At 43.3% G+C, this 144,179-nt stretch overlaps 2 protein-coding genes and 1 non-coding gene across 6 annotated transcripts; 2 read left to right on the top strand and 1 right to left on the bottom strand.

The window, feature by feature from the left end:
* Window positions 1-34,205: 34,205 nt before the first annotated feature.
* Window positions 34,206-77,404, top strand: LOC140716894 (E3 ubiquitin-protein ligase RING2-A-like). 2 transcript variants are annotated; one of them, XM_073029971.1, is made up of 7 exons: window positions 34,206-34,337; window positions 51,577-51,712; window positions 59,310-59,470; window positions 63,999-64,214; window positions 68,996-69,286; window positions 72,600-72,771; window positions 75,468-77,404. In XM_073029971.1, the coding sequence occupies exons 2-7, from the start codon at window positions 51,635-51,637 to the stop codon at window positions 75,567-75,569; spliced, it is 1,020 nt and encodes a 339-aa protein (XP_072886072.1). In that variant the 5' UTR covers window positions 34,206-34,337; window positions 51,577-51,634; the 3' UTR covers window positions 75,570-77,404. The 2 variants fall into 2 exon arrangements, with proteins under 2 accessions (XP_072886072.1, XP_072886062.1); XM_073029961.1 differs by having other exon boundaries at window positions 51,577-51,763.
* A 17,328-nt stretch (window positions 77,405-94,732) lies between these two features.
* LOC140737783 (IgGFc-binding protein-like) lies at window positions 94,733-127,432 on the top strand. 3 transcript variants are annotated; one of them, XM_073064430.1, is made up of 9 exons: window positions 94,733-94,903; window positions 95,759-95,896; window positions 95,983-96,027; window positions 102,074-102,148; window positions 104,790-106,016; window positions 107,579-107,772; window positions 110,960-111,327; window positions 117,259-117,524; window positions 126,954-127,432. In XM_073064430.1, the coding sequence occupies exons 2-9, from the start codon at window positions 95,830-95,832 to the stop codon at window positions 127,091-127,093; spliced, it is 2,382 nt and encodes a 793-aa protein (XP_072920531.1). In that variant the 5' UTR covers window positions 94,733-94,903; window positions 95,759-95,829; the 3' UTR covers window positions 127,094-127,432. The 3 variants fall into 3 exon arrangements, with proteins under 3 accessions (XP_072920531.1, XP_072920523.1, XP_072920540.1); XM_073064422.1 differs by having other exon boundaries at window positions 104,787-106,016; XM_073064439.1 differs by lacking the exon at window positions 102,074-102,148 and having other exon boundaries at window positions 104,787-106,016.
* trnal-cag (transfer RNA leucine (anticodon CAG)) lies at window positions 102,908-102,990 on the bottom strand. Its single transcript has one exon. It is a non-coding gene; the product is annotated as a tRNA-Leu (tRNA).
* Window positions 127,433-144,179: the final 16,747 nt, after the last annotated feature.

Here is a 144,179-nt window from a genome sequence, read left to right as displayed (position 1 = left end):
ACTTTCTCTCCCCCCCCTCCACTTTCCACAGGGATCACTCCCTCAATGATTCCCTTGTCCATTCATCCCTCCCGGCACTTAACCTTGCAAGTGACCGAAGTGCTACACCTGCCCATTCACCTCTTCCCTCACCTCCATTCAAGGCCCCAAACAGTCCTTCCGGGTGAGGTAATGCTTCACCTGTGAATCTGCAGTGGTTGTCTATCATATCCGAGGCTCCAAATATGGACTCCTTTACATTGGTGAGACACCTTGTAAACTGAGGGATCGCTTCGTCGAGCACTCCAAGTAGGCGGAAATTGGGGAACATCAGTTGAAAGAAAACATTTGAGGATTTCTTTGCCACAATACTTACTGATGACATCAGGATTTTTTCATTGTTGTATGTTCTAATTACGATCTTGCTCCTCCCTCTGGGTTCCCTCCACTTTCCCTTTTGCTTATGGTCCACTCACCTGTCCTATCAGATCCTTCTTCTCCAGCCCTTTACCTTTCCCACCCACCTGGCTTCACCTCTCACCTTCTAGCTATCCTCCTTCCCCTCACTCCGCCTTTTAATTCTGGCATCTTCCCCCTTCATTTTCATCCAGAAGAAGGGTCTCGGCCCAACCTGCTGAGTTCCTCCAGCATTTTGTGCGTGCTGCAGATTTTCTCATGTTTGTGATCTTGCCCTTTATTGTTCACCTGCTCTGCACTTTTCTCTGTAGCTGTCACACTTTATTCTGCATATTATTGTTCTCCCTTGTTCTACCCCAGTGCACTGTCTACACTGATCTGATCTGTACGAACAATATGCAAGATAGGCTTTTCACCACATCTTGGTACGGGTGGCAGAAAGAAAACAATTCAGTTCGATCCCATTCAATAGTTGTTGGACAATGAACAATGAATTAACAAAAGCCAAATGGCAGGTTAAAAGTATCTGCCATAAAGGAGTAGTTTAACACTGTCGCATTCTATGATTTATAATGACAATCCACTCTTATTGCTGGAATGGTGGGTTAACTGACAAAGGAAGAGCAAAGTGCTCGTGTTAGCTTTGGTTCAAAGTCAAAGTCCTGTTGCACACTAAATGGGGTCAGAATGTTCCCTAGAACCAGATTTTCCCACATGAGAGAGTGAGGTTGAATCTGCACAGCATTTCATTCTATACAATTCAGAGTCACTTGTAGGTCATGGCATCCAGTCCCGTGGCTCTGGGAAGGGCCAAGGACTGATTCCCGGGGTCCTGTGTGAGTTACTTTTATTCTTACGCTCTGCTTTCTCTGCCATAACCACCCAGTGACCCTGCATAGGATCCCTGAGCTGCAGGAGTTCCTCGTGCATGCAGAAGGCGGGCCATCTCAGACCTCTACATTTACGTGATATGGCAATCTTGGTCAGCGCGGACCAGTCCTGCTTTCATGCTGCATGAGTCCACAACGTTTAATGGCGAGCCCCAGAAATGATCTTAAAGCTGAATTGTCCTGTTGGTACTTCCTATGTGTCTCCTACATGATTCACCTCTGCCCCTCTTTCTCCCTCAGCTTGAACTACTCTTTACCCCCACTGGGCCTATTTAGGGTCAACCCTTGTCCCAATTTGTCGAGAGTTGTGACAACTACTGGTGTAACACCATAGTTCCTCAGAATTGGCAGTAGTGGACAATTCCAGAAATCAGCTGGTCTAACCCAGCAAGAACACTCAACCAAGTCTTAATGGGACAGGGATGGACCATTGTGGATCCCTTAATCAGAGGTGTCTAGGCATCTTCATGACAGATGGGTCTAAACACAGTTCTGTCCACTCGTAGTAGACATAATGATTCCCCTTGTGGCCGACAAGCCGAGGTGTAGAGCTTCTGACTAAAGGGAAGGGCAAATTTGTACTTCTTGTCTTGTTGCAATAGACTGGGAGCCTTAAAGATCTCCTGCCCTGCTGCAGAGATGTGTATGCCGATGATTATATTGACCTCAGCACAATCACCATTGTGATCTTTCTGTTTCATATGCTAGAACCTATGATTATGCTCCACAATTCATCCTTTCCCAACAGGAGAAGTGGTGAATTTACATGTATTGTCAGAGTTTGGACCACGACACCAGTACTGAAACCAGACAACTGAATTCCAACCCTAGACATACCATGGGTTTCCTTCCTCCACACCTTCACTTTGATAGTTTCCCAATTCCTCACTGCCCGTTTCTGTATCTTATCTCAGATTTCTGGCAGGACTGCCCAGTTTAATCTACTGCTTCTAACTGCTCTTCCCGCACTCAAACCATTTCTTCATACCTGGACTCCAACTTGTTTTCTCTCTTGTCCTGTCCCTTCCTAGATACATCATAATTTCCACCCTTTCAATAACTTCCCATTCCCTGGTCAAAATGCCTCACTTTTTCCATGGAAATCCAGGCTTTATACATCTCCATCCCCCATCAGAAAGTTCCCTCTGCTTCACCTGTCTTTTCATAGGCTATGAGGAGCAGTTAATTTTGTAGACCTGCTCTGGTAACCCTTGTAAATCTTTCTTCTCTACATCATTGGCTACACAAAAAAAAAGGTAGATATTGGAAAATGGAATAATAAACAATCTGCTGGAAGAACTTAGAAAGTCGAACAGCATCTGTGGGGCGGGGGGGGGGGGGTGAAGAAAATGGTGATATTTTGGGTTGAGACCTGTATCAGTATTAGACCATCTCTTGATAAGAGGGTATGAGCTATAAGGAGGGATTGATTATCTTTGATTAATAATTCATTAGTTCAATAGTTCCATTTAATATCAGACAATCTGTACAATATACAACCTGAATTTCTCATTCTTCACAGACGTCCACAAAAACAGAACAAGTGCCCTAAAGAATGAGTGACAGTAAAAATGTTAGAAGCCCAAAGCCCCCTTACGACCCCCCCCACACACAAGCAGCACCAAAGCACTGCCCCTCCACCACTTACTTTTGCTACAAAAGCATCAGCACCCTCCACCCACCAAGCAAGCAATAGCAAAGCCCCCAAGAAAGACCACGTTCCCTCTAAGGAATACCCACGTGCATGTGTACACATCTTTTGCAACTAATGCACAAAGGAATTTAAACTGCACACAAAAGGTTGTCACCATCTACCTCATTGGCATGTTAAGTACATTTCCTTTTCCAGTTTCTCATGCGGGCTGTCCCATTCTTTTGCACAGAGAGTGGTAGGTGCCTAGAACGTGCTGCCAGGGAAGATGGTGGAAGCAGATACAAAAGCAATGATTAAGAGGCTTTTAGAAAGGGAAATGAAAAGGCAGGGAAAGAAAGGAATACAGTCCATGAGCAGACAGATGGAGTAGTTTAAATTGGCATCATGGTCAGCAGAAATATGATGGGCTGAAGGGCCTGCTGTTCCAAGATGAACTGGTTAGAGTCACTTTGACACAAAGCTCCTTGATGGGACAGAGTGCCAACGAGCTGTCCTCTAGTAACTTGTGGGTTATAATTAGTTGAACTCTGGGTGTTCATCCTGGCTGGAATAGGGGGCTACCTTTGCCGTTGCCATAGCAACGTGCTCGAACTGAGGCTGTGTGGAAGTGCATTCAGTGGAATTGTCTTAGGCTTCTTAAGCGGTTCCTGAGGATTGAGGATAACTTGTATTCAGTCTGGGAGAGCAGGCCCTCGTCTCATTTCCATTACAAAGACCCTCTGGGGTTTAAACTGCTTTCTGTGGTCCAAGAAGGCAATGTGCTGGGAGAGTGATTCAATTCCCAGGGGCCACAAACTGGCAATAGGGCTTCAGGAGTGAATTCAGAAAACCTTAACTGAACTAGTATTTCCAAACTTTTGAATGAAATACAGTCACAGACTCACACGGCAGAGGAACAGACTATTTAGCCCACAGACTCTGTGTTAGCTATCAACCACCAATTTACACCAATTCCTCACTCATTCCATATTAAATCTTGAGACACACACACACACACACACACACACACACACACACACACACACACACACACACACACACACACACACACACACACACACACACACACACACACACACACACACACACACACACACACGATAAGAATGAAAAGTCAACATTTCAGGTGAAGATGCTTCACCAGTCCCGGTGTCCTGTTCTTTTTCTCCTGTGTTTCCATCAACACCCCTAGGTTCTACCACACACAAAGGGCACTTTACAGCGACCACTTTACCAATCCACCCATCTTTGGGATGTGGGAGGGAGCTGGAGGACCCAGGGTAACAGGGAGAATGTGAGAATCCCACACAAATACTGCCGAAGGTCGGCATCGAACCTGGATCACTGAAGCCGGATTTGTGGAGGAGCAGGGCAATTCTCTTAAGAGTATGTAGGGACACTGGGGAACGTATGCAGTGAATAGCAGGAACCTTTGGCACATTGATGTACAGAGGGGTCTGAAGGGTCCCACAGAGACCTGTGAAAGAGGCCACACAGATGGATAGAGCAGCCAAGAATACTTCCCTTCATTGGTTGAAGTGTTGAGTGTAAAAGTTGTGAAGTTTCGTTGTAACTGGTTAGAACTTTGATTCGGCCAATTTGGAGTACTTCCTTCTATTCTAGTTACCCCATTACAGGAGGGACATGGAGAGGGGGCAGAAGAGGTTTACTGGGGTGCAGCCTGGATTAGAGAGCATACAAACCATAAGGAGAAACCTGGGCAGTTTTCAGTCGAGTGGAAGAGTCTGAGAGCAGATCTGACAGAAGTTTATAAAATTATGAGAGGACGAGATTGTGCGTTTTACCCCAGAGTGGGAATGTGAAATACTAAAAGGCACTGCTTTAAAGTGAGAGAGGGAAATTTAAAAGGCGAATGTTGAGACAAGGCTTTTTTTTACAGAGAGTGCTGGGCGAGTAGAGAGCTGCCAGAGGGAGGGGGGTGGTGTTGCTGAAAACAGATACAATAGCAATGCTTAAGAGGTGTTCAGTCAGGCAGGGAATGGAGCGATATGGACATCTGCAATCTTGGGACGGGATTGGTTTAAACTGGCATTGTTGTGCTCCAAAAAGTCTTTTCTGTATTGTACTTTTCAACATCCCATGTATATTAGCCAAAATTCATCTGTCAATCAGCATCAGACAGTAGCCCAGAATTTATCCAGTATCAGTAAGGTTAGTGTTGGATTGATTTCCATCCCTTTACTCCCAGAAAATCAGCATTCCCTATCAAAGTCCATTTCCAAGGACAATCATGGTCAAGACTACGATCACCCGCCTCATACAACATGATACATGACGAATGAATCAAAGTCAAACAGAGCAGCCATTCTCTCCACCAGATCCAGTGTATCCTGTACGACTCAGGACTGGTGCTAATAAAGAGGCAGAACCAGATACAGGAAACAGAAACTGAAAACTGCAAATTCTGGAAACACTGAGCAGGGCAGGCAGCAACTTGGGGGGGGGGGGGAGAGAGAGAGAGAGAGAGAGAGAGAGAGAGAGAGAGAGACAGACAGACAGACAGAGATAGGGAGAGAGAGAGGGAGAGAGAGATAGAGAGACAGAGAGAGAGAGAGAGGCAGAGAGAGACGGAGAGAGAGAAAGGAAGAGAAGGAGAGAAAAAGGGAGAGAGATGGGGCGAAAGAGAGAGGGGGAGAGAGAAGAGAGCCAAAGTGATGGGGGAGAGAGAGGGGAAAGCGAGGGAGGAGAGACGGGTGAGAGAGGGAGAGAAAGGGAGAGAGTAAGAGTGAAGGAGAGAAAGGGAGAGAGTGAGACGGGAGGGAGAGAGAGAAGGATAGAGAAAGAGGGAGGAGGAGAGAAAAAGGAGGGAAGAAGAGGGAGGGAGGGGAGAGGGAGAGGGAGGAAGAGAGGAAGAGGGAGGCGAGAAGGAGAGGGAGGGAGAGAAAGTGAAAGAAGGAGAGAAAGAGGGATAGAGAGAGTGAGAGGGCAGGGAGATAGAGAAAGAGGAAAGAGAGGAGAGAAATAGGGAAGGAGGATGAGAGGGGGAAGGTGGGAAGGTGAGAGAGGGAGGGAGGGAGGGAGGAAGAAAGAGAGGGAGAGAGAGGGGGAGAGAGAGGGGGAGAAAGAAAGAAAGAAATGTAATGTTTGAGGTATGAGACTATATGCCGGAACTGGGAAAGAGCGATAAAAAAGAAAGTAGCTTATGTTGGAGAAAGGGTAGTAGAGGAGTAAAGAGAGTAGAGGGAATATCTGTGTTGAGGTGAGACCAAGTCAAAGGGTTCTGGAAGTGGTAAATCTAGACGGGTAAATGAATCCATCCCACGGATTAGACACTGTACTGTGGCTTTGCCTCTTTTATGAAGCCAAGCATACTGCACACCAGTTCTCCCTTTGCCCTCACCTCATTCCCACCTGCTGACCTGACCCTCCTTTCATTCTATGTCCCATTTTCCTTTCCTATCAGACTCCATCATCTGCAGCCCTATGTCATCTCACCATTTCCCTCTCTCTCCTTTACCTGTCTGTTGCACATTCTACCTGCCACCTGCCACCCCCTTGTCCGAACCCGTCCCCCATCCCCTGGTTATACTGGCGAACTCTCCTCTGCCTTTCACTGCAGGTGAGGGGTCTTGACTTGAAATGCCGACTGCCCATCTCCCTTCACTGATGCAGCCCGGCCCATGAGTTCCTCCAGCATCTGTAGTCTGCTGCCTCTCCAGCCCACTTGCTGTCTGACCTTGGGCGATTTTGCAGGCACACGCCCAACAGTTGCTCTGCACCCCTCTTAAAAACACAATGTTTACATTGCTTCCTTTCGTTCTTCCTGCCAAGAAAAATAACCCCTGTGCTTTGGAAATCCTGAGAGCAGGCAAACACAAGTCAGGATGAATCAGAAACACAGGAGAGTCTATTGATGCTGGAATTCCAGAGCACACGCAAAATGCTGGAGGAACTCAGCATCTATGGAAATGAACAAACAGCTGATGTTTTGTATTGAGACAAAACAATTATATTATTTTCCATAGATGCTGCCTGACCTGCTGAGTTCCTCCAGCATTTTGTGTGCATTGCCGAGGTTGAGTCAGGGCCGGGTGCTCTATAGAACCTTGTGTCACAGCCACATGCTCTCAATGTAAGCGAATAGCATGGGCCCTTTGGCTCACAATGTTGAAGTTTAAAGTTCAAAGTAAAATTTATTATCAGAGTACATACATGTCACCACACACAACCCGGAGATTCTTTTTCTGTGGACAGTCTCAGCAAATCTATAGAACAGTAACTGTAAACAGGATGAAATGCAAATATAAATCAATAGCAACAAACGAGTATGAAATAACAGGATACTGAGTCCTTAAGGTGGGACTATCAGTTGTGGGAACACCAGAAATAGAATGAGAGTAGTTATCCCCTTTGGTTCAAGAGCCTGGTGGTTGAGGGGTGGTAACTGTTCTTGAAGCTGGAGGTGTGAGTCCTGAGGCTCTTGATGTCAGCAGCGAGAAAAGAGCATGACCTGGGTGGTGAGGATCTTTGATGATGGATGCTGCTCTGTTACGACAATGTTTGGAGGGATTAACCTGGGCTGAATCCATTAGCTTTTGTAGGATTTTCCACTCAAAGGCATTGGTGCTTCCATACAGGTTGTAATGCAGCCAGTCAGCACACTTTCCACCACTCATCTATAAAAGTTTGATGTCATGTAGACTCTTAAGGAAGTAGCGGCACTGTCATTGCTTTCTTTGCAATTATATTTATATGATGGGCCCAGGACAATTATATTTATATGATGGGCCCAGGACCATTATATTTATATGATGGGCCCAGGACAATTATATTTATATGATGGGCCCAGGACCATTATATTTATATGATGGGCCCAGGACAATTATATTTATATGATGGACCCAGGACAATTATAATTATATGATGGGCCCAGGACAATTATATTTATATGATGGGCCCAGGACCATTATATTTATATGATGGGCCCAGGACCATTATATTTATATGATGAGCCAACCTTTTAATCTACTCCACAATCAATCTAACCATTCCTTCTCCAGTCCATATAACCCTCCAAGGACCAATATACGAATCGCCTAAATGTTCCTAACGTATCATCCCCCTTTCACCACCCATGGCATTCCAGGTACTTACCAGTATTTGTTTTGAAAAACACCCCTCTGACATCCCCCTAAACTTTCCTTCACTCAACATAAAAAAATTCTCTGATATTAGCATTGTCTGAGGAAAAAGGTGTTATACAGTATATCCACTGGATCGATCTGAAATGTTTATATGCCCCTATCAAGACACCTGTCATCCTCCTTCACTCCATAAAGAAAAGCCACAGCTCACTCAACCTTTCCTCACTACGTTCTCCAGTCCAAGCTGCATCCTGAAAAATCTCCTCTGCACCTTCTCAACAGCTTTTGTATCCTTCCTAAACTCAGAATCAGAATCAATCCGGTTTAATGTCACCGGTATATGTTGTGAAATTCGTTAATATAAATTGTTGACCAGAAGTGAACATAATATTTGGGTGTATTAGATCCTGCTCTATAGAGTCATAGAGGCCATTAAACTCTAAACTCCCGGCTACATCGCATTCGACGTGTCACTGGTTCACGTGTTCTGTACACGACAATACTGTATTCAATTTAGGCACTTTACTTTGTTTATTTATACTTAATTCATCTGTAGACTTTATCCTTACTTTCCTAAGTTACCGCGTGTTACATGTATGACTGCGCTTTAACCTGGTTTCGTTTGATGATAGTGAAGTTGTAAACAACATCAAACCCCAGCTCCGAATTTCTTCCTCGGGATTTACTTCCGAAGCCTTTCCCAGTGGTGGGTATGGTTGCAAGGCAGCGGAGGTTTAAAATCAGAGTTTTCCTTTTCCTGGGCCGGCTGCCGTCCAAGGCTGACGAGCCCCACCTGTCCCAGCGAGTACGTAGTTACATGACAATGAACCTGACTTGACTTGAGTATCATCGAGACTGCCTGCCACCCTGGCTATTCCCTTTCTCTCTTCTACCTGCCGGGAGAAAATACAGGAGCTTAAAAGCTCCGAGGACAAGACTCAAGAACAGCGTCTTTCTCACTTCTGAATCAATCACCTCTCTTTTGATTTTTCCTCATTTTCTCTCTCGCTCTCTCACTCTTTCACTCCCCCGCTCTCTCATTTCTCTCTCTCTCTCTCTTCATTCTCTTTCTCTCTTGCTCCCTATTTCCCCTCCCTAGTGGTTCTGCCACATTCGTGGACCCTACCTCTCTCGATCATCCCGCTGTTGTCCCTTCAGCTTTTCGTTCTCACTACTTCATACGGCACGGCGGTCTGTGGCCCTTTCTGTTGTTCCACACTGCTCACTGTATTTGTTGTCACCGTGAGTACAGTTTACTCTGTGAGCGTGACATGAGCAAGGGATTTCATTGCACCCTGGTGTATGTGACCATATCTGAATCTGAACTGGGGTATTATAAATGGATGGTAGATGGTCAGCAAATACTCGATGGGCCGAAGGGCCTTTTCCTCAGGGCCATTCAGGGATACCAGTGCTAATGGGATTTTGAGTGGGAGCAATATAAGAAATTAGTGTATGATTTTACTTTCGGCAAAATGGGAACCAGCGTGATAGAGCTGAGGGTGAGCCAGCAGGTTTACAAGTAGATGATGTAATATGTAACATGAATGTAAGGAAGGACAGGCCAATGATTGGACACAACTGCAGACAGAGCAAAGAGTTAAATTGTACCACAGAGGCAAAATTCATAAGGGCAAAGAATTCAGGACTGAAGGCGCTGTATTTAAATGCAGGTAGCATTTGGAATAAGGTGGACGAACTTGTGGTGCAATTAGATTGGTTGGTATGACGTTGTGGGCATCACTGAGTCATGGCTGAAAGAAGCTGTAGTTGGGAGCTGAACATCGAAGGGTATATTTTGTATCAAATTGTCAGGCAGGAAGGTATAGGTGGCGGTGTGGCTCTGTTGGTAGGAGATGGAATTACATCTTTAGAAAGAGGTGACACAGGGTCAGAGAGTGTCCAGTCTTTGTGGGTGGAGTTAAGAGACTGCAAGCGTAAAAATACCATTATGGAAATCATAGAAATGCCTCCAAATAGTAGCCAAGGTGTGGGGTTGAGACTGCAAAAGGAGCAGGAAAAGGCACGTAATAAGGATAATGACACAGTTGTAATGGGGTACTTAAATATACAAGGGGATTGGGAAAATCAGGTTGGTGTCAGATTGCAAGAGAGGGAATTTGTTGAGTACCTACAAGATGGCTGTTTAGAGCAGCTTGTTGCTGAGCCTACTCAGGGAAAGGCTATCTTAACTTGGGTGTTTTATAATAAACCAGATTTTATTAGTCATCTTAACATAAAGGAACCCTTAGGGGGCAGTGATCATAATATGAATTAATTCATACTGCAATTTGAGAGTGAGAAGCGTAAGTCACATGTATCAGTATTGCAATGGAATAAAGGGAGTTACAGAGGCATGAGAGAGGAGCTTGCCCAGGTGGATTGTAGGGGGATACCAGTGGGGATGACGGCAGAGCAGAGGTGACTGACGGTTCTGGGAATAAATGTGTCCCACAGAAGAAGCTGTTATCAAATGGTAGGGATAGGCAACCGTGGCTGGCACGGGAAGTTGGGGACTGCATAAAAGCCAAGGACACAGCATATCAAGTAGTAAAAGTGAGTGGGAAGTTGGATGACGGAGAAGCTTTCAAATCCAACAAAAGGCAACTAAAAAAGCTATAAGAAGGGAAAAGATGAAATATGAAGGCAAACTAGTCAATAGTATAAAGCAGGATACTAGAAGTTTTTTCAGTTATATAAAGAATAAAAAGTTTCAATAGGTACATTTAATGTCAGAGAAATATATACAATATACACCCTGAGATTCTTTTTCTTCGCAAACTTTCACAAAAACAGAGGAGTGCCCCAAAGAATGAATGACAGTTAAATGTTGGAACCTCAAAGCCCCACCGCTCCCCCTCCCACACAAAAACAGCAGCAAAACAATGATCCCCCCTCCCACATCGGCAAAAAATGCATGTACACCTTCCACCGAGCACTCAAGCATGCAGCAGATCATCAATAAAGACTTGCAGTACCCCAAAGACTACTCGTTCACCCGGTAATTCAACAGTCCACAGGCTCTCTCTCTCCCTAATAAGGGAAAAAGAGGTGTCCCCATTTCACAGCGAGAGGGGAGACATAACAAAACAACATAACAAGGGAAGGCGAGAGTCGATAATGGACCACTGGAAAATGATGCTGGAGAGGTAGTAATGGGGAACACAGAAATAGTAGATGAACTTAATGAGTACTTTGCATCAGTCTTCACTGTGGAAGACACTAGCAGTGTGCCAGAGGTCCGTGAGTGTCAGGGAGCAGGAGTGAGTGCCATTGCTATCACAAAGGAAATAGTGCTAGGCAGACTCAAAGGTCTTAAGGTGGATAAATCACCTGGACCAGATGGTTTGCATTCCGGAGTTCTGAAAGAGGTCGTTGAAGAGATAGCAGAATCATTGGTTATGATCTTTCAAGGATCACTTGATTCTGGCATGGTCCCAGAGGATGGGAAAATTACAAATGTCACTTCTCTTTTCAAGAAAGGAGGAAGGCAAAAGAAAGGAAATTATAGGCCAGTTAGCCTAATCTCAGTGGTTGGTAAAGTCCATTATTAAGGACGATGTTTCAGGGTATTTGGAGACTAATGATAAAGTAAGTCAAAGTCAGCATGATTTCTGAGAAGGGAAGTCTTGCCTGACAAATCTGTTCGAATTATTTGAGGAAGTAACAAGCAGGGTGAACAAGGGAGAAGTAGTGGATGTCATTTACCTAGATTTTCAGAAGGCATTTGTTAAGGTGCCTCGCATGAGGCTGCTTAACAAGATAAAGTCCTACGGCGTTGCAGGAAAGATACTGGCATGGACAGTGGAATGGCTGACAGGCAGGAGGCAGTGAATGGGAATAAAAGTGGCCTTTTCTGGTTGGTTGCCAGTGACTAGTGGTGTTTGTCAGGGGTCAGTATTGGGATTGCTACTTTTCACGTTGTTTGTCAAAGATTTATATTGTGGAACTGATGGCTTTGTGCCAAAGTTTGTGGATGATATGAAGATAGGTGGAGGGGTAGGTAGTGCTGAGAAAGCAGTGTGATTGCAGCAGGATTTATTGGAAGAATGGGCAAAAATGTGGCAGATGGAATACAGTGATGGGAAATGAGTGATAATGCATTTTGATAAAGGGAACATCTAAATGGGGAAAAAGTTCAAACATCAGAGGTGCAGAGGGACTTAGGAGTTCTCGTGCAAGACCCTCGGAAGGTCAATTCACAGGTTGAGTTTGTGGTAAAAAGGCAAAATGCAATGTTGGCATTTATTTCAAGGGGAATAGAATATAAAAACAAGAAATTAATGCTGACGCTTTATAAGACGCTACTTGGGCCGCACATGGAGTATTGTTAATAGTTTTGGGCCCCTTATCTCAGAAAGGGTGTGTTGTCTTTGGAGAGATTCTAGAGGAGGTTCACAAAGATGATTTTGGAATGAAGGGCTTAACATATGAGGAGCGTTTGTGAGCTGTGGCCCTGTACTGACTGGAACTTAGAAGAATATGTGGGGATCTCATTGAAACATACTGAATTTTGTAAAGATGGATGTGGAGAGGATGTTTCCTTTGGTGGGGGTATCTGGAACTAGAGAGCAAAGCCTCAAAATTAAGGGGTGACCTTTTAGAACAGAAGTAAGGAGGAAATTTTCCAGCCAAAGAATGGCAAATCTGTGGGATGCTCTGCCATGGACTGTGGTGGAGGCCAAGTCCATGGGTGTATTCAAAGCAGAAGTTGATCATTTCCTGATTGCTCAAGGCATCAAGGAATATGGTGAGATAGCAGGTACATGAGTTGAATGGGACTCATGAACAGCCATGATGGAATGGCGAAGCAGACTCAATGGGCTGAATGGCCTAATTCTGCTCCTATGTCTAATGTCCAACTGCTTGGAAGTTAAAACATAGAAACCAGGGTGACGCAGAGGCAGACCAGAAACTGCAGAACAGCTCAACAAGGACAGTTGTCAGATGCCCCCTGGTGGCCATGTTTAACCAAGGTAGTCTAAGGACCAAACACATCAGAATCAGGATTACTACCATTTGTCTCTTACGACATGCATTTTCTTGTCTTGTGTGCTCAGTACAACGCAGAGACATAAAATTACAGTAAATTGCAAAATAAATAATAGTGCAAATAAAAAGGAATAATAGTGGTAATAGAATAATTCTAGTAAAAAAGTCCCTCCCCCTTTCTTCTATTCACCACTCTGGCCTCTTACATCTTCTCACCTGCCTATCATCTCCCCCTGGGACCCTCCTCCTTCCCTTTCTCCTATGGTCTATTCTGCTCTCCTATTAGACTCCTTCCTCTCTGGCCTTTTATCTTTGCTACCCTCCTGGCTTCACTGATCACCTTCCAACTACCCTCCTTCCTCTTGCCCCACCTTTTTATTCTGGCATCTTTCCCCCTTCCTTTCCAGTCTTGAAGAAACGTCGACAGTGTATTCATTTCCATAGATGCTGCCTGACCTGCTGAGTTCCTGCAGCATTTTGTGTGTGCCATAATACTGCAGTGGTCACAGGTTCCTTCACTGAACAGAAATCCAATGGCAGAGAGGAAGAAGCTATTCCTAAATCGGTGCGTGTGGGTCTTCAAGTTCCTGATGGTAATGATGAGGAAGAGGCATGTCCCAGATGGTGAGGGACCTCACTGATGGATGGCACATTCTTGAGGCACTGCCTCTTGCAGGTGTCCTTGATGGAGGGGAGGGTTGTGCCCATGATGGAGCTGGCTGAGTCTCAACCCTCTACAGCCTCTTCTGACCCATGCATCGGAGCTTCCGTATGAGGAGGTGGTGTAACCAGTCAGAATGCTTTTCTCTGTACTTTTATAGAAATTTGCAAGAATCTTTGGTGACCTATTGAATCTCCTCAAACTCCGAATGATGTGGAGCTGCTGGGATGCCTTCATCGTGAAGTTCACAACATCACTCCGTCAAACATCCAAATTCGTCACAGGGTCAGTTCAACTCGACAGCAAACTGAAAACCCCTTCATTTAACAAGGTTTGCTACCAATACTCCCTCTACCCAAGATCAACAAGAGAGCGGAAACTTCTGCCGCCAGACCTGCGCAGCATTTCTGACATTAATATTTTTAAAGATAGACCCAATCAAATCAATTTAGGGACCTCGTCAAAAAAGCTCACTTTACAATTTAACTCTCACACTGTTCACACCGACTGCACGTTATAACAGCCGCCCGGCAGTGCTTGCACAGTCCCAAGCAGATGCAGAAGAAGTTTCACACAAAGAGTGGTGGGTATACAGAGCGAGCTGCCAAAGGAAGTGGGAGAGGTGGACAAAATTACACTGTTTTAAAGTACAGGCACAAGGAGAAGAAAGATTCAGAGGGATATGGGTGAAATTTGGGCACATGGAATTAGCTCGCATAGACATCTTGTTTGGCATGAGTGAGTTGGTGTGGCACCAGGGGAGCACAGCAGTTACCACGATGCTGTTACAGCTCCGGGTGTTGGAGTTCAGAGTTCAATTACCATGCTGTCTGTAAGGACCCTGTATGTTCTCCCCACGTGGGTTCCCTCCAGGTGCTCTGGTTTCCTCCCACATTCCAAAGAAGTACCAATCGGTAGGTTAACTGATCATTGTAAATTGTCCTGTGATGAGAACATAACACTAAGATATAGCAGCAGAATTAGGCCACTTGGCCCTTTGAGTCTACTCCGCCATTCCATCATGGCTGATCCAATTTTCTCTCTCAGCCGTAATCTTCTCCCTTCATGCCCTGACCAATCAAGAGTCTATCAACCTCCACCACAGATTCACTGCTCTCTGGCTAAGAAATTCATCCACATCACCATTCTAAAAGGATGCCCCTTTATTCTGGGACCGTGTCCTCTGGTCTTCAACTCTCCCACCACAGGAAACATCCTCTCCACATCTGTTCTATCAAGGCCTTTCACCATTTGATAGGTTTCAATGAGGTCACCCCTTATTCTTATAAATTCTAGTGAATACAGGCCCACAGCCAACAAACACTCTTCATATGACATGCTATTCAATCCTGGAATCGTGGAGAGCATTCTGACAGGCTGCATCACTGTCTGGTATGGAGGGGCTACTGCACAGGACCGAAAGAAGCTGCAGAAGGTTGTAAATCTAGTCAGCTCCATTGTGGGTACTAGCCTATAAATTTCAGAAAGGCAGCGTCCGTTATTAAGGACCTCCAGCACCCAGGACATGTCCTTTTCTCACTGTTACCATCAGGTAGGAGATACAGAAGTCTGAAGACACACACTCAGTGAATCAGGAACAGCTTCTTCCCCTCTGCCATCCGATTCCTAAATGGACTTTGAAGCTTTGGAAACTGCCTCACTTTTTTTTAATATACAGTATTTCTTGTTTTGCACATTTTTAAATAATCTATTCAATATATGTAATTGATTTACTTGTTTATTATTATTTTATTTATTTTCTCTCTCTGCTAGATTATGTATTGCATTTAACTGCTGCTGCTAAGTTAACAAATTTCACATCACATGCCGGTGATAATAAACTTGATTCTGATTCTCTTCTAATTCTGATTCATTTTTGTGAACCTTTTTTCATCCCTCTCCAGTTCCAGTACATCCTAAGATAAGGTGTCAAATCTGCTCACAATACTCCAAGTGAGCCCTCACGAGTGATTTATAAAGTTTCCAAATTACATCCTTGCTTTTATATTCTAGTCTTCTTGAAATGAATGCTAACATTGCATTTGCCTTCCTCACCACAGACTCACCCTACAAAGTAACCTTTAGGGGATCCTGCACGAGAACTCCCAAGACCCTTTGAACCTCAGTTGTTTTGTATTTTCTATCCATTAAGAAAATAGCCAACACTTTCATTTCTTCTACCAAAGTGCTTCACCATACACTTACCAACACTGTATTCTATCTGTTATATCTGTCCATTCTCCTAATCTGTTGAAGTCCTTCTGTAGACTCTCTACTTCCTCAGAACCACATACCCCTCTACCTACCTTCATATCATCTGCAAACTTTGCAACAAAGCCATCAATTCCATTATCCATGTGAGAATCTTTCCTGTAATACCCACAAGCTTGTAATTTGTTAAGCAGCCTGATGTGTGCACCTGGTTAAAGACCTTCTGAAAATCCAAGTACACAACATCAACCAATTCTCCTTTGACTACCCTGCTTGTTATTCAAAGAATTCCAACAAATTTGTCAGACAAGATGTTTCCTTGAGGAAACCATGCTGACTATGGGCTCCAAGTACCTTGAGATCTATCCTTAATAATCAACATCTTCCCAACCACTGAGGTCAGACCTATAATTTCCTTTCTTCTGCCTCTATCCCTTCTTGAAGAGTGGAGTGATATTTGCAATTTTCCAGTCTTCTAGAACCATTCCAGAATCCAGTGATTCATGAAAGATTTTTACTAATGTCTCCACAATTTCTTCAGCCACCTCTTTCAGAGTTCTGGGGTGTACACCATCTGGTCCAGGTGATCTATCTACCTTCAAGCCATTCAGTTACCTAAGAATCTTCTCTCTCATTATGGCAACTTGACACACTTCATGCCCTGACATCTGGAACTTCTACCAAACTGCTAGTGTCTTTCACAGGTGAAGAATGATGCAAAATACTTATTCAGTTTGTCTGCCTTTTCCTTGTCTTCCTCTACCTCTCCAGCATCATTTTCCAGCAGTCCAATATCCGCACTCACCTCTCTTTTACACTGTATGTATCTGAAGAAAATCCAAATCCATCTTTAACTTCTTGATGACTTTTTAGTTGGCTTCTTTTGGTTTTTAAAAGCTTCCCAGTCCTCGAATTTCTCACTAATTTTTGCTCTAGTATATGGCTTTTATGTTGGCTTTGACTTGTCTTGTTAGCCACACTTGTGTCATCTTTCCTTTAGAATACTCTTTCCTCTTTGGGATGTATATATCCTGTACTTTCCGAATTGCTTCCAGAAGTTACACCCTTTGTTGCTCTGCCGTCATCCCTGCCAGTGTTCTTTTCCAATCAATTCTGGCCAACTTCCCTCTCATGCCTCTGAAATTCCCTTTACTCCACTTTAGTACTGATACATCTGACTTCAGCATCTCCTTCTCAAATTTCAGGGTGAATTCAATTAGGTTTAGGGTTAATTTGGGTTCATTTAGGGTTAATTTGGTGAGTTGTTGGACAGAGCGCCAAGTTGTCCCTGAAGAGCCTGTTCCATGCTGTATCTCTAAATAAATAAATAGTGGAATTGAAATTGGTATATTATTGTCTCTTGCAGTGAGATACAGGGAAAGGTTTGTCTTGCATACTGTTCGTATAGATGAGATAATTGAAATAGACAAAAACAATAACAATGCAGAATAAAGTGTAACGACGACAGGGAAAGTGAAGTGCAGCCGGACAAGAGGTGCAAGATCATAATGAGGTAGATTGTGAGGTCAAGAGTCCATCTTATAATACCAGGAAGCATTTAATAGTCTCATAACAGCAGTGTAGAAGCGATCTTTGAGCTTGGTTTTGTGCCATAGTTGAGCATAACGCACACAGGCATAAACAGCACCAGAGACACAGGCAGGTGGTTAGATGGGAACAAAGCGATTGGAAGCGTTTCACCCTCCTTCTCGTCTTCAAAAGCGGTTTGTCTGGGGGAAGTTCTGCCAGATAAATGAGTGTGGCCGAATGAAAGGCGGGCCCACAAGCCCTGAGAATTTCTTCCCCTGTGAAAATTTTATTTATTAAAGCATCACCCTTCAGCAGACAATGGGAGCGGGAGAGCTGGTAAATGTTTTTGCTTTTGGTCAGTGACCTTTACCTTTTGGACCCTGAATGAGGCAGCTGTTGCCTTTTGGACATCAGGCTCCCCCCTGCCCTGATCCCACCCCCGGATGCCCCTCGAACTCACGCCCTGGCTGTCCCTGGGTGATGAATCAGGCTGATCGATTAGCCAACTTGCTGCTGGGAGGTTTGTCACACAGCTTTACAAGTAAACACAAGGGAGGAGTTTCTTTGGAAGGGTAGGGTAGGACGGGGATCGCTGTATAGCCTGGCCTGTAAATAACTAGTGGAAATTAACTTGGGAATGTTATGAACAGAGGGTGAAAGTGGAGGGATGTGTGGTGGAGTCTAAATGAGGAACATGGGAAACCCAAAGGAGAAACTGAGACAGAATGGGCTGAAGACAGGATTTAAACACCACCCTGGGATATGAGAGTGACAAGGTCAACAATGATCATTTCAGCCGTGACAGAAGAGCAAGACAGCAGCAGCTTGGGAATGTTTAGTCACATACGATAGTGCCGAGGCTGATTACACTGAAATTTGCCGCTTCATTGTTCTTAATAATTTAATTTTTCTTTGAAAATTTCTCAATGCCTTTTCTTTCGCAAGCTGTTCTGAGACCTGCGAGGGTGAGGAGACAGCTAAACGAAGGGCCAGCTCTCACACTACAGTATTGAACAACGATGACACTGCAAGTGAACTCACACTGACCAGTCACAGGGTAAACCCACAATGACCACTCACAGGGGTAAACTCACACTGACCAATCACAGGGGTAAACCTACACTGACAGTCACAGGGATAAACCCACACTGACCAATCACAGGGGTAAACCCACACTGACCAGTCACAGGGGTAAACCCAGACTGACCATTCACAGAGGTAAACTCACACTGACCACTCACAAGGGTAAACCTACACTGACCACTCACTGGGGTAAATCCACACTGACCACTCACAGGGTAAACCCACACTGACCAGTCACAAGGGTAAACCTACACTGACCACTCACCGGGGTAAATCCACACTGACCACTCACAGGGGTAAACCCACACTGACCAGTCACAGGGGTAAACTCACACTGACCAATCACAGGGGTAAACCCACACTGACCAATCACAGGGATAAACCCACACTGACCATTCACAGCGGTAAATCCACACTGACCACTCACAGGGGTAAACCCACACTGACCATTCACAGAGGTAAACTCACACTGACCACTCACTGGGGTAAATCCACACTGACCACTCACAAGGGTAAACCTACACTGACCACTCACTGGGGTAAATCCACACTGACCACTCACAGGGGTAAACCCACACTGACCAGTCACAGGGGTAAACTCACACTGACCAATCACAGGGGTAAATCCACACTGACCACTCACAGGGGTAAACCCACACTGACCATTCACAGAGGTAAACTCACACTGACCACTCACTGGGGTAAATCCACACTGACCACTCACAGGGTAAACCCACACTGACCAGTCACAGGGGTAAACCCACACTGACCAGTCACAAGGGTAAACCTACACTGACCACTCACCGGGGTAAATCCACACTGACCACTCACAGGGGTAAACCCACACTGACCAGTCACAGTGGTAAACTCACACTGACCATTCACAGGGTAAACCCACACTGACCACTCACAGGGGTAAACCCACACTGACCAGTCACAGGGGTAAACCTACACTGACAGTCACAGGGGTAAATCCACACTGACAGTCACACTGGGGTATCCCCAGATTGACCATTCACTGGGATAAACACACTGACCACTCGTTGGGGTAAACCCACACTGCCAGCTCACTGGGGTAAACACGCACTGGTCACTCACTGGGGTAAACACACACTGACCATTCACTGGGGTAAACACACACTGACCACTCACTGGGGTAAACACACACTGGCCATTCACTGGGGTATACACACACTGGCCACTCACTGGGGTAAACACACAGTGACCACTCACTGGGGTAAACACACAGTGACCACGGTGCAGAGCCAGAATTTAATGCTCAATCATGGGACAAAAGCACAGATATGTTATCGTGTACTATCATGAGATTTATTTTATTGCAGCTTTTCCAAGAAAATGAAGAAAGATAATAGAATTTATGAAAATCTATACATAAACAAAGGCCTTGTAGATGTGCTCAATTGCTTTGCCTCTGATGGGCTGGGTGTATCCGAGCTTTTCCATTCCTGGGCATCGGTGTTTCCAGGATCTCCTCAGTGCGATCTAACAAGGGTTGTGTGCATTGTAACTTCTCTGCCTTTGGACTGGTATGGAGGCCCCAGTAAGAGACTGCAGGGGTTTGTAGAGGAAGCCAGCTCCATCATCAGCACAAGTCTCTCCACTGGGGTCATTGGCAAGAGGTGCTGGCTCAAGAAGGTGGAGCCATCACTCAGGACCCTCACCTTCTGGGAAGTTCCTCTTCAGTGGAGATGTCAAAGAGACTGAGAACCCACACTCAATGTTTGAGAAACCTACCACCAGATTTCTTAACGGTCCACAAATCCATGAACACGACCTCACCATTCCTCTTTTGCAGAATTTGTTTTTTTAATACATTGTAACTCACAGTACATTTTGTGTCTCACAGAGCACTGCTCCATAAATAACAAATTTCTCAACATATGTCAGTATAATAAACCCAATTTTGATTCTCTTGCCTCTCTAGAAATGAAATGGTGCTTTGTTTTGCCTTTTTCTCAAAGGCCTGTGAACTGTGGCACCACTATCATTGAGCTGTGAACTGTGCCACCACTATCATTGAGCTGTGAACTGTGGCACCACTGTCATTGAGCTGTGAATCTGTGTCACCACTATCATTGAGCTGTGAATCTGTGTCACCACTATCATTGAGCTGTGAATCTGTGTCATCACTATCATTGAGCTGTGAATCTGTGTCACCACTATCATTGAGCTGTGAATCTGTGTCATCACTGTCACTGAGCTGTGAATCTGTGTCACCACTATCATTGAGCTGTGAATCTGTGTCATCAGTGTCATTGAGCTGTGAATCTGTGTCACCACTATCATTGAGCTGTGAACTGTGGCACCACTATCATTGAGCTGTGAACTGTGGCACCACTATCATTGAGCTGTGAATCTGTGTCACCACTATCATTGAGCTGTGAACTGTGGCACCACTGTCATTGAGCTGTGAATCTGTGTCACCACTATCATTGAGCTGTGAATCTGTGTCATCACTATCATTGAGCTGTGAATCTGTGTCACCACTATCATTGAGCTGTGAATCTGTGTCATCACTATCATTGAGCTGTGAATCTGTGTCACCACTATCATTGAGCTCTGAATCTGTGTCATCACTGTCATTGAGCTGTGAACTGTGTCACCACTATCATTGAGCTGTGAATCTGTGGCACCACTATCATTGAGCTGTGAACTGTGTCACCACTATCATTGAGCTGTGAACTGTGTCATCACTATCATTGAGCTGTGAACTGTGTCACCACTGTCATTGAGCTGTGAATCTGTGTCATCACTATCATTGAGCTGTGAACTGTGGCACCACTGTCATTGAGCTGTGAATCTGTGTCACCACTATCACTGAGCTGTGAACTGTGTCATCACTATCATTGAGCTGTGAATCTGTGGCACCACTATCATTGAGCTGTGAACTGTGTCACCACTGTCATTGAGCTGTGAATCTGTGTCATCACTATCATTGAGCTGTGAACTGTGTCATCACTATCATTGAGCTGTGAACTGTGTCACCACTGTCATTGAGCTGTGAATCTGTGTCATCACTATCATTGAGCTGTGAATCTGTGTCACCACTATCATTGAGCTGTGAATCTGTGTCATCACTATCATTGAGCTGTGAATCTGTGTCACCACTATCATTGAGCTGTGAATCTGTGTCATCACTATCATTGAGCTGTGAATCTGTGTCACCACTGTCATTGAGCTGTGAATCTGTGTCATCACTATCATTGAGCTGTGAATCTGTGGCACCACTGTCATTGAGCTGTGAACTGTGGCACCACTGTAATTGAGCTGTGAATCTGTGTCACCACTATCATTGAGCTGTGAATCTGTGTCACCACTATCATTGAGCTCTGAATCTGTGTCATCACTGTCATTGAGCTGTGAACTGTGTCACCACTATCATTGAGCTGTGAATCTGTGGCACCACTATCATTGAGCTGTGAACTGTGTCACCACTATCATTGAGCTGTGAACTGTGTCATCACTATCATTGAGCTGTGAACTGTGTCACCACTGTCATTGAGCTGTGAATCTGTGTCATCACTATCATTGAGCTGTGAACTGTGGCACCACTGTCATTGAGCTGTGAATCTGTGTCACCACTATCACTGAGCTGTGAACTGTGTCATCACTATCATTGAGCTGTGAATCTGTGGCACCACTATCATTGAGCTGTGAACTGTGTCACCACTGTCATTGAGCTGTGAATCTGTGTCATCACTATCATTGAGCTGTGAATCTGTGTCACCACTATCATTGAGCTGTGAACTGTGTCACCACTGTCACTGAGCTGTGAATCTGTGTCACCACTATCATTGAGCTGTGAACTGTGTCATCACTGTCATTGAGCTGTGAATCTGTGTCACCACTATCACTGAGCTGTGAATCTGTGTCACCACTATCATTGAGCTGTGAACTGTGTCATCACTGTCACTGAGCTGTGAATCTGTGGCACCACTGTAATTGAGCTGTGAATCTGTGTCACCACTATCATTGAGCTGTGAATCTGTGTCACCACTATCATTGAGCTCTGAATCTGTGTCATCACTGTCATTGAGCTGTGAACTGTGTCACCACTATCATTGAGCTGTGAACTGTGTCATCACTATCATTGAGCTGTGAACTGTGTCACCACTATCATTGAGCTGTGAACTGTGTCACCACTGTCATTGAGCTGTGAATCTGTGTCACCACTATCATTGAGCTGTGAACTGTGGCACCACTGTAATTGAGCTGTGAATCTGTGTCATCACTATCACTGAGCTGTGAACTGTGTCATCACTATCATTGAGCTGTGAATCTGTGTCATCACTATCACTGAGCTGTGAATCTGTGTCATCACTATCATTGAGCTGTGAACTGTGTCACCACTGTCATTGAGCTGTGAAACTGTGTCACCACTATCATTGAGCTGTGAACTGTGGCACCACTGTAATTGAGTTGTGAATCTGTGTCATCACTATCACTGAGCTGTGAATCTGTGTCATCACTATCATTGAGCTGTGAATCTGTGGCACCACTATCATTGAGCTGTGAATCTGTGTCATCACTATCATTGAGCTGTGAATCTGTGGCACCACTATCACTGAGCTGTGAACTGTGTCACCACTATCATTGAGCTGTGAATCTGTGTCATCACTATCATTGAGCTGTGAATCTGTGGCACCACTATCATTGAGCTGTGAATCTGTGTCATCACTATCATTGAGCTGTGAATCTGTGTCATCACTATCATTGAGCTGTGAATCTGTGGCACCACTATCATTGAGCTGTGAATCTGCGTCACCACTATCATTGAGCTGTGAACTGTGTCACCACTATCATTGAGCTGTGAATCTGTGTCATCACTATCATTGAGCTGTGAATCTGTGGCACCACTATCATTGAGCTGTGAATCTGTGTCATCACTATCATTGAGCTGTGAATCTGTGTCATCACTATCATTGAGCTGTGAATCTGTGGCACCACTATCATTGAGCTGTGAATCTGCGTCACCACTATCATTGAGCTGTGAATCTGTGGCACCACTGTCACTGAGCTGTGAACTGTGTCACCACTATCATTGAGCTGTGAACTGTGTCACCACTGTCATTGAGCTGTGAACTGTGGCACCACTATCATTGAGCTGTGAACTGTGTCACCACTATCATTGAGCTGTGAATCTGTGGCACCACTATCATTGAGCTGTGAATCTGTGTCATCACTGTCATTGAGCTGTGAATCTGTGTCACCACTGTCATTGAGCTGTGAACTGTGGCACCACTATCATTGAGCTGTGAACTGTGTCACCACTATCATTGAGCTGTGAATCTGTGTCATCACTATCATTGAGCTGTGAACTGTGTCATCACTGTCATTGAGCTGTGAATCTGTGGCACCACTATCACTGAGCTGTGAACTGTGTCACCACTATCATTGAGCTGTGAATCTGTGTCATCACTATCATTGAGCTGTGAATCTGTGTCACCACTATCATTGAGCTGTGAATCTGTGTCATCACTATCATTGAGCTGTGAATCTGCGTCACCACTATCACTGAGCTGTGAACTGTGTCACCACTATCATTGAGCTGTGAATCTGTGTCACCACTGTCATTGAGCTGTGAACTGTGGCACCACTATCATTGAGCTGTGAATCTGTGTCACCACTATCACTGAGCTGTGAACTGTGGCACCACTGTCATTGAGCTGTGAATCTGTGTCACCACTATCATTGAGCTGTGAATCTGTGTCATCACTATCATTGAGCTGTGAATCTGTGTCACCACTATCATTGAGCTGTGAATCTGTGTCATCACTATCATTGAGCTGTGAATCTGTGTCACCACTATCATTGAGCTGTGAATCTGTGTCATCACTATCATTGAGCTGTGAATCTGTGTCACCACTGTCATTGAGCTGTGAATCTGTGTCATCACTATCATTGAGCTGTGAATCTGTGGCACCACTGTAATTGAGCTGTGAACTGTGTCACCACTATCATTGAGCTGTGAATCTGTGTCACCACTATCATTGAGCTGTGAACTGTGGCACCACTATCATTGAGCTGTGAACTGTGTCACCACTATCATTGAGCTGTGAATCTGTGTCACCACTGTCATTGAGCTGTGAACTGTGGCACCACTATCATTGAGCTGTGAACTGTGGCACCACTGTAATTGAGCTGTGAATCTGTGTCACCACTATCATTGAGCTGTGAATCTGTGTCACCACTATCATTGAGCTCTGAATCTGTGTCATCACTGTCATTGAGCTGTGAACTGTGTCACCACTATCATTGAGCTGTGAATCTGTGGCACCACTATCATTGAGCTGTGAACTGTGTCACCACTATCATTGAGCTGTGAACTGTGTCATCACTATCATTGAGCTGTGAACTGTGTCACCACTGTCATTGAGCTGTGAATCTGTGTCATCACTATCATTGAGCTGTGAATCTGTGTCACCACTATCATTGAGCTGTGAACTGTGTCACCACTGTCACTGAGCTGTGAATCTGTGTCACCACTATCATTGAGCTGTGAACTGTGTCATCACTGTCATTGAGCTGTGAATCTGTGGCACCACTGTAATTGAGCTGTGAATCTGTGTCACCACTATCATTGAGCTGTGAACTGTGGCACCACTGTAATTGAGCTGTGAATCTGTGTCACCACTATCATTGAGCTGTGAATCTGTGTCACCACTATCATTGAGCTCTGAATCTGTGTCATCACTGTCATTGAGCTGTGAACTGTGTCACCACTATCATTGAGCTGTGAACTGTGTCATCACTATCATTGAGCTGTGAACTGTGTCACCACTATCATTGAGCTGTGAACTGTGTCACCACTGTCATTGAGCTGTGAATCTGTGTCACCACTATCATTGAGCTGTGAACTGTGGCACCACTGTAATTGAGCTGTGAATCTGTGTCATCACTATCACTGAGCTGTGAACTGTGTCATCACTATCATTGAGCTGTGAATCTGTGTCATCACTATCATTGAGCTGTGAACTGTGTCACCACTGTCATTGAGCTGTGAAACTGTGTCACCACTATCATTGAGCTGTGAACTGTGGCACCACTGTAATTGAGTTGTGAATCTGTGTCATCACTATCACTGAGCTGTGAATCTGTGTCACCACTATCATTGAGCTGTGAATCTGTGGCACCACTGTCACTGAGCTGTGAACTGTGTCACCACATCATTGAGCTGTGAACTGTGTCATCACTATCATTGAGCTGTGAATCTGTGGCACCACTATCATTGAGCTGTGAATCTGTGTCATCACTATCATTGAGCTGTGAATCTGTGGCACCACTATCACTGAGCTGTGAACTGTGTCACCACTATCATTGAGCTGTGAATCTGTGTCATCACTATCATTGAGCTGTGAATCTGTGGCACCACTATCATTGAGCTGTGAATCTGTGTCATCACTATCATTGAGCTGTGAATCTGTGGCACCACTGTCATTGAGCTGTGAACTGTGGCACCACTATCATTGAGCTGTGAACTGTGTCACCACTATCATTGAGCTGTGAATCTGTGGCACCACTATCATTGAGCTGTGAATCTGTGTCATCACTGTCATTGAGCTGTGAATCTGTGTCACCACTGTCATTGAGCTGTGAACTGTGGCACCACTATCATTGAGCTGTGAACTGTGTCACCACTATCATTGAGCTGTGAATCTGTGTCATCACTATCATTGAGCTGTGAATCTGTGTCATCACTATCATTGAGCTGTGAACTGTGTCATCACTGTCATTGAGCTGTGAATCTGTGGCACCACTATCACTGAGCTGTGAACTGTGTCACCACTATCATTGAGCTGTGAATCTGTGTCATCACTATCATTGAGCTGTGAATCTGTGTCATCACTATCATTGAGCTGTGAACTGTGGCACCACTATCATTGAGCTGTGAACTGTGTCATCACTGTCATTGAGCTGTGAATCTGTGGCACCACTATCATTGAGCTGTGAACTGTGTCATCACTGTCATTGAGCTGTGAATCTGTGGCACCACTATCACTGAGCTGTGAACTGTGTCACCACTATCATTGAGCTGTGAATCTGTGTCATCACTATCATTGAGCTGTGAATCTGTGTCATCACTATCATTGAGCTGTGAACTGTGGCACCACTATCATTGAGCTGTGAACTGTGTCACCACTGTCATTGAGCTGTGAATCTGTGTCACCACTATCACTGAGCTGTGAATCTGTGTCATCACTATCATTGAGCTGTGAATCTGTGTCATCACTATCACTGAGCTGTGAACTGTGGCACCACTATCATTGAGCTGTGAATCTGTGTCATCACTATCATTGAGCTGTGAATCTGTGTCACCACTGTCATTGAGCTGTGAATCTGTGTCACCACTATCATTGAGCTGTGAACTGTGTCACCACTATCACTGAGCTGTGAATCTGTGTCACCACTATCACTGAGCTGTGAATCTGTGTCATCACTATCATTGAGCTGTGAACTGTGTCACCACTGTCATTGAACTGTGAACTGTGGCACCACTATCATTGAGCTGTGAATCTGTGTCACCACTATCATTGAGCTGTGAACTGTGTCACCACTATCACTGAGCTGTGAATCTGTGTCACCACTGTCATTGAGCTGTGAATCTGCGTCACCACTATCATTGAGCTGTGAACTGTGTCACCACTGTCATTGAACTGTGAACTGTGCCACCACTATCATTGAGCTGTGAATCTGTGTCACCACTGTCATTGAGCTGTGAATCTGCGTCACCACTATCATTGAGCTGTGAACTGTGTCACCACTGTCATTGAACTGTGAACTGTGGCACCACTATCATTGAGCTGTGAATCTGTGGCACCACTGTCACTGAGCTGTGAACTGTGTCACCACTATCATTGAGCTGTGAACTGTGTCACCACTATCACTGAGCTGTGAATCTGTGTCACCACTATCATTGAGCTGTGAACTGTGTCACCACTATCACTGAGCTGTGAATCTGTGTCACCACTATCATTGAGCTGTGAACTGTGTCACCACTATCACTGAGCTGTGAATCTGTGTCACCACTATCATTGAGCTGTGAACTGTGTCACCACTATCACTGAGCTGTGAATCTGTGTCACCACTATCATTGAGCTGTGAATCTGTGTCACCACTATCATTGAGCTGTGAACTGTGGCAACACTATCATTGAGCTGTGAATCTGTGTCACCACTATCATTGAGCTGTGAATCTGTGTCACCACTATCATTGAGCTGTGAACTGTGTCACCACTATCACTGAGCTGTGAACTGTGGCACCACTATCATTGATCTGTGAATCTGTGTCATCACTATCACTGAGCTGTGAATCTGTGTCACCACTATCATTGAGCTGTGAACTGTGGCACCACTGTCATTGAGCTGTGAATCTGCGTCACCACTATCATTGAGCTGTGAACTGTGTCACCACTATCATTGAGCTGTGAACTGTGGCACCACTATCATTGAGCTGTGAACTGTGGCACCACTATCATTGAGCTGTGAATCTGTGTCACCACTGTCATTGAGCTGTGAACTGTGTCACCACTATCATTGAGCTGTGAACTGTGTCACCACTGTCATTGAGCTGTGAATCTGTGTCACCACTATCACTGAGCTGTGAACTGTGGCACCACTATCATTGAGCTGTGAATCTGTGTCACCACTGTCATTGAGCTGTGAACTGTGTCACCACTATCATTGAGCTGTGAACTGTGTCACCACTGTCATTGAGCTGTGAATCTGTGTCACCACTATCACTGAGCTGTGAACTGTGGCACCACTATCACTGAGCTGTGAACTGTGTCACCACTATCATTGAGCTGTGAATCTGTGTCATCACTATCATTGAGCTGTGAATCTGTGTCATCACTATCATTGAGCTGTGAACTGTGGCACCACTATCATTGAGCTGTGAACTGTGTCACCACTGTCATTGAGCTGTGAATCTGTGTCACCACTATCACTGAGCTGTGAATCTGTGTCATCACTATCATTGAGCTGTGAATCTGTGTCATCACTATCACTGAGCTGTGAACTGTGGCACCACTATCATTGAGCTGTGAATCTGTGTCATCACTATCATTGAGCTGTGAATCTGTGTCACCACTGTCATTGAGCTGTGAATCTGTGTCACCACTATCATTGAGCTGTGAACTGTGTCACCACTATCACTGAGCTGTGAATCTGTGTCACCACTATCACTGAGCTGTGAATCTGTGTCATCACTATCATTGAGCTGTGAACTGTGTCACCACTGTCATTGAACTGTGAACTGTGGCACCACTATCATTGAGCTGTGAATCTGTGTCACCACTATCATTGAGCTGTGAACTGTGTCACCACTATCACTGAGCTGTGAATCTGTGTCACCACTGTCATTGAGCTGTGAATCTGCGTCACCACTATCATTGAGCTGTGAACTGTGTCACCACTGTCATTGAACTGTGAACTGTGCCACCACTATCATTGAGCTGTGAATCTGTGTCACCACTGTCATTGAGCTGTGAATCTGCGTCACCACTATCATTGAGCTGTGAACTGTGTCACCACTGTCATTGAACTGTGAACTGTGGCACCACTATCATTGAGCTGTGAATCTGTGGCACCACTGTCACTGAGCTGTGAACTGTGTCACCACTATCATTGAGCTGTGAACTGTGTCACCACTATCACTGAGCTGTGAATCTGTGTCACCACTATCATTGAGCTGTGAACTGTGTCACCACTATCACTGAGCTGTGAATCTGTGTCACCACTATCATTGAGCTGTGAACTGTGTCACCACTATCACTGAGCTGTGAATCTGTGTCACCACTATCATTGAGCTGTGAACTGTGTCACCACTATCACTGAGCTGTGAATCTGTGTCACCACTATCATTGAGCTGTGAATCTGTGTCACCACTATCATTGAGCTGTGAACTGTGGCAACACTATCATTGAGCTGTGAATCTGTGTCACCACTATCATTGAGCTGTGAATCTGTGTCACCACTATCATTGAGCTGTGAACTGTGTCACCACTATCACTGAGCTGTGAACTGTGGCACCACTATCATTGAGCTGTGAATCTGTGTCATCACTATCACTGAGCTGTGAATCTGTGTCACCACTATCATTGAGCTGTGAACTGTGGCACCACTGTCATTGAGCTGTGAATCTGCGTCACCACTATCATTGAGCTGTGAACTGTGTCACCACTATCATTGAGCTGTGAACTGTGGCACCACTATCATTGAGCTGTGAATCTGTGTCACCACTGTCATTGAGCTGTGAACTGTGTCACCACTATCATTGAGCTGTGAACTGTGTCACCACTGTCATTGAGCTGTGAATCTGTGTCACCACTATCACTGAGCTGTGAACTGTGGCACCACTATCATTGAGCTGTGAACTGTGTCACCACTATCATTGAGCTGTGAATCTGTGTCATCACTATCACTGAGCTGTGAACTGTGTCACCACTATCATTGAGCTGTGAATCTGTGTCATCACTATCACTGAGCTGTGAACTGTGGCACCACTATCATTGAGCTGTGAATCTGTGTCATCACTATCATTGAGCTGTGAATCTGTGTCACCACTGTCATTGAGCTGTGAATCTGTGTCACCACTATCATTGAGCTGTGAACTGTGTCACCACTATCACTGAGCTGTGAATCTGTGGCACCACTGTCATTGAGCTGTGAATCTGTGTCACCACTATCACTGAGCTGTGAATCTGTGGCACCACTATCATTGAGCTGTGAACTGTGGCACCACTGTCATTGAGCTGTGAATCTGTGTCACCACTATCATTGAGCTGTGAACTGTGTCACCACTGTCATTGAGCTGTGAATCTGTGGCACCACTGTCATTGAGCTGTGAATCTGTGTCACCACTATCACTGAGCTGTGAACTGTGGCATCACTATCATTGAGCTGTGAATCTGTGTCACCACTATCATTGAGCTGTGAACTGTGTCACCACTATCACTGAGCTGTGAACTGTGTCACCACTATCATTGAGCTGTGAATCTGTGGCACCACTATCATTGAGCTGTGAACTGTGTCACCACTGTCATTGAACTGTGAACTGTGTCACCACTATCATTGAGCTGTGAACTGTGTCACCACTATCACTGAGCTGTGAACTGTGGCACCACTATCATTGAGCTGTGAATCTGTGTCACCACTATCATTGAGCTGTGAACTGTGTCACCACTATCATTGAGCTGTGAATCTGTGTCATCACTATCATTGAGCTGTGAACTGTGTCACCACTATCATTGAGCTGTGAATCTGTGTCACCACTATCATTGAGCTGTGAACTGTGGCACCACTGTCATTGAGCTGTGAATCTGTGTCACCACTGTCATTGAGCTGTGAATCTGTGGCACCACTATCATTGAGCTGTGAATCTGTGGCACCACTGTCATTGAGCTGTGAATCTGTGTCACCACTATCATTGAGCTGTGAACTGTGTCACCACTATCACTGAGCTGTGAATCTGTGTCACCACTATCATTGAGCTGTGAACTGTGTCACCACTATCATTGAGCTGTGAATCTGTGTCACCACTGTCATTGAGCTGTGAATCTGTGTCACCACTATCATTGAGCTGTGAACTGTGTCACCACTATCACTGAGCTGTGAATCTGTGTCACCACTATCATTGAGCTGTGAACTGTGGCACCACTATCATTGAGCTGTGAATCTGTGTCACCACTGTCATTGAGCTGTGAACTGTGTCACCACTATCATTGAGCTGTGAATCTGTGTCACCACTATCATTGAGCTGTGAACTGTGTCACCACTATCATTGAGCTGTGAATCTGTGTCACCACTATCATTGAGCTGTGAATCTGTGGCACCACTATCATTGAGCTGTGAATCTGCGTCACCACTATCATTGAGCTGTGAATCTGTGGCACCACTGTCATTGAGCTGTGAACTGCGGCACCAGATCCTCTCTTTCTCTTTGCCCCTTTCAGACCCTCGCTTTCTCAGGCCCATGCAAGTCCCTTCTCTCTTCCCAACCAAGTGACAGCACATTACCCCACCAGTGCCTGCGTATTTGCTGCACATCGATGAGCGTGGTGCGAAGCTCGTGCGTGTGTCTGGCTGGCTCCCTCCGCTCGCTCCCCTCTGCAAGGTGTCACACAGGAACTCAGAGGCCCTCTTCAATAGATGTCAGCGGCCTCCTGTCAGTAGGAGCCTGCACAAAGTGTGCACTCTTGCGAAAGAGCTGGTAAGTTGATTGACTCCCCTGCCCTTTAGAAGCAGGAGTTCCTGAGAGTGAGTGGGAGGTCATTCCTACATCCCTGCTGTCAAGTGACCCGTGTAAATCACTGCATACAACCCTTGCCTACTGCTTCCATTCATTCTTACTCTTGCTCTGGGCGTCCCAGCGCTGAAGACCATTCAGCGTTCAGGAGGATGGATGGTCTTTCAGGTGAACTGGCTCCACACCTCTGTCATGCACACACTCAGCTTGATTCACTCCTTCCACCACATTGGTTTTCTTCCCACTCATTAAGTCCTTAAGGTACAGAGGTTTCATGGTGTACAAGTCTCTGCCTGACATGTTGGAAGGGTACTACAGCAATGCAGTTATTCTTTAATGGTCAGGTTGGGAAGTGAGCATTTAAATGATTGGATTTCTGTTAAAGTAAATTTTAAATAATTGGTAATGAACAAGAGGTGTTGGAGACTCAAGCAACACCCTCAACAGGCCAGGCAGCATTTGTGGAAAAGAGTAAACAGTTGATGTTTCTGATGAAGGGTCTCAGCCTGAAATGTTGATGTACTCTTTTCCATAAATGTTGCCCGGCCTGCTGAGTTCCTCCAGCAATTTGAGCGTGTTGCTTAAATTAAGTTGGTTAATTGTTGACCACATGTACCCAAAATACAGGGAAAAACTTTGTGTTTTGCATGCCATCCAGATCATTTCAATACAACAGTGCATTGAGAGAAAATAACAGTAACAGGACACAGATGAAGCACTGCAGTTACAGAGTAAGAGCAGATCAGGCATCTCATTGTGCACAAGGATTGTTTGATAGTCTTATAACAGTGGGATAGAAGCTGTCCTTGAACCTGGTGGTACATGTTTTCAGGCTTTTGTATCTTCAGCTCTATGGGAGGGGAAACGAGAGAATGTCCTGAATGGGTGGGGGCCTTTGATTATTTACTGCGCCAGAGAGAAATGCAGACCTAGTCCACAGAGATCAAGTCGGCTTCCATGATGCGCTGAGCTGTGTTCACAACTCTCTGCAGTTTCTGGTGGTCTTGGGTAGAGCAGTTGCCGTACCAAGCCATGATACTTAGATGATCATGATTGCTGTGCACCTCCCAGCCAAAGAGCCGTTCGATATTTTCCCCTCAAAGTGTTAGCAGAATGTGAGTATCACTCAGCTACAGAAAGAGTGTGACATTAACCCGATATCCCGGTGTCTAATCTCTGTGGTGTGGGGTTCAGGAATGCAAAAGTTAAAGTTGAGTTTATTGTCAAAAGCACGAGTTCCTGGGTGCAGAATTGCAATGAAAAACCTAGTTGCTGTAGCATCTCAGGAAAGCTGTTGAGAGTACTGATTTCAGCCCGATACAACACAGGCCATCTCTCCCGGCTATTGGAAGGGTAGAGAATACTGATCGCAGCCCACGGCCCATCCCTCCCTCCTACTGTAAGAATAGAGAGCACTGATCTCAGCCCAATACATCACAGCCCATCCCTCCCAGCTATTGGAAGTATTTACAGGAGGTAGTGCCTCAAGGGGGTGGCAGGGTGGAGATATGTCTCTACCAAAGGAGGTGTAAGGTGCTTCTTCCATCCGGAAGTCTGCAGGTGACCCTTGGCCATGTGCTTAGCCCTCGATCAGGGTCACGTGAAACCATGGGAGCGGGTGGTGGATGGTCATATGAGAAACCGGTGCATAGCACAAGTCCTGGCTATGTGACCACTGACGCCACGTAGACAATCTCTGAAGAGATTGGCTGGGGTCACCCGTCCTGCACAGACACTGCCCAGAAGAAGGCAGCAGCGAAACAATCTGTAGAAAAAATTGCAAACAACAATCATGGTCATGGATAAGACCAGGATTGTCCGCATCTTAATATGATCAATACGACGCGTCACATAATGACGACGATGCTGATGCCTCAAGAATGCAACACCAATCACCCAAAGAACATGCCATCTTGTCGCAGCTACTATCAAGCAGGAGGTACAGATGCCTGAAGTCCCACACCACCAGGTTCAAGAACAACTCCTTCCCTTCAACCAACTTCCACAACCACAACCCTAATCACTACCTCAGTGTAACAACTCCAGGAGTACTTTACACTACAATAGACTTTTTTTTCTTCTAATTATGTTTTTTCTTCTGGAAATTGCGTATAATTGATTTTAATACATATTTTTCATGCAAATTCCTCTTAACTCATTCTATTTGTCTGCGATGCTGTTACAGGACAGGTTTTTCATTGCACCTGCGCATGCATGTACTTGTGCAGATGAGAGTAAACTTTTCTTTAACAAGAATTTAAACATGTAATATATAAACTTATGCAAAAGCGTACTTATTACATTATTGCAACACTAAACGTTGCTTTAAAACATCAATCAACAAGTGACAGTTCACAGCGTGAATAGAAGGGGCTTTAAAGCGCTTCGCCCACGTCACGTGACGGCCCAGACCGGAGAGAGAAGTGACGTCGACGGGGGGGGACGGACGATTTGCGGTTGTTGTGGCTGCGCGGGAGGCGAGAGAGAGGAAAAATTATAAGAGCAGAATATAGGCGATAAAGGAACGAAGAAGAGAGAGACAGAGAGAGGTGAGATATGATGAGAAGAGTGTCGCAAGGAGAAACGGAGGGTGGGGTGGCCGGAAAGAGAATTATTCGCGGCTGGAGGCCCGATGGCCTCGGGCCAATTGAGCAGCGCGGCGGCGGGTCCTACTGCACGCAGCACGCGTGCGCATTCCCGGGCCCGTGTGGGTGCGAGGACGGCGATATTTGCGCATGTGCCAGTGACCGTCTCTTATCTACCCGTCCCGTATTCGCGCCCCACACCCTCCCCCCAACACCGCACCGACCGTTGTGCGGTAACTATGGCTGCGCGCGCGGCCGGGGTCACGGAAGGTTGCGTCGCGTGGATGCGCGGCGGCCGCGTGACGACGTGATTTAGAACGGGGAGTCGGGAACTTCCGGGAGTGGGGTCTCGGGAGAGGGGCCAATGGTGGATCGGGGGTGCAGGGAAGGGGAGAGTGAGGGGAGCAGAAGGGGACTGGGGAGTGAGAGGGGGTAGGTGAGTGAGTGTAGGTTGGGGATAGGGGAACAAGTTTGGGCTGAGGGGAATTACCCGATGTGGGTAGGGGAAGGTAGCGGGCAGTGGACAGGTTTGGGATGGGACAGGGCAAGGGAGCGAGGTGATGATATGAAAAGTGTGGATGAGGGAGGGTGGGACTGATGGGTGTGAGAAGGTTCACTCAAGGGGATGGGAGGTGTTGGTCGGGGGAGAAGGGGGAAGGCAGGGCCTGGGAATGACACTGGAAGTGGTAGTGGTTACGGTGCCCAGAGACTGGAGATGTTGTGGGGTGGATGAGATATTGGAGATGGGGTTAGGTATGTCTTGAGGCAGATCGTGAGCTTGATGGTTCAGGGTACCCAGCCTGCAACATATTATCAGAAAATAACAATGGGATGCCTACTCTGTCAAGTTCTATTCTCTCCCCATACCACTCAAATTCCATGAGGATGAAATTTTTGTCAATCAATTCCTTGAGAAGATTCAGAGATTCTAATAGCTTATCTTCATAGCTCTTGTAGAGAATTCAAAGTATTCATGACCCTCTGAGAGAAGTTTTGTATCTCACATTGAAGTAAGTGTCACCTCATTCTGGAATGTTGGTACATGATATCCACTTTTGCAGCCATCCTCAGAATCATATATGCTTTAGAAAATTACCTTTTATTCTGTTAGACACAAATGAGTGTAGGCTCCACCTGCTCAGCCTTTGCTGGTATGTCAACTCCTTCATCCCAGGAATCACCTGGAACTTTTCTTTGTACTTTCTTCATTACCCACTTTCCCTCGGGATCAATGAAGTATGCCTGTCTGTCTGAAAGCAGCGGCTTTGTGAAGTTCAAGTTTATTGTCATCTGACTACATATATCCAACCAAATGAAACAACATTCCTCTGAACCACGGTGAACCTACAAAACAAGCATCACATTCACAGTATTTAAAACAAAATAATTGCCTCAAGTAAGTTAATAAAATATACCGGTAATTGAAAGTGCAGAGAGCAACTTGTAATTAAAGGTGGAGAGCAGAATAGACCAGTAGACCGCTCTACTTGTATATTCCACAGTCCTTCCCCGGAGGTCAATATTTGTTTTTCATGGACTGTCATCTAAGAGTCCTTTGTATGCAGAGAGTTCTGGACTCTCACTCTGTTTATTGGAGCCTACAAAAGTCTGTCATCTTAAACCAGGAATATTCTCAGCACTCTCAGCTGAGTGTAGTCATAGAGACATGTCACATTTAAGTGGGTATTTCAGTCTAACAGGCCCATAGCAACCAAGATTCCCACATAAGCTCGTCCCCATTTGCCTATGTTTGGTCCACATTCTCTAAACCTTAGCTATTCATGTACCTGTCCAAATACCTTTTAAATGCTGATGTACCTGCCACAAATAACAGCTTATTCCATAAGGTGCCTTGTTTAAGATGTAGAGCTGTTCGGCACAAGAATAGGCCCTTTGGCCCAAAGTGTTATGCCGACCTAATTAAACTGACAATTTTTAAAACTTACTCAACTAGTCCTTCTACCTCACAAACCAATATACTTCCATTTTCTGCATATCTGTGTGCCCAAGAGCTTCTTAACACTTCTATCATTTCTACACACCAGCATTGGATTCAAGGCACCCTCCATCTGTATAAAAATATCCTGTTGCACACATCTTATAAAATTTTTCTCCTCCTCACCTATAATGCACGTTCTCTTGTATTGGACATTACAGCCAGCCCTGAGAAATACATACTGGTTGTCTATACTCTATCTATGCCTCTCATTATCGTATAAGCTTCTGTCAGCCTCAGCCCTCTGGAGAAAACAACTCAACTTTGCCCAGTCTCTCTGTGTAGTACATTTCCTCTAATCTAGGCAGTATTCTGGTAAACCTCTTATGTACCCTCTCCAAATCATCCTCATTCTTCCCATGAAGGGGCAACCTGTATTAAATGCTGTTCTTTACATGCAGCCTAACCAGAGTTTTATAAAGCTACAACCTAACTTACTGACTTTTGAAAAAACTGGAGAACTCCAAAGACTCATACTCCCTTCTGTGAGAACTTTCCTTCTCTGATCAATTAGTCACTTGCCTCCAGATTATGTTGTCTAGTTCCTCCTAACCATGGCAAAAGGCCTCTCAGAACTACCCTATCAGCCCTTCTCAAACTGGTACACTCAGTATGTTCCTGGCCTTCTGCTGCTTTAGCCCATCCACCTCAAGGTTTGATGTTCTGCACACCCCTGTAGTAACACATGGTTATTTGAGTTAATGTCACCTTCCTGTCAGCTTGAACCAGTCTGGCCATTCTCTGATACCTCTCATTAATAAGGTGTGTTTGCTCACAGGACTGCTGTTCACTGGGTGTTTTTGTTGTTTTTTGCATCATTCTCTGTAAACAGTAGAGACTTGTGTGAAAATCCCAGTAGTTCTGAGATACACAAACCAGCCTGACTGACACCTACACCGTGGAAGTCACTCAGATCTCATTCCTATCCCAATCTACTCTGTGGTCTGAACAGCAACTTAACCTCTTGACTATGTCTGCATGCCGTTATCATTTAGTTGCTGCCCTATGATTGGCTGATTAGATGTTTGATTTAAAGAGCAGGTATATTTCAGTGAAATGATCTTTTGTCTATCAAAACACGTATGCGATTGAGCCAGTCTTAACCTTGTGTCAACAGATACTGCCTGAGCTGGGCAGGCAGCTTGTTTGAAGAGGGAACCAGAGAAACTTTGAATTCCCAGATGTAAAAAAAATTGCTAATAACTTTGGTTATCTATGTGAATGTATATTAGCTTGTAAGTTTAATAATAAGGATGAAATAAAAGTAACCATTATATTTGTCGAAGAGGCAGAGTAGAAGTCACTGGTCTGTTTCATGCAATTTCTTCAGGTATTGTACAATCTAACACATATTTTAGAGTAAGTTTGTAGGAAATATGGGAGGGGTAGGACTGAGATGAGAAGGGTTAATTGAAAAAATATGTCATGCAATATTTAAAGACAGGATTTAAAAAATATTAATAACTCACATCAGCAGCAAGAATTAGTAGTTGGCATCCAGCCATCTTAGATTATACTGTTGTAACAACATTTTTAATGAACTTGCAAGCTCCAAAACTTTTGGGTCAACATGTCAAAGTTCAAGAGTTCAAAGTAAATTTATTATCAAAGTACATATATGTTACCTTCTAAAACCTTGAGATTAATTTACTTGTGGGTATATTCAATAAATCCATAATAGAATCAATGAAAGACTGCATCAACTTTAGCATTCAATCAGTTTGCAAAAGACAACAAATTGTGCAAATACAAAAAGAAAGAAATAAGAATAATAAATAAATAGGCAATAAATATCGAGTTCTTGAAAGTAAGTCCATAGCTTGTAGGAACATTTCAATGATAGGCCAAGTGAAGTTATCCCTTTGGTTCAAGATCCTGATGGTTGACGGGTAGTAATTTTTTCTGAACTTGCTGGTGTGTGTCCTGAGGCTTCTGTGCCACCATTCTGATGGCAGTAGTGAGAAGAGACTGTGAGCTGGGTTGGGTAGTGAGGGGCCTTGATGATGGATGCTGCTTACTGTGACAACGATTCATGTAGATGTGCGCAATGGTGAGGAGGGCTTTAGCCGTGATGGACTGGGCCATATCCACTACTTTTTACAGGATTTTCTGTTCAAGGGCATTGATGTTTCCGTACTGTGATGCAGCCAGTCAATTTCCTCACCACCACACAGAGGTTTGTCAACCTGCCCTTCCACCTTCCGCAAACTTTGCCAGAGAGTCATTATTTCTTTCAGCCAAATCATTGACCTATAACGTCAAAAGAAGTGGTCCCAACACTGATCTCTGTGGCACACCATTAATCATGGGCAGCCAACCAGAAAAGACCCCTTTATTCCCATACTTTGCCTCCTGCTAGTCAGTCTGTCTTCTATCCATGCTAGTACCTTTCCTGTAATCACAAAGTACACTGCAGATGCTGCGAAATCAACACGTACAAACAAGCTGGATGAACTCAGCAGGTCGGGCAGCATCCATCGAAAGTCCTGACGAAGGGTCTCGGTCCGAAACGTTGACTGCTCCTTTCAGTGGATGCTGCCCGACCTGCTGAGTTCATCCAGTTTGTTTGTACGTGTTGACCTTTCCTGTAATACCTGCTTTTGTTGAGCAGTCTCATGTGGCATCTTGTCAGAAGCCTTCTGAAAATCCAAATAAACAAATCCGCTGACTCTCCTTAGTCTAGCCTCTCTGTTATTTTCTCAAAGAATTCCAATGGATTTGTCAGACAGATTTTCCCTTTAGAAAACCATACTGACTTTGGCCTATTTTATCATGGCCCTTCGCCCTGAAACCTCATCCTTAATAACAGACTCCAGTACCTTTCCAACCATTAAAGTCAGGCTAATTGGCCTATATTTTCCTTTCTTCTGCCTCCCACCCTTCTAAAAAAAAGTGGAGTGACACTTTCAATTTTCCAGTCCTCAGGAACGATTTCAGAATCTGGTGATGCTTGAAGGATTATTTCTAATACCTCCAGAATCTCTTCAGCTACCTCTTTTAGATCCTTAGGATAGAATTGATCTGGTTAGGATGACCAGATACCTTTAGACTTTTCAGCTTCCCAAGCACCTTCTCCTTAGTAATAGTATTGACATGTACTTCTGCCCCCTGACGCTCTTGCATTTCTGGCACACTATCAATGTCTTCCAAAGTGAAGACTAACGCAAGATACTTATACACCATTTCTGTTTACCCCATTACTGCCTCTCCAGTGTCATTTTCCAGTGCTTCAATGTTTGCTCTCGTCTTTATATATGTGAAAATACATTTTTATCCTCTTATTATTGTCTAGCTTACCTTCATTTTTCATCTTTTCTCTCTTTCAGGTGTTTTATTTGCTTTCTGCTGGTTTCTAAGAACTTCCCAATCCTCTGCCTTCCCACTAATTTTTGCTATGTTATATGCTATTTCTTTCACTTTTATCCTGTCGCTGACTTCTCTTGTCAGCCACTGTCGCCCATTCTCCCTTTAGAATACAGTTGCAAGAAAAAAGTTTTTGAACCCTTTCCAACACTTGGGTTTCTGCATTAATTACTCATAACATGTGGTCTAATCTTCATCTGAGTCACAATAATAGACAAACACAATTTTCCTAAACTAATAACACACAAACAATTCTACTTTTTTTGTCTTTATTGAACATATTATTTAATCATTCAAAGTCCAGGCTGGAAAAAGTATGTGAATCCTTGTATCTAATAGCTGGTAGAACCTCCTTTAGCAGCAATAACCTCCACCAAATGTTTCCTGTAGCTGCTGATTAGACTTGCACAATGGTGAGGAGAAATTTTGGACCATTCCTCCGTACAAATCTGTTTCAGTTCATCAATATTTCTGGGATACTTTACATGAACAGCCTCCTTCAGGTCATACCATGGCATCTCAGTTGGGTTAAGGCCTGTACTCTAACTTGGCCATTCTAAAACACAAATTTTCTACATTTTAAACCATTCTATTGTTGATTTACTCCTGTGTTTTAGACTATTCTCTTGTTGCATCGTCCAACTTCTATTAACCTTCAGGTAATAGACAACTGCATTGGCATTCTCCTGTAAAATGTCCTGATACAATTTTGAATTCATTGTTCGCTCAATGATTACAAGCTGTCCTGGCCCTGAGGCAGCAAAGCAGCCCCAAACCATGATGCTCCTTCCACCATGCTTCACAGTTGGGATGAGGTTGAAGTTTTGGTGTTGGCATACACTGCCCTTTCCCTCTAAACATAGCCATGTTAATTTCTGCCAAAATGTTCCAACTTTTGTCTCATCTGTCCACAGAATATTTTCCCAGAAGTGTTGTGGAACCTCCAGGTGATCTTTTGCAAAGTTGAGATGTTCCACAATGTTTTTGGAGAGCAGTGGTTTCCTCCATGGTGTCCTTCCATCAACAGCGCTCTTGTGTTTTTCTTATAGGGGACACATGAACAGAGCCTTTGGCAAATCCTAGAGTTTTTTGCAGGTCTTTTGCTGTTACCATTGGGTTCTTTTTTTAATCTCCTTCAGCATTGCATGCTGTGCTCTTGGTGTAATCTTTGCAGGATGCCCTCTGCTAGGGAGAGTAGTAGCAGTACTGAATTTCCTCCATTAGTAGACTGTTTCTCCTACATTTCTTCTAAGGTTCTCTGGAGGTTGTTTTGATTGAAGCATGGGGCAAACAAACAGATCTTTCTTGAGAAGAACAGTTTCTGTCAGTAACCTATGTTTTTTTTATAGGGCAGGGTACCTCTGCAGCCCACACCTTCAATTTCATCTCATTGACTGTTACACTTGTCTCCAACTAGCTTTTGTAGAAAGCATTACCCTAGAAGTTCACATGCTTTTTTGAACCTAGACTATGCTTGTTTAAATGGTGTACTCAGTATTGCCAAGAAGTACAATTGTTTCCATGTTAGTAGTTTAGGCAAATAGTGTTTGTCTATTATTGTGACTTAGATGATGATCAGACCACATTTTATGAGTAATAAATGTAGAAAACCAGATAATTGTAAAGGGTTGCAGTAATAATTGCAACTGTACTTCTTCATCTTTGGGGTATATCTTTACTGTGCCTTCTGAATTTCCACCAGAAACACCAGCCATTGCTTTTCTTCCTTCATCCCTGTTTGTGTCTCCTTCCAATCAACTTTAGCCAGCTCCTCTCTTGTGCCTCTGCTAATCCCTTTACTCCACTGTAATACTGATACGTTGGGGCTCTATAGTAATGTTGTGGTTGGAATAACACTGCAGCTCGGGTTGGAGTTCAGAGTTCAATCTTGATGTTGTCTGTTCATCCTTCCCGTGGAGTGCATGGGTTTCTCTGGGTCCTCCAGTTTCCTTCCACTGTCCAAAGATGTGCCAGTTAGGTTAATCGGTCGTTGTAAATTGTCCCATAAATACGATTAAATCAGGGATGTTGTGTTCTGCCGGGCTGTGTGGTTCAAAGGGCCAGAAAAACCTATTCTGCAGTGTATCTATTCTTAAATAAATAATGCATCCAATTGTAGCATTCTCAAACTACATGCATTTCAGTATGCAGGTAGAATGGGAAAATCAGGTTTGTACTGATTTTGGATCCCATGTGAGAGAATTTATAGATGCCTATGAGATGGCTTTTAGGAGTAGCTTGTGGTTGAACCCACGAGGGGATCAGCTCTTCTGGATTGGGTGTTATGTAATGAACTGGATTTATTAGGGAACTTGAGGTAAAGGAACCCTTAGGAGGTAGTAGCCATAATAAGATAGAATTCACTGTGCAATTTGAGAAGGAGAACTAAAGTCAGATGTATTAGTGTTACAGGGGCATGAGGGAGGAGCTCGGCAAGGTTGCTTGGAAGAAGACACTAGCAGAGATGATGGCAGAGAAGCAATGGCTGCAGTTTCTGGGAGCAATTTGGAAGGTGCAGGATAAAAACAACTCAAAGAAGAAGTATTCAAAAGGCAGGATGACACAGCTGTGGCTGCATAAAAGCCAAAGAGAGGGCATATAATAGAGCAAATTAGTTGGAAGTTAGAGGATTGGGAAATTTTTTAAAAACAACAGAAGGCATCTAAAAAAGCCATAAGGAGTAAAAAGATGAAATATGAAGGTAAGCTAGCCAATAATATCAGAGGGTAGCAGAAGTTTTTTTCAGATATATAAAGAGTAAGAGAGAGGCAAGAGTAGATATCAGACCGTTGGAAAATGATGCTGGCGAGGTAGTCCTGAGGGGCAAGGAAATGGTGAATGAACTGAATAAGTATTTTACTTTACCTTTACTGTGGAAGATGCTAGCAGTATGACAGAAGTTGGAGTGTGTTGGGGGAGAAGTTAGTGCAGTTGTTATTACTAAGGAGATGATGCTTGGGAAGCTGAAAGGTCTGAAGATCATGTCACCTGGATCAGATGGACTATACTCTAGGGTTCTGAAAGAGGTAGGGGAAGAGATTGTAGAGGCATTAGTAATGATCTTCCAAGATTCACCAGATTCTGGTATGGTTCCTGAGGACTGGTAAATTGCAAATGTCACTCCATTCTTCAATTAGGGAGGGAGACAGAAGAAACAAAGTTATTGACCAGTTAGCCTAACCTCAGTGGATGGGAAGATGTTGAAGTTGACTGTTAAGGATGAGGTTTCGGATACTTGGAGGCACATGACAAAATGGGCCAAAGTTAGCATTGCTTCCTAAAGTTGAAATCTTGCCTGACAAATCTGGTGAACTTCTATGAGGAAATAGTAAGTAGGATAGACAAAGGAAAATCAGTGAATGTTGTGCATTTGGTTTATCAAAGGGCTTTTGACAAGATGCCACACATAAGGCTGCTTAGCAAGCTGAGAGCCCATGTAATTACAGGAGAGATACTAGCATGGATAGAGCACTGGGAATAAAAGGAGGCTTTTCTGATTTGCTGCTGGTGACTAATGGTGTTCCACAGGAGTCAGTATTGGGACTGCTTCTTTACACATTAATATATCAGTGATCTGCATGATGGTATTGATGGCTAAGTGGCCAAATTTGCAGACGATAAGAAGATAGGTGGAGAAACAGGAAGGGTTGAGGCTGCAGAAGGACCGACAGATTGGAAGAGGCAAAGAAGTGGCATGCAGTGCTAGAAGTGTATGGTCTTGTTTGTCGGTAGAAGGAATAAAAGACTATTTTCTAACCAGGGAGAAAATTCAAAAATCAGAGTTGTGAAGGGACTTGGGAGTCTCGTGCAGAATTTCCTAAAGGTTAGCTTGCAGGTTGAGTTGGTGGTGAGGAAGGCAAATGCAATGTTAGCATTACCTGGAGAGGACTAGAATATAAAATCAAGAATGTAATGTTGAGGCTTTATAAGGCACTGATGAGGACTCATTTGAAGTATTGTGAGCAGTTTTGTACCCCTTATCTAAGAAAGGATGTGCTGACATTGGAGAGGGTTCAAAGAGGTTTCAAGAAAATGATTCCAGGATTGAAAGGCTTATGTTATGCTATCCTTTGGCCTTACTTGCTGGAAATTAGAAGAGTGAAAGGGATCTCATTGAAACCTATCAAATGTTGAAAGGATGTGGAGAAGATGTTTCCTATAGAGAGAGTATAGGACAACTTCAGAATAGAGGGACGTCCATTTAGAACAGAGATTAGGAGAAATTTCTTATCCTGAAAGTGGTGAATCTGTGGAATTTGTTGCCTGGTGTCTGTGGAGGCTAGGTTATTAAGTGTATTTAAGGTGGAGTTAAGAGATTCTTGTTAAGTCAGAGCATGAAAGGTTACAGGAAGAAGGCAGGAAAATAGGGTTTAGAGGGAGATGGTTCAACTGTGATCTAATGGTGGAGCAGATTCAGTGGGCCAAATGGCCTAATTCTTCTCCAGTGCTTTATGGTCTTGTGATCACTACCTCCTAAGGGTCCTTTATCTTAAGTTCACTAATAAAATCTGGGTCACTACATAACATCCCATTGCAGAATTGCTGTACCTTTTGTGAGCTCAATCGTAAGCTGCTCTAAAAAGTCCTAATTATATTTATATTTATATTAGTGGTCACCAATCTTTTTTAGCCCAAGATCCCCTACCTCGGCCTTAGTGAAAGGCAAGATCGACCTACTAAATTGGTTAGTCACACGCATGCGTACCGGGCAGAAAAGACCGGAAGTAAAACCCTGCAACCCGGAAGTAGAAATAATGTATGTACTCCAGGGGTCACCACCCTTTTTTTGCACCGCGGACCAGTTTAATATTGACAGTATTCTTGCGAACTGGCTGACGGTGGGGTGGGCGAGGTGTTAAACACGGCCGGAATACAGCGATACTTGAATGAGGTTCCTTATGTCCAGTCTATTCTGCAATTTAGTTTACGTGGCTCTCAGCACTTAGCTTCTCTCCTACTTGCTCACGTTTTTTTTCCGCTCAAAAAATTCAAACTCAATGGGTTCGTCTTTAAGTGCAGGGTGCTTGGACTCAAGGTACTGAAGCAGTTTTGAGCCTCTGGGCCCGAACTCCAGCCTCCCACCTGCCCGCTCCCAGACGCCTTGGCCAGGTGCGGCTGGTCGTGGGTGGGGTGAGAGGACAAGGTCAGGGCTGGAGGTCCCTGTACCTGGACTGCGGTGGTTGCAGTCCGGAGAGAGCGACTGATGGAGCGAGGAGTGCAACAGGGCACGTGCCCGCCCCCCTTGTAGGTAGGTAGGATCTATTGGCCGACAAAAGTTTGTCTTGAGGGATGACTTTCAGTAGATCGCAGCAAGGTAGCTGCTCTGCTACTTACGAAACCCTGAGCCCGAATTAGGTCGTCCGCGAATATTTTAGCACCGGGTTCCTCATGAACATTTGGTGTGGTGAACAGGTTTAGAGGCAGCGCCCATCTGTCCGCGCTCCAGGCCAGTAGCAACGGCACTTCCCGCCGGCCCTGCGAGGCGGCCGGTTACCCGAGGCCAACCAGCGATCCCTGGCGCTAGGGTATCACTGCGTTTAGGCGACTGATGACCTCGCGTGCGTTAAGTTCAACAGTGGGCGTGACAAGGAATGAGGAAAGGTGCAGCTGACTCTTATCGTTTCATATCGCCAAATCATATCGTGTCCTCGATATGGTTGGGGACCACTGAAGTACACTGTGTAGTGTGTGGCGGGGGAGCTACACACATGCTCATTGGGCAGAAGGAACGGAACTAAAACTCCGCAACCCAGAAACAATCTCTCAACAGTATTTGTGGATTTATTTTTCTTTTTTTTGGGATCTACTGGGAAAGTCTCAAAGATCGACCAAGTCAAGTCTGGTACAGTACATAGTAAAAATGAGGCAATGTTTTTCAGGACCATGGTGTTACATGACACAGTACAAAAACTAGACTGAACTATGTAAAAAACACAGAGAAAGCTACACTAGACTACAGACCTACACTGGACTGCATAAAGTGCACAAAAACAGTACCGGCATTACAATAAATAATAAACAGGACGGTAGGGCAAGGTGTCAGTCAGGCTTCGGGTATTGAGGAGTCTGATAGCTTGGGGGAAGAAACTGTTATATAATCTGGTCGTAAGAGCCCGAATGCTTCGGAGCCTTTTCCCAGACGGCAGGAGGGAGAAGAGATTGTATGAGGGGTGCATGGGGTCCTTCATAATGCTGTTTCCTTTGCGGATGCAGCGTGTAGTGTAAATGTCCGTGATGGCGGGAAGAGGTCTTCTCAGCTGACCTCACTATCCGCTGCAGGGTCTTGCGATCCGAGATGGTGCAGTTTCTGAACCAGGCAGTTATGCAGTTGCTCAGGATGCTCTCAGTACAACCCCTGTAGAATGTGATGAGGATGGGGGATGGGAGATGGACTTTCCTGAGCCTTCGCAAAAAGTAGAGATGCTGCTGTGCTTTCTTTGCTATGGAGCTGGTGTTGAGGCTGGGGGGGGGGGGGGGTGGGTGGGGGTGTGTGTGTGTATGTATGTGTACACACACACACACACACACACACACACACACACACACACACACACACACACACACACACACACACACACACACACACACACACACACACACACACACACACACACACACACACACACACACACACACACACACACACACACACACACACACACACACACACTTCCCTCTATTGGTATCCAGTCCCAATCTACCTGCATATTGTAGTCCCCTCATGATTTTCACGTTATTATAAAGTTGTAATGTGGCAAGTATTTCATTTGGATTGGTGTCCTTGTGGAAATGTTTTTAAATTGCGTGCATATTTGAATCAGAATCTGGCTTATTATCATCAACTTGTTTTCCAGCAGCAGTACAGTGCAGTACATTTAAAAAATACAATTAAGTTATAATATGAAATGTAGAAAAAAAATTTCATGCTAAAAGAGAGTAAAATAACGAGGTAGTGCTCATGGGTTCATAGATAACACAGAAATCTGACTGCAGAGATAAAGAAGTTTCTAATTGTTGCCTCTGTGCCTTCAGGCTCCTGTACTCCTCCTCCCCCCCCCCCCCCCCCCCCATGCTAGTAATGAGAAGAGGGCATGCCCTGAACGGTGATGGATGCTGGCTTCTTGAAGCATTGCTTTTTGAAGGTGTTCTCAGTGGTGGGAGGATAGAATCTGCATATTTTCTAGAGTGAGGGTGCTCACTTCTGTAGAAAGTATCAAAAAAATCTAGAATAAATGCATGCACAACAACATCTTTTAGTATATGATGTGTGTGGGAGGGAAAATGTCTTGCATGAGCAGGACTGAAGGATGCATATTGCAGTACTATTAAAACAGTTATGAGCTGTTGCCAGGGTCCTGGAGGTTTCACAATGTCAGCTGTGCTGTTATTACTTGCAGTCTTAGCCTGCCTCAAGCAAAATCATAATGTAAGCTATGATACAGTGATTAGGTCTAATAGTGTTAATGTTTAATAATTTTTGCTGCATGACCTCAGAATATTTACAGTGATTTTCTTTTGGTACGCATGATTATGTAGTCTGTGGGTAACATATGCAAAATGCTAGAGGAACTCAGTAGGTCAGGTAGTATCTATGAAGGGAAATGAATAGGTCATTTTTTGGGCTCAGATCTTTTATTAGGACAGTCCTGATGCATGATCACAGTCTGAAATATCGACTCTTCATTTCCCTCCCTAGATGCTGCCGATCTGCTGAGTTCCCAGTATTTTATGTGTGTTGGTCAAGATTTCCAGTATCTGCAAAATCTCTTGTCTGTTATCATTATCTAATCACTTTTAATTTGCCATTATATGTGCTTGAAATCGCAACAGTTTTCTCATAGCAAGTCTGAATAGATTTTAGTTTGCATCTTTCTGACTTTTTCTCTAAGAGTTTTATTCAGGTGATAGGTTCACTGTTTTATTTTCAGATATGTCACAATGGTCAACTGCAGTTTTGCAGCAGGATTATTGTGTATGTCAAAGGGGTGATTATAGAGAAGATGATGACATATAATGCTATTATGCAGTTGGGCAGAAAATCCAGAGACGTATGCCACATTTTGGAAATCTGAAGGAAGGGGATTGGGTGGGGGGAGGTTAAGGGTAAATCTTACATAGAACATAGAAGAGTTCAACATAGGAACAGGTCCTTTGGTCTGCAGTGGTTGAACCATTTAAATTCATAATCTAATCACTAACTAATCTCTTCAGTCTGCACAATGTTCATATCATTCCATTTTCCTCACATTCATGTGCCTATCTAAACATCTTTTAGAAGTCCCTATTGTATCTACCACTACACCAGGCAGTGCCTTCCAGGCTCCCACCACTCTGTAAAAAAAAACATAAATAAACAACCTGCCTCTCACATCTCCTTTGAAATTGCCCCTTCTCATCTTAAATACATGTCTTCTGGTATTAGACACTTCAAGCCTTGGAAAAAGATGTTGTTTATCTACACTGTGCTGCTCATAATCTTGTAGACCTCTTTCAGATCTCCCCTCAGCCTCTGCTTCTCCAAAGAAAACAGCCCAAATTTGTTCAACTTCTTGTTAGAGTACATGCTCTCTAATCCAGGCAACATCCTGGTAAATCTCTTCTGCACCTTGTTCAAAGCCTCAACATCCTTCCTATAACAGGGGAACCAGAACTGTTTGCAGTACTTCAGATGTGGCCTAACTAGAGTTTTATAAAGTTGCAACATAACTTCCTGAGTTTTGAACTCAGTGCCTCACCTACTAAAGGCAAGCGTGCCATATGCATTAACCACTCTTAACCTGTGTGCCACTTTCAGGGAGCTATAAACTTGGACTCCAATATCCTCTTGCTCATTAACACTGTTAGGGTCTTGCTTTTAAAATTTTGAACTGAAGAACTGTATGGGAATCACAAAACTTGCAGTAGTATAAAGGAATTCTTCATAAATTAACGTAAGTTAGTTGCAATTTCCATGGTGTAATTACAATATGCTAATTCTTACTAACTTACTTACTGCCTATTACACTGCTAGTGTTTATGGCAACAATGAAGATCCTCTATTTCTTGGCATGTTCTGGGCTTCCTTCATCCTGCCAGCAGCTTCCACTCTGTTTTCAACTTGTTCCGGATTGAGACTTGGGAATACCATTGCACTCAGATATAGAATGATCTTTCATTGCTGTTTCTGTAACAATTACTAGTCAAGGGTTTTAGCCCTGAGCTGAGGCCCCAACCTGGAGGACCAGAGGATCACTCTTAGTCTGGCCTCTACCCTTTGATCTGTTTGGAATGGTTGAGCCTGCCAAAGAGCCAAACCCCAGACTCCAGCCCACGTAGCTCTCCAGGTCATTGAGGGACACAAGCCTCCAAACCACGATAAGGTTGTGGTCCTCAGGGAGTTGTTACTAAAGTAGACTGCAAGGCATCTATGCTTTGTCCGCCAGAACAAGCAGGATCTCCCAGTGGCCACCCATTTTGATTCCACTTCCCATTCCCATTCCAGTATGTCCATCCATGACCTTCTCCACTGTCATGATAGGGCCACACTTAGGTTGGAGGAGCAATACCTTGTATTCCTTTTGGGTAGCCTCCAACCTGATGGCATGTACATTGATTTCTCAAACTTCTGGTAATGCCTCCCCATACCTCCCCCCCCCCCCCCCCCTTCACCATTTCCCATCTCCTTGTCCCTCTCTCATTTTATCTCCTTGCCTGCCCATCACCTCCCTCTGGTGCTCTTCCACCTCCCCCCCCTTTTTTCTTTCTTCCATGGCCTTCTGTCTCCTTCACCAATCAACTTCCTAGCTGTTTGCTTTATCCCTCTCCCTCCAAGTTTTACCTTTCACCTGGCATTTCTCTCTCTCCTCCCCCCACCTTTCAAATCTGCTCATCGGCGTTTTTCTCCAGTCCTGCTGAAGGGTTTCATCCTGAAACGTTGACTATACTATTTGCCATAGATGCTGCCTGGCCTGCTGAGTTCCTCCAGCATTTTGTGTGTGTTGCTGAGACTTTGTGTGTGTGTTCAGAATTATCAGTTATTTTAGTTATTTTTTGATGTGATACAATTGGTTGAATATTATATATTGGTGATACATGGAAATGTTTAAATTACTTCTGGTTTAAGAAGGTTGTTAATAAAAGTACAAGTGAGAAGTTTTAAAAACATAAGTCAAGTTGTAATTTTTTCACATGCTAATTTCTGGTTTCTTACATGCAGGATAGTGTTTGTAGAACTGTTTTGGAAGTGATTAAGGGAGAGGGATGGGTGTAGGTTAGATTTTGACTGTGACAGGCTATGATCACCCATGCATGGACTTTTACAACAGAGATCAGAATCAGCTTTACCTCACTTTAGACTCAAATCTGATGCTAGCACATCTCTGCACTTGTACCCATAATTCTAAATACCCATATTTGTGTGGTATGGATGGAGTGGTGAAGAACTTGGTATCACTCTCTTGTTTCCCCTGCCTATTTCTTTATTACATGTTAAAGAGTTTTCCTTTGAAGGAATCTGAGCCTTTCTGCCAGTGGAGTTTCTGCTGTATTGCAGACTGCTTAGCTATACAGGCACCCACTAGCTTACACCAGGTTCATGGTCCTGAGAATTGTCCGTAAATTTGTAAGTTATTTGTAAGTCAAGAATGAACGCTTTCTCAGTAAGGTAAACAAGTGGGCAACAGAAATAAGACCAAAAGTTCACTGATTTGCAACCAGTCACAAAAGGGCCAGAAGAACAGGTAGGTAGATGATAGCGTGATATTAATACGCAGCAGCCTCTCTGGACTCTGGATTGGGGATTGCCAAACGTTATGTGGATTTTCTGGTGTAGTCTGTTTTGTCATGTGCTTTTGTGATATCATTCTGGAGGAACGTTGTCTCATTTTTTAAACTGCATTGCATTTGTGGTTTCTAAATGACAATAATCTGAAGAAGCAACAGAATTTCTTAAAATTAGGCACAAGGGATTCTGCAGATGCTGTAATTCTGGAGCACCACACACAAAATGCAAGAGGAGGGAAATAAACAGTTGACCATCAGGACTGGAATGGAAGGGGGTAGAAGCTAGAATAAGAAGGTGGGTGAAGACAAAGGAGTGCAAGCTGCTGGAGGGGAAGGTGGGTGGTGGGGGAGTGGGGATGAAGTAAGAAGCTGAGAGGTAATAGGTGGAAGAGGTATGGGCCAAAGAAGGAAAATAATAGGAGAGGACAGTGGGCCATGAAATAAAAGGAAAGAGGTAGGGAACCAAAGGGAGGTAATGGGCAGTTGAAGCGAAAAGGAGTTAGCAGGGAACCAGAATTGGGAATGGCAAAAGAGAGGTGGGGTGGGGGGGTGATGGTGAGAAATTAGAGCAATCAATGTTCATGACATCAGGTTGGAGGCTACCCAGACAGAATATGAAGTGTTGCTCCTTCACCTTGAGTTTGGCCTCATTGTGGCAGTAGAAGAGGCCATGTTAGACACGTGGAGATGGGATTGGGAAGTTGTATTGAAATGACTGGCCATCAGGAGATCCTACATTTTGCGTGGGCAGAGCGAAGGTGCCTCCAATCTGCATTAGGTCTCACTGTCTGCATCCATTTTCCATTGCAGGAATGGTTGCTAGCATTTCTAGAAAATGGCCCATATTATAATTTTTCCATAACACAAAGCTGTGTTATCTGACACGCGTTAAATGCAAAGTTAGTGGTGAATATTTATTAGTTTACTTTTATCTGAATAAATTCTAGTGGTGATTTGTGAATTTCTGTAACCTAAACATCCATAATGTGAGAGTTTCATGTCTCTTATGAACATTTTACAGTCAATTCTTTTTAATTTTAATTGTCATCTCTCTTGTTTCTGTCATTTAATTTTGTGCTGTAGGTGAGAAAGGCATGCAGGAGTCATCATTCCTTCAGCTAGACTAAAATATACATTTACTATGGCAGCACCAGTGAATACTCAGAACCCCAGTAAGACCTGGGAGCTCAGCCTGTATGAACTGCACCGGACCCCACAGGTGAGTAAAACCACGCAGCTCAGCCTCTACGAACTACACAGGACCCCACAGGTACGTGTGGAGTGGACAGTATATCCCTTTGAGAATATCTTGCATGTCTGCATGAAAAATATACAAGTTTATTTATTTAGCTACTGCAAAACCTGAATTTTAAGTTAAACATGATTGCATTTCTAAATGTTTGTATCAATGTATGAAATCCAGTGTTTCAGAATGGTTAAAATATTGCCAAACAGCAAGTGAATGACCAATCAATTGAATGAGTGTTTTTGCAACTAAGATGCAATTTCCACTTTTATAAACTTTTTGCTCCCCTTCCCACCCACCTTTCTGTTTGCTGATAGGCAAAGCACATTTACTTGATTGAGAAGAAATGTTGCTGCAGTGTTAATCTTTCTAGCACTGGCTATAAGATGTGTCAGAGTATCTGGACCTGCTCTTGTCCAAGCTCCCCAAATGACCCAGCTGAATGCAAATTACATTGCTAAATCGGTGTCCCTAATTTTAACCCAGGTCATTGTTAGGCAACACAAAAAGCACTGGAGGAATACACTGAGTCAGACAGGATCTATGAAGGAAAATGGGCAGTCAATATTTTGGGTTCAGTCCCTTCAGATAAATCAAAGAGAAAGAGGGGAGTTAGCTAATGTAATAAGGCAGAGGACGAACTGGAGCAAGAGCTGGCAGGTGATAGATGGATCCTGGTGAGGGGGAAAATGAGGGAGAAGGAGAGTTGGAATGGCAACAAAAGTTGGGAGATGACAAGTAGAAGTGACAAAAGGTTAACGATGGAATCCATTAGGTGAAGGATGGTGGGGCATGGAATAAAGAGAGGGAGCTGGGGAGGGGAACCAACGGAAGGAGTATTTAGGTGATGGGAAGGTAGGGTAGGAGAGAGGGTTATGGGGGGCCAGTTGGAACAGGAAGAGAAGAGGAAAGAAAATGGGGGGGAAAGGGACAAGGAGCTGCTGTAACTAGAAGTTTGAGAATTTAAGACCATGAGATACAAGAGCAGAATTAGGCCCATTGGCCCATCAAGCCTTCTCTGCCATTCGATCCTGGCTAATTTATTATCCCTCTCAACGCCATTCTCCTGTCTTCTCCCCATAATCGTTGCCGCCCTTACTAGTCAAGAATCTATCATCTCCTGCTTTAAATACATCCAATGACTTAGCCTCCACAGCCCTCTGAGGCAATGAATTCACAGATTCATCACATTCTGGCTAAAGAAAGCCCTGCTCATCTCTTTTCTAAAGGATAATGCTAAGAAATCTTTTATGTGCTCAGGCATCTTGTTTAACACTTAACCAGCTGGATGGCACCTCTGACCAGTTGGCATTTCCATGGAACATTGTTGACCAAGAGCATTAGCCAGGATTTAGTGTTTGGGCAGCCTTGTACCACTGATGTCTCATACACTTTGGACTTAAACCTTTTCCAGTCTTTGTTCCCTTGGGACCACGCAGCATGCTCCTTGACTTGTGGAGCCCCTTGATAAGGCAGACAACCAACTGCAGACAAACTTTATTTAACAATACAAACTAAATGAAATAAAATCTGGAACTTGCAGACCTTAAATATTCAAAATCTTAGATGATTTCATATCATAAGGCTCTTTGATAAATTAACCTGGTGAGTTGGTGTAGCACCAGGTTAAAAATGAAATTCATGTGTGCAGCCTCAGGTTACTTGCAAGGCCTGTATGTTGAACAGAATTTGAAGTTCATGCTGCAAGATTGTAGACCCAGGAGGAAAATGAGATGTTGCTCCTCTAATTTTCGTTTGACTGTGAGCTGGCAGTGAAGGAAGCTGAGGGCAGTTGTGATAGGAATGGGAAGTAGAATTGATATAGTAGGCTACCGAGTAATCCTTGCTGGCATGGCAGATGGAGCAAAGGTGCTTGGTCTCGCTAATGAAAAGGAGACTCAAAAACAGTCACTTTTCTCAAGCAGTAAGACTGATCAACACCTCCACCCACTAACTGCATCACTACTTTATTATTCCCCGTCATAGTCACCTGGTGTATAGCCTAGCATCATTTCATGGACATACAATCAATGTATGTAAATAAGCTGTCTTATGTATTTGTATGTATTGTGTGTGTTTTTATTATTTGTTCTTTGGTGCTTTTTTTGTGCTGCATTGGATCTGGAGTAACAATTATTTTGTTCTCCTTACATTTGTGTACAGAAAATGACATTAAGCAATCTTGAACAGCAACCCTTTATCTCCCGCAGTGTTTCTTACGCAGTTTCTTTCATTTTTACGCAGCGTTTTTGCTGGAGGAATCTCATTGAATTTTTGCCTTGTCAATGCCAAAAGCAAAACTTGTGCATCTTAAAGAGGAAACAGCCGCCTGTGGTGTTTCAAGCTTATCTGATATCAGTCTGATTAAAGCTACCCAACCAAATTGTGCTTCTTTTTTTTCTCTAGGTGCTGGCTGGGCTTCTGTGCATTTTTAGAATGAGCAACTGTCTTGTCTCCAGCTATTTTGTGAATAAAGTGTAATATGTCTTTATAACTTTAAGCACTTGTTAATATAGATTGTAATTTGGGGAATTAAGAACTGATGCTGATATCTATATTTGTATTTGAACTCTGAATTCGCTATAAAAAGTATTCACCTCTGTAGGAAGTTTTCATGTTTTATTGTTTTACAACATTGAATCACAGTGGATTTAATTTGGCATTTTTTTGACACTGATCAACAGAAAAAGACTTTTTTGTATAAAAGTGAAATCAGATCTTTTCAAAATGATCTAAATTAATTACAAATATAAAATACAAAATAATTGATTGCATGAGTATTCACCCCCTTCAAAGTCAGTATTGGCAGCAATTACAGCCTTGAGTCTGTGTGGCTAGATCTCTATCAGCATTGCACATCTGGATACTGCAATTTTTCCCCATTCTTCTTTACAAAACTGCTCAAGCTCTGTCAGATTGCATAGGGATTGGAGTGAACAGCCTTTTTAAAGCCCAGCCACAATTTCTCTATTGGTTTGAGGTCTGAACTCTGACTTGGCCACATTAACTTTGTTTTTAAGCCATTCCTGTATAGCTTTGACTTTATGCTTGGGGTCATTGTCTTGCTGGAAGATAAATCTTCTCCCAAGTGGCACTGCAGTTCTGTTGCAGACTGCATCAGGTTTTCCTCCAGGATTTCCGTGTATTTTGCTGCATTCATTTTACCCTCTACCGTCACAAGCCTTCCAGGGCCTGCTGCAGTGAAGCATCCCCACAGCATGATGCAGCCACCACCATGCTTCACAGTGGGGATGGTGTGGTTTTGATGATGTGCGGTGTTTGGCTTACTCCAAACATAGCATTTTGTCTGATGGCCAAAAATCACAATTTTGGTTTCATCAGAATGTAGAACCTACTTCCAGCTGACTCCAGAATCTCCCATGTGCCTTCTGGCAAACTCTAGTTGAGATTTCAGGTGAGTTACTTTTCAACAGTGGCTTTCTCTTTGCCACTTTCCCAAAAAGCTGTGACTGGTGAAGCACCTGGACAACAGTTGTTGTATGCGCAGTCTGTCCCATCTCAGCAACTGAAGCTGGTAACTCCAGAGTTGTCACAGGTCTCTGGCCTCCTCACTTGTCCCCTTTGTGCACGGTCGCTCTGTTTTTGCTCTTAGACAGATTTACAGCTGTACCTTATTCTTTCCATTTCTTGATGATTGACTTAACTGTCACTTGATTCAGTGACTTGGATATTTTCTTGTCCCCTGACTTGTGCTTTTCAATAACCTTTTAGTGGAGTTGCTTGGAGTGTTCTTTTGTCTTCATGATGTAGTTTTTACCAGAATACTGACTCAGAAGTAGTTGGACCTTCCAGATACAGGTGTATTTTTACTACAATCAATTGAAACACCTTAACTGTATTCTCATGGTCTCCAGTTAATTATGTGACTTTTAAAACCAGTTGGCTGCACCAGTGATCATTTGGTGTGTTATATTAAAGTGGGTGAAATCTTACACAATCAATTACTTTGTATTTTGTCTGTGTAGTTAATTTAGATTACTTAATAGAGACCTATCTTCACTTCGACACAAAAGCATTTTTCTGTTGATCACTGTCAAAAAAGCCAAATTAAATCCACTGTAATTCAATGCTGTAAAACAATAAAACATGAAAACTTACCGGGGGCGGGGGGGGGGGGGAATACATTTTAGAGGCACTGTAGTTAGAGCGTTGCAAAAAAAAAATATTTGATTGGCTTTAAAAATAAATTGAGACAGAGGCTGTCAGGTTTTTAAATTAGAATTGGCTTCCTGTAGCATTCTAGAATGTACACCATATGATAAGACAATATGACCCCTCTAGCTTGGATTAATTCTCTGAAGTGGCTGTGTAATTGGTTGAAGTCCATCTCTTTCTCTGTGCCCCTATAAATTTCAGTTTACAATTGCCCTGTTAAATGCTGCTGTTGAATATGCTTTCACATCTTTTTTGTTAGTGCTAACTTGATCATTTTTACTTCGTTGAAACCATTGATAATATTGAAAATGTCTTTTAAATATTCCCTCTCGTAGAAGACAGCCCACTCTCTCATGTCTCCATATACTCGTCTTGGTATCTTTTCTTGTATATTTCTGTTCTGCCTTCCAAGGCTTTGACAATTTTCCTAAAAGCATAGTATTCTTGATTGCACAATTTAACTGAGACCCGATCAGCGATATGTGAAGGCATAACCTTTTGCTTTTGTACTCCACAAGCATCTTTTTTGTCTAATTCAAGTTGTGTGACTGAAAGCTTCACCATAAGAAAAATTTTATTCGTCACTGTGAGACCAGCCAGGCTGCATTGTATAGACCCTCTTTGTTAACCTTGTTTTTGTTTTATGACCCTGAAAATTTAGGGCAGATCAAATTCCTGGCCAGAAATGATCTGTAACACTTAAATTGTTACTGGTAGAAACAAACTGTGCATACTTAATAAAAAGTGGTGCCAATTAATTAATAGATGAACTGATATGGTGATTATTCCAAGTTGTTAATAATTCTCTATTTCCAGGTATTTATAGGGATCCACCCACTCAAAGCTTAGTGGGAGAGGTGTGTGGGGTGTGCAGGTAGTGTTCCTTTGTTGGTTCTGGATTTCTGGACACAATAATGTGTCCTGTGAGCTCATTGGCAGGCATATTCTATATAGAGATTTTGTTCTCAGTCTTTTCTACCTCGTTAACCATGGTCAGCATGTTAACTTGGGAATATGTCCTGGCTGAGAAAGCAATAAGAATCTGTAAGAAGATTTCAATTCATCTCACATTTGGGGTGTGGATAAGCAGCGCTGGAGGAAAAGTAAAAGAAAGCTAGAAAGAGATGATGAGGGAAAGCACTGTAAGTGACAAAGGGACTAGATAGATTTAAGTTACATGCGGTGAGTGAGTGTATTCTTTACAGAGTTAACAAGTAACATGGTAGAATGAGTAATTGGAGTGCTGTATAATGAAGCAAACGTTGATTAGGGGTGCAGCTCAGTAAAACATTTGATGAATATATTAAGAAACAAAGGATGGGGTTACTTATTTGATTCTGTTACAGCCCAAGCAGCAGATCCCTAAAATGAAAAGTTGCTGCATTTCACGTGACTTGGCAGAGATAGTAAAGATGTCTTTAAAAAAAATGAAATAATGAAAAGATTTCTTAGGATCATTGCAGAAGGAGCCCATTCAACCCAAGAGGTCAGTGTGAGTGTCTAGTAGAGCAAATCCTTCAGTCCCTTTCTCCTTTTACACAGCCCTGCAAATCTTTCTCTCTCAAGTGGCTATCTCACTTGCTCTTGAAAGCCCTGATTAATTCTGTTTTAACTCACCCTTGTGGTGAGTTCCAGATCATAGCCACTGCAGTTGAGCTCAAAGTGGAACAAGTACTGGGGCCTGATGACACACAGCCTGGAATGTTACATGAATGTGAAGGGGCTCTGTCCACAATCATTCAAGCAGCCTTGAATGGGGAAGCTTGCAACAGGGCTGGAAGTATGCCAACACAGACATGTACAAAAAGGGAGAAAGGGATTAGTAGCTTGGAATTACTGTGGATCAGAATTCAAACATCAGCAATGTAGATAAAGTGAGGCACACCAGTGAAGGGCAGCCAAATGTGATTTGTAAAATGTAAGTCACGTCTAGAAAATTGTAAAATTAGCTGAGTGTAATGAGAAAGGAAGTATTGTGGCTGTTAGATTTTTGAATAGACATTTGTTATTGCTGCCTGGCAAATCATATTGTTAAGCCAAAAGCATGTTATTAAAGGACGGATAGAAAACTGGTTACCAGGCAGGTAGTAGCCTGATGTAGTCCAGAGAACCGTAACTGAGCTTTCTTTTGGTTATTAGTATTGGAACTGCTGCTTCCGGAGTATATAAATATTGTTGAGGGGGAGGGGAGGGGTTGCAATGTGACAGCTTTAAAACTTGGCAGAAAGAGAGAGTGGCTAATCAGGGAATTGAAAGAAACTTCAATAAGGTACAAAGGGGTCATCTGATTTTGCTGCTAATAGATTAAAGTTAGTGGATAGAAAATTCAGTGCATTTTGGACACAAAAATAATAAATGAAATGCCTTGTTCTGGAAGGAAGTGTAGATGTGGAGGGGTTCTGGATGGAAAATTCAATTTGTAAAAATTTTAAAGATAGGTTCTTGGATTTAATTAGGATGAACACAAGAGCATGAAATAAGTACTATCAATAGCTGATTAGAATAGATAGATTGACAAGATTTACTAAGACAGTAATGAAGGACTAAATGTTATTAAGAAATATGAAAGCTATTTCTTCTGGTCCATTAATTAGTGACTTGGCTGTAAGTGACAACTTACTGTTGAAAACTAAAACAAGGCAGACAAAACTTATTGGAATGATGCTAAGTGACTGCTTTCTGTGCTGTAAAATTATTTGATTTGAAGCAACTCTACTTGTAAATAGCTCACTAATGATTTACCTGACCTCCCCTTGATACTACATGGCTATAACTTGTGCATAAGTGTATGATCTGTGTCTGAGATACAAGTGCAAGGGTTCTGTGAATACAGAAAAATGAAGTTTTTTTTAAAAAAAGCTAGTGGAATTGTACACCAGATTAATCTGAATTTGAAAACAAAAGTTAGGCTGCCAATTTGGGTGGTGATTTATCATCCAAATTCTGGAGGGTTTTTGTTGAGTCACTCACTGACTAGATTTCCATGACTTCCTCATTTTCCTCTAATGTCATAATTTTGTCAGTGGAAGTCTCACAGTTTTACCCCCATGCCCCCCACAAACTCCCTTTGCTTCTCAGATCTAACTGTAAAATTCAAAATTATGGCTGTAAAATTGTTACAAGTGTAGCAAGAGCTAAAATTGAAATGCTTGTTTACTCTGCATATTTGGTACATCTGCAGAAAACTATTGTTTTTGGTGAATTTAGCTGCTGTATTACTCCTGAAGTGAACATTGGTTTGTTGGCTGTCTTTTGGTAAAATTCTATGAATAAAGTTACACCACAAAGTATAAAATTACATTAATTTATCTGTTGTGTCTGTGTTTTCTTTGTTTTGAGATATAATGGTCACAGAAGGTTGGCCTCCTGTTAATGTGATTCACTTTTCTTTTAGGAGGCAATTATGGATGGGACAGAGATCGCTGTGTCACCCCGGAGCTTGCACAGCGAGCTGATGTGCCCCATCTGCCTGGATATGTTAAAGAACACCATGACGACGAAGGAGTGCTTGCACCGCTTCTGCTCAGATTGTATTGTCACTGCGCTCCGCAGCGGGTAGGGAGTAGTTTCTGCTGTTGTTGTTGCTTATCAGAAATATTGCTTATGCACATATGGTATGAGGGTTATTAATGTAAATGAGCTCTTTTGTTCATTGTTCAAACGCATCTTTGACAGATGTTATAAGGCTATAATTCCAGTTTGACATCTAAGTAGACCAGGTGATAGATAAATGGGGGGGGGGGGGCGGGGGGTGCGGCTTAGTAAGCCTCTAGCTATTGGGGCATTACAAATTTTAGATCTCAGTCCTCTGCAGTTCCATGCCATAGGATTCAGTAAATAAAACTCCTGCTTTTCTAATCAGATTTCCAATTTGTTTTCTGATGGCGTGGCACTCTTGAGTTAAGGATCCCAGGGGTTCAGACCGTGAGAGAAGCTTGTTTCAATAGGGAGTTACAGTAACATCTAGGGATACAAATCTGCCAGCATTATATGCACAGTGGGAGAGTAGGAAATGGCATTACAGAATGGTAGCTTTCACAACTCAAAGATACCCTCAAATGGTAAACGCAAGACATTCTGCAAATCTGCATAGAGGAATTCAGCAGATCGGGCAGGCAGCATCTCTTGAGGTAGAATAGAGTCAATGTTTCGGGTAGTAACTAAAGTGGTTACTGTTAAAAAATGTTAGTCATGCAATGAAATAGGTGACAAAAAATATCTATTAATCAAGGTAGCTTTATTACAGTATATAATTACAATAATACATTATTTGCATACTATATAATTAAATAATTAATAAATGAAATCTGCTTGTTGTTGGCTTGGAAATGATGGTAAACTCGCACGTTGGGAGTTCTTGTTCTTTTTAGTGAAGTATGTATCACTTTAGGTTGCTTAAGTCAGTCATATCTGAGCCAAATTTTCTCTGTGCAGTTATGCTGTATCGAGGTGTCAGTCCAGATTGTGCTCAGAATAAACCGACACCTTTGTGTGGGTTAAAGAACGAAGAGAAATGTTTAACATTAAAGAAATCATAAATAGCCAGTGAAATTGAGGAAAGAAAGAAGAAAGTTGAAGCATGAAATGAAATTTGCATGGTTAATAGCAGATTAATATTGTATCTTGGAGTAAGATTGAGGGACTGAATGGACTCCTCACTTTGAAGTTTCGGTAATGTTTTTGTTTCAGTGTATGGATTTCAGTTCAGCTATTCCACGTCTGCCAATTTTGCGAGCTTTGCTTGGTGTAAGTCAGCTGAGGAAAACAGATAATTTACTACCTAGCATAAAAGTTTTGTGTTACGTCCATCCTGGGATACGGGCAGTAGCATGTAGGTCCTCCCTCAGCTTACGACAGCTGATCTGTGTACAGTCTGTACATACGATAGAATGTTTGGAACACTGGTGGGATGGATTTGCCAGCTGCTGCAGGTGTGGGGCATCTTTTGCCTTCAGTTGCGAACAGTTTGGGTTACAAACAGTGATCATAACCCTGCATTATCCTGTAGAACTCCTAAATGGCCATTTCTATAGTGACAAGCTGGCTATTAACTCCCACCCTAAACTCCCATAGCCTGTGGTCTAGCTTTATTCCCTTAATGCTGTTTGTTAAATAATCCTGGGACTTTCCTTTCGAAGAACAGTAAATTAACAGTGACTCATTTCCAAGTCTGAGGAAAATTTAGATGGGACTTAGAGACAATAGATAAATGTGAGGAGTTGTGAATCACTTCCAACAGAATACCTTGTATGTTACAAGACCAATTGCATCTCCAGTCAGTGCTAAACCTCCCTGGCCACTACCTCTAGTCTGCATAGTAAATATTTTAAAACAAGAAATAGCATAAATTAAAATACCTTTTTCTTAACTCATTATGTTTGCATTAATCTGCAACAAAGATATTATAAACAAAATATGGTACCAAGCTACATTACACAGTACTGTGAAAAAGGCACACATACATATGTGTATAAGACTATAATGTCTATAAGACAATTAGCAGAATTACACCACTTGATCATGGCTGTACCATTTCCTGCTTAACTCTATTCTTCTGCCTTCCCGTAATCTTTCATTCCCTGACTTACAAGAAAGTATTAACCTCTGTACTAAAAATACTCAATGACCTGTCCTCTACAATCACCTGTGGCAACAAATTCCACAGATTTACCATCCTCTGGCTAAAGAAATTCTTCCCTATCTCCATTCTGAAAGGATTCTGACATTGTGCGCTCTGGTCCTAGACTTACTCACTACAGGAAAAATCATCTCCACATTCACTTTATCTAGGCCTTTCAACATTCGAATGAGATTCCACCTGCCCACCCCCCCCATTCTTCTAAATTCCAACAAGTGCAGGCCCAGACTCATCAAACACACCTCATATGATTAGTCTTTCATTCCTGGAATCATTTTTTGTGAACCTCTTTTGGACCCTCTCCAATGTCAGCATATCCTTTCTTAGATAAGGGCTCACAAACCTGCTCACAATACTTCTAGCTGAGACCTCCCCACACTTTATAAAGCCTCAGTTTTATATCCTTGTTTTTGTATTCTAGTCCCCTTGACAAGAATACCAATGTTGCATTTGCTTTCCTTACCACTGACTCAACCTTCAAGCCAATTTGGAATCCTGCACGAGAACCCCCCTTTGCACCTCGGATGTTTGAATTTCTGACCATTTAGAAAATAATCGATGTTTTTATTCCTTCCACTAAAATGCATGACCATACATTTCCGGACACTGCATTTCATCTACCACTTATTTGCCCTTTCTCCTAATCCTTCTAAGTCCTTCTGCAAGTCTTCCTGCTTCCTCAATATACCTGCTCTTCCATCTACCTTCATATCATTGGAAAACTTGACCACAAAGCCATGAATACCTTCATCTAAATCATTGACATACAACGTGAAAAGAGATTGCAACACTGACCACTGCCCAACGCCACTAGTGACTGGCAGCCAATCAGAAAAGGCACCCTTTATTCCCACACTTTTACTCCTGCCAATCAGCCAATACTCTATCCATGCTGGTATCTTTCCTGTAATGTCATGGACTCTTGCTAAGCAACCTCATATGCGACACCTTGTCAAAGGCCTTCTGAAATTCCAAGTACACAACATCCACCGATTCTCCTTTATATGTTCTGCTTGTTATTTTCCTCAAAGAATTTCAACAGATTTGTCAGGCAAGATTTTCCCTTGAGGAAGCTATGCTGACTTTGCCTATGTGCCTTCAAGTGCCCGAAACCTCATCCTTAACAATCAACTCCAACATCTTCACAACCATTGAGGTCAGGCTAACTGGCCTATAATTGCCTTTCTTCTACCTCCCTCCCTTCTGGAAGAGTGGAGTGACATTGCAGTTTTCTAGTCCTCCAGAACCTTGCCAGAGTCTAGTGACAATCCAGAATAAGTGATCCCTCGTGGTCTCAACCACAAGCTGTTCTAAAAAGCTATCTCGTAGGCATTCTAAAACTTCTTTCTCTGGATCCAAAATCAGTACCAACCTGATTTTCCCAATCTACCTGCATATCAAAATTCCCCTTGACTATAGGAACATCTCCCATTGTAATTTGTAGCCCTCATCCAGGCTACTGTTTGGAGGCCTGTATGTAACTCCCATCAGGGTCCTGATGAGGGTTCTTGGGCCAAAATGTCGACTGTTTACTCTTTTCTGTAGCTGCTCTTTGACCTGCTGAGTTCCTCCAGTATTTTGTGTGTGTTGCTTTGGATTTCCAGCATCTACAGATTTTCTCTTGTTTCAAGGTCTTTTTGCTCTTGCAGTTCCTTAACTCCATCCGGAACAATTTAATGTCTTCCAATCCTGTGTCACCTGTTTTGAAGGATTTGATTACATTTTCACCAACAGAGCCATGCCACCCCTTCTGCCTACCTGCCTGTCCTATCAATACAATGTGTATCTTTGGATGTTAATTTTATTTCAGCCACAGCTCAATGATTCACACAACGTCATACCTGCCAATCTCTAATTGAGGTCCCTATGACTTTTGCACAGTATTGTAGTAATTTTATGTAAGGGACCGTACTGCTGATGCAAAAAGAAACAAATTTCATGACATGTAAGTGATGCTAAACGTGATTCTGAATTGGGTTTCTCTTGTGACCGAGTGTATAAAGGGGGCAGGGAAAGGGGCATCATTGTTGGGGAAGGGAAAAGTGAGGAAGTGGGAAGCATCTGAGAGACATTCTACAATAATCAATAAACCAATTGTTTGGAATCAGATTACCTTGCCTGGTGTCTCAGGGCTGGGTGTGTCTACATCCATACCACCCCATGCCCCGGTACTCCTCCTCTGTCACCTGTCCCACACTCTTTTGGGGCGCTCCACCCTCGCCATTCCCAACATCCTTTGCTCCCACCAGATTTACAAACTCATTCTCCACTTTGACAAATAAAGTACTTTGGTATCTTATAACTGAAAGCATGTTGCCTGTGTTAGTTAAAATTTGGAGATGATTAGTTATGTAGAACTAGTCATTATTACTAGTCATTACTTGAAAAGTTCATATTAAGATCCAACTGATGAAGTAATACTTTTGTTTCTGTTTTTTTAATCAGGAACAAAGAGTGCCCCACATGTCGAAAGAAACTGGTTTCTAAGCGATCTCTCCGACCAGATCCAAATTTTGATGCACTGATCTGTAAGATCTACCCAAGCAGGGATGAATATGAGGCACATCAAGATCGTGTACTGGCACGATTAAGCCGACTTCATAACCAACAAGCCCTAAGCAGCAGTATTGAGGAGGGATTGAAAATGCAGGCCATGCATAGGTAAGGGGAACTTGGACTGAATGGTAAATGGTGCTTTCCTTTCTCAAAGTTCCGTGATTAAACTATTTCAGTTAGTTTTCTGATCTTGCCACTCCACTGAAATGGTCCTTATGAAGGTCACAAATGGTATCCTTTATTACTTTGACTATGAAAGCTCATCCTGTCCCCAGGCTTTGGCAAGGGTGATCACATCACCTTCCTCTTAACTGCTTCCAGTCCTTTTGGCTAGTTGTAGTCAGGTAGCTACAGTACCTGCAATGGTGTTTCTTCCCACAATTGCAGTTTTCCCTAAGGATCCGTGCCTTTATTATAAGTGATTTAGCCCAGCATTCAGAAATGCAGCCATGTTTTCATGTGAAATTGGTAATTGGTTTATTAGTACCATATGTACTGAGATACAGTGAAAAGCATGTCCATACATGTTATTCCGTATGCAAGTACATGCCATTCGTACAAAAAGGGAAAAAACCTATATTGTATAGTTTTACAGTTACTGAGAGTGCACGGGTAAGATGGATTGCAAGGTCAAGACTTCATCTTTATCATACGACACCTCCATTTTTGAGTTTCATCACAAGAGGATAGAAACTGTCCTTGAGCTTGATGATATATGTTCTTAAGGTTTTGTATCTTCTATTCTGACTACAGCTGACTTGACCATGTCACTGCCACTTGTTTGATATAGGGCACATCTAGCATATAAACTATTCTTCTCTCCCACCCCCCCATCCCCCAGTTGGATAAATGCTGAGAAGACTCAAGGTTATGGTTTATCCACTGGTGCATTTCTCTCCCAACAGCTTCCCAAGGTTAAACTACACTGATTATTTCTGCTTTATAATGTTGCCCATCCCCTACGCTTTTTATGATGTTAATTAATGCTGTATTTGTTTTCTCCAAACCTGCCTATTCTCATTGATCTTTTACTGGGGTCTCAATCCCACTTTTGATATTTCTGTTCATCCGTAACTTTTTGTACCAACTTGCACCAATTTCCAGTTACCTCCTACCTGTATACTCATTGATTCACTGGCCAACAGTGTATCAGATGTTCCACTCCTGTGTTCCAATCCTTCTGTCACCTCCTGTAGTTTCCCAAGGTGCAATCTTCCAAATTTGCTCGCCTTTCTATTCTCAGTTGTACCTTTTAGCAACGAGTTACCAAGGTACTGAAGTCAGCTCTCTCCTTGCTTTTCTACTTTGGCTTTAAAATGTTTCTTAAATCTACCTCATCTGCCTGAAATGTTGTGAAATTTTTATGATGTTTTACTGTTTCATAGTTTTCATGAATGCAGGTTGTTGCTAGAGCAGATGAAACGTATGTTCTGAAAATAAGCCAAGAGTTGTTCCTTTTGGATTGGATTTTGAAATAGGCAGGATTTACTACTTACAGGACATATTTAAAGGCAGGGTCAGTGGGAAATGCAGAGCTGGGACCTTGGATGGAAATCTGAACGATTCAAAAATTCATCTTTTAAAAGTAATTAAACCAGAGTTTTACAGGTAATGTGAGGCAACAATTCGGTGAACAGGTCACTTTGCATTGTCAGCTTTTCATTGTCCAGTGCTGGCTGGCACCTGAGAGAGATACTTTTTCCAAAAAGTCTCTAAGTTTTAATTTGATTGCTGAGTAGCATATTGCACAGGAGATTTATTACAGCAGGTATTTGTTTTATTGCTGTGGTTTATGAAAACTAGACTTCCAATATGCATTATAACTCTGAATATGCATTGATGAAGGTAGAGCAATGGATGTACTGTATATGGATTTCAGTAAGACATTCGATAAGGTTCTCTATGCAAGGCTCATTCAGAAAGTAAGGAGGCATGGGATCCAAGGAGACCTTGCTTTGTGGATACAGAATTGGCTTGCCCACAAAAAGCAAAGGGTGGTTGTAGATGGCTCATATTCTGCATGTAGGTCGGTGACTGGTGGTGTTCTGCAGGGATCTGTTCTGGGACCTCTCCTCTGTCATTTAAAAAAAAAAAAAAATAACCTGGAGGAGGAAGTGGAAGGGTGGGTTAGTACGCTTGCTGATGTCACAATGGTTGGGGGTGTTGTGGATAGTCTGGAGGGTTGTCAGAGGTTACAGTGGGATGTCAGTAAGATTCAGAACTGGGCTGAGAAGTGGCAGATAGAGTTCAACCCAGATAAGTGTGAGGTGGTTCATTTTGGTAGGTCAAATTTGAAGATAGAGTACAGTATTAATGGTAAGACTCTTGGCAGTGTGAAGAAACAGAGAGGTTTTAGGGTCCGTGTCCATAGGACACTCTAAAGTTGCTGTGCAGGTTGACAGTGTTGTTACAACGGCATATGGTGTGTTGTCATTCATCAATCGTGCCACTGAGTTCAGGTGCTGTGAGGTAATGTTACAGCTATATAAGATCTTGGTCAGACCCCACTTGGAGTACTGTGTTCAGTTCTGGTCACCTCATTTACAGGAAGGTTGTGGATATAGACATAGGAACATAGAAAAACTACAGCACAATACAAGCCTTTCAGCCCACAATTCTGTGCCTGACATGTACTTACTTTAGAAATTACCTAGGGTTACCCATAGCCCTCTATTCTTCTAAGCTCCATGTACCTATCCAGGAGTCTCTTAGAAAACCCTATCGTATCTGCCTCCACCACCATTGCTGGCAACGCATTCCACACACTCACCACTCTCTGCATTTAAAAAAAAAACTTAACCCTGACATCTCCTCTGTACCTATTTCCAAGCACCTACTTCCAACTGTGCTCTTTCGTGTTAGCCTTTTTACAAGGATGTTGCTTGGATTGGAGAGCGTGCCTTATAAGAATAGATTGAGTAAACTCGGCCTTTTCTCCTTGGAGCGTCTGAGGATGAGAGGTGACTTGATAGAGGTGTATAAGATAATGAGAGGTGTTGATTGTGTGGATAACCAGAGGCTTTTTCTCAGGGCTGAAATGGCTAACACGAGGGGGCATAGTTTTAGGAGCTTGGAAGTTGGTACAAAGGGGATGTCGGGAGTAAGTTTTTCACACAAAGAGTGGTGAATGCACTGCTTACGATGGTGGTGGAGGTGGATGCAATAGGGTCTTTTAAGAGACTCTTAGATAGATAAATGGAGCTTAGAAACATAGAGGGCTATGTGGTAGGGTAACTTATGGCAGTTTCTAGAATATATGTTTGGCACAACATCGTGAGCCAAAGAGCCTGTAATGTGCTGTAGATTTCTATGTTCTGTGTTCTATAACATAGAACAGTACCGCACTGTATCAGGCCCCTTAACCCATAATGTCTGAGCCGACCAAGATGCCAGACTAGACTAACCCTATCAGCTCCGTCTTGGGTACTAGCTTCCATAGTATCCAAGATGTCTTCTTCAAGGAGCGGTGCCTTAGAAAGGTGACGTCCATCATTAAGGACCCCATCACCCAGGACATGCTGTCTTCTCGTTGTCAGGTAGGAGGTACAGAAGCCTGAAGGCACACACTCAGCGATTCAGGAACAGCTTCTTCCTCCCTGCCATCCGATTCCTAAATGGACATTAAACCCATGAGCACTACCTCACTTATTATTTCTGTTTTTGCATAATTTTTAATTTAACTATTTAAAATATACATATATGCTTACTGTAGTTTACTTTATTCTATATTGTCATGTATTGTATTGTACAGCTGCCACTGTTAACACATTTCATGATACATGCCTGTGATATTAAACCTGATTCTGATTCATATCCCTCTATGTTCATGTGGCTGTCTAATAGCAATTCATTAGTCTCCAGAGACCACGGATTTGTGCCTTGGAAGGTTTCCAGGGTGCAGGCCTGGGCAGGGTTGTATAGAAGACTAACAGTTGCCAATGCTGCAAGTCTTCCCCTCTCCACACCACCGATGTTGTCCCAGGGAAGGGCACTAGCCGATACAACTTGGTTGCTGGTGTCGTCGTAGAGCAATGTGTGGTTAAGTGCCTTGCTCAAGAACACAACACGCTGCCTCAGCTGAGGTTCGAACTAGCAACCTTCAGATCACTAGACCAACACCTTAACCACTTGGCTGTCTAAATGCCTCATAAACATTAGTGCTGTGTCTGCCTCCATCGCTTACCCTGATAATACAATCCAACCATCTAGCACTCTGTGTAACAAAATCACTAAAACTTGGCTTGTAACTCACCTTGCACTATGGGATTACTGAAAGAGAAGTTGTGTGATGGTCTGAAACTGCTGCCTGGCTATTAATCCTTTAACCACGATAAAAATAGTGAATTTCTGAATCCGCAAACTTCTGACATGCTGGTACTTCATTGTAGGACCTTGCTGGATTACAAGAGTTGGATTAATATGAGATTTTGTAGCACAGGACTACCTTTGCTAGGCAGGCTGTATTAGTAACTGGTTTATTATTGTCTCATGCACCAAGATTCAGTGAAAAGCCTAGTTTTGCATGCTGTCCATACAGATCATTTCAAAACATAATAGTTTTTAATGTAGTATAGCTGTTGGTATAAAGAAAGTGCAGTAAGTTTCAAGAGCCATAACAAGCTCGTTTGTGAGGACAAAGTTAATTTGTAATGTATAAGAGGCTTATAAGAGCAGTAGAGAAGTTGTCCTCAACTCTGGTTGTGTATGTTTACAATATGTATGTGTATGCTGCCAATCATCTCCATATCAGCACTGTTGATACAGACAGAAGCATGAGCTCCATCTTGCTTCCTGAAGTCAATGAACACCTTTTTTGATTTGCTGACATGGATAGAAAAGTTGTTAAACAGGCAGGTTTTTAATCCTCTCCCATTGTCTCTGCCTAGAGCTCAGCGAGTGAGGAAGCCTCCTCATGAATCTGACAACACTACCTTTAGTGGAGGGGAGGACAACTGTGACAGCCGCTCTCATGTCAGCAATGTGTCAACGCACAGCAACCAGGAGGCTGGCCCAAGCCGCAAGCGCTCCAAGGCTTCAGACGACTCCTGCCCTGACCTCGACAACTCGCGAGAGGGGGCTGGTAGCCCAGACGTGGCGGGGGACTCGTGCAGTGAAATTGAGCTTGTCTTCAGACCACACCCAGTGTTGGTTGAGAAGGATGAATATTCACAAACCAGGTGTGGGAAACAGCTTCCACAGATGAAATTTGAAAATCGCTCATTGAACTAATTCTGTGTTTGTAAATTATCACAATGATGTCCAGCCCCTTGCTTTGATTGCATTGTAATTGTCGTTAAAACGCTGATAATCTGGAAGCTGACTCACTTCAGAGTCCAGAGTCCAAAGAACATAGAATGTAGAATAATAAGGCACAGCCCTTCAGCCCTCAATGCTCTATTTAACTAATTAAATTAGTAACCAAATGTCCAATCCCTTCTGCCTACACAATGTCCATATTCTTCCATTCCTTACATATTCATGTGTCTATCTAACCTGGTGAATTCCCTCCACCAGCCCTGGCACCTTATAGAGACCTACCATTCTCTGTGAGGGATAAGAAAGAAAAGATATTTTTCCTACACATCTCCTTTGAATTTACACATTTTCAGCTTAAGTCCATGGCCTCTGTGTGTCCAGAGATGGGGTCCAGAATAATACCAGGGGCCAGGGTCTTGACTAGTGGGTCAGGTTGTGTAGTGGGAGCCAGATTTGTATGTAGAACACCAGGAGCCTGGTACATATTGAGGTGTAAATACAAAAGTGAAATAAAAATGCATTTAGATATTAATAGTATAAAATCCAATATAGTGATATAGCTATGGAGGGATATGGTCCAGGTGCAGGTCAGTGGGATTAGGCAGAAAAATGGTTCGGCACAGCCAAGAAGGGCCGAAGGGCCTGTTTTTGTGCTGTAATGTTCTATGGTTATGTGTAGCATGGAAAACAAGCTGTTCAGTCCACTTGTCCAAGCTGAATGTTAATGAATGGAAATAACCCCTTTTGCCCGTGTTTTGGCTTCCATCCCTCTGAACCTTTCCTATCTGTGTACCTGTCTGAATGGCTTTAAATGTTGTAGTTGTACCTGCCTTTATCATTCCCTCTGGCAGCTCCATCTACCCACCACCTTCTGTCTGGAAAAAGTCCCTCAGGTTTCCTTTAAATCTTACCCCTCTCACTTTTAAACTGGGCCCTCTAGTTTTGGATTTCCCTTGCCCTGGGGAAAAGACTGTGGCTAGTCAACTTGTGTATGCTGTCATAATTTTGTAAATTTCTATAGGATTATCCCACAACCTTCTGTACTCCAAGGAAAAAAGTCCTAAACTATCCTGATTCTCATTATAACCCAAGCCCTCCTGTCCTAATAGCATCCTCCTAGATCTTTATTGTACCTTTTCCAGTTTAATGGCGTATTTCCTTTAGCACAGTGACTAGAACTGTGCACAGTATTGTAAATGTTCTCTTACTAAAGTTTTGTCGAGCATGCAATCATCCAGAAAATCTACTAGTCTGACACCACCAACATCCCAGTAGTACTCTATTATGAGTTTGGACTCTCTTCTGCTGTAATTGAGTTTGTTGTACTGCAGGGAAAGATATTCTAAGAGATCTTGGGATTTTCTTTAACAAGGTGCAGTAGTCATTTTAAAAATTATTACAACTTAGTAGGGCAAGTTAAAAAACATAATTTCTACCATATGAAACCTCGAGATAAATTAGGAAGTTTGTAGATATTTTATAGCCACCAATTTGTAGATAGCGAGGTTATAGTAATAGCAAGGAAAAATATATCAAATTTGTCCATTTTAGTGTAATTTCTTGGGGGATGTTGGGTAAAGCAGTGGTGATGGTGAAGAGGAAGATCCCTGATGGTCTACAATGCACAGAGAGATTTACTCCCACAGTATCTTGTCCTACCCAAAATCAGTACACTGGATCTTGAAGTGGAACTTTAGCTTCAAGTCTGACCTCAGCAAAATGGCGGAGTTGGACTTTGTTCCGAGTTTATCCAGTTTTCCAAAAGGATACTAATGTGTTGGAATCTCTCAGTATGTTGTTACACCATATTGTGCCTTTTCACAAGAGCACCACAGTGGAGCATTTCCACATGTTCTCTCGCGGAAGGAGAAGGTCATTGGATCCATTAAGTTAATGCTGTCTCTCAGAATTATTCTATTTCCACAAAAACCTTCCCTGTAACATAATTTCTCCCTATCAACTGCCCCCACTCCTCTAGATTCCACCACTCACCCACACACTTGAGGCACTTTACAGTGGTTAGTTAATCCACCGATCTCTGCACCTTTGTGATATGGGGGGGAATTAGAATATCCGGAGGGGAAATGCACGGTCACAGGGAAAGGTGCAAACTCCACATACAGGTCGAGATTGAAGCAGAATTTGAGATAGAAGCAGAAATCGCTGGTGATTTGAGACAGCAGCTCCACCTGTTATGCCATTGTGCCACCCAGCAGATGCATGGGGAACCGTCACTTGCAATTGTGTTCTCCTTTTCTGCATTAGAACCCTATTTGCCTGTTTTCCTATTTATTTAGTTATTAGAATTGGATATATGCAGTGACACAGATGTGTTTCCACTGGGAATATCACTGATGTATTGGACTAGGAAATAAAGATGACGAACTACAGTTTGAAAACAGAGAGAAGGGTTTGAATATAGAAATGTGGCAGCTTAAAACATCATAAACTGATTTCTGGGGAATTACAGACTGATTTCGCAGTCTGCTCACTGCTATAATTTAGGATCCTTTCACACAATTTCAGCAGTAAGATAAATAACTTATAGGTCCTTCCAAGCTTATTATCGCCAGACTTGTATATAGCTCGAACACATGAACAATCACTTGAGCTGACAGAAAGATGGATTTGCCAACTACTGCAGAGCTGCAGGCATCCTCTGACACGTAGGAACTCAGCTGCATTTCTGACTTGCAAACTGTTCTGCAGAGGACATGTAGTGAAGTTTATTCAGGGCTGCTAGCAGGCAAAATGGCAAATTAGTGGCATAGAATGCCTTCTAATTCTACACAATGGTAATTCTGTCTTCTACTAAATCTGAATGTTGTTACAGAGAATAAGGCTGTTTATCCTATCAAGTCTACGCTGGCTCTCAGTATTTCTCTTATAGTTCCATTCCTTCCACTTACTTCACTCTAACTTTTCCCCTCTCATTGTCAACAACCACCCCATCTCTGTTCCTCCTGCCACCTTTTACACCAAGGCACAGTGTACAATGGTCAATTAATCTTTAATTCCTTTGGGGGGAGGGGACGGAGGGAACTGGATGCCCAGTGGAAACCCAGATGGTCACAGGAAGAAGGTGTAAACTCGACAGGGGCAGCGCTGTTGGTTTGGGTCAAACTAGGGTTGTGGGAGATGTAAGGCAGCAACTTATAACTTTTTAAAAAAATGTTCATTTAACATTTCTCTTCCTACTGAATTCTGAACCCATGATATGTGATTGTGGCTCAGGTATGTGAAGACCACCGCAAATGCCACCGTGGACCATTTGTCCAAATATCTGGCGTTGAGAATTGCCTTGGAGGAGCAACAGAAGAACATTGGCAACAATGCAGTCAGTCTGGAAGAAGTCAGTGAGAAGCAGTATACAATTTACATCACTACGTCGGGAGGCCAGTTCACAGTAGGTACCATCTGTCTGTGCTTTAATCCAATTTGCTCAGCTCCATTTTGAACATAGACCCTTTGGCCAGCAATGTAGTACTGAATGAAATAAATTTATAATTGCATGCCAAACTAAACTATCCCTTCTGACTATTCATTGTCTATATCCATGTATTTTCAGTACATTCATATTCTTATCTAAGAGCCTTTTAAATACTGTTTCCACTACCACTCTAGCAGCACATTCCAGGCACCCACCACTTTGTAAAATAAATAAAATCTTCGCTCATCCATCTCCTTTGAATTTATCGCTCACCTTAAGTGCTAGCTCAGTAATATCAGGCTTTTTGACCCTTGGAAAAATATTATAAGAAAATATTATTTATCTATGTCTCTTAATATCTTACAAGCTTTTATCAAGTTTTGCCTCCGCCTCCACTCACCATAAAAAAGACGCAACTCAATTCTATGTTTCTGTGTTTCCAGCTATTCCTTAACTATCCCCTCTAATCCAGGCAACACGCTGGTAAACCTCTCCACCCTCTCCAAAGCCTTCCTATAGGGAGACGGCCATAACTGAATGCAATACCCTAGTGAACAGTATAACTTCACAATATTTGTTCCTTTTGAATTCCACTTCAGTTAGGCTGTACTTTCCTGGACTGTCATTCTACATCTTGTCCCTCAACACTTCTAATCCTGTTTTGCACCTTGTTCAGCATGGACTGAAATGAAATATTGTCTCTATTTTTCTACCTTGCTGATGTTTTGTGCCATTGCCTTCAGACTTTACACATCTCAAATAATAGTGAATGGGCAAATTTCCTGCAGGAAAGGGAAAAGAGTAGCTATATTATTTAGCAACTTGTCTTCACCAGCTACTCCAGGGTACTCACCAACGTTTTCTAGTTTTTTCCTCTTTGTCTCCTCCCTTGTCACTTTAAAAAGTGCTGATTTCTGTTTGTCTACATAACAAAAGCATTGAAATTAGAGCTTTGGTTTAAATGTTTTCATCTTTTGTAGGAGGCAAAGAGTGGGAATAAAGGGGGATTTTTTCTGGCTGGCTGCCGGTGACTGGTGGTGTTCCGTAGGGGTCTGTGTTGGACCTGATTCTTTTTACATTATATTTCAATGATTTGGATGATGGAATTGATGGCTTTGTTGCAGAGTTTACAGATGATATGAAGATAGGTGGAGGGCAGGTAGTTTTGAGGAAATGGAGGAGCTGCAGAAGAACAGATTAGGAGAATGCGTAAGGAAATGCAGATGGAATACTGTGACAGGAAGTGTATGGTCATGCACTTTGGTAAAGAAATGAAATGATGAGAAAATACAAAAAACTGGGGTGCAAAGGGGCTTGAGAGTCCATGTGCTGGGTTCCCTAAAGGTTAGTTTGCAGGCTGAGCCTGTGGTGAGGAAGGCAAATGCAATGTTAGCATTCATTTCAGGAGGGCTAGAATATAAAAGCAAGGATGTAATGTAGAGAACTTATAAAGCACTGGTGAAACCTCACTTGGAGTATTGTGAGCAGTCTTGGGCCCCTTATCTTAGAAAGGATGAGCTGAAACTGGAGAGGGTTCAAAGGAGGTTCATGAAAATGATTCCAGGTTTGAATGGCTTGTCATATGAGGAGCATTTGATGGCTCTGGACCTGTATTTGCTGGAATTCAGAAGAGTGAGGAGTGACCTCATTGAAACTGTTGGCATGGTGAGAGGCCTTAATAGAGTGGATGTGCAGAGGATATTTCCAGTGGTGGGAGAGTCTAACACCAAGGGATGTGGCGAGAGGCGCTATTTTTGAATGGAGGTGAGGAATTTCTTTAGCTAGAGAGTGGTGAATCTGTGGAGTTCTTTGCCACAGGCAGCAGTGGAGGCCAGATCTTTATGCATATTTAAGGCAGAGGTTGATAGATTCTTGATTAGTTAGGGCGTGGAAGGATGCAGGAGCTAGCCAGGAGATTGGGGCTGAGAGGAAAATTGGATCAGTCGTGATGAAATGGTGGAACAGACTCAATGGGCCAAATGATCCTCTATCTTATGGTCTTTTGTTCAATTCCATGACTTTTTCCTTTTTTTCCCCCACAAGATTTCTGTGTTCAATATTTGTGCATCCCTGATTTTCCACACTGAAATCACTTAGCAACATCTGTAAGACATGCAGTTCCCTCCCTCTGCCCCTGGATTTCCCTTTCATACTTTAAGACAAAATAAAATACAAGAAATTCTGCAGATGATGGAGATCTAGAGTAACACACAAAATACTGTAAGAACTCAGCAGGTCAAGTAGCATGTATAGAGAGGAAAAAACGATCTCAGCTTTATCACTCTCCATAGATGTTGCCTGACCTGTTGAGTTCCTATTGCATTTTGTATGTGTACATAAATTAAGACTTACTTCCTGTCACTTATCCAAGTATCTGCTACAGATTATTATTGTTTAACGTGGCATGATATATTTTGATTTGTTAACAGTGTTGCACATGCTGATGATGTATATAAGTGCTGTAGATGCACTGAGATGTCCTTGGCTATCAAATGGGATTCAAGCCAATGACTTCTTTAGTAACAAGTTAATTTGAGTACAGGTTATCTCAAAGGAAGGTCATCCTTTCAGTGCTGTTTTGATGCACTACCACAACAGGCAGTTGTTTAAAATGGACTGTCTAAATTACTTCCTTAATGCTTCCTTATCTAATTATATATATTTCTTTCCAGACACTGAATGGATCGCTGACACTAGAATTAGTAAATGAGAAATACTGGAAGGTCAGCAAGCCCCTTGAGCTTTATTATGCACCAACTAAGGAACAAAAGTAAATAGAGGACAAGGACCAAAACAAAATTGCTTGCTTATTCTTTCCATCTGTTCGCCACAAAAAAGACTGGCTTTGAGGAGTGCAGAAGAGACCGTGTTGAATCCTGGGAGATAAGGGCCTGAAATTGGTCCTTGATGCAAGACTCACAAGAGGCCCGTATTTCAATTTAGGTTGGGGTATAGAATAAATCGGAACTGTTGTCAACCATTGCTTTTGTGTAATCTAGTGCTCTTGTGCAATTTGTGTTTGTGAGTTGGGTGTTGCATTTTCAGGTTTGACCTTCCTTCTGTTGTGATCAATTGACCATCATGATGTAAGTAGGTGCTGCCAGAAGCCATTTGGCATTCTTGATCCTCGTACCAGAGAGAATTGACGTGCATTTAGTATCATCCAGAAAGCTCAATAGTTTGAATGGCATATTGCCATGTACGAGTCTGAGTAACTGAGAAGGGGGTAACAAAAGTCACCTGAATATCTGGATAAAGTTAGTGGATTAATGTTTCAAATAATTTATATGTTATGTTTTAATGTTTGTCATTATTCCCTCCAGTCTTTTTCTCCTTCATTTTGTTCCCATAATCCCATTTATGGGAATAAAGCATGAACTAATGGGTTTGAATAAAGTGCCTTAGCCGCTTGGCCTACATGTTAGATTTCCATTGTTCACCTGTACCTACTTCTGTTTTCTTCTTACAATTTTTAAAAATTGGTATTTGGGAAAGAATGCTGTACAGTGAAGAAAGAAATTTAATGTATTAAGGAGCTGGGACAAAGTTTCCAATGCAGTGAACTGATTGAACTGCAGGATTGTTTGCAGAATTTGCCACTGTTGCCTAAATTGATGCATACTTGCTTAGCCCTGTTATGTCATACTAGAAAATGTAATTAAGAGTGAGCTTAATTGCCTATCACTTTTAATGTTGCCATTATGAACTAGCTAACTGTTGCACAAATTTTGTATTGTGATGAGAGGAAGGACAATTTTTAAATCTGGAAAACATCGGATGAGTTTTGGTTTTTAATAGGAAAATACGTTTGAAGTATTCATTCTCTGCAAATATATATTTCAATATGTACTTTTACTCTCTTAAATCTACTGGCTTAGGGGAGCCATCAAAGTAATAGTCCAAGGCGAGACTTAATCAGTAACTCATGGACCAATGGTATAACATTTGAACCTTGAGTCTAAGCTTGTACCCACCCTGTCGCATGGGATACTGGTCGAACTGGGATCCCTCTTCCAACCCATGACCAACCATAGGGCCATTACTGCTGCCTTGGCAAATATTTAATATGCTAATGTACAAAAAGATCAAGACTGCTTTGTTACTGAATAACCTGGATCTCTGCTGAAAGTTTGACTATTATGTGCATTTAGCGATATTAGATTTGTACTGTTTTTTAAGCTATGTAACAGTTTGGACTGTTGTATAATATACCTAAATGGATTTGGATAAAACATTGTGTACATGCTCAGAAGAAAAGAAGATATACAACTTTATATTGTTGATTGATTGAACTAAAGGCAATGGAAGTTGGTGAATGTGGACTTGGCAGTAGCATTTTGAAATGACAGCATGTAGCTGAATTCAGGACTTAGCTCCTGATGCAATAAGCAAGCATCTGTTGGCATAGGAGTTACCTGGATCTCATCAATACCCCATTGTGGTTTGCACAATACTCCTGAGCAGATGCTGCACAAATCAGTTTAATAAAAGTTGGAATAAATATCTTACTGTTGTAGATCTGCTTATGAGAAGTAAACCTTCTTACAGCATTGTATGTGTCATCATACCTTGTACTGTCCAGGAATAAAATATATCTTGGTTCAAAAAAGATGCCACATTTATCCACTCACTTACCATTGTTAACAGAGTGCAAAATGCTTGACCCGCATCTCCAGACTCTGGGAAACCAGGGCTGGTTCCTGAAAACCTCTTGTGAACTGTGGTGAGCTTTACCAACCTAAATAAGGTACAGTATGAATATTTATCTTTTAAAAACAAGTTGCAGTGCAGCCATTTGACTGGAAGATAGTGCTAAATTATGTTAGGAATGTTGGCCTTGTGCTTCTGTTATCCTCCTGCTCTGGGTTGGATAAAAGGGAAAATTTAGTGAGATATGTTAGACCCCAGATGAAGCTTTTTGGACCTGTTCATAGTCTCCTTAAATCAGACATGTCACAGAAATTTAGATTGTTTTATGTATGTTAATTTGTCAAGATTTTAGTGATTGGTTACAGTTTAGATTCTGCTGATGCACCACTTTTTGTTCTTCATCAGTTATGTACGAGTTGAGCCAGTTGTGTCTCGTCACAGTTGGTACAGATGATCCAAGGATAAGACACATCAGGCCATTTAGTTCCTGTCAAGAACATTGACTGACCTGCAGTTTTAAATTGTTTAGTACAAAAGCCCTTGGGGTTAACTAACTTATGCTACCTACTATTTAAGCTTAATTAAACCTGGCCTGAGTGAGAAGGTGAGAAGTGATGGGGAGAAATGTCAGAAGTGCAAAGGCCACCTTAGTTTATTATTCAGAATAAGGCAGGGGGAGAAAAGGCTTGCGCCAAGCTGGGATTTAAGTACTACAACCCAGAGATTTTTTTGTAAGAACAATATAAAATTCAAAGAAGTGGAAAGAAATACTGATTTATAAGATAAAGGAAAATTCAATGTTAGATAAAATATTACAAAGAAAGGAATAGATCTTTTTTAGAGATGTACACAATAATCTATGTATGGCTCCATTGTTTTTGTTTGTGTTTGTCACACAGTAATGAAAAAGCCTCTTCAGGTACTTGAGTCCAGACCGACTATCCAGTACCCATTTACAATAATTCCATTTTATAATAAACTCCTTCCCACTCACCATTCTGCAGATAATTCTCAAAGGTTCTGATATAACCTTTAATCATCTTTGGGATGTGGGAAGAAACTTGAGCTCCCCGTGTCATGATGAATGTGCAATCTCCACTGACGGCACTCAATCAGGATTGAACTTGGGTCTCGACCTGTGAGGCAGCACCTCTACCAGTTGGAACTCCAAGTCTAATGAAAGTGAAGGATAATGTAGGAATTGCAGATACTAGAATGTAAAACAGAAAACTGCCTACTGGAGGAATTCAGCAGGTTGAGTATCATCTGTGGGGGAAGAAGAGGAATTGTTAACCATTCTGGTTGAAGCTGCACAGGGTGAATGCTAAGTTTTGGAAGTAATAAGTATACTGTATATAATAAAACACACTGACATCCCCTCTGCATCTACTTCCAAGCACCTTAAAACTATGCCCTGTTGTGTTAGCCATTTCAGCCCTGGGATAAGGAGATCATTCTGAGCACTTGTGTGATAGAGGATTTGCTGATCAATGGGCTGTTCCCAGTGACATGGACTTAGTGTGCTACTGGAGGATGGTCTATTTGGTGAAAGCTGCTCTTTGTTCTACCTGCACAGAGATGTCCATAGAGGAATGCTGCCATGTTCCAGGCTGAGGGACACCTTGAAGCCCAGTGCAGCTACTGCAAAATCTCAGTGGGGGGAGGATCGCAGTGTAGGGTTCTGCTACTGGTCAGGGAGGGGCCAGGTTGGGTGCCGAAGCCCCTAAATTATTGTAGTGTTGTACCACCCCAGGGGGCAATTAGTGGCAAGAGTCAAGTTCATTTATTATCAAAGCATTTATACATTATACAACCTTGAGATTCATCTCCTATGTGGCAGCCATGAAACAACCCTCCCTGAAAAAAACATTAAAAAGACCGTCAAACACCCAATGTGCCGAGGGGGAAAAAATCATGAAAACAATAAACACAAGCAAATAGTGTTCTATAAAGAGAGTCTGTCCGTAGACCCTTAGTTCAGCACAGAACAGGGCAGGGCAGCACACACTGGTCTCAACACCCAGACCTTTTCAGTCTGGCCTGGTGCCTAAAATGTCATCCAAGCATCAGTTTCCGTCACTTTGGTATGCTCTAGGGTCTGGACTCTTAAATTCAGCCTGTACCCGATCTTTCCCATTCTGCTGCTGCTTAAATCCATCAAATCTAGGGTCTTTCTCGCTCTCAGCAACAGGCTTGCTGTTCCACGTCGACTTGGTTCTGCCACTTTGAATTGACTCCAAGTCAAACGGCCTGTAATGTCCGTTTGGACTTGGAGTCAATTCAAAGCATGATTCAGCAATTCAGCATGATCATTTGCTAAAAAGAAGGAATAACAAAGTATTTTGTTGATTCCCTTGTTTCATCAGCCCCCAACCAGATGTTGCTGAGATTTACCTGGACCATCTTAAAGCGGACTTACTGGTCTTAAGAAATGTAATTGAACATATTGTCTCTGAAGTAAGAATAAAGAAACATTGGATGGTTTATTCTTGTAAGTAATGTTTTACTATGAATAAAGTTTATTTTGGGCAAACATAGAAACCTCCAACAGGTCTCCCTTCAGCTTTTGCTCCAGAGAAGAAAACTCAAGATTGCCCATCCTGTCCTGAGAGCTCACACTCTCTAATCCAGGAGGCATTGGGGAGCACCAGACACTAGATGTCCCCAACAGGGATAGGATATTAGTGAGGAGGGATGAATGGACAAGCAAATCCTTCAGAAAGCAGAGAGTGTGGGGGATGGGGGCAGAGTGAAGTAAAGATGTGTTTGATGGTAGGATCCCATTGGAGATGGCAGAAGTTGTGAAAAATGATGTGTTGGATGTGGAGGCTCATGGGGTGACAAGGAGACGGTAAGATGAAATCCATCCCAATTAAGACCATAAGATATGGAAGGAGAAGTAGGCCATTCAGTCCATCAAGTCTGCTCCACAATTCAATCATGGGCTGATCTAATTCTTCCAGTCATCCCCATTCCCCTGCCTTCACCCCATACCTTTTGATGCCCTGGCTAATCAAGAACCTATCTATCTCTGCCTTAAATACACCCAATGGCTTGGCCTCCACAGCCACTTGTGGCAACAAATACCACCCTCTGACTAAAGTAATTTCTCTGCATCTCAGTTCTAACTGGACGTCCTTCAATCCTGAAGTCATGCCCTCTTGTCCTAGAATCCCCTGCCATGGGAAATAACTTTGCCGTATCTAATCCGTTCAGGCCTTTTAACATTCGGAATGTTTCTATGAGATTCTTCCCTCAGGTGTTCCTCATACAGTAACCCTTTCATTCCTGGAATCATTCTCGTAAATCTTCTCAAACCCTCTCGAATATCAGTATATCCTTTCTAAAGTAAGGAGCCCAAAACTGCACACAGTACTCCAAGTGTGGTCTGATGAGTGCCCTATAGAGCCACAACATCACCTCCCTGCTCTTATATTCTGTACCTCTAGAAATGAATGCCAACATTGCATTCACCTTCTTTACCACTGACTCAACCTAGAGGTTAACCTTTAGGCTATCTTGCACAAGGACTCTGGTGTGCAGATGTCCGGGAGATAGAGGAGATGCAGTGAGAGCAGCATCAATGGTGGAGGAAGGGAAACCCGTTCTTTGAAGAAGGAAGATATCTCCAATGACCTGGAATGGAAAGACTGGGGCCAGATGCTGCAGAGACAAAGGAACTGAGAAAAGGGAATGGCGTTTTTACAGGAGATGGTGGGAAGAGATACGGTCAAGATAGAGGTGGGAAATTGTATGTTTATAAAAGATGTCATTAGACAGTTTGTCTCCAGAGATGGAGAGATTGAGAAAGGGGAGAGAGGAGTCAGAAATGGATCAAGTGAATTTAAGGACAGTGTGGAAAGGCAAAGTTGATGAAATTGATGAGCTCAGCAAGGGTGCATAAGTAGCACCAATGTGGTCGTCAATGTAGCAGAAGAAAAGTTGGGGAGAATTTCCAGTGAATGCTTGGAACATAGACTGTTCGACATAGCTGATGGAAAGGCAAGCATAGTTGGGGGCCATGAGGGTGTCCATGGATTCCCCTTGAGTTTGGAGAAAGTTGAAGGTGAGGACCAGTTCTGCCAGATGAAGATAGAGGGAAACTGAGTGGGTCTTTTGTTGAGAAAGACGTGGAGAGCTTTAAGGCCTTCTTGATGGGGATAGAAGTGTATGATGACTGGACATCCATGGTGACCACCAGGCCTCTGCAAGGAAGATGTCAGTCAACCACATTACCACAGCACCTGGTTTGTCTCTCGGTTTGATGGTAAGGTGTGGATGAATGCAGAGGGCAGTGCATTCAGAGGGAGTAAGGTTCGAGGAGGTGGGAGGTTGATCCAAGCTGGTTGATGTCTCATCAGAAATTTGAGATGAAAAGACTCAGAGCAGGCGGGGCAGGGTGTCCAGAAAGAAAATGATAGTCCCAGACGGGAGAAAGGGTCACAGATGCGGCGAGGGGAATTCTTGCCAAAAAAAGTGGGCTAGGAGGCAGAGCTGACGGAAGAAGAGCTCAGAGCTGTGGCAAGTGCGGAATTGACTGAGATTTGGGCGAAGCGGTACGAAGATAAGGCTAAGGACAGAACGTTCCTCCTCAGAGACGGGAAGGTTGGAGGGAATGGTGAAGACACGGCGGGGATTAGAGTTGGGATCAGAAAGGGAGGAAGAGTTGGTGGCATCAGAGGAGAGACGAAGGTTCGGATGTTCGGGGAAAGGGGGTGGGGGAGCAAAGGTGGAGGCTCCGAGGACCCAAAGTGTGACGATGGAGCCTGGGAGACCCGGGGTTGCGGAGTGGTAGTTAGGAGAGGGGTGCCCGGGGGCCCACAGGCAGCGAGGAAAGTCTCGGCGGGGAGGTGCTGGTAGGCGAAATCGGCGCTGGAGCCGCAGAGAGAGGCTACGTAATTCGCGGTTTGAAGGCGTCCGGGGTCGTTGGGGCCGCAGATGGCGATAATAGGATCAGCGGCCTGGAACCGTCGGAACCAGAATTTGAGATGGCGGCTTTCGCGGTCTGGAAGCGTCCAGGGCCGTCGGAATCGCAGTTGGAGACGGCGGGATCCACGCTTATGAAATTCTTCATCTATTAATGGAAACTATTGCAGATACACTGACGAGTTGTTTAGGATGAACCTGCTATGGACTGTTCATGGATTCTTTAAATGGAGCTGATGCTTGCTTTCCTAATTCCATACTGCTCCTGAAAACTTGTCAAAAATTCTCACTATTTTGCACTAGGTATTTGTTTATTGTAACTTACAATAATTGTTTACGTCTTACACTTTATCAATGTCACAAAACAACAAACTTCACGTCATTCGTCTGTGATAATAAACCTGATTTTCATTGTCCAGACTTTTAAGTGTTCTGAAATGATGATTTCTAATGCAATAGCACCCACTATTGGATGCAGAGTGAATTACAACTCAAAATGGATGAAGAAAGATTAAGGCAGCAGGATAGTATACTTAGAAACAAGAGAAAATCTACAGATGCTGGAATCCAAGCAACACACACAAAATGCTGGAGGAACTTAGCAGGCCAGGCAGCATCTATGAAAAAGAACAGCTGTCGTTTTGGGCCAAGGCCCTTCATCAGGACTGGTACTTAGGCTTGATTGCCACACCATGAGGCTGGAACATTGGTGCAACTAGTAGAGATGCTACCAAAGACTTGGACTCAATCCCATCCTCCAGCGCTGTCTGTCGTATGCACCTTCTCCCTGTGACACACAGAGGTTTCCCTCAGATACTCTGGTTTTCTCCTACGTGTGTGGGTTGGTCAAGTTAATTGACCACTAAATTGCGTAGTTGAGGGATAGGATCTGGGGGCATTCATGAGAATGTTGAGAGAATAAAATGGGATGAATGTCAATGGATGATCTTAGTGGGATGAAAGCCAGATCCTGTACTAAATCATTATTAAACTCCTCTGTTTGCTTGTCTCTCTTTCTCTCCAAATTCCTTGTTAGTGTGAAATCAAAACAAATGTAATTTCTTAATGGGGGAATGATTTTCTTTTAAATGGCAAAAACTGGAAATCTGAAACAAAATCAGAAAATTCTGGAAACACTCTGAAGGTCAGTCAGCATCTGTGGAGAGAGAAGCAACAAACATTTCAAGTTAGCTGCCCTTAGTCAGAATTGGACTGAAATCCTACTACTGAGTGGAACTGCTTAAGGGCTGGCATTCCTGAAAGAGAAACAGCAGTGAAATCAACAGTAAGTGAAAACAGCAAGACAATCCTAAATTGTCATGGAACTATTAAGTTAGGCTTCTTTAAGAATAAATGTGGTGGTACTTCCACCTCTTTCACCCTCTTTCATTCTCTTGTCCTCAACTTCACAGGTAGACAGGAGTGTGAAGAAAGGCATTTGGTACTGGCATTCATAATCCACGCCACTGAGTATAAAAACTGGGATGTTATGTTGCAGTTGTACAAGATGCTGCTGAGGTCACATCAGAATTATTGTATTCACGTTTGATGCCATTAAGCTGGAAAAAAGTACAGAGGAGTTTTACGGAGGTGTTCTCGAGACAGTGCTATGGGGAAAGGTTGAGCAGGTTTGGACTTTATACATTGCAACATAGGAGATTGAGTGGTGATCTTTACAAATGTATAGTATCATGAGAGGCATAGATTTGTTTTCTCATTGTGGGGCAGTCAAGAACTTGATGGCATGGGTTTAAGGTGTGGGGGGGGGGCAATTTAATAGGAACCTGAGGGGTGGTCAGTATATGGAATGAGATGCTAGAAGAAGTGGTTGAGGCAAGTCCATTAGGAACATTTATAAGACAGGTACATGGATAAGGGAGGCTTAGAGGATATTGGCAAACAGGACTAGCTGAGATGGGAATCCTGGTCAATATGGATGAGATGGGCTGAAGACCCTTGCTATCCCTTGAGAGAAACCACTTTCCTTCATCTGTCTTATCATTCTACCAAAGATAGGGGCCTTCTGAGTTGCAGATGACCTGACCTAAGGAAATCTTTGGTAAATTCCCCCATACATTTTAAAATCACTTTCAATATGATAATCATGAAATGTTTTGTGATGTGCATTAATGATTGGATTCAGTATATATTCGATTAGATTAACTAAAGGTGATCGAATGTGATGGAAGAATGATAGTGAATGTATTTATTGTGATGACAGTGCCGGTGTTGTAGTGGCAACTGCATCAGACTTTGGAGTGAGAGGTCCCAGGTTTGCATCTGGCCGGCCCCTTGCATGAGTTCTATTTGTGCTGTGTTGAGTGTTGAGCCAGCAACTTGGCCTTGTAAAACAGAAAAACACTAAGGAAATGGCAAGGTCACCGCCTGATATGCCAAATTGTCACAGGGAAGAACTATTTGTAGTGATAGAGTAGATCGAGAAAGTGGCCATTTCTGAGTTGGAAAGATTTGCACCGGCACATTTTGCCCCCTCCATTCAGCCTCACCTTCACTCGTCTCTCTGGTCTTTTACCATAAATTTTACAAGGAAAAGTGTTGATAATAATGTATTTAGTTGTATTCTTAGTTTTGTTTGCCACCAGTAAGTAGTCAGCGGACTTCACCAGTGCCACCTTAAGCCAGGGGTCATCGAGATCAGATGGACTACACCTCAGCAATCTGGAAGATTGTGGAAGCATTAGTGATGATCTTTCAAGTCTCACTGAATTTTGGAATGGTTCCAGAGGGCTTGAAAATTGCAAATGCCATTCCACTTGTTAAGAAAGGAGGAAGGCAGGAGAAACAGAATTATAGGCCAGTTAGCCTGATCTCAGTGGTTGGGAAGATGTTAGCATCCAGGTTTCAGGCTACTTGGAGGCACATGATAGAGTAAGTCTAACGCTCTGGGAAAGGTGTCACTACTGATGTAAACCTTTCCCAGGGTGCTACACAGGCCAAAGTCAGCATGGTATCCTTAAAGGGAAACCGTGCCTGAGAAATATGTTGTAATTCTTTGAGGAAATAGCAAGCTGGATAGACACAGGAAAGTCAGTGTGGACGTTGTTTACTTGGATTTTTCAGAAGGACTTTGAGAAGGAGCTGCACCTGATGCCGCTTATTAAGATAAGAGCCCATGGTCCTACAGGAAGGATTCTGGCATGAATAGAAGATTGGCTGACAGGCAGGAGGCAAAGAGTGGGAATAAAGGGGGCATTTTCTGGTTGGCTGCTGGTGAGGAGCAGTTGGTGTTGTGACCACTCTTTATAATATATGATGAAAAATGTCAATGATGTGGATGGCAGAATTGATGACTTAGTGGCCATGTGTAGATGATATGAAGACAGAAGGAAGAGGTTAACCTATGAGGAGTTGCCTCGGACTATACTCTGTGGAATTCAGAAGACTGAGAGGGGATCTTACAGAAAGATACAAATTTTGAAAGGGATAGATAAGATAGAAGTAGGAAAGTTGTTTCTATTAGTAGGTGAGGCTAGAACTAGGGGACATTGCCTCAAGATTCAGGGGAGAAGATTTAGGATGGAGATGAGGAGAAACTGTTTTTTCCCAGAGAGTGGTGAATCTGTGGAATTCTCTGCCCAGGGAAGCAGTTGAGGCTTCTTCACTAAATATATTTAAGATACAGTTAGATAGATTTTTACATAGTAAAGGAATTAAGGATTACGGGAAAAGGCAGGTAGATGGAGCTGAGTTTACGGACAGATCCTGCTCTTATTTCTTATGTTCTTATGAAGGTAGTTTTGAAGAAGCAAGGGATCTGCAGAAAGACTTAGACAGATTAGGAGAATGGACAAATAAGTGGCAGATGGAATATAGTGCAGGCAAGTGTATGGTCATGCACTTTGTAGAAGGAATAAAGGCACAGGCTATTTTCTAAATGGGAGAAAAGCCAAAAATCACAGGTGCAAAGGGACTTGGCAGTCCTCATGTGAGTTTCCCTAAAGCTTTACTTGCAGGATGAGTTGCTTGTAAGGAAGGCAAATGGAAGGTGAGCATTCATTTCAAGAGGACTAGAATATAAAAGCAAGGATGTAATGTTGAGACTTTATAAGGCATTGGTCAAACCGCACAAAGTATTGTCACCAGCTTTGAGATCCTTATATGTGCTGGCATTGGAGAGTGTCCAGATGAAGAATGATTCCAGGAATGAAAGGGTTAGTGTACGAGGAATATTTGATGGCTTTGGACCTTCGTTCACTGAGTGTAGAACAATGAGAGAGGACCTTATTGAAACCTATCGAGTATTGAAGGGCCTAGATAGAATGGATGTGGAGAGGATGCTTCCTGTAGTGTGGGAGTCTAGGACCAGAGGGCAATGCCTCAGAATAGAGGGACAGTCATGTAATACAGAAATAATGAGGAATCTCTTTACCCAGAGGGTGGTGAATCTGTGGAATTCATTGCCACAGATGGCTGTGGAAGTCAAGTCATTGGATATATTTAAAGCGGAGGTTGATAGGTTCTTGATTAGTCAGGGCTTATTAGTGGAAGGTTATGGGCAGAACACAGGAGAATGGGGTTGACAGGGATAATAAATCGACCATGATGCAATCGCAGAGCAGTCTGATGGGCTGAGTGGCTTAATTTGGTGCCTCTGTCCTATTTATTTGTTGAGTTACAGTGCAGAAAAGGCCCTTGCAGCCCTTTGAGCCGAGCTGCCCAGCAGTCCCCTGATTTAACCCTCGCCTAATCACAGGATGGTTTAAAAGGACCAATTAAACTACCAACCGGTCGGACTTCAGACTGTGGGAGGAACCCGGAGCACTCAGAGGAAACCCACACAGTCACAGGGTGAATGTACAATCTCCTTACAGGGAGTGGTGGGAACTGAACCTGGCTCGCTGGTACGGTAAAGCGTTGTGCTAAACACTACACTACCATGCTGTAGATGATAGACCAGATGGTCTAATGAAACCTCTCTGCTCTATATTCTATGTTGGCTAAGAAGGAAAATTAGTATATAAGAAGAAATTTCCAGAAATACCTGCAGGTTAAGTTGCATCCACGAAAAGAAGAACAGGGTTAACATTTCAGGTCCAAAGTCTTTCCCCAACTCGGTTTCTCTCTCCACAGATGTTGCCTGACCAGCTGGGTGTTTCCATAATTTTCCCTTTTTATTGCAGATTTTTTACATCCGCAGGATTTTGCATTGATTTTCAAATGCATTTTTGATAACATTGACTCTTGAAAACCTGTAGACATAACTTGTAAGATAATTTCATATACGATAAAGAATTACTGTAGTTTGAGTGAAAATAAAACATAACATTTGAGAAATTGGAGCAGTTAAGTCCCCTAGATCTAATGAATTTCTTCTTGTGGTTATTAAACAAGTAGCTATGGAGACAATGAGTGCACTGGCCATTGTCTTACAAACTTCCATATGTTCTGGCAGGCTTTCCACAGGTTGGAAAGTACCAATTGTAACCCCACTGTTTAGGGAATGAGGGAGAGAGAAAATGGGGATCTCTGAAGATGTAAAGTTGACTCACCAGGACATTGCTCGAATTGGAAGACCACGGAGAAACAGGCTGGGCTTGACAAGCTAAGGGGTGAAGTGACAGAACTACAGTATATTACAATATGAGAGGTGTGGATGGGGTACAGTATTAGAATCTTTTTCTCTCTGGTAGTTGAGTTCAGTGCAGGGAAGTGGTATTGACGAACTGGACCAGCCATTGACCAGTGGAGCATGCAAGGGCAAGAGCAAGCACTCAGGCTCCCAATGTTCTTATCACACAACATAACATCAACCTGTTTATTCTCCAGTCCCTCACCTTGTGGCACCTTCCTAAATGTATTCCTTCATGATTACAGTTATATAACATAGAAACAGGCCCTTTGGCCCACTACATCTATGCCTGTCCATACTAACCCACTTGCCTAGAATAAATCTATATCTCTCTATGCCTAACTACCTGTCCAAATGCCTTTTAAATATTCCTAATCCAGCCTCCACAGTCTCCTCAAACTGATCTTTGTGCAAAATACTGTATACACCTCTCAGATTCCCTCTTCACCTTACGCCCCTTAGTTTTAGATGTCCCTTCCTTGAGAGACAGACAATTGCTATTTACCCTATCTATGCTTCTCATAATTTTATACGTCCACCCTACCAGCCTCTCCTCATGAGTGAAGCACTTCCTCCAGTAAACACCCAGGCGAATCTCCTCTGCACCTTCTCCAGTGCAATCACATCCTTTCCACTGGCCGGTGACCAGAACTGCAAGCAGTGCTCCATCCCTAGCTCTTGCTGAATACCTTAAGGTTCTTCGTTTAAATTTATCCTGTCTTCTGGGCACTTGGCCATCCAGTGTGCTCGCCTCTGGAAGTCTTGAATTGGGAATATCTTTATTCTCGAACCCTTTGAATCTACCTCTCAAGTGACCCCATACACTCAGAGTGGCCTCTTTATTCGAAGCAGGATAAATTGTCCACTGAGTGTATTTCTGTACGTTTGTGGTCTTCTGCTGCTGTAGCTCGTCCACTTCAGGATTGGGCATGCTGTGCATTCAGAGACGCTCTTCTGTACACCAGTGTTGCATGGTGATTTCTGGTTCACCCCCTTGCCAGCTTAGACCAATCCAGCCAAAGTCCTCCAACACTTCAAATCAACAAGGCATTTTATGCCCACAGAACTGTCACTCACTGGATTTTTACAGAATTTTGTTTTGCTTTGTACCATTTTCTGTAAACTTTAGAGGCTGCTGTATGTGAAAACAACTGGAGGTCAAAAATCTTTGAGATACTCAAAGCACCCCATCTGGCACCAATCATCAAAGACACTTAGATCACATTTTGCCCCCATTCTGATGTTTGGTCCAGACCACTACTGAACCTCTTGACGATCTCTGCTTCCTTTTACGCTTTGAGTTGCTGCCACGTGATTGGCTGATTAGACGTTTGTATTAATCAGCAGGTGTTCAGGTGTACCTAATAAAATGGCCACTCTCTGTGGCCAGCTTTTTAATTCTTTAAGTGGTTTGGTGCCAAATTTTATTTGATAACCATTTCTGTAAAACACTTTGTGACATTTTACATTGACAAACAAATGCCTGTCTTTATAGTTTGCTAAAGCCCCAAAACATTTTCTTTTCACTTAATAGTGGAAAGAGTTTGTTCAGCTTTACAGGTATAACTCAAACAAACCCCAGTCAGGTGTGACCAGCTTAACGTCGGTTTATCTTTCTCACTGGCACATTTTGTTTCTGGGTAGGAGAGGTGTGAATGGCTTCCCCACAGGACAGACTTGTGCAGTGACATTCCACTTCCAGCACCTTTAGAACACAATCAGATTTATTGTAACTGATTCATGTCACGTGAAACGTGTTGTTTCACAGGAGCAGTAGAGTACAAAGACACCAAATTACTATAAATTACACAAATAACTAGGTTGTGCAATAGAAAAGGAATAGCAAGAAAGTCTGCACGGGAAATCTGATGGCAGAGAGGAAGTAACTGTTCCTGAAAGTTGAGTGTGGCTCTTCTCCTCCCCAGTGTACTCCCGGATGGTGAGGGTCCTTGGTGATGGATGCCACCTTCTTGAGGAAAGCCTTTCGGTGAAGGCCTTGAAGATGGGGAGGGTTTTGCCCATGATGGTGCCTGGCTGAGTCTACCACCACCTGCGGCTTCTCCTGACCCTCTGCACTGGAGACTCCATACTAGTAGATGATAAATTCTCTTCGTGGTACATCATAGGAATTTTTAAGAGCCTTTGGTGCAAGATGGATCTATACAAATGTAGCGTCTGTGCTCCCAATTCACCCCTGTTCACCTAGGGTGAACCGTCGTTGCCCCGCCAAGTGCAATACTTCGGTGTAAATATAGTGTAATTCCCCACCCCCAGTACACGCTCGCAACACAAATATCAGACAATACACCAAAGGCAAGTAAATAATTGCAACTTTATAATTATTTCTTAGTGATGGGTTAGTAGAAACAGATAACCTAAAGGCGCCAAATTTTATCAGTTTGTGCACATAATATTTTGATACTTTGGAGCTCACACCTCTGGTTCCATCCACAACGACCTTCCGAGCCTTTGGCCACCGTCCGAACCGCTGACGTCCAGTATCCGCCGCCCCGGAACCGCTGTCCGCTCCTCACACGTCCATCCTCCTCGCTCGCCTCCCGAAAAAGACCATGAATTCTCACTCAGCTCACAGATACAAGAAAGCATAACAATTCTCCATTGGTTAGGTCCCCCCTTATCTGCAGTTATAACCCAAACACTCCAGATACAGAAACCCATTACAGCATTAAGTAACATTACAGAGAAGCCATTTTTTTATAACAATACAGAGAAGCCATTTTGCTAGCCTGAACAGTTAATGCCACAGTTAATGGTACTGAGACCCCTACACTAACATAGTTGCAAGGATGCTTGATTTAATGTCAGGAATATACATGCATTTTTGAAACAATAACACCTTCAGCTTAGGAAAAGGAGTAGAATATTAAGCCCATTATAACCTACTGACAAGAAGACAATGTTTGCCAAATTATCAATATGAGCTTTCAACATAGTAATCCCATCATACCAGTCCCCACATATTGCCCTGCAGCTCTTTAATACATCTACACTCACACTTGTCCAATAATTCCTCTTTGATTCTTTTACACTGTGGTTAACTTACAGAGTCAAATTAACTTCACAGCTCCAGAGTCCAGAGCTTGCATAATTTCTGTGTTGCCATGTGTGCTTCACTCAGGTCTATGGTTTCCTCCCTCATTCTAACAAGGTGCAGGTTGGTGGATAAATTGGTAAATACCCCTCAGTGTGGGGGCGGAGAGATGGTGGGGAAAAGGGGAGATGGGATTAGTGTAGCCAGGTGCTTTATGGCTGCTCAGGCTTGGTTAGATGAATGGCCTGTTTCCCAACTGCATGACTCCGTGAGTTTTCTTCTAGTACTCTTTTTTATTTCTTTTTCTTTTTAAAATGTTTTAAATTGATTTTTTAATGCATTTCTACAACCACTACAGCAAGTAAAAACTCAACAGCAAAATGAAGTTTAATACAGTGCATAATAAACATATCAATTATATAGTTCAAAATAATAAGGAAATAGCACCCAGAATAAAATCATATAAAGTTAGTATCCTGCCCACCCTCCCATGGAAAGAAAATCTCCAGGCCAACCATCACAAAATTAATTTAAAAAAATTAATTGGAGCATTCAAACCCCCAAAACTGTAAATATAAATAAAAACAAAGAATAATAATTCCTACTACCAAAATTAAAATGAAATTTCAAACAAAAAAAACCATAGAACTTACAAAAAGAAAAAAAAGCTGGAAGTAAGGGATTAAAGAAAATAAACATAATCTAAAGAGGAGTTGTGAAAGTATTCAAGAAAAGGTCCCCACACCTTTTCAAACTTTATTTCCGAGTTGAGAAGTGAGTAGTGATTTTTTTCAAGGTCTAAACAAGAGTTCTTCTAGTACTCTATTCCAGATTCAGTAAGATGGAGTGGAGATTGGTGAGAGATGGATTTAAAGAAACCCTACAGGAATCTTGAAGGGTTTGATGTCCTTGAAGAAGATTGTCAGCATAATGATATTCTGTGATTGTGGTAGGATGAAAGAAAATGGCCCTGCATGGGAAGTCACCAAAGACCTTGGAGGAAATGCAGGTAGGGAAGGAATAGCAGATACCCATTTAGCCCATCGAGCTGAACCAATTGTTTGGAATATCTAAGCTCATGTACTCCATGTAATCTTTTTTCATGTAGGTAGCTAATTTTCTCTTGAAATTCACCATTGAATCTGTCTCCTACATTCCTTTAGGTAACAATTTTTGTAAATTCCAAATGAAACCAAGTTTAAGCATTTCCCTCCATCTCCAACACCATGCTGATGTAATAGTTCTCCCAACAGTTGAAGAAACCATCCTTCATTAACATCTCGCATATTTTTGCATACTGATGTTGAGCAAGAAAGCACGACCATCATCAGTGACCCCCCTCCTTCCAGGCCATGTTACTATCATCGGGCAAGAGGTACAAGAGCCTTAGGTCCCACACCACCAGATTCATAAACAGTTATTACCCTACAATCATCAAGCTTCTAAACTCAACATGGATATCCACTCAATACAATTCTATAAGACCATAATGCATAAGAGTGGAAGAAGGCAATTCGGCCCATCAATTCCCCTCTGCCATTCAATCATGAGACCACACTTGGAGTATTGTGTGCAGTTCTGGGCTCCTTATTTTACAAACAATATACTGACATTGGAGAGGGTACAGAGAAGATTCACGAGAATGATTCCAGGACTGAAAAGGTTACCGTATGAGGAATGTCTGGCAGCTCTTGGGCTGTATTCCCTGGAGTTCAGGAGAATGAGGGGGGTGGGGGATCTTTCAGAAACATTCTGAATGTTAAAAGGCCTGAACAGATTAGATATGACAAAGTTATTTCCCATGGTAGGGGATTCTAGGACAAGAGGCCACGACTTCAGGATTGCAGGATGTCATTTTAGAACTGAGATGCGGAGAAATTACTTTAGTCAGAAGGTGCTAAATCTGTGGAATTTGCTGCCATGAGCAGCTGTGGAGGCCAAATTATTGAGTGATTTAAGGCAGAGATAGATAGGGTCTTGATTATTCAGGGCATTAAAGGAAAACAGGGGAGTGGGGATGACTGGAAGAATTGGATCAGCCATGATTGAATGGTGGAGTAGACTCGACGGGCCGAATGGCCTACTTCTGCTCCTATATCTTATGATACAAGACTTTTACACAGTAATTTTATGTATTGCACTGTACTACTGCTGCAAAAGCAACTCATAACATGTGAGTGATGCCAGATTCTGATATGGGTCTCTATTGTGGACTGAAAGTGGGAAGGGGGCAGGGAGAGGGGAATCATGGTGGAAAATGGGGAAGAGAGAGGGCAGGGAGCAAGAATCACCAGAAAGGCATTCTGTACTAACCAATTCACCAATTGTTTGGAATCAAATGACTTTGTCTAGTGTCTCAGGGCTGGGTGTGTGTGCACCACCCACCACCCTGGTGCTCATTCTCCACCACCTGCCCCACACCCCTCCCGCAGCATCCCACCCTCGCCATTCCTAACGTTTTTTGCTCCTGCCAGATTTACAAACTGACTCTCCATTCCACATTGACAAAAACAGTACTGTGCAAAAGTCTTAGACACCCTAGCTATACATATGTGTATGTGTGAATGTGCGTGTGTGTGCCTGAGACTTTTGCACAGTATTATACATTGTTAGTGCAAAATGATGACGACGTTACTATATCAAAGTAATGATTAGGGCTCAAAAATGAAATGATTGAAAGTAAGTAGCTATTCCTCAATCAGGTGCAGAGAGAGATGTGATGGAGGCAGATACAGAAAGGGCAGGTGGACCTAGCTGGGTGAGAAGGAAGGGTAAAGGTTGTAGACAGCTACTGGACAGAGATGAGAAGGACCACGAAGGGTTACCTGTGCTGGAATGTAATAAGTACAGAGGTGAGACTGAGAGCCATTATGGAAGAGGTGTATGGCAGATGGTACAATGACCACAAGGGCCTGGGCTGGGTTGGCATTGTAGGCAGGGGAGTGGGGTTGAAACCAGTGCGTAGAATGTATGTGTAGAAGGAAAAATGGCAATTATGTTATCTCCCAATGTGAAGACTGCCACAACTAAAGCCCTCCTCTCTGTTCCCAGGATGTGGGAGATGAGATGGGAAATTTGTGAACTTTTCCCCTAACTTTGAAAGCATATCCTTTAAGGGGAGCCAGACTGCGCCCAGCAAATCCGGTGTTGCATCAGCTGGGACCAAAGGCTAGATTCTACCTCTTGTTCCCTCGGCATTACCTTGTCTGCATGCTTCCTCTCTCAATGCAACACTTTCAAACCAATGGAAACCCTCAGACTTTCCGGGTGGGCGTGAACTGCATTCGGTGGAACTCTGCAATGTTCAGAAAGGTGATCGAGGAACCTAATGAGTTAATACAAAGTTACGGTCATGTTTTTAACTTGGTACAATTTGAAAAATGTTAAGATTTAGTGCATGCAAGGGATTATTATCACTTGTTGCTATGGCGATGGAATTTGCCTTAAACTCTCCATGAGAGGAAAAGTTTTAAGAATCAAACAGTGGCTAATTCATCGCCTTAAAGTTAAAGAAAGCTCTTGCGTAATTTCCCTGAAATCTACTGATCTTATCTGCCTTTCTAACGCTGGCGTTGTGTACACAACCTGTGTTTCGGGCTGAGGTCCACGCCAGGTTCTGTACGTTCCGCCGCGGAGAACATTGCCCGCATTAACAAGAACAACGCGTGACGGAAACGCGTAAATCTTTTACAAAAAGCTGCCCTTTTCCACCGCAAACACTTTCATCTGTTTCCAACTTCCACTCCCGCAGCTGGGTGTTCCAAGCAAGCAGCGCTTCGCATCGTTTTCACCGCTCTCCCGTAACCGCCACCGCTTCTGTTAATTATCTGTCCGCAATATCGACCGGTAAATATATAACAAAGCAGAAATCCTTCGCCCTTGTAATCTGGGTAAGTCCCATCCAAAACCGCTGGAAGGACCTCTCCAAATAACCAACTTCTTATAATAATATTAATAAAAAACAATGCCTGAAATCAGCATTTAAAGTGTCAATTTTTTTTTCCATTTAGCCCGGGAATTGAATGGGTCTCTTTCTTGTTAACTTCGTTTGCCCAATGTCAAACAAGGTTAAAATTATTCAATTGGACAGAATTTTTCTCGGATAAATTACGAGCAGAATATTTATTAAATAATTTGATAACATAATAGTTGTTGGATAGGTTACCAACTTCCTGGTTAAGCTGCTACTATAATATTGGATAAGTTACTAATATAACGTTGCTCGGCAAAATTACCATCGATATTTCTTGTAACAATTGCTAACATGATATTTCTCGATTAGGATAATGGTAGTTTTAGATACGTTGTTAACATTATATTTCCTCCAAGATTTCTACCAAAATTTGTCTTGGAAAATTACTAACATGTTTCTTAGATAAGTAATTAACAGTATTCAGAGGTAAGTTATTGACAGTATCACTAGCTACAGTTTTACTGACAATATACCGTATCTCGGATAAATCGTTAATATTAGATTTTACAAACAATATTCATTGACTGAGTTATCAAGATTATTTCTTTGATAAATTACAAACAATGTCTTGGGTAATTTATTAACATAATATTTGGTTAGCTTACTAACAATAATTCTTGGTTAAGTTATTAACATATTACTTATATGTTAACATACAGTATTTCTCGGATAAATCAAGTTAATCTTATTTTATTTCTCTCGCGGGTGTTATTAAATGTGATTTGCTCTTTGTTTCCAATGCTAATCTTTATTTGTCAAACCCGGCCACAAGTGTCTAACAGAAGGAGGAAGGCGACTTCGTCCCAGGCCGAGAGAGGGTCGCCGGACACCCGCAGAAACAGTATGTCCGCCCCCAGGCGTAGGAGTTGCACCTTCTTACTGGTGTTTTACATGCTGATGGCCAACCACGGTGAGCCGAGATTCGATCCCAATTCACTTCCAGAATATCCCTTCGCCATGCGGCACATTGATAAATCTCCTTCTGGTCTGTTGCAGAAGACAGCCGGTGCGTCGGTTCCGCGATTGGCAACTTGAACAGCGGTACGATTTCCTCACTGCTGGCGCGCAGCAAGTCCGCAACAGTCCCCATCCCAAATCCCGTGTCTGGTTCATCCTTCAGGAGAGCTGTTTTCAAGGGAATGTACTTTCCATTTCTCCAATGAGTAATATCTGAACTTCTAGATCCGTTGAGTCATAGAGCATAGAAAACAGACCCCCCCCCCCCAACTGCTCCATGGCACACAAACTGCCCACTTGAGCCATAGGAGGCGTAGGCGCAGAATGAGGCCATTCAGCCCATCCAGTCTACTCCGCCATTCCATCAGAGCGGGGTTATTCTCCCTCTCAACCCCATTCTCTTGCCTTCTCCTCGTAACCCTCCCGACTAATCAAGAACCTATCAATCACGGCTTAAAATATACCCCATGACTTATCTTCCACAGGGATCTGTGGCAACGAATTCCACAGATTCGCCACACTCTGGCTAAAGAAATCCCTGCTCATCTCTTTTCTAATGGTCCTCCCTCTATTCCACGGCTGTGCCCTTTGCTCTTAGTTCGCCCACTAAAGGAAACCTTTATCCAGACCTTTCAATATTCTATAGAGTTCCTTCTAAATGTCAGTGAGTACAAGCCCATGGTCATCAAACGCTCCTCATACATTAACACTTTCATTTCTGTAATAATTCTTATGAAACTCCTCTGGACCCCTCTAATACCAGCACATTGTTTTCTCAGATAAAGGGGCCGAAAACTGCTCACAGTGCTCTAGATGTGGAATAAGCAATGCCTTGTAAAGCCAAAACGTTCCATCTTTGCTCCTATATTCTCTCAAACTGAATGCCCACATTGCATTTGCCTTCTTTACAGCCAACCCAACACAATTTACAAGATAACCTGTTGGGAATCCTGAACAAGGACTCCAAAGTTCACCTCAAAGCACCTCAAAGTTCTGGATTTTCTGCCCGTTTATTCTTTCTGCTAAAGTACACGACCATACACTTCACCACACTGTATTCCATCTGCCACTTTGTTCCCATTCTCACAATCTATCTGCCTATCTGGAGATTCCCTGCTTCCTCAACACTTCTTACCCCACTACATATCTTTGTGTTGCCAAAAGGCCGTCAATTCCATCACCCAAATCATTGACATGTAACACAAAAAATAATGGTCCCAACACTGACCCCTACGGAATACCACTAGTAATGGTAGAAAAACCTTTCTTTGTTCCCACCCCTGCTATTCAGCCAATCTTTTATCCATGCTAGTATCCTTCCTGTAATACAAGCTCTTATTTGTTAAGCAGCCTTATGTGCAAAGGCCTTCTTAAAATCCAAGTTAACATCCATTGACTGTCCTTTATCTATCCTGCTTGTTGTTTCCTCAAAGAATTCCAATGGACTTGTCAGGTAAGATTTCCCCTTAAGGAAACCATGCTGTCTTTAGCCTATTTTATCATGACCATCCAAGTACACTGAAACATCATCCTTAATAATATACTCCAACATCTTCCCAACCACCGAAGTCAGGATAATTGTCCTTTCTCCTGCCTTCCTCCCTTCTTAAAGAGTGGAATGAAATTTGAAAATTTCCAGTCCAGATTCTAGTGATTCTTGAAAGTTCATTACTAATTCCTCCACAATCTTTTCAGCTACCTCTTTCAGAACCCTGGTGTGTAGTCCACCTGCAGCTACATACAAATTGCTGGAGGAACTCAGCGGGTCAGTCAGCATCTATAAAGGAAAATGTTTCATGTTAAGAGCCTTCATTGGCACCTAATACTTTTAGTCCAGATGAAGGGTCTCAGCCCAAAATATCTTCTAAACTTTGTGGTTATAGCCACTTCCATGAGATTCCTCCATCAGCTCATTCCATATACAGCACCTACATGAGAAGAAGTTGCTATCAGATCACTTTTATTTTTTTCCTCTCTGATATGAAACCTATTTGGTCTGTAGTCATAGAATCATACAACACAGAAACATGCTCTATGGCCCAACTCATTCATACTGAACAAGATACCCATTTAAGCTAGTCCCAAATGGCTGATGTTCCTTTAAAACTTTCCTATCCATGTAACATGGATGAAAAAAATTGTTGCAAGCTCAAAGTGGTTTTAGTCTGTTAATCTTTAACATAACTTGGAACTATTAAATTTCATGTCCAAGAGCTAACTCTTAAGGTAATAACTGTATGGACTTTCTGGCTGAGTTAGAATAATCTATTTAATCTTTTGCATAGCACATTTTTGGTCAGAGGTGAAACAAAGTGCATTGCTTCAGTAATAATTAGTTCCACTCAATTGATTATACAAGGATAGTTCTAAAGGGTCCAAAATATCTCACTATTGTCTCTGAAAATCAGTTTGGAATAATCAGGTGGTTCAGAGGTGTTAAGACTTCCAGGTTAAAGTCATGGCTATAAAATGCCCCTAGTCACTAGATGTGCTGTAAAATCTGTAGGGTGTTGATGGGAATGTGGGACGAGTTAAAATGGGTTAGTGTTGAGGTAGGATTAGTGCAACATGGACTCAGTGGGTAGAAAGACCCGTTACCATGCTGCACCCACTGTCATTCCAATAAAATCCAGTAGAAATCAGAGATCACTTGGCATGACACTTCTATTAATACCCAAACACTTATTTCACTTTATTAAAATGTTATTCAGCAGTATGATATATTTTCATGTTAGCTTTAATGAAAGCTGAGAATATTCAATCACTGTAGTACCCTGATCGCAAACTCAGCAACATTCCTGGCCTCTGGCTTTCCCGATCCCAACACAAACTGGGCTCACATCCAACCCTCAATCTGGACTTCCCTGCCTCACATTCTGGAGCAATGAGAGAGTCAGTGCCAAATCTTCAGAACTTCCATCAGATGTCAAGTTGTCAGAGTTTTATTGTATGTGGGAAAAGACAGGATTATTGAATAAAGAAACTTATGTCCATTTTTTTAAACGAGGAACAGGGCAAAATATTACTGTTGCCAGGCAGTCTTAAAAAGTAGAAGATGGTGGATTAAATAAAAAGATGGTAATAAAGTCTGGGTTAAAATAGGATTAAACACTGTAGAGGTATTGTGATATACACTAAGTTTCTATTTTATTCGTTCAAGGGATGTAGGTTGCACAGGCTGAGCCAGCATTTAATTACAGATCCCTAGTAGCCCTTGGTACACTCACTGTGCTTTTAGGGAGGGTGTTCCAGGATGGTGAGGGAATGACGATATATTGCCAAGTCAGGATGGCATGTGCCTAGGAGGGCAGCTTCTGGGTGATGGTGTTTGTTCCCCATGCTTTTGCTGCCAATGTCCACTTAGCTGTTACATGTTATGGGTTTGGAAGGTGCTGTCTAAATCTTTCTAAATTCTGAAATATGTAACCTTACAGCACAAAGAAAAAACATCAATGACTTCTATAAAAAATAAAGTTAATTGCAATCTTCAATTAACTGTCAGCATAGTCTCCTTAAAGGGAAATCTTTCCTAACAAATCTGCTGGAATTCTTTGAGGAAATAATAAGCAGGATAGGAAAAGGAGAGTCAGTAGGTATTTTTAGAAGACCTTTGACAAGGTCCCACCCATGGGGCTGCTTAGCGACATAAGAGCCTATTGTATTATGGGAAAGATACTATCATGTTTAAAGCATTGCCTGACGGGCTGGAGGCAAAGAGGCCTATCTGATTGGCTGACAGTGACTAGTGGTGTTCTGCAGGGCTTATTTTCATGCTATATGTCAACAATTTAGATAATGGAATTGATTGCTTTGTAGACAAGTTTGCAGATAATACAAAGATAGGTGGAGAGGAAGGCAGTATTGAGGAAGCAGGGAGACTGCAGAAGGATTTAGACAGATTAGGAGAATGGGCAAAGAAGCGGCAGATAGAATACGGTGTCAGGAATTGTATGGTCATGCACTTTGGTAGAAGTAATAAAAGCATAGACTATTTTCTAAATGGAGAGCAAATTCAACAATCTGAGATGCAAAGCAAGTTGTGAGTCCTCGGGCAGGATTCCCTAAAGGTTGATTTTCAGGTTGAGATGGGGGTAAGAAAGGCAAATGCAATGTTAGCATTCATTGCGAGCAGAATATAAAAGCATGGACATATTGTTGATAAGGCATTGGTCAGATCACACGGAGAATTGCAAGGATGTAATGTTGAGGATTTATAAGGCACTGGTGAGGCCTCAGAGCATTGTGAGCAGTTTTGAGCCCCTTATCTAGAAAGGATGTGCAGAGATTGGAGAAGGTTCAAAGGAGGTTCACAAAAATGACTCTGTGATTGAAAGGTTTGTCATATGAGAAGCGTTTGAATGCTCTGGACCTGTACTCGCTGGATTTCAGGACAATGAGCAGTGATCTCATTGAAACCTATTGAATGTTGAAAGGCCTTCACAGAGTAATGTTTCCTATGGTGGGGTGTCTAGGATAGAGGGCACAGCCACAGAACAGAGATATGTTCATTTAAAATGGAAATGAGGAGGAATTTCTTTAGCCAGAGAGTGATGAATCTGTGGAATGCATTGCCACAGGGGGCTGTGGAGGCCATGTCAGGTATATTTAAGGCAGAGGTTGATAGACTCTTGATTAGTCAGGTCACAAAGGGTTATGAGGAGAAGGCAGGAGATTGGGGCTGAGAGGGAAATGGATCAGCTATGATGAAATGGCAGAGCAGACTTGATGGGCCAAGTGGCCTAATTCTGCTCCTTTATCTTATAGAATATTGAAAGGCCTAGATAGAATGGAGAGGATGTTCCCTATAGTGGATGAGTCTAGGACTAGAGGGCCTAGCCTCATAACAGAGGGATGTTCATTTAGATGAGGAAGAATTTGTTTAGCCAGATTGTGATGAATCTGGGGAATTTATTGACATTGACAGCTGTGGAGGTGGAAAAGCAGAGGTTGATAGGTTCATGGTTAGTTAGGTCATCACAGGTTATGAGGAGAAGGCAGACGATTGGGGTTGAGAGGGATAACAAATCAGTCACAAAGGCATAGTGGACAGACTTGATAGGCCAAGTGGCTTAATTCTGTCTTATGGTCCCCACTACTGAAGTTGGACCAGCTGGTCTGTAATTCCCTGTTCATTCTCTCCATCTTTATTAAATAGTGGAGATACACTGACCATCATCCTACTCGTAGAGACTCCTCCAGAGTCAAACAAACTTCTGCCGATGACTACCAATACATCCAATATTTCCTAGCCGGTACTTAGCATTGTGGATTATCAGTTCCTAGAGAATTAGCCACGTGCAGCACCAAAGCAGGCCCTTTGTCCCAATTTGCCAATGCCACCTAGATGCTTACTAATTTGCTCATATTTGGCCCATATCTCTCAAAGCCTTTCCCATTGAGGTGATTGTTAACAAGTTGTAATTGTACCCACCTTTACTTCCTCTGTTGGTTCATTGTGTATATCCACTACTCTTCATGTGAAAAGAAATTGCCCCTCACATCTCCTTTAACTCTCTCCACTCTCACTTTAAACCTATTTCCCTGGGAACTGTGCCATAACACTGGAAAAAAAAACTGTGTGCATTCGTGCCATGTTGTTCTTAACCCTGTTCATTGACATTTTTTTCGTGTTTCTCCCTCTCTCAAAAACCCAATTCCCTCACATTTGTGTTGGAAAAACTTGGTGTGTTCTCTCTGGAGTGGTGGGAGATGAAGGGAGACCCAATAGAAATTTAGAAAACCATGAGAGGCATGGACAGTTGGTATCACTTTCCAAAGCTCAAGATGTCTCATAATGTATGGCATTTATTTAATGTGAGAAGGGCATATGTTTTAAGGAGATACGCCAGGCAATTTTTTCCCATAGATTTGTTGAATGTGCTGTCTGTGGGGTAGTAGTGGCAAATGCAATGGAGGCATTTACGATAATCTTAGATGGGCTGATGAATATGCAGGGTATAGAGATATAGACATTGTGCAGGCAGAAATTAGCTTGCTGTCTTATTTCTAGTTTAATTAGTTTGGTAATATCATAGGGGGTTGAGGGCCTGTTCCTGTGTACTGCTTTATGTCCTCTGTTCATTATGAATCTCCTTTGCACTGCCTCAAATACACAATATCCTTTCTTCAGTAAGCAGACCAGAACCGTGCTCAGTTCTCCAGGATTCCTTGGACGGCCAAAAAGGTTTGGTTCTAACTGAGACAGGTTAGTAAATGTCGTTGACCTGTTTTGAGGAGATACACAGAAAGAATAGAAAGTTTCGAAAAAAAAGATAGAGAGTGTGTGGATATTCTGATCAAACAATCTAACCTGAGCTTTGTTGAGGTTGGAGGAGGTTTATGTATTTACTATGTCGAGATACAGCATGGTAACAGGCTCTTCCAGCCCAACGAGCCCGCAACCCCGATTACACCCAGGTGATTATTTAACTAACCTGGCCGTCTTTGGAAATGGAGGAACCAGAGCACCAGGAACAAATCCAAACGGATTCATAGACAGTAGCGCGAATTGACCTCATGTCACTGGCGCTGTAATAGCGTTGGACTAACCGCTGCTTTACCGTGTCGCCCCTATTTCCTAAATAACGGAATTTATGAACTAGCGAATCTGTAGTTGCTGGAAATCCAAGCAACACACACAAACTGCTGGAGGAACTCAGCAGGCCAGGCAGCATCACCTTACTCTGGCTCCTCATTCTTTTTTTCCAGTCCTGATAAAGGGTCGCAGCCGGAATAGTTGACCGTAGTCTTGTCCATAGAAACATACACAAAATGCTGGTGGAACGCAGCAGGCCAGGCAGCGTCTATAAGGAGAAGCGCTGTCGACGTTTCAGGCCGAGACCCTTCGAATGGCCTGCTGAGTTCCACCAGCATTTTGCTTGAATTTCCAGCATCTGCAGATTTCCTCGTGTTCTTGTCCACAGATGCTGAATTTTACGAGTCATATTTAGCTTAAAATGAAAGCTGTCAGGAGTGGGATTCGAACCCACGCCTCCAGAGGAGACTGCGACCTGAACGCAGCGCCTTAGACCGCTCGGCCATCCTGACACGTCCGATTGTTTTTATATTTGATCTATACGAGAGGAAATGTCGGACAAAGTTCGATTGTTTTCTCTGGAGAATTGAATGTTAAGGGATGTGCATAAGATTGTGAGAAGCGCGGATAAAATAGACAGTGAGGAAATTTGTTCTCCGGGCTGAAAATGCCGAGTACTGGATGACATACATCAAGGCGAGAAGAGAGCAGCTTGACGTGCGGGACAAGTTTTTTTTCTTTAAATAGAGTTGGTATCTGAAACAGACTGCCGGGGTGGTGGGTGGGGCGATACAGTAGAGGCGTTTAAGAGGATGTTTGACACATCAATATGCGGGGAATGGAGGGGTATGGACCAGGCGAAAACAAAAGGGATTTATTTTAATTAAGAATCATGTTTGATACCGATGTCGTGGGCCAAGGTTACAATTGCTGTGTTGTTCCATGTTCTCGGCAAATTACTTGAATATATAATTGAACACCATGATCAGTGAAAGCATGTCCGGAGATCAATCTCAGCAGTATGATACCACAAAAGAATGATTCAAGTGTCTTTCTTCGGTCTCTTTCCGATTTTGAATCAGGTACACTTACAACAGGAAGATCTCCAGCCAGACTGGCCTTCATTGTATCTTCGCGCTAGAGTTCACAGGTCCAGTCCGATCTGCTCGTTTTGTACAATCCACAGAAAATTCTCAAATGCTGTTCCTCGTCGCTGTTTAGGCACAGTCGTAAAGAGAACTTTTGGCACAATGGCCTTCGTCAATTTGTACATTGAGCTTAGAAACACAGAGGGCTATGGGTAACCATAGTAATTTCTGAGGTAGGGACATGTTTGGCACAGCTTTGTGGGCCGAAGGGCCTGTATTGTGCTGTAGGTTTTCTATGTTTCTAATCAGGACATTGAGTACAGGCGTTGAGATGTTATTTTGAAGTTCTATAACATAGGGTGCTTCAGAGTTCGGAAGTCAATACGGTCCGTAAGGAGTTTATACCGCGTGACCCTCCCACAGTCAAAAGACGTACCGGTTAGTAAATTCCATAGGAAGAAGTATAGTTTCGAGTCGAAACGTCGACTGTACTTCTCCCTATAGATGCTGCCTGGCCTGCTGCGTTCCACCAGCATTTTGTGTGTGTTGCTTGAATTTCCAGCATCTGCAGATTTCCTCGTGTTTCCGGTTAGTAGATTCATTAATAATGGGCTTTGACCGCTAGGCGGCTCGGCTCCTTCTACGCTGTATCAATAAGATCGACTGATCATCTATGTACATAAGTTAATATATGTTTAATATCTTTATATGTTAATAATATTAGTAGTAGTAACCAGACTGAGAAGGTCGAGAGAAAATTTCCAAAAATGTTGCTGCACCTCGAAGACTTGAATTGTAGGGAAACGTTAATTCGGTTAGAACTATTCCCTGGAGCGTACACAGAATAATGAGAGGTGTACATAGGGAGAATGCATGCAGGCTTTTTCACTTTAAGTGAGACTGTAACTAGAACTGTTAGGCTTAGGGAGAAACGTGAAACATTTGAAGAGAATCTGAGGGGAGAACTTCACTCAGAGAGTGGTACGAGTGAGGAAAGAGATGTCAACGGAAGTGGTAAGCCTGGGTCCAATTGTAACATTTAAAAGATATTTTCATAGGTACATGGATGGGAGGTGTTTGGTGGGTATGATCAGGGTGCGGGTAGATGGGACAAGGCAGAAGATCAAGTCGGCGTGGACAGGATGGGTTGATGGAGCCAATTTGTGTGCCGTCCTATTCTATGACTGTATTAACCCTCCAGTTTTCTTAACATTATTCAGCAGGTTCTCAGGGGTTAGTTATTTCGGGAAGAAAATTCCTGGCCATTTTCCTAGAGAACCACTCGAACACAGCCATCCTGGCCTTGAACATTATCACCTACGAAAAGGCGGCCAACGTGAATGTCTCGATTTCCGTCCCGCCTTTCTTTCGGGCCCAGACCATTGGAGCCAGTAACAGCGCCGTGGTCAACCTGGAGCCCATCTACATGCTTAAAGGTAATGAGATCTCCAAGAAGGTTATCACCATCACGGCTGACGAAGATATCTCAGTGGTGGTGCTGAATACCCGTTACAACACCCAGGATGCCTACCTAAACCTGCCTGTCGTTAACCTGGGTACCACGTACTTTGTAGTCACTTACAACGGGTTCCGAACCAACCACAGGCAGTTCGCCATCGCCAACGGCAACGAGAACGTCCAAGTGACTGTCACGGTGGCGGGCGCAGTGGTATACAACGGCATTCAGTACTCTGACAAGCAGAAGTTCACCTTCAACATGGAGCCCAACCAAACCACCCAGTTCCAGAGCGAAGTCGACCTGACCGGCACCAAGGTGGTGTCTTCCAAACCCGTGGCGGTGTTCAGTGGAAACCGGTGCATCATGATCTCCTCCACCGACTGCGACCACGTCGCCGAGCAGCTTTTCCCGGTGGACAAGTGGTCCTACTCCTTCGCCGTCTTCCCCCTGTTGAACAAAGAGACGACTGACCTGGTCACCGTGATCGCGGGCGAGAACGACACGGCCGTCAGCATCTACTCAGAGGAGGGAAACGTCAACTTCGTGCTGCAGGAAGGTTCCCACATTAACCTCACCGTCAACGGGGGCATGATCGTCAATTCAGCCAAAGCCGTCATGGTGACCTACCTCTCAACAGGGGGAAGTAACAAACTAGTCCCCACTTTCGACCCGTTCCTGATGAACGTCATCCCTTCCGCCTACTTCAACTCCTTCTACGTCTTCGTGACCTTCGCCAACTTTTACAATTACATCCTCATCATCTCGTCCACGCCAAACTACCAACAAATCGTGCTGGATGGAAAGCCCCTGTCCAGCTACCCCTCGGAGAACACCACCTTCTGGGACTTCACCGCCACCCGCATCTATCTAGGCAAGACGGCAGGCCGCTACGTGATAATGCACACGGATGCGCTCTTCGGCATCTACGTCTATGGCATCGCCCGAGGGGAGGCTTACGGCTACTCGATAGGAGGCAAAAGTAACAATGCTGGTAAGAATTGCCCTCTTCGCACAGTTTTACAGCCACCGCAACATGTCAGGACTGACTACTAGGCAACCACAAGCGAAATTGCAGGGTAGCAGCGGAGAAATCGGAGGTGTCCGCTCACCCGAGGAGCTGGCATATCAGGTGAGGGTGGACAGGGTGCGACTGGTTTCTTAAGAGCGCAGAGCCCTGAGGAGTGATTATACCGAGGTGTAGGATGAATACTCTCAGTCCCCCGTCCCCCCCCCACACCCTCCAGGGTTTTCGAATAAAGAATTATAAGGCACAGATTTAAGGCGAGAGAGGGGAGCGGTTTAAACGGAAACTGAGGGAAAACTTTTGTTTACACAGAGGGTGACACATACATGGAATAAGTTGCCCGAGGAAGGTACATTAACGACATTTAAAATACACTGGACGGGTACATAGATAGGAAAATATTTGGGGGACATAGGACAAACGGTTTGAGAATGATTGATGCATTCTGGTCGGCATGGAGCAGATGGCTGAGATGCCCGTATCCGGGTCATATGACTCTAGGAATCTGAGGCACTGCCTGATCCTCTGAGTATTCGTTGCACTCTCCGCTTTCTTTTCAAACCACGTGTAAAACGTTATGAAAGGCATGGAGAGAGGAGAACGAGTCTTTTAGCCCAGGTTAAGATGACCAGTCCGTTCAGCGCTATCACATTTCCCCAATACCCTTCAGTATCACCAGTCTAGCCATCAGCATTGACGAGTGACATCTGGGCAGGATGTAGAAATAAGATGCCCAGAGGTACACGGGCCAGCGAGTGTTTCATCTTCTATGTTCTGCAGCGAGTTTTACCGTCACTTACACGACACTAGGTGCTGTCCGCTCGACTGGATGAGTACATTTCCAAACACGCTGAAAAGGCCCCACTGAAGTTTATAAAATGAACCTGATGAAAGTATATGAAATAGCGAAGACAGCGTGTTCCCCCATCCCCCGCGCCCTACGTGGTCAGATGCCAAGTCCTAGAGGGCATGCATTTAAGTTGAGAGGGGGAAAGCTTTAAAAAGCAGGGCAAGGATTTTTACACGGAGAATGGTGGGTGGCTGAAACGCGCTGCCATGGGTGATAGTGGAAGCAGATATATTAGTGGTGTTTTACGAGGCCATTACATAGACATGTGGGTTTGCAGGGAATGGAGAGGAGGTGGTCTTGTGCAAGCAGGAGGGATTTAGTTTAATTCAGTATCGAGTTTAGCGCGGACATCATAGGCTGAAGGGCTCTGGTTAAGTTGAAAGGGAGGAAAGTTTACTGAAGGTTTTGAAGGCTAGTAGGCAGGAGTGGTTGCGGAGGCACATACGATAGCGGCGTTAAAGAGGCAGGGAAGCCAAGGAGATGGATCATGTGCAGGCAGATGTGCGTGTTAAATTGGTGTTAAGTTCGGCACAACACGGCGATATTCTATGCTGTTTCTACCATGTGCGGGAGAGCCGATGAAATGGCTTATTTGGTGTCTGCACTTAGTTTACCTTGTTTACCGAGCCACGGATATCACGGCCAAACTAAATAACTTCAGGATCTTCCTTTGCTCCAGACCTTAGGAAGTCGGCGTCGTTCATCTGCATGACGCAGGCGGCTGAGTACACCTTCCCGTCCAGCGTCCTCACCAGCGCTGGGGTAGCCCTCGCCGACGTGCATCTCATCGACCCGACCTGCAAGGCCCGCCAGCAGGACGAGAACTGGGTGGTCATCACGGCTCCGTTTAACTCCTGCGGGACCACGATCAGCGTAAGCGGCCTGCCAGTCAATGGGAGCGGCTCCATCCGCGCGGTACCGGGCAAGCGGGTGACGGCAACCGGGGGTCTAACGGGGTACTTAACAATGCGCAGCAAACGCCGAGAACATAAGACCATAGGCATAGGAGCAAATTTAGGCCATTTGGCCCATGGAATTAATCGCCATTCAATCATGGCTGATCCTTTTTTCCCCTCCTCAGCCACATATCCCGGCCTTCTCCCTGTAACCTTTGATGCCACGTCCGATCAAGAACCTATCAATCTCTGCCTTAAATACACCCAGCGACCTGGCCTCCACAGCTGCAGCTGGCAACAAATTCCACAGATTCACCACCCTCTGGCTAAAGAAATTTCTCCGCATCTCTGTTTGGAATGGACGCCCCTCTATCCTGAGGCTGTACCCTCTTGTCCTAGACTCACCCACCATGGGAAACATCCTTTCCACATCTACTCTGTCTAGGCTTTTCACCATTCGAAAGGGTTCAATGAGATCCCCCTCATCCTTCTGAATTCCAGTGAGTACAGACCCAGAGCCATCAAATGTTCCTCGTATGATAACCCTTTCATTCCTGGAATTATCCTTGTGAACCTCCTCTGGACCCTCTCCAATGCCAGCACATCTGTTCTAAGATGAGGAGCCCAAAACTGTTCACAATACTCAAGGTGAGGCCTCACCAGTTCCTTATAAAGCCTCAGCATCACGTCACTGCTCTTGTATTCTAGACCTTTTGAAATAAATGCTAACGTTGCATTTACCTTCCTCACCACTGACCCAACCTGTAAGTTAACCTTCAGGGTGTTCTGCACAAGGACTCCCAAGTCCCTTTGCATCTCAGATTTTTGGATTTTCTCCCTATTCAGAAAATAGTCCACACATTTATTTCTCCTACTAACATTATATTTCATTTGCCACTCCTTTGCCCATTCTCCTATTCTGTCTAAGTCCTTCTGCATCCTACCTGTTTCCTCAACACTACCTGCCCCTCCACCAGTCTCGGAAAAAAGCCACCTATTTCATCATCTGGATGACATAAAAAGAAGTGGTCCCTACACCGGCCCCAGTGGAACATCACGTCACTGGCAGCCAACCAAACAAAAATCCTTTGATTCCCACTCGTTGCCCTCTTCCAATCAGTCGATGCTTTGACCATGTTATTAACTTTCCCTAATACCATGGGCTCTTAGCTTGGTAAGCACCGTACAGATCTGGCAACATCTGCGGAAGGAAACTCAGTGAATGTTTCCCATCTGGAATATTTCATATGTAGCTGGGAACATGCATAATTGCAGCACTTAAGAGGCATTTCGATAGTTATATGGAGGGGAAGGTGTTGGAGAGTTATGGCCCGAACTAGGACTAGCAGGGAGGATGCTGTTGCTAGTCTGGACCTGTTGGGCTGAAAGGCCTGCTTCGGTGCTGTTTTACGCTATGATTCCCTAAAAGTACCGGGAAAGAGAGAAAGCAATTTAGATTTCAGGCTGGATCGAGTAGAAGTTCAGGAAAGCGAGACCATGTCAGTTAACATCAGTTTGGATCACTTCATGCTGCTTTGCATAATGTATTGCTCGTCACAAGGCTGTTCCATACTGCATGCCCAACAAGACAGACCATATTGGCAAAGAAAGAGGAGATGAATTTAGTGGGGCAAAATAAAATGGTGCCGGAGGAACTCAGCTGGTCAGCCAGCATCTGTGGAGTGAGATGGGTGACTGACGAGTAGGATGTGGACTCTACTTCGGAGTTTGGAAGGGAACTGGTTGCTATAAAGAGGTGAGAGGGAGAGGGGAGTCAGAACAGCAGATCCAGTTGTGGAGGGAGGGAAAGGGCAGATGGAGCGAGGTGAGGGAGGGATGGACTTGGGAGACAGCGGCCGGTGGGTGAGAGGTGGACTCAGGTAAGTAGGAGAAAAGGGAGCAGGTGGAATTAGATTGTAATGGCACAGGAGACCCTAGTAGGGGTGGGAAGGGGGAAGTTAGAGACAAGAAGCTTGAAGGGGATAAGCAGAGACACAAGAGGCTGCCGATGCTGAATCCGATAAGTACAGAAGGTGATAGTAGGAACCAAGTAAGGGGGAAGGTGAGCATGTGGAATGAGCTGGGTCAGGAGACCTAGTAAACTGTGTGGGTGATGGACGGATGGAAGCAGGTAGGAGAAGGGGGAGATACTGAGCATGCGCAGCGGCTGGCAAACCTGGTCTTCGTTGCTCAATGCCGAGGCGCCTGGAAGGTCAAGAGGAATTCCTTCTGGGCGAAGGTGCTCCTGCGATGGCAGTGGCAGGTCATTTCAAGACTTTCACCCTGTCTGGATAAGGGATCCGAGTGGGCTGCTGGAGTGCGCTGATGCTGGAGCCACGGACTTGGATTCACGGGGCCTTACAGCACGGAAAAAGGCCAAACGGTGGTTGCCTCACAGTTCCGGAGGCACCGGTTTGACCCCGACCTCCACCTGGGCCTGCGTTCTCCCCGTGACTACGTCTTCTCCCGGGGTGTTCCGGTTTCCCGCACGTTCCAGTTCGTGCAGGCTTGTAGGTTAATTGGCCGCTGTCAATTGTCCCGGGGTTTGTAGGTGAGAGGTGGAATCAGAGGGAGAGGAGGAAGTTGATGGGGAAGAATAGGTCATGGTAGAATATGGGGTAGTTTATCCGAATTTGGGGAGTACTCAGGGCGAAATGACGGTTGATGGTCAGTATGGAACTGGTGGGCAAATGTCCTCTTTCTGTAAACACAAAGTACACTGCAGATGCTGTGGTCAAATCAAGGCGTACAAAAAAGCTGGATGAACTCAGCAGGTCGGGCAACATCTGTTGAAAGTCCTGACGAAGGGTCTCGGCCAGAAACGTTGACTGCTCCTTTCAACGGATGCTGCCCAACCTACTGAGTTCATCCAGCTTGTTTGTGGCCTCTTTCTGTGCTGTATGTCTCTACGACTTCGCGAACACTGGAGCTAAGCTCAAGCAAGAGTAAATCTCTATAGAAGCCGTGGTGTGAAACCTGACAATAGGGGACGCACTGCTCCATAGAGCATGCTCACCTCTACCCTAATGCAGACACAATGGGAAGCCATAACGACTACCACTAGGCCAGTGACTAATTAGAGAAATTCTATCTAGAGACTTAAGGCAAAGCTATTAATAACCATTTGTGTAAAATTAACTATATTCAATATATTATTGTCACAGAACGAGACTGGGAAGATTATCTACATCAACACCATTTACGGAAGTGTCCCGAGTACCTCAGTTCACCGGCTGGAGATTGAACTGAAATGCGAGATGGCAGTGAACGAAAGCGTCAGGATGGGATTTATGCTGCAGACCAATCACCTGGTTCGGTTCGGACACTACAACGTATCCTTTAAGCTGTTCCGCTCAATAAACTACGACGACCCAGTGCTGCAATTCCCTTACCAAGTTGAACTGAACGGGACGTTGTTCGTTCAGATGGAGGCCCACACAACTGACACGGGAGTACAGATCTTCACGGACACCTGCGTGTCCATACCCTCGCTGAACACCAACAAAGTACCGTTCACCATAATTCAAAACGGGTAATTACTGTTGACTAATATTGTGCAGTTATAACTTGGAATATAGAACAGCGCAGTAGAGGAGCCAAAAAAGGAGAAAAGGAGAACTAAATGATTGTTTCTCTGGATCCGATGCAGCACAGAAAACACGATAAATAACTGTAAAACAATGCTATAAAAAACAGTGTGCAGGACGATGTACAAAGACAACTGTTTTACACACAGACTGACTGTTACATAAGGCAGGGCGAAGTGATGAGTATGTAGTTGTGGAGGGGTGGGTTAATGGGTGGAGGTTTATGGGTGGAGGTTTTAATTGATGGCTTGGGGGAAGTTCCTGTTTTTTGAGTAAATGTCCACTAGTGCTTGCAGTTCAAGTTTATGGTCGCCTGATTGTACATATATACAGCCAGACAAAACAATGTTCCTCCGGACCACGCACAATACACATATCATACACAGCACGTAAAACAAAATATTACATCAAATAAGTTAAGAATATAATTCAAAATGCACATGAAGTGCGGAGCACATGTAAACCGTAAACAGTAAAGAGCTTGCTGTCCTAGTGACGGGACTTCGGTGGGAGGGGAGTATTCATCCTGGGAGAAGGAGCTGTCACCCAGTCTGGCAATCCTAATCTGGACACTTCACATTTACTTAACATTACTTATCTTCACTGGTACTTCCCTAAACTGGTGTTCTGCCTATGTCTTCCCTTCATAACATTATAAACTTCTATTAGCTCTCTTCTTCGTCTCTCATGCTCCAGAAAAATATACCAACCCGAGCTTGTCTGGCCTCTCCTCATACAGCTGAAACTCTTGAATCTGGACCATTTCCAGGCAAGCCACCATCTTCTGCACCATCTTCAAATCCTCTTATTCCGTTCTACAGTATAAAGGGACAAGCAGAACCCCACAGAATACAAAACACTGGACGTTCTATGCAGCTGCAACATTACGTGCCTATTTATGTATTTATGTACGTAGCAAGACGGACCGCCTTGCAGCGATTTAACCCTAATTTAATAAAAAAAAAATCAAAGAGTGGGAGAAATCCCACGCATCCCGCAGGAAAAACGTACTGACAACGTGAGAATTGAACTAAGTTCTCCGATACCCTAGTCACGTTAACCGCTACGCCTTGATGGCATTTCATTTAAGCCGGGCTTCTTTACCACCCTATCTACTTACATGGCTATTGTTAGTGAATTAAGAACTCGGACTTCAGGGTATCTCCGTTTATCAATACTGTTTACGTCCTGCCATCAATGATATACTAACTCCTTTCGTATCTCTCTTCTGGAATCAACGCTGGGCTGAAATCTCATGGGATCTGGTGAAATATTAGTTTTCCATACTCGTATGATTTGTGTTTTAGAAGATCCTGAGGTGGGGGAAGAGTAGATGTTGAGATGTTTCACCAGTGGGAGAGTGCCGAGCGAGAGGACACAATTATGTATCAGTGCAACCGAAAAGCTTCCTTGAGGCAGGATTGTGAATAAAAACATATGAATATGAATTATGCACATTTTAGCAAGAAAGAACACAATTAGAATTTGAGAAAACAATCCGCAGGGATTGGAGGGATATGGACCCTGTGTAGGTAGATGGGATTATGTGTCATTAGTTAGTTTAATTAATTCAGATAGTGTACAAAGCAGGGGTGATCCCAACGCTCCCGTATGCATCAGAAACCCGCACAGCTGGGAAGATAGAAGAACCAACGTCAGCGTGCTAAATGAGGCAAAAACAACAAGCATTGAAGCCTACGTCATCAAGTACCAACTAAAATGGGGCGGTCATTGTTCGGATGAAAGACGAACGTCTGCCGAAACAAATCTTCTACTCCCAGCTTAAAGAAGGCAAATGTAAAAGAGGCGGACAACAGAAGAGATTCAAAGACGTCTTAAAAGCCAGCATGAAGAAATGTAACATCGACATCAACAATTGGGAAACCAATGCCAAGGACAGGAAACGCTGGCAAATCATCATCCCAGAAGGAACAGCAACTCTCGAAGCCGACAGATGTGCAGAATTAGAAGAAAAGAGAAGAAAACGGAAAGAAAGGCAGCAACAACCGAAGCTCGATCTACCATCTGGAACTACCTGTCCTGAATGCAGAAGAACTTTCATTTTTCATTTTTAGAATCTTGTTATTGGTACATAATCTTCTACAGCTATAAAATGATACAAAACTTCAACAAATTAATATATATATACAATTAATAAAGCCGAAGAGAAAAAAAGCTGATCGTAATACATGAAAATGGAAAAAAAAATTATATATAAAGAAAAGAAGGGAAAAAAGAGAACCCCAATTAACTAAGAAGAAAAAACCCACTGACTACAAAAAAAGGGGAAAAAGCCCATTAGGAATCAACCCCCGGAGCAATACGTCTTACCATCATCTATATATATAAAAGTATCATCAACCGCCAATTCATGTTTATATAGAATAAGATTGGAAGGAAACCATATAAAATAATTCAAATTAAATGACACACACAAAATGCTGGTGGAACACAGCAGCCCAGGCAGCATCTATAAGGAGAAGCACTGTCGACGTTTCGGGCCGAGACCCTTCGTCAGGACTAACTGAAGAGACAGATACTAAGAGATTTGAAAGTAGTGGGGGGAGGGGGAAAGGTGAAATGATAGGAGAAGATAATATTTGGCAAAAGAGCCCCATCTTCTCTCAAAATCGAATCGGGGATCAAAAGTTCTACTTCTAGAAGAACTTGAAGAACTTTCAAAGCCAAGATTGGACTCAAAAGCCACTGAGCCCATAAATAGATCAACAGAACGAAGACCATTATCCTTGACCTCGAGGGATAGCCATGAGAAAACAAAACAAATTAATTCAGAACAACAATGTGGGTTGAAGAGCTTGTTCCCATCCTGTATCATTCTATATCCTGATTACTGCGATCTGCATTCTGTATTCTGTGCTCTATGTCCTATACTCAATCCAGACTCCCGCCCACGTTCTGAACCAATAGGGACTGACTGAACTAACGGGCCACTCAGATGCCAAACTATCAGAACGGCTGAACAATTGGATGCCAGGTTATCGGAGACACTCAGCAGGTTTGCAGCATCTGCTGAGGGAAATGGACAGTTGGCATTTCGGGATGAGCAGTCCAGATGGAGGGTCACGACCTGAACTGTTTACTGTCCATTTCCCTCCACGGGTGCTGCCTGCCCTGCTGAGTGCCTCCAGCATTTTGTGCATGGCTCCAGATTCCATTAGCTGCACTCTCTTGTATTACCAGATTATTAGAGCCTTACTGGAACACACCAATACCTCACCTATGTGGTACTAATACTCATCTGGTGAAATAAATATGGTGTTTCATATAATATTCCAGATGGTTTTAAACCAGCATGTACTAATTATTGGAGCAAGTACTGATCGTCACAGGGTTTATTAACAATGAGCACTAGTAGTCAGGTTAATTGGCAGACAGGCTCTGTGCATGGTAAGAGAATGGAGTTAGAGTCACACAGTTGTAAAGTGTACAGAGGCCTTTCTGCCCACAATGTTAATGATGGCCCTCATGTTGATCTATCCTAATCATAGTTGTTTGCATTAATTCCCTATCCCTGTGTGCCCTGTTCATTCAAGTACCCATCCAGATGCCTCTTAAACATGGTTACAGTTCCTGCTTCCCCTACCTCCTCTGGTAGCTCATTGCAGACACCACTTGCACTTTATGTGAAACCACATGTCTGTTAATACTTATAGAGTAAGCTGCAAAACAGTGAAATAACAGACAGCCTGAGACACACTCAAAGTCTAAGATGCAAAACATTCCCGTCAATGTGACACCAACTGATGAGCCGGTCACTTGGCTGCTGTACCTTTAATAAGAACTTGACTGACTTGATCCTGGTTAATTAAGCCCACAAAACCATAACACACAGGAGCATTAGTAGGCTATTCAGCCCATTGAGTTGGTTCTGTGATTCCACCATGGCTGATTTATTATTCCACTCAACCGCATTCTCCTGCCTTCTCCCTGTAGCCTATGACACTCTTATTAATTAAGAACCTATCTAACTCTTGGCCACCACAGCCACCTGTGTCAAGAAGTTCCACAGATACATTAACCTCTGGCTAAAGAAGTTCCTCCTTACCTCTGTTCTAAGTAGATGTCCATCTACTGAGGCTGTGCCCTCTGATCCTAGACTCCCCCACTATAGGAAACATCCTCTCCACATCCACTCTATCTAGAAGGCCTTTCAGTACTCGCTATGTTTCAATGAGATTCCTTCTGATTCTTCTAAACTCCAGTGAGTTCAAACACTTCTCATCCATTAATTTCATTTCATTCCCGGAATCATTCCGATCATCCCCCTCCCCCCCCACCGGACGCTCTCTAATGCACATCATCTGTTAGACAAGGGCTCAAAACTGCTTACAATACTCTAAGTGTGGTCTAACCGATGACTAATAGAGCTAAAGCTTCTGCAATACCTCCATGCTTTTGTATTCTGGCCATCTCAAAATGAATGATAACCTTGTATTTGCTTCTCTTACTAACGACTCATCCTGCCTCAATCCACAAGTTAACCTTTAGGCCATCCTGTATGAGGATCTGATTTTTGAATTTCCTTTCCAGCTGGAAAATAGTCTACACTTTGATTCCTTGTACCAAAATGCATGACTGTACACTTCCGGACATTCAATTCCACCTGCCACTTCTACACCGTTTCTTTGTCGTCCATTACTACCTCTCCAGTGCTATTTTACCGCATCCGATATTTTCTCATTTTTACTGTTTATATATTGGGAAAAAACCTTTTTTTTTGTATTCTAACTACTAATATAAAAGAGGATACCAACATACCAACATCGGGCTTAACCGTATCTTTCCTGTAGTAAGGTGCCTGTAATTGACAGTGGACTCCTGAACCATTCACCTTCTACATTTCCGGTGGTGGTGCCATGTTGTCAGATTCAACTCTACCTATCACAGTTATTCCATTATTGTCACCTCAGATTTTCTCTTTGCACTATTTCAGATTTGCACCATTCTGCTGCTTTGTGCCTGTCATTGCATTCACTACTGTATTTTTCATTACTGTATAGTGTGACTGTTTACTATTTTTCTCTGGGGAAAAAAGACTGTGTATTTTAACTGTGACACTCATTAGACCTCAGTAAGGCTATCTCCCAGTCACCAACACTCCAAAGAATAAAGCGTCCAACCTCTCTCTATAACTTAGTCCCTTAAGGTCCAGGCAGCATCGTCAAAAAGCTCCGTCCTACTCGTTCCAGCTTAATGACATCTTTATTATAAGAGGCTATCAAAATACACCACAATCTGTCCCAGCCCTTCATACTCAAATATCCTGATTGAAGACCAGGTTGTTTCTTCACCAGCCTGTACTACTTTGAATTTGAATCTGCTCACAGGCTCAACTGGTTATTCAATCCGATGCCACAGAGTCATCGAGTCCTACAGCTTGAGAACAGGCCATTCAGCCGACCTGTTCCAGGCATGCAAGGTACCCATCAAAGCAATTCCCCATGACCAGTGTTTGTCCCATAACCTGATAAACCTTGCCAATCCATGTACCTGCCTAACTTTCCTTTAAACGGTGTTAATGTACCTGCCTCAACCACATCTCCTGCCAGATTGTTTCATATACAGAGTAATCCTTGAGCTAGTTCCTATTAAATCTTTCCCCTCTCAGCACTCTGCCGTAAAAGCAAAGAAAGAGGGCAACCCTCACCCAACCTCAGCCCCATGGGAACTCACACCAACATTTAAAACATGTGTGGGGCCGTGAGCCTAAACGTGGGCCCCCTCTCCTTGTGTTCCAACTGGGTCTAACATGGGGCTCCATCTCCTTGTTGTTCCAGCTGGGTCTAACACTGGCCTCCATCTCCTTGTTGTTCCAGCTGGGTCTAACACTGGCCTCCATCTCCTTGTTGTTCCAGTTGCATCCACGACGTGACATTCAGGTGGCACGAAACCAGTGACACAAGAAAGCAGCGCTTCAGCTTCCACGTGTTCAAGTTCGAGAACTTTCCGCAGGTCTACATCTTCTGCGATCTGGTGCTCTGCCACACCGGCTCGTCGCCCAGCCGCTGTGAGAGGGGCTGCATCCCATCGCGGAGGAAGAGGGCGCTCCAGGCCCACTGGCGGAATGACAAGGCCGCCCATCTCTCGCAGGGTCCCGTGGTCTTCTCCACCAGCAGGCTGGGTGCGTAACTTTGTTCCTCACCCCGTGGGGGCGGGAGGCGCGGGACCGTCCGTTCTTGGATACTTTCCCTGACCCAGAGGCCTCAGAGATTCGAGCGAGGCCACGCGAGGGGGCACAAACGGCGCAGGGTGCGAGCGCTGCGGCCGACAGGTGGGTGGGTCTCTGGGGCTCGCCGTCTCCGAGCGGGGGGGAGCCGCTCAAGCAACGGGCGCAATTGAGCTAGGTGAGTGAACGAAGAGCGGTGGGAGGGGGCCGGGACTGGGTGTGGAGAGTTTCCGGGTCTAGTTGGAGGGAGTCCTGCAGTAATGAGTGAATCAACTAGGAGTGGTGGGGCAGTTTTGCCAGAATGATAGGTGACCCACCGAGACTGGTGGGGATGGGGACCTGGGAGTGATAAATCACCCATCCAAGACTGCCGGGAAAGATTACTGAAATCATGCAGCATATAAACAGGCCTTTCGGCCCAAGTGTTCTGTTCATCAGTCTGAAACTTCTGTTGGGCCAAGACCCTACGCCTGGCCCATATCCCCCAAATCTTTTGTATCCACATGCCAATCCAAGTGTCCTTTAGTTGTTATTGTACCTCCTCTTCCATTTCTTCTGACAGTTCATCCCACATCCATTTGTTGAACATGTAACCCGGCAGGTGTCTTATAAATCTTCCCCCTTTCACCTTAAACCTTGCCCCCTAGATCTTGGTTTCTGTTTCCTGGGAAAAAGTGTGTGACATCACTCTATCTATGCCACTCATGATTTTCTTTCACCTCTATGAGGTCACCACTCAGTCTTCTACAACCTGTGGATTAAAGTCCAACCCTGCCCCATCTCTCCCTCAAAATCAGAGCCTTGAATCTTTGCAACATTCTTATAAATTGTCTTTGTCCTCTTTCCAGCTTAATGACATTCTCCCTATAACGGGGTAGTCAAAACTTTGGTCAATCCATAGGTGCTGCCTCACTGAGGTATGACAGAATTGCAATATAACATCCCACTTCTGTCTGAAAGGAGTTTGTACGTTCTCCCTGTGACCGAGTGTTTCCTCTGGGTGCCTCAGTTTCCTCTGACATCCCAAAGGCCTTACAGTTAGGGTTAGTGAGTTGTGGGCACGCTACATTGGCACCAGAAGCATGGCGACACTTGTGGGCTGCCCAGCAAATCCTCGCTAATTTCATTTAATGGAAGCAACGTATTTCTCTGTATATTTCAATGTGCAGGTGACAAACACAGCTAATCTTTATCTTTATCTGTAGTCAGTAACCTGCCTGATAAGGCTAATTTGCCCAACGGCATTTTCACCGTCTTTTCTACTTGTGTCACAGCTTTAAGTGCACTTACACTCCTGTTCCACAGCAATCCCCAGGGCTCAACCATTCTCTGTATTAATTCGTACTCTGGCCTAACTTCTCAATATGCAGCTTAACTGGATTGGATACCATTTACCATTCCTGGTCCACGTACACAGCTAGTCCAGATTTCCCATAAATTTTGGGAGCTCTCTTCACTGTCGGTGATGCCATCTATTTTAGTGTGACATGCAAACTAACCGTGGCTTGAACTCTCCCATACAAGTTTATACAAATGACCAAAAACAACAGGCCTAACAAAGGCACACAGTTCTGGTGGGCAACCTGCTTGGGATGAGTGGGGGAAAGATCCTTGGAGAGGAGAACGGTATGTTCTGTATGGCTTGTTCTCTGAAAAATCGGCAGCTAGTCTAGCATTTATCATGGAACTGGATCGTGAGTGAAGATTGCCCCTTCTCCTCATAGGGCAGAAGATACGTAAGTGTAAAAGCACGTACCACCAGGGCAGCATCTGTCCCGACTATTGAACATTCCTCTTTTCTGATAATATGGGCTCTTGACCTCACAATCTCCTTCATTATGACCAGGACTTATTGACTGGCTGCATCCAGCATTCTTTATTGTTTATTCTTGTACTAATTAAATCCACAGTTGTAATTAAAGAACCTGCATGAATGAAGTGCAAAACAGTTTCCATCTATACTTCAGAGCATGTGGTAATACAGCAAGTTACGAATTTCATTTAACTATTCACCAATCCAGGGACAGCTGGTGATTATTACTAGAATAGGTCATGCGGAAATGGTGGGTGACTGGTCTGGGGAGAATGAGTGATGGTCGTGGAATGGAACTTCGGTTTGGAGTCACAGAGAAGTACAGCACAGAAACAGACCCTTTGGCCCATCCAGTCCATGCTGAAAACCATTGGAACTGCCTACTCCCATTGGTCTGCGTTGGGACCGTAGCCCTCCATATCCCTACTATCCAAACTTCTCTTAAACTTTGAAAACCACCTCGCATGCACCACTTGGGCTGAAAGCTCATTCCACACTCTCATGACCCTCTGTGTGAAGAAGTTTTCCCTCATGATGTTCTTAAACTTCTTTCCTTTCACCCTTAACCCATGACCCCTGGTCATAGTCCCACCCAACCTCTGAAAAAGTCTGCTTGCGTTTACCCTATCTATACCCACTTCATAATTTTATATACTTCTATCAAATCTGCTCTCAGTCTTCTATGTTCTAAAGAATATGGTCCTAATGTAATCAATTTTTCCTTATAACTTGGGTCCTCCAGACCTGGCAACATATTTTTAAATTTTCTCTGCACTCTTTCAACCTTGTTTACATCTTTCCTGTAAATATGTGAACAAAACTGCACACAAAACTCCAAATTAGGCCTCATCAACGTCTTATGCAACTTCAGCATAACATCCCATTTTTGTATTCAATACATTGATTTATGAAAGCCAATGTGCCAAACGCTTTCTTTACGATCCTATCTACCTCTGACACTACCTTCAAGGAGTTATGTATTAGTATTCCAAGATCCCTTTGTTCTACCACACTCCTCTATGCCTTACCATTCACTGTATAAGACCTACCCTGGTTGGTCAACCAAAGTGCAAAGCCTTGCACTTGTCTTCATTAAATTCCATTTGCCATTCGAGGGGGAAGGATGAAGCTGGGAAGTTGATTGGTGAAGGAGTCAGAGGCATAGACGAAAGAAAAGGGGGTGGGTGGGGGAGGACCACCAGAGGGAGGTAAAAGGGGAGAGAGGGAAAAGGGGATGGGAAATGGAAAAGGGGGAGAGTGGTGGTGATGGGAGGCATTTCTAGAAGTTTGAGAAATTGACATTCATACCATTAGGTTGGAGGCTACCCAAATGGAATATAAACTATTGTTCTTCCAACCTAAGTATGGTCTCATCACAACAGTGGAGGAGGCCATGGATGGACATATTGGAATGGGAATGGGAAGTGGAATTAAAATGGGTGGCCTCTGGGAGATTCCACTTTTTCTGGCAGACAGAGTGTAGACGCTCTGAGAAGTGGTCTCCCAATCTACATTGGGTCTCACCAATATATAAGAGGTTACACCGGGAGCACCAGACACAGTGTATGACCCCAACAGATTCACAGGTAAAGTATCATCTCACCTGGAAGGACTGCTTAGGTTCCTGAATGGTGGTGAGGGAGGAGGTGTAGGGGCAGCTGTAGCACTTGTTCCGCTCACAAGAATAAGCTTTACCAACAAGAGTCCATGGAGGGTAAGCCAGTTTTCATGGTGGATTGAGCTGCGTCCATAATCTGCCATTCCATGCGGTCTTGGACAGAGCATACCAAGCCTATGATTCATCTATAAATATTGGAACATATTGATTATGGACGATGGCCAGTCAGACAAAGGCATTGGGTGAATGATGCTGCAATGCATGGAATTAGTGAATACTGGGCAGTCAAATTGGGAATAGCGGAAGGGTGTATCAGGAGTAGTAATGCTGTAGGACTGGGAATTATGGAAAATCCCACGGTTTTACTGTGTGGAATATTTATGACCCATTGTCCCCTATCCATACAGAGCCTATCAATCTCTGCTTAAGTATATCCTATGACCTGGCTTCCACTGGCCTCTGTGGTAATGGATTCCATGGGTTCATTATCCACTGTCTGAAGAAATTCTCCCTCATCTCAGTTTGAAGTAGACACTATTTTACTCTGTGGCTGTTCCCTAGGACTCCAGACTCTCTCATTATTGGAAACATCCTCATCGCATCCACTCTATCCAGGCCTTTCAGTGTCCTGTAGCTTTCAATGCAACACTACCTCCTCCTCCTGAGTTCCACAGTACAGGACCAGAGGCACTGCATACTCCTCATATGTCAAACCTTTCCTTCCTCGATCTTTCTGGTGAACTTCCTCCAGATTCTCTCCAGGGCCAGTAACAACGAAGCCCAAAATTGTTCACGATATAACAAATGCAGTCTGACCAAAGCCTTATAAAGCCTTTGGACCCCATTGCACTACTGGTAATATAGCATGGAATTCGAATCCAGCTGACCAGACTATGTATGAATTCCACATTCCCTCCCCTTCTCCTCCTTACCGATTTTTTTCCCGATTTCTGGACTATTTTGTATTTTTAATTGACATACAGCACGGAGTAGACACCCAGTGCACGGGGCAATTTATGATGACCAACTAACCTATCAACCGGTATGTCTTTGGAATGTGGCAGGAAACCCAGGCAGTCATGAGGAGAACATACAGGCCGCGGTGGGAATTGAACCGGGGTCACTGGCATTGTGAAGCGTGTGCTAACCTCTACACTACCATGCCACCCCAATGGATTATCGCCATTACTTTTGGCAACTTTCTACAATTCCTTGTTTCTCTATTTCCTCCCAAACAGCAGGATTACATTTCCCATTGTCCAATATTCGGGGAAAACCTTGGAAGGTGCAGATGACAGCCAGTGCAGCAATATCTTCATAATAAGCATATTTACTTCCATAGGCTGCAGCTCCTGTGCTCCTTGTCATCTGCCAGTCACATTACTCTTTCCCATTTTAATTTTTCATGGATACATACTTCAACGTATTGAATTTAAAATCCTCATCATTATTACTTTATAAACATTCTGGTGCTAGAAACTTGTCTCTGGTAAATTCCACAAATCCATCCTCCACACATTCACTGCTAATTTGGTTTCCCCTGTAGTTACTGCATTGCCTTTGAAATATCTGCCTCTAATACCCTGCATTATAGTGCAACATGGATTATTTATACTGCCTGTGGGCTTTATGGTATCAGAGTGGTGCAGCAGTAGAGCTACCGTGTCACACCCCAGGGAGACCAAGGTTCCACACCTGGTGCTTCCGTGTGAAATTTCCACCTTCTCAGTGTGGTTTTCATTTGGTTTCCTCCCACATTCCAATTGGCCGGCATGTTAAATGGCCGTTGTAAATTGTCCCTAGAGTGTGGGTGAGAATCTGAGGAGTTGATGGGAATGTGGGGAGAATACAACAGATTAGTGTAAAAGAGTTCTAGATGTTTGGCATGGATTTAATGAGCTGAAGGGCCTGTTTCTATGTTGTAACAACCCATGGCAATCACATTACCAGGATTGTATGCTTTCAATAAGAGGGAGAAATTGGGTAGGCTGGGATTGTATTCCCTGGAGTGTAAGAAGCTGACTGGTGACTTCATAGAGGTTTGTAAAATAATGAGGGGCAAAGTCTAGGTGAAAGGTCACCCTCTTTTATGCACGGTAAGGTAATCTAAAACTAGAGGGCACTGGTTTAAGATGAAAAGGGAAAGATTTAAAGTGGAGCTGAGTGAAAGTCATTTTGCATGGAGGAAGTGAGGGGTGCACAGAACAATCTGCCAGAAGAAATTGTTGAGGTGGGTGCAATAAGACATTTAGATGCAGGTGGGAAAGGTTAAGAGGGGTTGGGCCAAATGTAGGCAAACGGGACCAGCTCCTGTAAGCAACCTTGTCAGCATACTCAAGTCAGATCGAAAGGGCTGATTCCATGCTGTGACACCATATGAAACTCCCAAAAATATTCTCTGCACCTGTAGTCCATCCAAACTGATTCCAGTTCATTTACCAAACCAAGATCTTTCCACTCTGAAATCTTTGCCATATTCAAAGCTACATTGATCACATTATTACTAAAAATTAAATATTCTGCCATATTTGTTTCCCAAACTTGATGGCCATTCCAACCACACCTGTGTAACCATTGGTGAATCATACCCTTCCAATTCCATTCACCCGTCTTGAGTTAATGACACATGTTCATAGGTTGTAGAGTTATGGAGATGGGGAAGGAATGCATCGGAATGGACAAGTCAAAGCAACACTTGATGCTTGGGCCCAAAATATATCACAGGGTCACTATGTGTCATGTATAGACAAGGAGAAGGACCAAGATCATAAGACATAGGAGCAGAATTAGGCCATATGGCCCATCGAGTCTGCACCACCATTCAACCATGCCTGATCCTTTTATCCCCTCCTCAGCCCCACTGCCTGGCCTTCTTCCCGTAACCTTTGATGCCAAGTCCAATCAAGAATTTATCAAGCTCTGCCTTAAATACACCCAACGACCTGGCCTCCACAACTGGCTGTGATAATAAATTACACTAATTCACCACCCTTTGGCTAAAGAAATTTCTCTGCATCTCTGTTTTAAATGGACACCACTCTATCCTGAGGCTGTGCCCTCTTGTTCTAGACTCCCCCACCGTGGGAAACATCCTTTCCAAATCTACCCTGTCTAGGACATTCAACATTCAAAAGATCTCAATGAGAACCCCTCTCATCCTTCTAAATTCCAGCAAGTACAGACCCAGTGCTATCAAATGTTCCCCGTATGATAACCCTTTCATTCCTGGAATCATCCTGGAGAATCTCCTCTGAAACTTCTCCAATGCCAGCACATCTTTTCTTAGATGAGGAACCCAAAACTGTTCAGAATTTTCAAGGTGAGGCCTCACCAGTTCCTTATAAAGCCTCAGCATCACATCCCTGCTCTTGTATTCTTGACCTCCTGAATCCAATGCTAATGTTGCATTTGCCTTCCTCACCACCAACTCTACCTGCAAGTTAACCTTTAGGGTGTTCTGCACAAGGACTCCCAAGTCCCTTTGCCTCTCAGATTTTTGGATTTTCTCCCCATTTAGAAAATAGTCAACACATTTATTCCTCATATCAAAGTGCATGACCATGCATTTTCCAACACTGTATTTCATTTGCCACTTTCTTGCCCATTCTTCTAATCTGTCTAAGTCCTTCTGCATCCTACCTGTTTCCTCAACACTACCTGCCCCTCCACCTACCTTCATATCAGCTGCAAACTTGGCAACAAAGCCATCTATTTCATCATCTAAATCATTTATGTACAAACATACAACATAAAAAATTGTCCCAACACCAACCCCTGTGGAACACCCCTAGTCTCTGGCAGCCAACCAGAAAAGGATCCTTTTATTCCCACTCGCTATCTCCTAACAATCAACTAATGCTCTAACCATGATAGTAACTTTCCTGTAATACCATGGGCTCTTAACTTGGTAACAGCCTCATGCGTGTGCGTTCTTAAAGTCCAACTATACAACATCCACTGCATCCCCTTTATCTATCCTACTTGTAATCTCCTCATGAATTCCAACAGGTTCATCAGGCAAGATTTTCCCTTAAGGAAACCATCCTGACTTTGTCCTATCTTGTCCTGTGTCAGCAAGTACTCCATAACCTCATCCTTAAGGACAGATGTTTGTGGACCATCCAAGAAGAACTTGTCTTTCCTGAGCACAGAACCTTGTGTATCAGTCACATGGGACAAAATGAACAGCTTTTCTCCCTCCTCATATATTGTGACTGTAGTAAGCCTGCATCCCCTGCACTGCCAGTCCTACCCCTGTTCCTATTAGAGGGAAAGTTGAGCCAACCTCCCCATCACAAAAACACAATGCCTAGTTTGATTTATGTCAGGAAAAATAGTTTGGCCTTTTAAAGTCAAATGTTAAAGTTTTCAACATGGAACGTATCGAGGCAACTCTTCAATAAAGACTAAGATCAAGGCAAGTAACAATAAGGATCTGCAATATGACTAGTCCATGTACTGGGATGATTTACAGGAAAATTAAACAAATGGAACTAACACCAAACCACAAAAAGAAATGGAGGAGAAACTAGAATATAGAACAAAGAACAGTACAGTAGAGCACAAGAGCAGACACTTCACCCCACCACATCTGTGTTCAATCGAACTAATTCTATCTGCATGTTCATATCCCTCCTCCCCTGCCTCCTCATATGTCTGTCCAACAGCCATTATCACTTCTACTCCCACCATTCCCCCCTGGCAGTCCATCATAAGTATCTACTGTGCAATTAACTTGTCCCTTCTCCTTCAAACTTCTTCACCTTTTACCTTAACACTATGCCCTATGATATTTAACATTACCATTCTAGGAAAGACTCCGATTGTCTGACTGTTCTCAGAAATATTAATTATTCTGTTCGTTTATAAGACTGCTAGACCTGAGTCGCAAATCATAGCAGTAATTAACGCAATGACTTTGCACTTTCAGGGACTGATTTTGACTTTTTACACGCACTTCACCAACCCAGAATATATCCATAGTTAAATCACGGATTTCAAAGAGGTGTGAAGTTGATGAGAGGGTGTAGCCCATGTTACATAATTTCATGAAATTATACAACACCGAAATGGGCCCTTCAGTCCACAACGTCCATGTTGGCTCTCTATACTGATCCCATTTATTAGAAATGTATCTGTATGTTTCTCGGCCTTGGTGGTTCGAGTGCTTGTCCAGATGAAAAATGTGAGATTCTCTGCCTCCACCACTCCCTTAGGCAAAGTGCTCCACATTCCAATGACCTCTACACCATTTCCTCCTAAACACTGACATCCCTGTGATGGGGAAGAATTGCCTAGCATCCACTCTGTTAATGCCCTCATCAGTTTGGACTCCTCCACCATGTCCAACCTTAGCCTCCTCAGCTACAAGAAAACGAAATTCAACCTCCCCACTCTCTTCATAATTGAAATTTCCCACCTTAGGCAACATCCTGATAAATCTGCTCTGCACCTTCCTTTCAGGCAATTTGGGTTAAAATGTCCCATATCCCTGGATCGACTGATTTTAGTCACTCATGTCTAAATGTCAATCTTTATCAACGAACTTAAAACATAGAAGAGTTCAGTGTCTTTAACACACAATATTTGTACCTAGCATTGTCCATATTCCTCCATTTTCCGCGCATTCTTGGGCCTATGTTAAAGTCTCTAAATCTCCATATTGTATCTGCTTCCCCCCATCACCCCAGATAATACATTCCAGGCATCAACCACTCTCTTCTATCATACATCCCATTTAAACTTTCCCCTCTCTCTTTGAAACTATGCCTGCTAGTATTCGATATTTCAACCTTGGGGATAAAGATGCATAAATGTCACTGGTTATTTTGCAAAGTATTACTGGAGAGAAACCTAATGTATTTTCACACAAGACTTGACATTTCAAGGCAAATCTGCATACATATGCTTACCTAAAACTGCCCTTTCATTTCCATCTCTTATTCTTGTGCAGGACAACGTGATCTGCGCCTCAGTTCTGAAAGAAAAGAAGCTGGTTACAGTATGTATATGTTTGGGGCTCTATCTGCTATTTGCCTGAGTTTACTCACTGCTTTGGTTCTTCAGAGAAAATACTACTTGAAGCAAAACTGACTGATTATTGCAATCTCATCTAGGTAAAATAAAACATTTGAGTAAATGGAAGCAAAACATATATTTTCCTTAGTTTTAGGTTGACCGCACACTACGTCCATTTCAAATTCGACATGTTTTTGTCCTAAAGTTTGCTTGTCAAATGACATATCTATGTGGGGTTGCAGCTAATTTCGATTATGTAAGATGCAAAGTGTGAAAATCATGAGTGTTGTTAATACATTTGTGTCGTGTTGAATTATTCTGATTTTGTTTTTTAGTAGACAAATGGCACTTATCCACCATGACTACTTTGATAATCAATTAATTCAATTCATTATGTAAGGTAATGCACACAAAATGCTGGTGGAACGCAGCAGGCCAGGCAGCATCTATAGGAAGTATTACAGTCGATGTTTCGGGCCGACACCCTTCGTCAGGACCCAAAACGTCGACTGTACTTCTTCCTATAGATGCTGCCTGGCCTGCTGCGTTCCACCAGCATTTTGTGTGTGTTGCTTGAATTTCCAGCATCTGCAGATTTCCTCGTGTTTGCATTATGTAAGGTGTTGCTTTTGTATTCACAATAAAGGGGAAATATTAGAGTAAATCTTAAGTATCTTAGTTGTTAATAAAAGTGATCAGCTGCTTATGAACTTGGTGAAATAATTGGCTTGATTGTCTTAATCTTGAAAGTAATTCCTTGTGTATTCTACTAATTTCAAATAAAGTGTTCCTTCAAAAATGTTCTGTATTTACACTGTAGTTTATTCCAGATAACAACACTTAGCCGTATAAAATTATAAATTGGTAAATTGGTTCATTATTACAACATATACTGAGGCTACAGAGATGTACTGAGCTCTATCCAGAACTGTTGTGGATACAACTGAGCACATCACAAATAACAGCCTCCTCTCCGTGGACTCTGTCTACACTTTTGGTTGCCTGGGTATGCCGCCAACAGAGTCAAAGATCCCACCCACCCGAACATTCTCTCTTCTCCCCCTCCCATGGGGCTGAAGATGCAAAAGCCTGAAAGCACCATAAGATGATATATAGGAGCAGAAGTAGGCCATTTGGACCATCGAATCTGCCCCACCTCTCACTCATAGACTGATCCAATTCTTCCAGTCATTCCCACTCCCCTGCCTTCACCCCATATCTTTGATGCCCCGGCTAATCAAGAACCTATCTATCTCTGCCTTAAATACACCCAATGACTTGGCCTCCACAGCTGCTTGTGGCAAAAAATTCCACAGATTTACCACCCTCTGAATAAAGTAATTTCTCCACATCTCAGTTCTAAATGGACGTCCTTCAATCCTGAAGTTTTGCCGTCTAGTCCTAGACTCCTCTAACATAGGAAATAACTTTGCCATATCTAATCTGTTTAGGCCTTTTAACATTCAGAATGTTTCTATGAGATCCCCCCTCATTCTCCTGAAATCCAGGGAATACAGCCCAAGAGCTGCCAGATGTTCCTCATACGGTAACCCTTTCATTACTGGAATCATTCTTATGAATCTTCTCTGAACCCTCTCCAATGTATGTATATCCTTTTTAAAATAAGGAGCCCCAAAATGCACACAATACTCTGTGTGGTCTCAAGAGTGCCTTATAAACCCTCAACAGCACATCCCTGCTCTTATATTCTCTACCTCTAGAAATGCCAGCATTGCATTCGTCATCTTCACCACAGACTCTACCTGGAGGTTAACCTTTAGGGTATCCTGCACAAGCACTCCCAAGTCTCTTTGCCCCACAGCATTTTGAATTCTCTCCCCATCTAAATAATAGTCTTCCCATTTATTTCTTCGACTAAAGTGCATGACCATACACTTTCCAACATTGTATTTCATTTGCCACTTTTTTGCCCATTCCCCTAAACTATCTAAGTCTCTCTGCAGGCTCTCTGTTTCCTCAATGCTACCTGCTCCTCCACCTAACTTTGTATCATTGGCAAATTTATCCACAAATCCATTAATCCCATAGTCCAAATATTTGACATACTGTACATCGTAAAAAGCAGCGGTCCCAACACCGACCCCTGTGGAACTCCACTGGTAACCGACAGCCAGTCAGAATAGAACCCCTTTATTCCCACTCTCTGTTTTCTGCTGATCAGCCAACACTCCACCCATGCTAGTAACTTCTCAGTAATTCCATGGGCTCTTATCTTGCTAAACAGCCTCATGTGCAGCAAATTGTCAAAGGCCTTCTGAAAATCCAAGTACACCACATCTACTGCATCTCCTTTGTCTACTCTGCTTGTAATTTCCTCAAAAGGTTGCAGTAGATTTGTAAGGCAGGATTTTCCTTTCGGGTAAACCATGCTGGCTTTGGCCTATCTTGTCATGTGTCTCCAGGTACTCTGTAATGTGATCGCTAAAAATCGATTCCAGCAACGTCCCAATGACTGATGTCAGGATAACAGGTATAGTTTCCTTTCTGCTGCCTCCCACCCTTCTTAAATAGTGGAGTAAAATTTTCCAGTCACCCGGTACAATGCCAGAATCTATCGACTCTTGAAAGATAATTGTTAATGCTTCCCCAATCTTCCCAGCTACTTCCTTCAGAACCTATGGGTGCATTCCATCAGATCCAGGAGATTTATCCACTCTCAGACCATTAAGCTTCCTAATCACCTTCTCAGTGTAATTTTCACTGCACATACCTCACCTCCCTGACACTCTTGAATGTCCGTTATACTGCAGATGTCTTCCACTGTGAAGACTGATGCACAATATGCATTCAGTTCCTCTGCCATCTCTGTGTCTGTCATTACAATAGCATCATTTTCTATAGGTCCTATATCTACCCTTGACTCTCTTTTACCCTTTATATACTTAAAAAAGCTTTTGGTATCTTCTTTGATATTAGTCACCAGCTTCCTTTCATAATTCATCTTTTCCTTCCTATTTTCCTTCTGAAAGTTTTTAAAAGCTCTCCAATCATCTATCTTCCAACTAGCTTTGGCTTCCTTGTATGCCCTCTCTTTTGCTTTTACTTTGGCTCTGACTTCACTTGTCAGTCATGGTAGTGTCTTTCTTTCATTCAAATATTTTTTCTTATTTGAAATATATCTGACTTGCACTTCCATCATTTTTTTTTTGCAGAAACTCCAGCCACTGCTGCTGTGCTGTCCTTCCTGCTAGTGTCCCTTTCCAATCCACTTTGGCCAGTACCCCTCTTATGTCATTACAATTTCCTTTATTCCACTGAAGTACCAACCACCCACAGGACTGTGCCACTCATGTTAACAATGCTTCTCTGAGATGCTGCCTGATCTGCTGAGACCCAAGCGTTTCAACCTTCCTTATATGATAACCATCTACAACAAACCTGGAGAAAGACATATTTTCTTGCAATTACTGTATGTCATAAATCAAGAATATATTTAAAAAATCTGTACTGCATTTAATAAACATTCTGCAATGTTACAACGCAGCGTCTACCCCATCAATAGCTCATGGAGATGTCTTGGCTTTCATTACAAAGAATTAACAGCGTTTACCTTGACTTGTGCCTGGTCCTCTCTGGTTCTCTATATATATTTAGAGTATAGCATGGAACAGGCTGTCCCGGCCCTTCAAGACAAGCCAATTTTACCCTAGTCTCATCACAGGACAATTTACAATCACCAGCTGATACCTCTTTGGATCATGGGAGGAAACTGGAGCACCCAGAGCAAACACGTGCGTTCCAAGGCGAGGACGTACAAACACCTTACAGAGGCCTCTGGGATTGAACTCCAACCTATGATGCCCTGAGCTCTAATAGCTTCACGCTAATAACTACGCTACCGTGGTGTCTATGAACGAGTTATTTGCCATCGGTGAAGTCATGATCATTATGGACGCCTCTCCTTCAGCATGAGATCAGATGAGTGAGTAGGCTGCTGCCGATCCCTGGGGGTCATGGGTTTGCACCTCTGATGGACTGTGTCCTCTCCAGGGTGCAAACCTGGGCAGGAAGATTTGAAGAATCAAGAGTTTTCCTTCCCCGAGGTGCATTGCTGTCCAAGGCTGATGAGCCCCATGTGCCCGACGAGACCAGATAAACACAAGGAAAACGTGTGAACAGTACTGGCAGGTCCACTCATTCCTCACCAGTCACCGCAGAGAATGAGATGGAAACAAATTAGTGCCTTGTCACTTATGAAGGAGATATGATTTTGGCACCAAGGTCCAATGTTGCCAGAGGTAAGCAGTGAGCCCTGCCGTCAGCAGCTTGGTATTCCACCCCACTCAGTTCTCTGACTGCCAGCAGTTCTGTTTTATATTGCAACTGAAGCAAAATCGAGAGAGAAAGTTACATATATATCTACTGGCAGTGGGATAGGTTTACTACTGTCACATTTACCAAGGTCCAAAGAAAGGGTTTTGTTTGTGTGTCATCCAGATACAGAGAGATGATGTTGTAAAAATATACAGATTCAGGAATAGAGTGTAACAGTGCAGATAGATGAGTAAAGTTCAAGGGCCATGAGCAGGTAGATTGGGAGGTCAGGAGTTCATCTTCCAGCACATAACAGGTGTGTCCAATATTCTCATAACAGTGGGATGGGAACCATCCTTGAACCTGGTGGTACATATCTTCAGGCATTTGTCCAGTGGGGGTGGGGGAGATTGAAGGGGTAAGAGAGAATATGTATGGTGGGTGGGGTCTGATTGGACTGTGTTTTACACCTCTCTGCAATTTCTGAAATCAGACTTTTGCATTTACAAACATGCTGGGAGTTTGTTCATATGTAGTTGTGGCTGTAATTCTGGTATTTATAACTTGTGAGCATCCACCTGCAGTGGCGGAAATTTATAGTCGATTGGTTAATTCACCACTGTAAGTTTCTCTTAGTTGTGTGGGTGAGGGGTAGAATCTGAGGGGGGAGGGGTGGAAGGTTAATAAAACCGAGGGAATAATAAAATGGGATTGGAGTAAAACTGGTGTAAATAGATAGTCGATTGTCAGCATTGACTCAGTGGGCTGAAGGGCCTATTTCTATGCTGTATGACTCAAAGATTCAATGAAGTTGAAGGGCTCTGATTATGCAGAAGTCTACTCATTCATGACCTACTGCAACATTGTCACTGAAGATGCTGCAACTGCAGAGCTGTGGGTCTTTAGCTAGTGCTGAGGCCAAGGTTCTGCTCTCAGACTCCCTTCAGAACTCCCCCTCCCACCGCCCACTACTGAATCGTGATAACCACCAAATGTCAGTGCATTATCCCAGACACTCTCCTCAATCTTTCCTCCACTGGCACCACCATCATCGTTCTGCAACTCCACACAGCCATGAGCAACACTCTCCTTTGAAGAACCTTCATTTCAACATGTTCTTGTCTCAAAGAACTACATTCTGGGATGAGAGGAAACCACAGAGTCACAGAAAGAATGAGCAAACTCCACAAAGACAACACCAGAGGTCAGGATTGAACCTGGATCTCTGGCACTGCGAGGCCAGCCGCACCACTGTCCACACCTGTTAATGCTTAACTCTCCTCAGGGGCTGCCTGAACTGCTGGGTAATTATGTCTTCCAATACTATTTCAGATTTCCAGCATCAGCAACCATTTGGTTGTATAGAAGCAGCTCTGCTTTATAAATCACTGTCATTATGAAATTTATTATAAATCACAGTTGAATTGAATAATTAAAAGGATTAGATTACTTGGTGTCATCACCATGGGAGATGAATCTAAGAACAAGGAAGTTATGGTACAACCTCATAAACTATTGGTTAGTCCTTTGCTGGAGTGTTGTGGGCAATTCTGCTTTCCACAAGGAAATTGGAATTAATTGGTTTATTATCATCAGATGTACTGAGATACAGTGGAAAGGCTGTCTTGTATGGTTCATAAACATCAGATCATTACACAGTGCACTCAGGTAGTGCAAGATAAAACAACAATGTGCAACAGCTACTGAGAAAGTTGGACACAGATAAATAGTAAAGTGCAAGATCTTAACAACATAGATTGTTGTTAATTAATTGACATGACTAATTTTTTTTTTTAGCTTCCTGAGAAGTAAAGTCGTTGGAGTGCTGCCTTGACCATGGTGTTTATGTGTATGAACCACAACAGGCTATTAGATCCAAAAGCTGTCAATCCTCTCAACCTCAAAACAGTCAATGTAGACAGGACCGTGTGCACCAGCACTCTTCCTGTAGTCAATGACCTGCTCTTTGGTTGTGCTGGCATTGAGAGAAAGGTTTTTGTTATTACGTCATTCTACGAAAGACACTATCTACTTCCGACTCATCACTATTTTCGCCCACTACGCTGCTATCATCTGCAGACCTAAAGATAGAGAGGATGGATATAAGGATAGTGCCGAAGAAGGTGGAGAGGAAATTCACGAGGATGTAGCCTGGGATGGATCAGTTCACTATGAGGACTGACTGGATAAGGTTCGCTTGTTTTCCCAGAGTGGCAGAGACTGGGGAGGGAGGGGACGCATGTATTAGTGGTGTACAGAATGGTTCAGATTCAGATTTGTTTACTTATCACATGTATATTGAAACATATCATGAAATGTGTTGTTTTGTGATAGCAGACAATACAATCTAAGGATATGCTGGGTGATCCTGCATGCTTCACTGAGCGTGGCCACAATGTTCAGCAGAACAACACAAGTAGCAGCAACAAAGCAAAATAATAAGAGCTAAACAAACCTCTTTTCTCCCACACACCCGTCACACACCACCCATGCCTTCAACTGCAGGGCAGTCCACCTGGGCGATACTTGGCTCCGGACTCTCAGGCTCACAGACATTGGGTCTGGACTCGAAGATGCATGCACAAATAGGTTGGATTGTAAGAAATCTTTCCAAATAATATTTAAAACCATAGCATGTATGTTTTGGGATAGAGGCAAGATGTTGAGAAGGGGATATGTGACAGATTTTTTTCCACTCAGATGCTGGTTTGGGTTGGAAACAATATGTCTGGAGTGGTGCTGCAGGCAGAGAATCTAACAACATTTAAGACGTATTTGGACAGATCTCTGAATTGCCAGGGTGCAACTGTTGGTAAAGTCTACTCCCAAACTATATGACTCAATGAGAGAGGAACAAAGCTCGGAACCATGGACAATGCTGGAGATACAAGGCACTGCCGACTGGAGAAAAACATCTGCTGGAGGAATGCAGTGGGCTAGACAAAATCAAAAGGAGGGAAATGGACAGTGGACATTTCAGGTTGCTTTCATCTGGCTTGAACGATTGAGCCAGTATAATGAGGAGGGAGGATATGGTTGAGTGAATGGTGGATCCAGGTGTGAAGTGTGATAGGCAGATGGAGGAGGGGAGGTTGCACATAGTAACAGAAGCTGGGTTGTGATGGTGGAGATGACAAAAGGGAGCATATGATGGGATCTGATTGGAGAGGACAGTTGAGCATGGAATGAAATAAGGAAAGTGGGGAGAGCAGACTCGAACAGTGGGAGAGGGACCCAATGCTTGTGATGAGCAGAGTGAGTTGGTTGAGAGTGGGAATGAAACAGGGAATGAGGCAACTGTGTAGATCAGGGAGCGAAAAGGCATATGGGGGAGCAGACACAAGAGGTACTGCAGATGCTGGAAATCTAGAGCAATACACACAATGTGCTGGAGGATCTCAGTCCTGATGGTGGGTTTGGGACCAAAACCTTCACTGTTTATTGATATTCATAGATACTACCTGACCTGGTGAACTCTTCCAGCATATAGAGGGGGAGCAGGTGACCTGAAGTTGGATTATTCAATATTTACGCCACATAGAACATAGACATTGTGTCGACCTTTTAACCTACTGTAGAAACTGCCCAGAACTTCCCTACTGCATAGTCCTCTATTTTTCTAAGCTCTATGTACCTATCTACTAAAAGACCCATTACCACCTTCACTGGAAGTGCATTCCATGCACCTGCCACTCTCTGTTGGAATTGAAAAACTTACCTCTGACATCCCCTCTGTACCTACTTCCAAGCTCCTTAAAACTATAGCCCCACATGTTAGCAATTTCAGCCCTGGGAAAAAGCCTCTGACTATCCACACAATTAACACCTCTCATTATTTTATACACCTCCATCAGGTCACCTCTCAGCCCCCATCACTGCAAGGAGAAAAGCCCAAGTTCACTCAACCTATTCTCTTAAGGCATGCTCTCCAATCCAGGCAACATCCTTGTAAATCTCCTCTGCACTCTCTCTATAGTATCCACATCCTTCCTTCAGTGAGGTGACCGGAACTGAACACAGTATTCCGAGTGGGGTCTGGCCAAGGTCTTATGCAGATGTAACATTACCTCATGGGCTTGAACTCAATCCCACAATTGATTAAGGTCAACACAGCATACGCCTTCTTAACAATACTGTCAACCTGCGCAGCAACTTCGAGCGTCCTATGGACACGGACCTCAAGATCTTTCTGATCCTCCATACTGCCAAGAGTCTTACCATGTATATTATATTCTGTCTTCAAATTGGAGCTTCCAAAATGAATCACTTCACACGTAGCTGGGTTGAACTCCATCTGCTATTTCAGAGCCCACCACTAGATGGAAAATGAGCTGGGTCTCCTCTAGTTTAGCCTGATGTTAATTCCGAGGTCACCATAGAGTGGAGAGGATGAACGGGAACTGGCCTAACAGAGATAGCCATTGCATTTTACCAGGTCCATATACAATGAAGTGACCTTACCCAACATGAAACCAAACTTGAATAGCAACGTGACACTTCTATCACATGGGCATCACTCTGAGATGTGCACGTGACAATCAACAAACTGTAAACTGTAGGACTTGCCTGTAAACCTGACTCGCCTCTTCTTGCAGTTGTCTGAGACATGTTGTCTACAAATTCAGGTACGGTGATTAAGGTTGGCCGAACCTCCAGCTAGTCTCAGGATATGCACTGTTTTCTTTATTGCGTGCCAGTAGTTAAATCAGGATCATCTCTTCTAGACAGAGTGCTTGTACGATTGGCCAAATTTCCATATTCCTTACTGAGTCTATCCCGGCTTACGGAGTCATCTCATTCCCCAACAAATTTCCCTAAGGTAGGTAGCCACAAATTAGGGACAATTTACCTCAGCCTAACGTCCCACATCTTCCTTTATTTTGGATGCTGGAGAAAGCCAGAACAACTGGGGCGGGGAAATCACACACAGGGAAACGCGCTAACTTCACACTCAGAAGTTAGGTTCGAATCCGGGTCTCTGGCGCAGTGAGGCAGTGGCTCTACCCATTGCGCCACTCTGCCAGAATAACTTGCAGCGATTACAGGGAAACTTTGGTCTACTTATCGCTAGTCTAGTAGAATCAGTGCTGTGGAACTGATGGCTGCAGTAGCTTTGCTCCTTGCTTCTTCAGCGCTTGCGAGAGGCACGAACAAGGGGTCATTACTGGAAATAAGGGGGACGGTAATTTAAAACGGAGGTGTGTGCGTAGAAAGTTCGTACCACCGCAAAGGGTGGAGGGCAGATCATTGGATACGTTTAAGGTGAAGAGGGATACATATTTAAAAGATCAAGGAATGACGGCTGTGGGGAACTGGTAGAGAAGAGGCCTTGGGTAGATCAGCCAAGATCTTATTCTACCTCTGCTTCTATTTCCTTGCGTTCTAATTTGCACCCTGTTCTTACTTCCGTTTGCTTTATGGACGTTGTTTATCTTCCCTTCATTTGAACAAACATGGAAGAAACCCGCAGCACGTTGAATGATGTTCAACTGATTGAAGGACAGAAGGAGATGAGGCACTGTGTTACCACTATTACTTTATTGCAGGTAGGCAAAAGTTCCAGCATAATATAATGAAAGCTAATAATATTTTGGCAATTAACAATTTCCTGATTTTTTAAACAATTCAAGCAGTTTTGTTACAAAATCCAATTCGTGATTTATACAATAACTGCAATATTGTACTGAAGCTCAGATAATCCAGCAGTCCCAGGAATTTAGTGATTTTTTAAACAAGTTACAACATATCTATCGGGCCCCTCTGGCTCACAAGACCGTGGTGCTCAAATACATCCTTGTAACTAATTAACCTACTGACCCGTGTATCTTTGGAACGTGGGAGAGAAGCGGACTGGAAGATTTTTCAGACTATTGGATGTCCTTTCCTTACATTTCCCCAAAACAGTTTAGTTTACGAGGGTCTGGATGTTACACAATAGTACAATGCATTTTCCAGTGCACCCAGTAAGTTTGGAGGCTGCGTGGAGAATGGGGCCCCAATGAGTAAAAGGGAGCTTGAGTAACATCACCCAATAAACCCCAGGGATTTCCAAATACTGGGATGGTGGATTATCAGAGTTTTGCCGATTGTCATTCCGTAGCAATGAATAAAATTGTAACTTCAAGTTTTAATATTATAGAAACTTCAATTTGAACTAAAGCAATCGAAGCAATACCCAGTGTTTATCATCCGTGAGCTATTTGAAAGCGGTGTCCCTCAGCGACTGTTGTAGGTAATATTTTCTCTGCAGTACAAGTGCGAGGATGGAGATCGCACATCCCACTGACAGCACACCCACTACAGGGACATAATAGTTCTTCCCGCTCCTCTCCGAATTTGGTGATGGTTGAAGTCGGCCTGGTCACAATAAATACATGCCGTAAATGGAGTGATTCATTATTCAAATGATTCTGAAATTATACCAAATTAAGTTAATGCTAGCAATACTTCATTAACGAATGTTGACACCAAATTCTGGATGGTCTGAGTTTCAAATTTTCTCATAAATAATAATAATCCTATTCTTCGAAAAGTTTTCAGCAACTAATCCTGCACTGTTTAAACTCAGCAGTTCCCTGTTTCCTGTGCTCCCTTTAACCTCACCAGTGCTTCCTTGAAATTCACCAGACACACCATTGCTTACACTCCCTTTTAACTTACTGGTAACTATTCCACACACTCCATTTTAGCTCATCTGTTCCCTTCACTTCTCTTTAACTCCTCTGTATCTTTTTTTTCCCTCACTCCTTTGAAATTTACCTATGCATGTTTCCTGCACTCTTTAAAATCACTGTTTCCTACATTCCGTGTTTTAAATCTCAACAGAACCCTGCCTCCCGACACTTCAGAGTTAACTGGGCCTTGTTTTACACACACCCTTCGAATACCATGCTCACTGCGGAATTTATCATACTGTTGTATAATATATATATAAAAAAACTAAACGTGCGTTGTGGCAGTGGCATCCAATAATCTGGAAAGCCTACTGTTCCGGCGCAACCAAATCCTGCGTGCAACCTATTATCGGAGTTTAACTGCATAGATTTTGTTTGGATGAGTGATGCTTGCTTGACTTTGCAATGCAGCACATCATCTTTATGTTTTGGCGCTATTTATTCCTTCTGTAGTTAATATCTTTGCAATGAACTGCCACTGTGAAATAACATTCACGTCAGATTTATAGTCCGTGATAGTAAATCTGATTTTGATTCTGAAGTTTGGAGAGAATGCAAAAGCTTGAATGATCGAACCATCATACTAAAGGGCGGCATTCCTCTCACATGGTAAAGAATTATTGATATCCCAATCCACCTAATCACAGTCAATGCATTCTATTTACCTACGTGCACCGCAATTACTCTATCGTTGTCATACTGTATTGTGCATTTTGCTTCTTTTAATATCTCCTTGTACTTATGGATGGTATGCAAACAAGAGTTTTTCACTGAAACTAGGAACATGTGACAATAATAAACCAATGTTACAAGATGGTTGTGTTCCTCATTTCCTGTTATATAGGTAGGGGTAATGGGATTATGAAGTATTTCCAATGTTAACGTGGAAAGTAAGAATGGCCCATTTTGCAGGGGGATACACACAGTGAACTGGCATTGCAGGGGATGGTGGAATGTTCATGATTTCAAATGGGATGCCATTTAATCTGGCATATTTGTCTAGATGGCGATCATCTGTTTAGGTGTTGTTAAATCTGTCAGGCATCTGGTCAGTCTTCCAGCTGTGCTTTGCAGATATTGAGAAGTTTCTGAGGTGTCAGGAGTGACTCACTCAAGGTGACTCACTCACCAATGACCAGCTCTTATACTGTAACCAGTATCCTTACCTGACAGCTCCAGCTGAGTTTCGGAACAATCGTGACCCCATGAAATTTATGGGGAGGGGACCAGCATTGCCAAGAAGGGGTTCAACACTCTGCTGTGAGACATGATCATTATTTGGTGATGAGCAGTTTATCTGCACCAATATTTTGTGGGTTGTTCCCCATGTATGCAAATGAAGCAATTTTTAGTGAGATTCAAAGGGCATTGGGCATTGAGCAATTGTTAGTGGATATCTTCTGACATAATGAAGGAGGATTGTTGAATAAGGAGTGATTAGTTTATTATTGTCACATGTCCTGAAATAAGTGGAGAATGTTATGCATGCAACCTGTATAGATCATATTAAAACATAATTACAATGAGATAGTAGAAAGGAAAAACAATAACAAACTGCAGAATGTAAATTACAGTTACAGAGAAAATGCTGTGCATGTAGATGATAAGGTGCAACAATCAGAATTGGATCTTGAGATAAATTTTAAAAGTAAGAGCTACCTTTATCATAATCGAGGTACATTCAAAATTCACATACCAGTGGGCAGAAGGTGCCTTTGAGTCCGGTGGAGTGCATTTTGAAGCTTTACTATTTCCTGCATGACGGAAGAGGGAGGAGAGAGAATGTCTACTGTGGGAGGGTCATTGATTATGTTGGCTGCTTTTCCTAGGCAGAGTCTAGCATGGACTGAATCTGTAGAGAGGAGGCTGTGATGGACTAAGTTGTGCCTATAACTCTCTGCAATTTATTTTTGTATTGTGAAGATCAGTGATGGATCCGTGATCCTATGATGCGTTTACAAAAACTGCTGAGGGTAAATAAGGGATTTCCTTGCTGAGCTGAAGATGGTTGGCTTCAAATTCTTGCAACTGAAACAGAGGTGGAGAAATATGGCCCACTAGTTTTGTTCAAACAATTTTCTACTCTTAGCATCAGTCAATAAACAGATTCATTAGTGTGGCGTTGTCAGGTTAATTGGCCGCTGTAAGTTATCCCTAGTGTATGGGTGAGTGGTGGAATCTGGGAATGGGGATGTGGGGAGAATACCATGGGATTAGAGTAAATGTGTTGTTGATACTTGGTGTAAGACTTGTTTCCATGTGACTCCATAACGTGGACATCATTTGGTTACTTTTACCTTTGATGGTTCCTTAAGAGCCATCAATTTAATATTCCGTTTTTTTAATCCACAGCCTTGGCGGTTAGTGTACCAAACTCCGCGTCGACCGTTCAGATTGAATCTGCTGATACTTCACTTTTAGACATCTGTCTTATTTATAAGGCATGAGCTGAAGATTTCTTCACTTCTTATCTTAACTTTCGTCTTTTGAAACGGGAGGCTTTTAGTTCTATTTTATAAAAAGAGGGTTTGTGTTTTTTTTTTGTACAGAATCTTGAAACCACATCCATTGAAGGGCAGGTTATTGATTTTATGAGGCAACGTGGAGTACTCTGTCTGTATCAATAGCACTCTGGTGGTGATGCTTCAGAGCTTCAAGCTCACCAGCAATTTTGTCAGGTCCAATGACGTAGATGTCATGGTCAAGAAAGCACATTGGTTCCTTTACTTCGTTAAAGGCAAAGGAAGTTTGGAGTACATCAATAACGTATTGTTTTTACCAATTCATAACCTGTATGCGAACGTAATTAAAATAATACAACTTGTAAGTAGCCCACACAAGAATACACACCTTCGATGTTGTTCGGAAATACCATGGGTCCCTGAGCAAGGCGCGATGATTTGATCCCCACATTGAGGTCCCGCTTAGGTCGGGACGAAAGGCACCCCTGAGAGCACCGGTTGGGAGACTTGGTCCTGTGACAGAGTACCACATCGCAGATGATAAAGACCTGTGGATAACCATCGAACTTGAAGGCATGGAAGCTGAAGCGCTGTTTCCTCGAGTCACTCGATGGGAAATATTGAAAGGTGGAGTCTTTGGGACAACTGGAAGAAATGGAGAAGAACAGCAATGCTCCAGCTGGAGGGTTACAGAAGGGTACCAGACAGAGTGCGATCACTGTCGACAGTCACCAACACAGACCACAAAAAAAAAAATAGTTTGCTCCTCAGCCCCTCAATCCTGTCCTGGCCTTGGTTAGTCTGTTCCAGGCCTTATCTCTTTGCCTCTGTTGTTCCCCAAAGTCCTCAATCCCCTGTTCTTTCAAAAATGTACCTCTTTAATGATTCACCTTTTGCAACCCTCTAGAGGTGTTTTCATTACTTCGTTCATGTATTTTCCTAAAGACTAATACTTCGCAAGAAACTGCAGAGTTGTGGACCAATGTCAGCACATCAGGGAAACCGTCCCCCCTCCATTGATTCTGTCTGCATTTCTCGTTGGTTCGGTGCAGCAGCTAACATAATCAAAGACTCCATCCACCAGAGATACTGTCTTCCCACCCCCTCACCATTGGGCTTAAAAGCTAAAACTGTACCTCCAGGTTCGTAGCACCCACTTCAAACTCGCCATTTTAAGAATATTGGATGTTTCCCTAGCATGATACTCTATGTTGGACTCTTGACCTCACAATCTACTTCATCATCTCTCTTGAACCATATTTTCTGCCTGCACTGCCCTTTTGCTGTAAACTGTAACCGGGAGACAGACACGGAGTCTATGGATGTGAGGCAATACAGCAGCGATGTAATGGACCCTGTACAGATTACAGAGGAGGAGGTGTAGTCCTGAGGTAAATTAAGGTGGATCAATCCCCAAGGTGTTCTCTCAGGCCCCATGGGAGGCTAGTGAAGAAATTGCAAGAGCCTCAGCAGAGATATTTAAAACATAGTTAGCCGCAGGGGAGGTGCAGGAGTATTGAAGGAAACCTAATGTTGTTCTGTTGTTTAAGAAAGGCTCTAACAATAAGCCAGGAAATTATCAGCCGCTTAACCTGACATCAGTAGTGGGAAAGTCTTTGGTAGGCATTCCAAGGGATCAGATATATAAGTATTTGGATATAAGTGGACTTGTTAGGGATAGTCAATATGGCTTTGTGCATGGCAAATCATGTCAACCTATTATATAGAGTTTTTTCAAGAAAGTCACCAGGAAAGTTGATGAAGACAGGGCAGTGGATGTTGTCTACATGGACTTTAGCAAGGCCATTGACAAGGACCTGCATGGGAAATCAGTCAAGAAGGTTCGGTCACTTGGTATTCAAGAAGGGGAGTAAATTAGATTAGACATTGGCTTTGTGGGAGAAGCCAGAGAGTGGTAGTAGATGGTTGCCTCTCTGACTGGAGGACTATGCGTAATGGTTTGCTGCAGGGATCACTGCTGTGTCCATTGTTTCTCATCTACATCAGTCATCTAGATAATAATGTGGTAAACTGGGTCAGCAAATAACAAACAAGAGAAAATCTGCAGATGCTGGAAATCCAAGCAACACACACAAAATGCTGGAGGAAATCAGCAGGCCAGGCAGCATCTACGGAAACAAAGCACAGCCGACGTTTCAGGCTGAAACCCTTCGGCAGGACTGGAGAAAAAAAAACTGAGGAGTAGATTTGAAAGATAGGGGGAGGAGAGAGAGAAACACCAGGTGATAGGTGAGACTTGGAGGAGGGGGGGATAGAAGTTGATAGTTGAAAGAGACAGAAGGTGAAAAAGCCAATCAACTTCCTAGCTCTTTCCTGTATCCCTCCCCCTCCAAGTTTCACCTATCACCTGGTGTTTCTCTCTCCCCTCCCCCCAACCTTTCAAATCTACTCCTCAGCTTTTTTCCTCCAGTCCTGCTGAAGGGTTTCGGCCCGAAACGTCAACTGTGCTTTTTTCCATGGATGCCGCCTGGGCTGCTGAGTTCCTCCAGCATTTTGTGTGTGTTGTTTGGGTCAGCAAATTTGTGGATGACACCAAGATTGGGAGTGTTGTAGACAGCATGGAAAACTGTCAAAGCTTTCACCGGGGTCTAGACCAGCTGGCAGATGGAATTTAATGCAGGCAAGTGTGAGGTGTTGCACTTAGGAGGACCAACTAGTTACGTCTTACACGGTGAGTGATAGGGCACTGACGAGTGTGGTATACCCAGAGGAATATGGGAATAAGGATCTATAATTCCCTGAAGGATTTGGTTGATAAGTCCATAAAGAAAACGTTTCACACATTGAACTTCATAAATCAGTGTACTGAGCACAGGAGTTGGGATGTTATGTTGAAATAGTACAGAATATTGGATAGGCCTAATTTGGAATATTGTGCACAGTTTTGCTCATCTATGTAAAGGAAAGATGTAAATAAAATTGAAAGCGTGCAGAGAAAATTTACAAGGATGTTGGCAGAATTTGAGGTCCTGATTATATGGAAAAATTGTATAGGTTAGGACTTTATTTCCTTGCACGTAGAAGATGGAGGGGAGATTTGATGGATGAGGGGTAGATTGGACCAATACAAGCAGGGTTTTTCTGCTGAGGCTGGGTGAGACTACAATGAGAGGTCATGGGTAAAGGGTGAAAGGTGAAATGTTTAATGGGAGCATAGGGAGAACTTCTTCACTCGGAGGGATAAGAATGTGGATCCACCAGCACAAGTGCTGGATGTAAGGTTGACTTCAAAGGTCAAAATTTAAGAAAATTTTGAATAGGTACATGGATAAAGAGGGTATGGAGGGCTATGGTCTGGGTGCAGGTCGATGGGACTAGGCAGATCAGCACGGACTAAGTATGCCGAGGTGCCAGTGTCTGCGACTCATGCCTTCATTCAGTATCTTTTCTCTTGGACTGCCTCAATGTATTGATGTGATGACATGTTCCATATGAATGGCATGCAGAAAAATATTTTCACTGTACCCCTGGTACACGTGACAATAATAGACCAATTTACCAATTTAATTGGTCTTCAAAATTCCTTGACGCATGAATAATTTGACTGCAAAACAGTTTGCTGTAATCATGTTAATTTGAACGTGGAACTGAGTCACTTCATTTTGGAAGAAGTGGATGAAGGCAGAAGGCAAAATTCTGGATGTACTGCAAGTGCATGTAAATGACTGGAAGGAAATGTTCTGAGGATGATATTTAACCCTGCTGTTCTGAGCTATGTCCTGCCCTCAG

This window comes from Hemitrygon akajei, chromosome 2 (assembly GCF_048418815.1).
Source record: "Hemitrygon akajei chromosome 2, sHemAka1.3, whole genome shotgun sequence".
Classification (NCBI taxonomy): Eukaryota; Metazoa; Chordata; class Chondrichthyes; order Myliobatiformes; family Dasyatidae; genus Hemitrygon; species Hemitrygon akajei.
Note: the sequence above shows the minus strand (reverse complement) of the source record. Positions and strands in the feature narration are given on the sequence as shown.

Coding starts and splice junctions, on each gene's coding strand:
- LOC140737783 (XM_073064422.1), top strand. CDS start 95,830: ATGTCCGCCCCCAGGCGTAGGAGTTGCACCTTCTTACTGGTGTTTTAC. Junction 95,897..95,982: donor CATGCTGATGGCCAACCACG/GTGAGCCGAGAT, acceptor GGTCTGTTGCAG/AAGACAGCCGGTGCGTCGGT. Junction 111,328..117,258: donor TTCACCATAATTCAAAACGG/GTAATTACTGTT, acceptor TTGTTGTTCCAG/TTGCATCCACGACGTGACAT.
- LOC140716894 (XM_073029961.1), top strand. CDS start 51,635: ATGGCAGCACCAGTGAATACTCAGAACCCCAGTAAGACCTGGGAGCTC. Junction 51,764..59,309: donor AACTACACAGGACCCCACAG/GTACGTGTGGAG, acceptor CTTTTCTTTTAG/GAGGCAATTATGGATGGGAC. Junction 59,471..63,998: donor GTCACTGCGCTCCGCAGCGG/GTAGGGAGTAGT, acceptor TTTTTTAATCAG/GAACAAAGAGTGCCCCACAT.